The sequence below is a fragment of the Cherax quadricarinatus genome, chromosome 22 (genome assembly GCF_038502225.1).
Source record: "Cherax quadricarinatus isolate ZL_2023a chromosome 22, ASM3850222v1, whole genome shotgun sequence".
Taxonomy (NCBI): domain Eukaryota; kingdom Metazoa; phylum Arthropoda; class Malacostraca; order Decapoda; family Parastacidae; genus Cherax; species Cherax quadricarinatus.
In genome coordinates this window covers 19,439,988-19,558,490 of record NC_091313.1, presented here as the reverse complement: position 1 = coordinate 19,558,490, position 118,503 = coordinate 19,439,988, and the positions used below count along the sequence as shown (strand labels likewise).

The 118,503-nt window shown below is 40.0% G+C and overlaps 1 protein-coding gene across 1 annotated transcript; it reads right to left on the bottom strand.

Moving 5' to 3' along the window:
• Positions 1 to 29,283: 29,283 nt before the first annotated feature.
• On the bottom strand, positions 29,284 to 101,575 carry LOC128689752 (scm-like with four MBT domains protein 2). Its single transcript, XM_053778189.2, has 12 exons — positions 100,291 to 101,575; positions 77,800 to 77,941; positions 76,420 to 76,493; positions 67,214 to 67,341; positions 66,417 to 66,690; positions 61,472 to 61,650; positions 60,329 to 61,046; positions 53,647 to 53,791; positions 52,676 to 52,850; positions 49,954 to 50,113; positions 45,212 to 45,392; positions 29,284 to 31,117 (listed from the first exon to the last, which is right to left on the bottom strand). Exons 2-12 carry the CDS (start codon positions 77,921 to 77,923, stop codon positions 30,480 to 30,482), a joined length of 2,796 nt encoding a protein of 931 aa, XP_053634164.1. The 5' UTR covers positions 77,924 to 77,941; positions 100,291 to 101,575; the 3' UTR covers positions 29,284 to 30,479.
• Positions 101,576 to 118,503: the final 16,928 nt, after the last annotated feature.

The window sequence follows — 118,503 nt, the reverse complement described above, 5'->3', positions numbered from 1 at the left end:
ATTGATCAACAGCTTACATTAACAGATTAATATAAAATTATTTAAAATAATTATACAAACCCTTGTAATCTATATCTTGCTATTAAATGAAAATAAATCTACTTGGTAAAACAAAAGAAAGCCAAATTTTTAAAATGAGTGTACAGGTCTCCCTCAACATTCGCGAGGGTTAGGGGATCAAGAGCCTCGCGAATGTTGAAAAACCGTGAATGTTTGGTGCCCCAATATATTGTAGGGAAATATAATACAATACTGCTTCCTTAACTTGTTGAACCATGAACAATCATAAAATACATGAAAACGTCGTAAATTGTACTAAATATGTACATGTTATGCTTTAATAACATGTATGTTATTAAATACCACAGACTCCACCAATGCCTCCACCACTTCCCCAACCACTGCGAGTCCCTACTACCCTCCCTCCGACCCCCGCAACTGGCAGCCAGCCCTCCCACCACTCAGTGTGGTGAGTGTTTTGTTTGTTCATTATTTGCTATTAAACTACAGTATAAATAATGTAAACCCATTCATGACTGCATATTGGAATGGCTATTCGGACAGGTATTGGACGGTGACATCATGTGTTTAGTCTTGAACACAGCAAAGAATCAAACATTTCTGCTACTGCTAATAATAACAATAGTAATAATAATAATAATAATATGTAATAATAATAATAATATAATAATAATACGATATAATTGAAGAAGGAAATTGTACAAAAATACGAGGGAGTGGTTGACACATCGTCAGTGTGGCTTTGTTTATGCTGGAGTGAGCATTAGTCTCCCTGCTCTTCCAAACATTTCACAATAATTCAGTGGTTGAGGCAGTGGTATTTAATAACATATATGTTATAAATAATAATAGTACATATTAATAACATGTATTATTATTATTAATAACATGTATGTTATTAAATACCACTGCCTCAATCGCTTCCTCACCAGCTGCCTCACCCACTGCCTCAGTCGCTGCTTCAACAGTTGCCTCAATCGCTGCCTCAACAGCTGCCTCAGCAGCTGCCTCAATCGCTTCCTCAACAGCTGCCTCAGTGACCACTGCCTCAATCGCTGCCTCAACAGCTGCCTCAATCGCTGCCTCAATCGCTGCCTCAACAGCTGCCTCAATCGCTGCCTCAACAGCTGCCTCAATCACTGCCTCAACAGCTGCCTCAATCGCTGCCTCAACAGCTGCCTCAATCGCTGCCTCAACAGCTGCCTCAATCGCTGCCTCAACAGCTGCCTCAATAGCTGCCTCAACCACTGCCTCAATCGCTGCCTCAACAGCTGCCTCACCCACTGCCTCAATTGCTGCCACAATCGCTGCCTCAACAGCTGCCTCAACCACTGCCTCTACCACTCCAGTCGCACTCAATCTACAAGTACCAAACACAATGAATTATTGTGAAATGTTTGGAAGAGCAGGGAGACTAATGCTCACTCCAGCATAAACAAAGCCACACTGACGATGTGTCAACCACTCCCTCGTATTTTTGTACAACTTCCTTCTTCAATTATATCGTATTTATTATTATTATTATTACTATTGTTATTATTGCTGTATAGTCCTTGTGGCTTAGCGCTTCTTTCTGATTATAATAATAATAATTGTTATTATTAGCAGTAGCAGAAATGTTTGATTCTCTGCTGTGTTCAAGAGTAAACACATGTCACCGTCTAATACCTGTCCGAATAACCATTCCAATATGCAGTCATGAATGGGTTTACATTATTTATACTGCAGTTTAATAGCAAATAATGAACAAACAAAACACTCACCACACTGAGTGGTGGGAGGGCTGGCTGCCAGTTGCGGGGGTAGGAGGGAGGGTAGTAGGGACTCGCAGGTGGCGGGAAACTTGAATATGATTTGGCGGCTGGGAATTTGGCGGTTGGGAATTCGCGAATGTGTGAAGCCCGCGAAAGCTGAAAACGTGAATGTTGAGGGAGACCTGTATATCCAATTTTAGCTTATGTTCCCCTTGCATGGATTCTCATCATCAGGTAAAATGTTTATGTACTCTACTGTATATATCTGAAAATGCTGGATGCTGCTGTAAGTCATGTGGTTGTTCTGAGACATGACATTATCTACAGTTGTATATTTACTATACACATTTTGAATTTGCAGTAGACTTGTACTAGGATCTTCCTCATTTTTAACCCTTTGAGGGTCGACAGGCCCTCTCCGAAACTCGTTCTCAGGGTCGGCCAAATTTAAAAAAAAAAAAATTATTTTCTCTTATGAAAAGATAGAGAATCTTTTCCCGATCATAAAGACACCAAAAGTTTGAAATTTGATTGAAAACTTACGGAATTATGCTCTCGCAAAGTTAGCGGTCTCGGCGATGTTTACGCATCAGCGATTTTGCCCACTTTGAGCCCCATTTTCGGCCAATTTCACTGTACTAGTCGACAAAAAACATGAATATTTCGCTAGAACTCCATTTTTTCTATCGAATGGGTGCAAGAAACCACCCATTTATGAAATTCAACTATCCAGTACATTGGTCAGAATTTAGCAATTTTGCCAATTTCACACAAATTTCAAAAGATGCCAATTTCCGAATAGGGTCCAGAATAAACAAGAAAGACATTCCTGGCACTAAAATGACATTTCCTCTAGTCATTAGTTACGTCTCAAGGCCCCTCTTATATTCTTTTGCTTTCCATTTTGAATTTTTATTTTCACAAAAAATATAAGATTTACTGTTATGCAGACTACTGCATTAGTGTAAAAAATGGTATAAATATTATTGGTGCACTTGTGAAAGAATATTAGACTCACCAGTTGACGTGTATTGCACGCTTGGCACAATTTGTTTACTTTTGAAGTTTGGTAAAAATCGAACATTTCTGCTACTTTGAGCTCAATTTCAAGGCACTTTTCATTGTAAAACCAGTCAAAATCATCTCAATTTCTGTAATATGTCTTCCATTCTATAAAATGAGACCAAGAAAACTAGAATACAACAATAAATACCATACGAAAATACACTGCAAAGTCGCTGATTTATTAAAAAAAAATTGTCAAAGTTTTTTTTTTTCTCATTATGCACTGTGTGCTGCAGGATTTTTTTTAGACTGTGCACATAGACCCATTCTTTCATATGAAGGCCTACCAGCTTTCTCCCACTAGATTTGAGGCCGCTAGAATTTATGAGTACTAGTACGTCAAAAACCCCTACGCGTAAGACGTACTAGTACGACCAAAACCCTCAAAGGGTTAATTCAACTTATTTCCAGCAATTTTGCCAAACAGCCTTCACTACCTATTCCAACTTCCTCTTACCTCTTTCAATCTAGTATTTATTGTTTCAATAATAAAATTTTACTTGTAAAAGTACACACAAACTTTATAATTTTATTTTAATTTTCTATATTGTATTAATCAAAGACTGCTTAGTTGTATTGTTACTGCCATGTTATCCTAGTCATGTAGAAATTTATGCTGGTACTGTATTTGTTTTTATGATTAAACCAGGGCATTTTGTAAAGTAGGCCTTTTAATTTTTGATTAATTGGGTGATCTTGTGTGGATAATACAAAAGATACAGTAATTTTTGCATGTTTAATTGTGGTAATGACTTTTTTTCCAATTGTTCTCATACTTTTTTGGATTTCCTTTTATAGCTTGTCTTACTCTTTTCCAGTTCTCTGTACTACATATGTAGACTTGACTATTATTATAATCATTACCAAGTGGTGAGAAATGGCAGTGTTAAAAAAAAAAAAAAAAAAAAAAACCAAGTGGTAAACCCATAAGGGTCACACACAGTCAGAAGTCATAAATCTTGGCATTAGAAAGCTACCACACTGACATGAAAAAGTATAAGAGTTTTGGATCTCTCATTTATTCCTTAAACACTGTTTTGTTCCTTTATATTCCATTAAAATTATACAAAGTTTTGAGTTTTTTTTTTTCCCACTTATCAGGATAACCCATAGAGTCATCTGAAAAATACAAAGTGTCTCCATGGTGTATGGTAGGAAATGGGGCATAAGCATACTTTAGTTATGAGATATATAAATAGGTTTTTTATAAATTTATATCTTTAATCTGAATATACCTGAAGTCAGGCCAAGGAGCAGTTTTTTCATGCTTGTACTGAATAATCACCTAACTTCCTTAGTCAAAAGAGCTTCATGGGCTCAGGCCATGAACAAGTTGTATGAATTATCTGATTACAACGATAATATTATTATTATAATCAAAAAGAAGCGCTAAGCCACAAGGGCTATACAGCGCTGCAGGGTAGGGAAGGAAGCAAGGGAATTGGATGGCAGAAGGGAGGGGGGATGATCAGCAGGTTACAGAAAACAGCGGGGCAGGGGATAGTACGGGGGTAGAGGGTAGCAAGAGATACAAGTAGAAAGGGCTGAAAGTATCAGAATTTGTGAAGTAAGTCAGTCGTTGTCAAAAAGTCAATGAGAGAGTCCGGATGAAAGGTGGGTCCATCAGCGAGAAGGGAAGGTAAAGAGAGAGCAGCGGGGCGAAGACGACGACAGAGGTAAATTCTGCGTGCTCGTTGATAAAGTGGGCAGTCCAACAGAATGTGGCTGAGTAAGACGAGTATGGCCAATGCGAAGACGGGAGAGAGTAGTCTCCCAACCTCGACACTGGTGATAAGAAGACGGCCAGTAACCTATACTCGGTTTAATAGACTGAAGTTTGTTGCCGAGCATAGTAGACCAACGTTGTTGCCAACGGGTGTGAAGGTGGGAAGATATTACAGCAAAATAGTCCGTACATGGAATACCTCTATAAGAAACTGGTAGGTCATGTACTGCTGACCGCGCAGCAGTGTCTGCCTGTTCATTGCCCTGTACGTCAACATGACCAGGGACCCAACAAAAAACAATATCTTTATGCTTAGTAAAGATGCGGCGTAGCCAAAGTTGGATACGGAGGACTAAGGGGTGAGGTGTATCAAATTTTTGTATAGCCTGTAAAGCACTAAGGGAGTCTGAGACAACCACAAATGATGACACAGGCATAGATGCAATACGGATAAGTGCTGTAAGGATGGCATATAATTCAGCAGTAAAAATACTAGCTGAAGATAGTAAATGCCCTTGTACGACGCTGTCCGGAAACACTGCTGCGAATCCTACGCCGTCAGAAGACTTAGAGCCATCTGTGTACACAGCAATGGCATGAGAATGAGAGTGAAAGTGGTCAAGAAAAAGAGAACGGGAAGCGACCGTAGACAGTTGGGCTTTCGAGCAAGGGAGGGAGAAAGAACAGACTCGAACAGCTGGAACTTCCCAGGGGGGTAGGGAAAAGTGAGATGCTACATGTACATAGAAAGGTGGTAGTTGAAGAGAAGACAAGAGCGAATGAAGGCGAAGAGAGAAGGGACGGAGTAAGCAGGGGCGGCGAACAAATAAAGAATGTCTACTAATATCAGTGACCATTCTATAAATGGAAGGATTGCGGAGATCATGAGAGCGTACATAGTAGCGCAGGCAATGGGCATCACGGCGATCGGATAAGGATGGAACGTTCGCTTCTGCATAGAGGCTTTCGACAGGGGAAGAGCGAAAAGCACCAAGGCATAAACGTAATCCTTGGTGATGAATGGGGTTAAGGCTAGAGAGAGTAGCAGGAGATGCCGCTGAATAGATCTGGTCACCATAATCAAGTTTCGATAAAATAAGGGTGGAATGTAGGTGAAGGAGGGTTCGACGATCAGCTCCCCACGAAAGATGAGCAAGGGTTTTAAGAAGGTTCAGCCGGCTGTGACAAGTTGCCTTCAGAGAGGTAATGTGAGGTTTCCAGGATAACCTACGATCAAAGAGGAGGCCCAGAAACTTGACTGTATCACGTTCAGGGATACGTGAGCCATAGAGGTACAAAGGATGATCAGAGATGACAGAGCGTCTAGTGAAAGTGATTTGGTGGGTTTTAGTGCTGGAAAATTTAAACCCATGTGTGGTGGCCCAATTGGAAACACGGTCGACTGCATGCTGGAGAGAAACTGTAAGGAGGTGACAGTCAGCGCCTGCACAGGCAATAGCGAAGTCATCAACATAGAGTGATGACCAAATATTTGATGGAAGATTATTATTATTATTATCACACCGGCCGATTCCCACCAAGGCAGGGTGGCCCGAAAAAGAAAAACTTTCACCATCATTCACTCCATCACTGTCTTGCCAGAAGGGTGCTTTACACTACAGTTTTTAAACTGCAACATTAACACCCCTCCTTCAGAGTGCAGGCACTGTACTTCCCATCTCCAGGACTCAAGTCCGGCCTGCCGGTTTCCCTGAATCCCTTCATAAATGTTACTTTGCTCACACTCCAACAGCACGTCAAGTATTAAAAACCATTTGTCTCCATTCACTCCTATCAAACACGCTCACGCATGCCTGCTGGAAGTCCAAGCCCCTCGCACACAAAACCTCCTTTACCCCCTCCCTCCAACCCTTCCTAGGCCGACCCCTACCCCGCCTTCCTTCCACTACAGACTGATACACTCTTGAAGTCATTCTATTTCGCTCCATTCTCTCTACATGTCCGAACCACCTCAACAACCCTTCCTCAGCCCTCTGGACAACAGTTTTGGTAATCCCGCACCTCCTCCTAACTTCCAAACTACGAATTCTCTGCATTATATTCACACCACACATTGCCCTCAGACATGACATCTCCACTGCCTCCAGCCTTCTCCTCGCTGCAACATTCATCACCCACGCTTCACACCCATATAAGAGCGTTGGTAAAACTATACTCTCATACATTCCCCTCTTTGCCTCCAAGGACAAAGTTCTTTGTCTCCACAGACTCCTAAGTGCACCACTCACTCTTTTTCCCTCATCAATTCTATGATTCACCTCATCTTTCATAGACCCATCCGCTGACACGTCCACTCCCAAATATCTGAATACGTTCACCTCCTCCATACTCTCTCCCTCCAATCTGATATTCAATCTTTCATCACCTAATCTTTTTGTTATCCTCATAACCTTACTCTTTCCTGTATTCACCTTTAATTTTCTTCTTTTGCACACCCTACCAAATTCATCCACCAATCTCTGCAACTTCTCTTCAGAATCTCCCAAGAGCACAGTGTCATCAGCAAAGAGCAGCTGTGACAACTCCCACTTTGTGTGTGATTCTTTATCTTTTAACTCCACGCCTCTTGCCAAGACCCTCGCATTTACTTCTCTTACAACCCCATCTATAAATATATTAAACAACCACGGTGACATCACACATCCTTGTCTAAGGCCTACTTTTACTGGGAAAAAATTTCCCTCTTTCCTACATACTCTAACTTGAGCCTCACTATCCTCGTAAAAACTCTTCACTGCTTTCAGTAACCTACCTCCTACACCATACACTTGCAACATCTGCCACATTGCCCCCCTATCCACCCTGTCATACGCCTTTTCCAAATCCATAAATGCCACAAAGACCTCTTTAGCCTTATCTAAATACTGTTCACTTATATGTTTCACTGTAAACACCTGGTCCACACCCCCCCTACCTTTCCTAAAGCCTCCTTGTTCATCTGCTATCCTATTCTCCGTCTTACTCTTAATTCTTTCAATTATAACTCTACCATACACTTTACCAGGTACACTCAACAGACTTATCCCCCTATAATTTTTGCACTCTCTTTTATCCCCTTTGCCTTTATACAAAGGAACTATGCATGCTCTCTGCCAATCCCTAGGTACCTTACCCTCTTCCATACATTTATTAAATAATTGCACCAACCACTCCAAAACTATATCCCCACCTGCTTTTAACATTTCTATCTTTATCCCATCAATCCCGGCTGCCTTACCCCCTTTCATTTTACCTACTGCCTCACGAACTTCCCCCACACTCACAACTGGCTCTTCCTCACTCCTACAAGATGTTATTCCTCCTTGCCCTATACACGAAATCACAGCTTCCCTATCTTCATCAACATTTAACAATTCCTCAAAATATTCCTTCCATCTTCCCAATACCTCTAACTCTCCATTTAATAACTCTCCTCTCCTATTTTTAACTGACAAATCCATTTGTTCTCTAGGCTTTCTTAACTTGTTAATCTCACTCCAAAACTTTTTCTTATTTTCAACAAAATTTGTTGATAACATCTCACCCACTCTCTCATTTGCTCTCTTTTTACATTGCTTCACCACTCTCTTAACTTCTCTCTTTTTCTCCATATACTCTTCCCTCCTTGCATCACTTCTACTTTGTAAAAACTTCTCATATGCTAACTTTTTCTCCCTTACTACTCTCTTTACATCATCATTCCACCAATCGCTCCTCTTCCCTCCTGCACCCACTTTCCTGTAACCACAAACTTCTGCTGAACACTCTAACACTACATTTTTAAACCTACCCCATACCTCTTCGACCCCATTGCCTATGCTCTCATTAGCCCATCTATCCTCCAATAGCTGTTTATATCTTACCCTAACTGCCTCCTCTTTTAGTTTATAAACCTTTACCTCTCTCTTCCCTGATGCTTCTATTCTCCTTGTATCCCATCTACCTTTTACTCTCAGTGTAGCTACAACTAGAAAGTGATCTGATATATCTGTGGCCCCTCTATAAACATGTACATCCTGAAGTCTACTCAACAGTCTTTTATCTACCAATACATAATCCAACAAACTACTGTCATTTCGCCCTACATCATATCGTGTATACTTATTTATCCTCTTTTTCTTAAAATATGTATTACCTATAACTAAACCCCTTTCTATACAAAGTTCAATCAAAGGGCTCCCATTATCATTTACACCTGGCACCCCAAACTTACCTACCACACCCTCTCTAAAAGTTTCTCCTACTTTAGCATTCAAGTCCCCTACCACAATTACTCTCTCACTTGGTTCAAAGGCTCCTATACATTCACTTAACATCTCCCAAAATCTCTCTCTCTCCTCTGCATTCCTCTCTTCTCCAGGTGCATACACGCTTATTATGACCCACTTCTCGCATCCAACCTTTACTTTAATCCACATAATTCTTGAATTTACACATTCATATTCTCTTTTCTCCTTCCATAACTGATCATTTAACATTACTGCTACCCCTTCCTTTGCTCTAACTCTCTCAGATACTCCAGATTTAATCCCATTTATTTCCCCCCACTGAAACTCTCCTACCCCCTTCAGCTTTGTTTCGCTTAGGGCCAGGACATCCAACTTCTTTTCATTCATAACATCAGCAATCATCTGTTTCTTGTCATCCGCACTACATCCACGCACATTTAAGCAACCCAGTTTTATAAAGTTTTTCTTCTTCTCTTTTTTAGTAATTGTATACAGGAGAAGGGGTTACTAGCCCATTGCTCCCGGCATTTTAGTCGCCTCATACGACACGCATGGCTTACGGAGGAAAGATTCTTTTCCACTTCCCCATGGACAATAGAAGAAATAAAAAAGAACAAGAGCTATTTAGAAAAAGGAGAAAAACCTAGATGTATGTATATATATATATATGCATGTGCGTGTCTATGAAGTGTGACCAAAGTGTAAGTAGGAGTAGCAAGATATCCCTGTTATCTTAGCGTGTTTATGAGACAGAAAAAGAAACCAGCAATCCTACCATCATGCAAAACAGTTACAGGTTTTTGTTTCACAGTCATCTGGCAGGACGGTAGTACTTCCCTGGGTGGTTGCTGTCATTAATAGCAAGGAGAAAAAGTGTTGTGCTCAGAACACATCCCTGGGGGACACCTTCAGCTTGGACAAAGTCCGGGGAGAGCACATTATTAACCCGAACACGGAAATGCCTGTCAGTTAAAAAGTTCTTAAGGAAGGATGGTAGATTGCCTCGAAGGCCTAAGGAGTGGGCTTGGGCTAAAATATTATACCTCCAAGTTGTGTCATATGCCTTCTCAAGGTCAAAAAATATGGCAATAACTGAGTGGTTATTCGCAAAGGCATTACGAACATACGTATCCAAGCGCAGTAAGGGGTCTATGGTAGAACGTCCCTTACGAAAGCCATATTGACGAGTGGAGAGACTGTTGTGTGTCTCTAAATACCACACTAAACGTCTATTTACTAGACGTTCCATTACTTTGCAAACTGCACTGGTAAGAGCAATGGGACGATAGTGGGAGGTTTCATGTCCCGTAGTGCCTGGTTTGCGGAAAGGGAGAACAATGGCGGATTTCCACAGCTGTGGAAGAACTCCTTGTGACCAAATAAGATTGTAAAGGCGTAATAGGACTGCAAGGGCTGACTGATGTAAATGTTGTAGCATACGAATATGAATGTCGTCGGGCCCAGCTGCCGATGATCGACAAGCTGAGAGTGTTGCCTCCAGTTCTTGAAGTGTAAAAGGCACATTATACTGTTCTTCTCTGAGAGAAGAAAAGTCCAAGGGTGCTAACTCTCTGGCAGACTTTGAGGAAAGAAATGAGGGGCATAGATGGAGTCCCTGAGAAATACGGACCAGATGATTGCCAATTTCATTGGCAACATCTAGTGGGTTTGCTATATCAACACCGGCAACCCGCAGAACAGGAGCCGGGTCAGGAGAATATTTACCACTCAGTTTTCGTACTTTTTTCCAGACTGCACTCATAGAGGAAGCAGAGGTGATGGTGGAGACATAATCTCGCCAGCAAGTGCGTTTAGCGTCACGGATGACACGGCGAGCGATCGCACGCTTCTGTTTAAAATCAAGGAGTCGCTCTGTGGTTCTATTGTACCGGTACCTGCCCCATGCAGCGCGCTTCAAACGTACTGCACGAGCACAAGCAGGAGACCACCAAGGCACGCATTTCTGAGAATGCCTGCCCGAAGTTTGGGGTATAGAATGAGAAGCTGCGGTGAAAACGGAGGACGAGAAGAGGTGTAAAAGCTCATCGATGGAGGACGAAGAAAGAACCTCTTTAAAAACAGTCAGGTGTGAGTAAAGGTTCCAATTTGCCCGATTAAATTGCCAGCGTGGGGTGCGAAGAGGTGGCGAATATGAAGGGGAAGTAAGAATGATTGGGAAATGATCACTGTCATGTAAGTCTGGGAGAACAGACCAAGTAAAGTCCAATGCGGCGGAGGAAGAGCAAACTGAGAGATCGATGCAAGAGAGAGTATGAGTCCGAGGATCAAAATGGGTGTGAGTACCTGTATTTAAAACATGGAGGGGGTGGGTGGCAAGAAAAGCCTCTAACTGAATTCCACGGGAATCACAGTGAGACCCTCCCCAGAGGAAATGGTGGGCATTAAAATCACCAAGTAACAGAATCGGTGGCGGTAATGACGAAACAAGGAAGGCAAAATCCGGAATAGATAATGCCCGAGAAGGAGAGAGATATAAAGAACAGAGCGTATACCACCTATGTAAGTGGATACGGGCTGCTGTGTAATGCAGCGAAGTATGAATAAATAGCTGATGGTACGGAATATCAGTGCGGAGAAGAAGGGCACTTTCATTAAAGGTCCCATCAGGAAAAGGATCTGAAGAATACAATAAATTATAGCCTGAGATGTGAGAAATAACAGCAGAGTGTAATTTTGGTTCCTGTAAGCAAACACCAACAGGGGCAAACTGGGAGAGTAACATCTGAAGCTCACCCCGATTACCCCTGAGGCCGCGTATATTCCACTGTAAAAAGGCCATGATTGGCAATGATAAAGATACTTGAAATCCGCAGGTAAGGGTTCCTACGGACTAGAAGGGTTAGAAAAGTCCACATGCGGAGGCAGTGGAAAATGTTCAAGCAGCGAAGGAACGGTGCGCTGTGAAGAAAGGAGTTGCGCAGATGGAGCAGAGGAGAGAGAAAGAGCGGAAGGTGGATCAGTGTCCATTGATGGTTTGGTCTCTGCAATATATTCAGAGATTGCTTCAAGTGTTTCGGAATTCAGAGATGTCGTATGGGAGACAATATTGGGAATGGTAGGGGGAGGATGAGTAAAGATTGGAACTGTATTGGACTGTACCAAGGTAGGGGGGGGCGAAAGGGTGGAGGGAACTGGAGAAGCGTGGCAGGGGACAGAAGAGACAGGAACCTGGGAGGTGGCAGAAGAGGAAGAAACTTGGGAGGGAACAGGGGAGGAAGGTACATTACGAGGAGGAGGGTGAACCTCTGCACTTGTAACTGAGCCAGTGAGAGGGGAAGAACTAGGGACAGAGACAGGGAGGGTAAAATGAGGAGGTGGAAGATGGGTAGGAGGTGTTACCGGACCTTTTTTTGACTTTTGAGAAGTAGAGGGACGATTGGGAAGAGGTGTCGTACGAGGTCTCGTCGATACTGAGGCTTGTAAGAGAGAACTCGAAGAAGCGAGATTAGACTGAGGCGTTGAAGTAGGGACGTCTGAGCCGAGGACAGCAAAAGGATTAGATACAGGAGTGATTATGGGAGAGGTAACCACAGAGGTGGGTGTAGAAGATGGGATACCAGAAGTGGGGGGACGTTTTGAAACACGGGAATAAGAAACACGTGGGAGTCTCCCTTGGAGGCGGAGATGAGAAACTGCCATGGCATAAGGGAGACCTTCTGTCTCTTTGAGGTAACGGATTTCCCGCTCGTTTAAATAGACCTGACAACGGCGAGAGTACGAAGGGTGAGCCTCATGACAGTTAAGGCAAGAGGGAGATCGATTGCAAGACGTATTAGAATGGTCATCGGCACCACAGACTGGGCATTCGGCGATAGATCTGCAATATTTCGCTGGATGGCCAAATCGCCAGCAATTTCTACACTGTTGTGGTGTAGGGATCACCTTTCGAACTTGTAACCGATGTCCTGCTATATAAACGGAGGATGGGAGTTCTCGGCTGTCAAAAGTTAAACGAGCCACATTGCTAGGGTATCATCTCCGCCCACGGGCAGGAAGAACGTAAGTGTCTACCTTGAGGATTGGGAGATCTTGGAGTTCCAGCTGTTCTAGAATGTCGGTGCCACATGTCTGGAAATTTTGTTGAACTATGGTATGGGGCAGAATAACGGTACCACTACAAGAATTGAGGGAATGATGTTTTTCAAGGGTGACAGGAACAGTATCTATATGGGAAAGACGAGAGAGCTCACGAGCCTGGGTAGCATTCTGTACGGTAATGATGCGCGTACCGCTCTTAAGAGCATGAAAAGAAATATCTTTACCAACATGGCGTAGGAGTGCCTTGCCAATACTATGGTCAGAAAGATAGGCAGTAGAGGAAGTTGGTCGTAAAGTGAAGAATTTAGTCCACTGTTCAGTCTGAAACTGAGCGTGGAAAGGTAGTGAAGGACGTGTCGATCGTTTCTGAGAAGAACGAGAAGGTGAAGGTGGAGAAGTATCATCAGCAGGTAATTGTCGTTGACGTTTAGGCGTGGGACCAGAGTTGGTCCGACGTGGAACGGGTCGGCGATTTGAAAATTGCCGCACCGTAGAGGGAGAGGCCGGAAGCATAGTCAGAGGAGAGCGAAGGTCTGATAAATCGAAGGAGTCAGTCGAGGCCTCAGTACCTGAAGCGGGTGAGGAAACAGCACCGGCAATAGGTACAGAGGCATGAGGAATGTCTGAAGAGTGGTCCAAAGACGAGGCGGGGTCAGAACGGGGTGCGGTATCAAGAAGGGGCCCGGGGGTACCAGGTTCATGGACTAGGGCTGCCATGGTTAGGTTACTTCTTTCTTTTTGTTTTTAAGAAAAAAAAAGAAAGAAGAAAAGAAAATAAAAATAAAAAAAAGAAAAAAAAAGGGGGGACCGGGGAGGGATAGTTCCTAGGAGGAATGAAAGGGCCAGAAATCTCCCTCCACGCCCAAGAGGACTCGACACCGCTAGTAGCGCAGATGCAGCATGGAACCCGTGCCATACCCTACCCTTCATGCCAGTAAACCAGCAATCTGGGATAGCAACCTCACATCTGCCGAGCTACCTCGGTGGACAAAAGAGAGGGCGGCCGGATATCCGCCACAAAGCATACCTCCTTCAGCCACCACCCCCGGAATCCGAAAGGTGGCTTCCAGAGATACACCCGTCGCCCAAAAGACACCCAAAGCTACTCCGGGATACCGGAGAGGGATCGGGACATCCCTAGGCAATCCAGATTCCACGGCAAACAACGTCACCGCCAAGAAACCTCAACGGAATGGGATGGACCCCGGTGTCCTTTCCCCTACCTAGGAACTAGCGCGCCTGTGGGAGAAATCACGAAGGCTAAAAAGAGGAAGGGCAAAAGGGAGGGGTGAGGAGGAGGAGGAATGGAAAAAGGGGAGGATGGGGAGGATGGGATAGGGGAGGGGAGAATGGGGGGTAATTAGGTTCGGTCTGAGGAAGAAGACCGACAGGGCTAATTCCTCAGACCAAGAGCCTCTTCACCACGCCAAGGAGCCCCCCTTGAAGAGGACAACGATAATAAATACTAATATCAACTTAAGCACTGAACCCGAAAGGGATCTTTTGAGTAGGGTTTGCACGATAGCTATGAGACTTGTAAAATTATATCAATCTCTGAATTCATGTTGGCTTAGCGCTTCTTTTTTAATTATAATAATAATCTGAATTCATGTAAATTTAGATTCAGAAGTGATTTTGCAAGAAAATTTTTATATGGTATTCTGTATAGCCCTTGTGGCTTAGCGCTTCTTTTTGATTATAATAATAATAATTTATATGGTATCGCACAATAATAACTAAAATTCACAATAGTGTACAATATTAGTAGCACCTACAACATACAAATTTTATAATACTACATATTTTTAGAATACTGACCCTAAACCAACACCCTCCTGTACAGTATATACAAAATATAATTAGTTCTTTTAGCTGTTACTAGATCTACTAAGCTTTATTTTTAAACATCTTACAATAAGGCATAAAACAGCGAGTAATTTTAATAAAAGAATTTTAGAATTAATATAGTGATCAAAAATACAAAGGCTAACATATGAGTAGTATACTTGAAATTTACCATGGTAATAGGGAATAAACTTTTGCTAATTGGCCAGAAAGCTTAACACTCATACACAAGTACAGTTCTGTAGCAGGCTGATAGGTAGTAATTATCTAGGGAGGTACTACCACCTTGTTAACATGAAATGTAAAACAGAAGTCTGTTTAATATTTTTCACTGGTAGGATTGATGGTCTGTCTGTCTCATACATGAAGACAGGTAAACCTTACAAACATCTACTTAAATTCAGTATACAATGCATGTCTGTAGATTTCTTATTCATGTCTAATTTAGTCATATTCTGAGACCAGGATGAAGAGTCAATGATTCCAATAACCATTAACAGATACAGTACAGTGTAACAAAATGACATTCTACTTCCAAGATACTGACAAAAAAAAAAAAAAAAAATCACTAAAAATTCAATGCCAGTAATTTAAGTAACAGCAATCACAAAGTGAAGAGGCCAGAAAGCTCAAACTGAATAAACAATAACCTTTCTGCTTCTACACTCTGCTAAAATAATCCAAAATAACAGGATTATGGAATGTGTAGAAAGTTTGGTGTAGTTTTGCTTCATTTGGTTGCTTCAACACATGCATAGATGAAACTACCTTATCTTCTCTAAAAGATAAGCAGAAAATTAGTGCCCAACTCAACCACTGTAAGAATAGAGCTATATACCCAGTTTCAAAAGTAAATATGCTTACTTGGCACAGGAGATACAGTATTTCAAAAATAAATTTTTATTATATAACATAACTGCTGTACAAATTAAGTTTAATTCAAAGGTGCATTCTCTCAACACTATGGAAATGACGTGGTGGACAAATACACAGTATATGACGTAAATAAACAGGGCAAAAACCATAAGCTAATGACTAGAAAGTTATTTCAAAAAGTTTATAGTAGAATATACATTAATGCATACCTATACATCAACTTTCCTGAGGCTTAAATAACACTCATTTTGTACCATTGTGTTATGGATGCACAGTTACCTAGGATTAGGAATTACTGCACTTAATCAATAAGCACAAGTAAAAAAATATGACATACAAAAGTAATACTAACTGTGCATTTCATAATTAAACGGAATAATTCGATTTTTAAACAAAAACCTAGAGATTTGAAGAAATACAGAAATATATGAAGATAAAATATTAATAGTACTAACTAAATATAAATAATATATATATATATATATATATATATATATATATATATATATATATATATATATATATATATATATATATATATATATATATATATATATATTTTTTTTTTTTTTTTTTTTTCAACAAGTCGGCCGTCTCCCACCGAGGTGGGAGGTCACAGACCCTGAGCTGCTTTGGGGATTAGCGTGGACGGTTACAAAGCATGGCTTGCTTCTGCAGTGTTTTAAAAACTGAGGTTGGAGAGTTGAAGGAGGAGGTCTTGCTTCTCCAGGAGGAGATTAGGAGGCTGAAGGTCCACCTCAATGGGCCTGGGAGAGAGTGTGAGGTGGTTGGAGATGTGGGGAATGAGGCTTCTAGCAGTGAGGTGCAGTCTGTCTCTCACTGTGAGGAGGCTGTAGGTGGGGAGGTAGCAACGGCTACCAGCAGTGAGGTGCAGCCCAGCACCTGCTACAAGTGGCGAGTTGTTCACAGTAATGGGAGGCGCATCAGAGTAAGGAAAGTTAAGAGTGAAGATCTGAAGGTAGGAAATCGCTTCTCTGTTCTCCAGGATGAATGTACTTCAGTGGCCAGTGAAGGTAAGGGTACTACTACCCCTGCTAATGAAGGTAAGCGCATTCTTGTGGTTGGTGACTCTCAGGTAAGATATGTTGACCGTGCTTTTTGTAATAGGAATAAGAAGATGAGAGATAGAGTGTGCTTCCCTGGAGCTGGTGTTGGGGACATTGTCAACAGACTGGATAATATCATGTCAGGTAATGGGAACAAGCCCATTATCTGTCTCAGTGCTGGTGGAAATGATATTGGGAAGGGTAGGAGAGAAGAGCTGCTAGATAAGTACAGGTCAGCTATAGATTTCATTAAGTCTAAGGGAGGGATCCCAATCATATGTAGCATCTTGCCTAGAAGGGGAGTAGGAAATGAATGGTTGTCTAGGGCAATTGGTGTAAATTGCTGGCTAGACAGATACTGCAAGGAACTTGCAATCCCATTCATTGACAACTGGAACAACTTTTATGGCAAACATGATATGTATGCAAGGGATGGGGTTCATCTCTCTGGGGCAGGGGGGGTAGCACTTGCAGACTCGATTGAGAAGGCCATTGGTGAAATGCCTATGATTTTAAACTGATGGAAGATAGAGGTATGGGTGTGTGTGGGAAACAAGCAGGTTGCAACACTAGGGTTGGAAACAGTAAATGTATAAAAGGCATTCAGCATGAAGTTATAAATAAAGACAATAGAACAGGTCAGCAAACAAAGGGGGACAGCAGAGGGCAGCAAGGGACTAGCTCCCTTAAGGTTTACTATACTAATAGCAGGAGTGTTAGAAATAAGATAGATGAGCTAAGATTAATTGCAAGTGCAGGAAACATAGATATTATTGCTATAACAGAGACCTGGCTCAATCTGAAAGATAGAGAGATGCCCTCTGAATGTCACATACAAGGCTATAAATTATTCCACACTGACAGGGTCAACAGGAAAGGTGGTGGAGTAGCGATGTATGTCAGAGACAATTTAAATTGTTGTGTTAGACAAGATATTAAATTAGAAGCGTCAGCCACTGAATCTGTTTGGTTACAGCTTCTCGAGGGCCGAGAAAAACTAATTTTGGGTGTGATTTACAGGGCCCCAAATCTTGATAGGGAGTGCAGTAAACTTCTATGGGACGAAATTCGTATGGCATCTACATACGAAAATGTTGTGCTAATGGGAGATTTCAACTATAGACAGATTGACTGGAGCAATTTGACAGGAAATTTAGAGTCGGGTGACTTTCTTGATACGATCCAGGATTGTTTTTTAAAACAGTTTGTGACAGAGCCAACTAGGGGAAATAACCTCCTTGACTTGGTTCTTGCCAGTAGGGAAACACTAATTAATAATCTTGAGGTTAATGATGAGCTTGGGGAGAGTGATCACAAATCACTCAGTTTTAACATATCATGGAATTCCCCTAATAATGGCAATCAAGTCTCCGTCCCTGACTTTCGCTTGGCTGATTTCATAGGACTGAAAAATTACTTAGGTGGGCTGAACTGGAATGACCTGACTAGGGGTCAGGTAGGTGGTGATGGTTGCCGATATGATGCTTTCCAGGGCATAGTTCTAGCTGCTCAGTCAAATTATGTTCCAAATAGGGAAATCAGATCAAACAAAAATGATCCTAAATGGATGAACAATAGATTAAAATATCTGATTGGTCAAAAGAGAGGCATATATAGGCAAATCAAAAGAGGAGAGGGGCAATTAAGAAATCGATATATTCAGTTAAAGAGAGAAATAAAAAAGGGAATTAGAAAAGCAAAAAGAGATTATGAGGTTAAAGTTGCAAGAGAATCGAAGACTAACCCAAAAGGATTCTTTCAGGTATACAGAAGTAAGATCAGGGACACGATAGGCCCACTCAAAAGTTCCTCGGGTCAGCTCACTGACAGTGATAAGGAAATGTGTAGAATTTTTAACACATACTTCCTCTCAGTTTTTACACAGGAGGATACCAGCGATATTCCAGTAATGATAAATTATGTAGAACAGGACGATAATAAACTGTGCACTATTAGGGTCACAAGTGACATGGTCCTTAGGCAAATAGATAAATTAAAACCTAACAAATCCCCAGGCCCTGATGAACTGTATGCAAGGGTTCTAAAGGAATGTAAAGAGGAGCTTAGCACACCTTTGGCTAATCTTTTCAACATATCACTACAAACTGGCATGGTGCCAGATAAGTGGAAAATGGCAAATGTGATACCTATTTTCAAAACAGGTGACAGGTCCTTAGCTTCGAACTATAGACCAATAAGCCTAACCTCCATAGTGGGAAAATTTATGGAATCAATAATTGCCGAGGCAGTTCGTAGCCACCTTGAAAAGCATAAATTAATCAACGAATCTCAGCATGGTTTTACAAAGGGGCGTTCCTGCCTTACGAATTTATTAACTTTTTTCACTAAGGTATTTGAGGAGGTAGATCATGGTAATGAATATGATATTGTGTATATGGACTTCAGTAAGGCTTTTGACAGGGTCCCACATCAGAGACTATTGAGGAAAATTAAAGCACATGGAATAGGAGGAGAAATTTTTTCCTGGATAGAGGCATGGTTGACAAATAGGCAGCAGAGAGTTTGCATAAATGGGGAGAAATCAGAGTGGGGAAGCGTCACGAGCGGTGTTCCACAGGGGTCAGTGTTGGGCCCCCTGCTGTTCACAATCTACATAAACGACATAGATGAGGGCATAAAGAGCGACATCGGCAAGTTTGCCGATGACACCAAAATAGGCCGTCGAATTCATTCTGACGAGGACATTCGAGCACTCCAGGAAGATTTGAATAGACTGATGCAGTGGTCGGAGAAGTGGCAGATGCAGTTTAATATAGACAAATGCAAAGTTCTAAATGTTGGACAGGACAATAACCATGCCACATATAAACTAAATAATGTAGATCTTAATATTACGGATTGCGAAAAAGATTTAGGAGTTCTGGTTAGCAGTAATCTGAAACCAAGACAACAGTGCATAAGTGTTCGCAATAAAGCTAATAGAATCCTTGGCTTCATATCAAGAAGCATAAATAATAGGAGTCCTCAGGTTGTTCTTCAACTCTATACATCCTTGGTTAGGCCTCATTTAGATTATGCTGCACAGTTTTGGTCACCGTATTACAGAATGGATATAAATTCTCTGGAAAATGTACAAAGGAGGATGACAAAGATGATCCCATGTATCAGAAACCTTCCCTATGAGGATAGACTAAGGGCCCTGAAACTGCACTCTCTAGAAAGACGTAGAATTAGGGGGGATATGATTGAGGTTTATAAGTGGAAGACAGGAATAAATAAAGGGGATGTAAATAGTGTGCTGAAAATATCTAGCCTAGACAGGACTCGCAGCAATGGTTTTAAGTTGGAAAAATTCAGATTCAGGAGGGATATAGGAAAGTACTGGTTTGGTAATAGAGTTGTGGATGAGTGGAACAAACTCCCAAGTACCGTTATAGAGGCCAGAACGTTGTGTAGCTTTAAAAATAGGTTGGATAAATACATGAGTAGATGTGGGTGGGTGTGAGTTAGACCTGATAGCTTGTGCTAACAGGTCGGTTGCCGTGTTCCTCCCTTAAGTCAATGTGACCTGACCTGACTAGGTTGGGTGCATTGGCTTAGGCCGGTAGGGACTTGGACCTGCCTCGCATGGGCCAGTAGGCCTTCTGCAGTGTTCCTTCGTTCTTATGTTCTTATGTTCTTAACAAACTTTTTTCATTCCAGTAGTATGTTCAGGTGCCAGTACTGACTGAATTTTTTCCCATAAGGAATATTGTGAAGTAGATTAGTCCATTTCAGACCCCCAAACATACACGTACAAACGCACTTACATAAATACACTTACATAATTGGTCGCATTTGGAGGTGATCGTTAAGCGGGGGTCCACTGTATATATATATATATATACATGTTTTATTTTATTTTTATTATCACACCGGCCGATTCCCACCAAGGCAGGGTGGCCCGAAAAAGAAAAACTTTCACCATCATTCACTCCATCACTGTCTTGCCAGAAGGGTGCTTTACACTACAGTTTTTAAACTGCAACATTAACACCCCTCCTTCAGAGTGCAGGCACTGTACTTCCCATCTCCAGGACTCAAGTCCGGCCTGCCGGTTTCCCTGAATCCCTTCATAAATGTTACTTTGCTCACACTCCAACAGCACGTCAAGTATTAAAAACCATTTGTCTCCATTCACTCCTATCAAACACGCTCACGCATGCCTGCTGGAAGTCCAAGCCCCTCGCACACAAAACCTCCTTTACCCCCTCCCTCCAACCCTTCCTAGGCCGACCCCTACCCCGCCTTCCTTCCACTACAGACTGATACACTCTTGAAGTCATTCTGTTTCGCTCCATTCTCTCTACATGTCCGAACCACCTCAACAACCCTTCCTCAGCCCTCTGGACAACAGTTTTGGTAATCCCGCACCTCCTCCTAACTTCCAAACTACGAATTCTCTGCATTATATTCACACCACACATTGCCCTCAGACATGACATCTCCACTGCCTCCAGCCTTCTCCTCGCTGCAACATTCATCACCCACGCTTCACACCCATATAAGAGCGTTGGTAAAACTATACTCTCATACATTCCCCTCTTTGCCTCCAAGGACAAAGTTCTTTGTCTCCACAGACTCCTAAGTGCACCACTCACTCTTTTTCCCTCATCAATTCTATGATTCACCTCATCTTTCATAGACCCATCCGCTGACACGTCCACTCCCAAATATCTGAATACGTTCACCTCCTCCATACTCTCTCCCTCCAATCTGATATTCAATCTTTCATCACCTAATCTTTTTGTTATCCTCATAACCTTACTCTTTCCTGTATTCACCTTTAATTTTCTTCTTTTGCACACCCTACCAAATTCATCCACCAATCTCTGCAACTTCTCTTCAGAATCTCCCAAGAGCACAGTGTCATCAGCAAAGAGCAGCTGTGACAACTCCCACTTTGTGTGTGATTCTTTATCTTTTAACTCCACGCCTCTTGCCAAGACCCTCGCATTTACTTCTCTTACAACCCCATCTATAAATATATTAAACAACCACGGTGACATCACACATCCTTGTCTAAGGCCTACTTTTACTGGGAAAAAATTTCCCTCTTTCCTACATACTCTAACTTGAGCCTCACTATCCTCGTAAAAACTCTTCACTGCTTTCAGTAACCTACCTCCTACACCATACACTTGCAACATCTGCCACATTGCCCCCCTATCCACCCTGTCATACGCCTTTTCCAAATCCATAAATGCCACAAAGACCTCTTTAGCCTTATCTAAATACTGTTCACTTATGTGTTTCACTGTAAACACCTGGTCCACACACCCCCTACCTTTCCTAAAGCCTCCTTGTTCATCTGCTATCCTATTCTCCGTCTTACTCTTAATTCTTTCAATTATAACTCTACCATACACTTTACCAGGTACACTCAACAGACTTATCCCCCTATAATTTTTGCACTCTCTTTTATCCCCTTTGCCTTTATACAAAGGAACTATGCATGCTCTCTGCCAATCCCTAGGTACCTTACCCTCTTCCATACATTTATTAAATAATTGCACCAACCACTCCAAAACTATATCCCCACCTGCTTTTAACATTTCTATCTTTATCCCATCAATCCCGGCTGCCTTACCCCCTTTCATTTTACCTACTGCCTCACGAACTTCCCCCACACTCACAACTGGCTCTTCCTCACTCCTACAAGATGTTATTCCTCCTTGCCCTATACACGAAATCACAGCTTCCCTATCTTCATCAACATTTAACAATTCCTCAAAATATTCCTTCCATCTTCCCAATACCTCTAACTCTCCATTTAATAACTCTCCTCTCCTATTTCTAACTGACAAATCCATTTGTTCTCTAGGCTTTCTTAACTTGTTAATCTCACTCCAAAACTTTTTCTTATTTTCAACAAAATTTGTTGATAACATCTCACCCACTCTCTCATTTGCTCTCTTTTTACATTGCTTCACCACTCTCTTAACTTCTCTCTTTTTCTCCATATACTCTTCCCTCCTTGCATCACTTCTACTTTGTAAAAACTTCTCATATGCTAACTTTTTCTCCCTTACTACTCTCTTTACATCATCATTCCACCAATCGCTCCTCTTCCCTCCTGCACCCACTTTCCTGTAACCACAAACTTCTGCTGAACACTCTAACACTACATTTTTAAACCTACCCCATACCTCTTCGACCCCATTGCCTATGCTCTCATTAGCCCATCTATCCTCCAATAGCTGTTTATATCTTACCCTAACTGCCTCCTCTTTTAGTTTATAAACCTTCACCTCTCTCTTCCCTGATGCTTCTATTCTCCTTGTATCCCATCTACCTTTTACTCTCAGTGTAGCTACAACTAGAAAGTGATCTGATATATCTGTGGCCCCTCTATAAACATGTACATCCTGAAGTCTACTCAACAGTCTTTTATCTACCAATACATAATCCAACAAACTACTGTCATTTCGCCCTACATCATATCGTGTATACTTATTTATCCTCTTTTTCTTAAAATATGTATTACCTATAACTAAACCCCTTTCTATACAAAGTTCAATCAAAGGGCTCCCATTATCATTTACACCTGGCACCCCAAACTTACCTACCACACCCTCTCTAAAAGTTTCTCCTACTTTAGCATTCATATATATATATATATATATTTCTTTCATTCAACACACCGGCCGTATCCCACCGAGGCGGGGTGGCCCAAAAGGAAAAACGAAAGTTTCTCCTTTTACATTTAGTAATATATACAGGAGAAGAGGTTACTAGCCCCTTGCTCCCGGCATTTTAGTTGCCTCTTACAACACGCATGGCTTACGGAGGAAGAATTCTGTTCCACTTCCCCATGGAGATAAGAGGAAATAAACAAGAATAAGAACTAGAAAGAAAATAGAAGAAAACCCAGAGGGGTGTGTATATATGTGCTTGTACATGTATGTGTAGTGTGACCTAAGTGTAAGTAGAAGTAGCAAGACGTACCTGAAATCTTGCATGTTCATGAGACAGAAAAAAGGACACCAGCAATCCTACCATCATGTAAAACAATTACAGGCTTTCGTTTTACACTCACTTGGCAGGACGGTAGTACCTCCCTGGGCGGTTGCTGTCTACCAACCTACTACCTATAATATATATATACATACATACATATATACATACATACATATATATATATATATATATATATATATATATATATATATACACACACACACACACACACACACACACACACACACACACACACAAAATATGATCACAGTAAACAGGTGATTTCAAAATATGCAAAACAACCACTCTGAAAGAATAGAGAAATTCCAAGTGCTTTCGTGACTACTCACATTATCAAGTTCCTTCATAATGTGAGTAGTCACGAAAGCGCTTGGAATTTCTCTATTCTTTCAGAGTGGTTGTTTTGCATATATATATATATATATATATTGCATATATATATATATATATATATATTGCATATATATATATATATATATTGCATATATATATATATATATTGCATATATATATATATATATTGCATATATATATATATATATATATAGCATATATATATATGCAATAAGATCACAGTAAACAGGTGATTTCAGAATATGCAAAACAACCACTCTGAAAGAATGGAGAAATTCCAAGTGCTTTTGTGACTACTCACATTATCAAGGAACTATGAAAGTAAAGCATCCAAGGAAGCTATATAAGGGGTCTGGCCAACACCTCACTATCAGATCCCACAACGGTTAAACACCTGACGCTCGCCGACCCAACTGGATAGGTCCTTTGCACAACTCACCCACAAACTATTCTACCCAAGAAAATTTAAAAATTATTATTTGTCCAGTGTATTATTAAATTCTTCCCAAATTCTATTAATTATAAATGGATCTAATTTATATAAACCAAAGGAAATATTCATATTATTGTCAAAACTGCTTTTTATGAAACAAGATTCAATTGTATTTCTGTCAACCATGGACTTGCTTGATACTACTTTCTCAACTTTTTGAAAATCAATTGGATGGTTAAAATCTCTTACATGAATAAATAGAGCATTGGAATCTTGTCCAGTTCTAATGCTATATTTATGTTGTTTTAATCTTAGTTCGAGATTTTTACCAGTTTGACCGTAATAAACTTTATCGCAAATTTTACAAGGAATCTTATAGACACATCCATCAGCATTTTGGGGGGAATTCTTTATCAAAAGTTTTTTTACTGTATCAAGATTTTTGAATACAACTTTAACCCTTTCAGGGTCCAAGGCCCAAATCTGGAGTCACGCACCAGTGTCCAAGAATTTAAAAAAAAAAAATTTGTTATTTTTTCTTATGAAATCGTAGAGAATCTTTTTGTGAAGGTAATAAAACAAAAAGTACGAAATTTGGTGGAAAATTGACGAAATTATGCTCTCGCGAATTTTGATGTGTCAGCGATATTTACGAATCGGCGATTTTGCCGACTTTGACTCCCATTTTAGGCTAATTACATTATTCCAATCAACCAAATTCTTAGCTATTTCACTAGTATTACTTCTATTCTATCGATTGAGCACAAGAAATCGCCAAGTCAACTGTTTCAACTACAAAATAAAGTGATCAGAAATTGTTAATTTGGCCAATTTAACACAAAGTTCAAAATATTCCAATTTCAAAATAGGGTCCAGAATGAACAATGTAGGCATTCCTGGCACTAAACTAACATTTCCTCTGTTCATTAGTTATGTTTTGAGGCTTTACAAATAGATTCCATTTTGATTTTTTATTCACATAATGAATTTTTATTCACACCAAAAAATAGAAGATTTACTGTTATGCAATACTGTAATAATTGTATAAATATCATCACCATATTTGTGAATGTATATTAGACCCACCAGCTGACGTGTATTAGACGTGTGAGGTCGTTTGTTTACTCTTGAATATCGGCAAAAATTTAACATTTCTGCTACTTTGAGCTCAGTTTCAAGCCATTTCCAGTGCTAAAACCAATCAAAATCATCTCTATTTCTGTAATATGTCTTCCATTCTATCAAATGAGACCAAGAAATCGCAAATACAACTATAAAAAACATACGAATAAACACTGCAAAGTTGCTGTTTTAATCGAAAAATCATGATTTAATTTTTTTTCTCTCATTATACACAGTGTGCTGCAGGATCTGTTTTATGTGGTGCACACATACCACATAGATGTATTCTCTCATATCTAGGCCCAAATGTACCACTCACAGTTTATCAGAGTGACCTGAGCTCATGGCGTAGATCTACGGTTTGGACCCTGAACGTAAAGCCGTAGATCTACGGGACGGACCCTGAAAGGGTTAATATTAAAAGTCTTAAGAAAAGAAGGCATATCAACCAAGTTTTCATGGTAAGGGAGAACCAACATATTTTTAGTTGAGTAAGGCTGGTTGTCCCTTTTTGGATTGTAAAAAGTATTTCTAGCAACTTTAAAAGATTTATCAATTACATTTCTTGGGTATTTTAAATCATTACCTATTTCATAAATTTTGGATATTTCCTCATCTATGAACTCAGGACTACAAATTCGTAAAGCTCTCAAAAACATTGATGAGAAAACAGATAGTTTGACTCTATCTTGATGCGAGGAATAATAGTGGACATAGGAACAGTTATTTGTAGGTTTTCTGTAAATTTTAAATTTGAATTCATTATTACCCTTAATAATTAAAACATCTAGAAAAGGCAATGAGTTATTTTCTTCAAACTCAACAGTAAAGTTTATAGAATGGGCTAAGCTATTTAATTTTCCAAGGAAATGTAGATATACACCATTTCCTTGGAAAATTAAATAGCTTAGCCCATTCTATAAACTTTACTGTTGAGTTTGAAGAAAATAACTCATTGCCTTTTCTAGATGTTTTAATTATTAAGGGTAATAATGAATTCAAATTTAAAATTTACAGAAAACCTACAAATAACTGTTCCTATGTCCACTATTATTCCTCGCATCAAGATAGAGTCAAACTGTCTGTTTTCTCATCAATGTTTTTGAGAGCTTTACGAATTTGTAGTCCTGAGTTCATAGATGAGGAAATATCCAAAATTTATGAAATAGGTAATGATTTAAAATACCCAAGAAATGTAATTGATAAATCTTTTAAAGTTGCTAGAAATACTTTTTACAATCCAAAAAGGGACAACCAGCCTTATTCAACTAAAAATATGTTGGTTCTCGCTTACCATGAAAACTTGGTTGATATGCCTTCCCTTCTTAAAACTTTTAATATTAAAGTTGTATTCAAAAATCTTGATACGGTAAAAAAACTTTTGATAAAGAATTCCCCCCAAAATGCTGATGGATGTGTCTATAAGATTCCTTGTAAAATTTGCGATAAAGTTTATTACGGTCAAACTGGTAAAAATCTCGAACTAAGATTAAAACAACATAAATATAGCATTAAAACTGGACAAGATTCCAATGCTCTATTTATTCATGTAAGAGATTTTAACCATCCAATTGATTTTCAAAAAGTTGAGAAAGTAGTATCAAGCAAGTCCATGGTTGACAGAAATATAATTGAATCTTGTTTCATAAAAAGCAGTTTTGACAATAATATGAATATTTCCTTTGGTTTATATAAATTAGATCCATTTATAATTAATAGAATTTGGGAAGAATTTAATAATACACTGGACAAATAATAATTTTTAAATTTTCTTGGGTAGAATAGTTTGTGGGTGAGTTGTGCAAAGGACCTATCCAGTTGGGTCGGCGCTCGTCAAGTGTTTAACCATTGTGAGATCTGATAGTGAGGTGTTGGCCAGACCCCTTATATAGCTTCCTTGGATGCTTTACTTTCATAGTTCCTTGATAATGTGAGTAGTCACGAAAGCGCTTGGAATTTCTCTATTCTTTCAGAGTGGTTGTTTTGCATATATATATATATATATGTGTATATATACATACACACACGTATTTTTTAACAAGCTGGTTGTCTCTCACCAAGGCAGTGACCCAAACAAGAAAGAAACACTTTCACCATCATTCACACATAGATAAGGGTAAGGTGATGAGGGTATCAAACAATTTAGTTAAGAAAAACTCTCTATCAGACTGAAGGGAGAAGTGAATGTGTTTGGATACTTGGGAGTAGACTTGTCGGCGGATGGGTTTATGAAGGACGAGGTAAGCCACAGAACTGAAGGAAAAAAGGTGGGTGGTGCATTGAGGTGTCTGTGGAGACAAAAAAGGGAATGTAGCAGAGTATAGTGGTACCAACACTTATATATGAGCATGAAGCATGGGTTGTGAATGTTGCAGCAAGGAGGAGGCTGGAGACAGTGGAGATGTCTTGCCTAAGGGCAATGTGTAGCGAAAATATTATGCAGAGAATGTGTAGTATGGAAATTAGGAGGTGTGGAGTTACTAAAAGTATTATTCAGAGGTCTGAGGAGGAGGTTGTTGAGGTGGTTTGTCTTTTAGAAAGGGTGAAGCAAAAAGGATGGCTTGGAGGGTGTATAAATCTGTAGTGGAGGGGTCATCCTAGGAAAGGATAGAGGGAGGGGATAAAAGAGGTTTGGACATACAGCAGGTATGTGTGAGTGTGTTAGAGAGGAGTGGAGATGAATGGTCTTTGGGACTTGATGAGCTGTTGGAGTGTGAGCAGGGTAATATTTTGTGAAGGGATTCAGGGAAACCAGTTTGCTAGACTTGAGTCCTGGAGGTGGGAAGTACAATGCTTACACTTTAAAGGAAGGGTTTGGGATATCTGCTGACTGGAGTAACATCTACGCTGTCATATCTGCATGCCTCTGCAAAGACAGTAATTGTGTGTGAATGATGGTGAAAGTGTTTCTTTTTTGGGTTGCCCTGCATTGGTGGAAGATGGCTAGTGTTTAAGGGCAATGTGTGGTGTAAATATTATGCAGAAAATTCGGAGTGTGGAAATTAGGAAAAGGTGTGGAGTTAATAAAAGTATTAGTCAGAGGGCAGAAGAGGGGTTGTTGAGGTGGTTTGGTCATTTAGAGAGAATGGATCAAAGTAGAATGACATGGAAAGCATATAAATCTATAGGGGAAGGAAGGAGGGGTAGGGGTCGTCCTCGAAAGGGTTGGAGAGAGGGGGTAAAGGAGGTTTTGTGGGCAAGGGGCTTGGACTTCCAGCAAGCGTGCGTGAGCGTGTTAAATAGGAGTGAATGGAGACGAATGGTACTTGGGACCTGACAATCTGTTGGAGTGTGAGCAGGGTAATATTTAGTGAAGGGAATTAGGGAAACCGGTTATTTTCATACAGTCGGACTTGAGCCCTGGAAATGGGAAGTACAATGCCTGCACTTTAAAGGAGGGGTTTGGGATATTGGCAGTTTGGAGGGATATGTTGTGTATCTTTATATGTGTATGCTTCTAAACTGTTGTATTCTGAGCACCTCTGCAAAAACAGTGATAATGTGTGAGTGTGGTGAGAGTGTTGAATGATGATGAAAGTATTTCTTTTTGGGGATTTTCTTTCTTTTTTGGGTCACCCTGCCTCGGTGGGAGACGGCGGACTTGTTGAAAAAAAAAAAAATTATATATGTGTATATATATATATATATATATATATATATATATATATATATATATATATATATATAATATATATATATATATATATATATATATATATATATATATATATATGTATGTATGTATGTATGTATATATGTATGTATGTATGTATGTATGTATGTATGTATGTATGTATGTATGTATGTATGTATGTATGTAATATGTATGTATGTATTTTGGTAAACAGCAACCACCCAGGGAGGTACTACCATCCTGCCAAGTGAGTGTAAAATGGAAACCTGTAATTGTTTTACATGATGGTAGGATTGCTGCTGTCCATTTTTCTGTCTCATAAACATGCAAGGTTTCAGGTACGTCTTGCTACTTCTACTTACACTTAGGTCACACTACACATACATGTACAAGCATATATGTATATACACACCCCTCTGGGTTTTCTTCCATTTTTCTTACTAGTTCTTGTTCTTGTTTATTTCCTCTTACCTCCATGGGGAAGTGGAACAGAATTCTTCCTCCGTAAGCCATGCGTGTTGTAAGAGGCGACTAAAATGCCGGGAGCAAGGGGCTAATAACCACTTCTCCTGTATATATTACTAAATGTAAAAGGAGAAACTTTCGTTTTTCCTTTTGGGCCACCCCGCCTCGGTGGGATACGGCCGGTGTGTTGAAAGAAGAAGAATATATATACACATACACATATACACACAAGTGTACGTGAGCGTGTTAGATAGGAGTGAATGGAGACGAATGGTTTTTGGGACCTGACAAGCTGTTGGAGTGTGAGCAGGGTAATATTTAGTGAAGGGATTCAGGGAAACTGGTTATTTTTATATAGCTGGACTTGAGTAATGGAAATGGGAAGTACAATGCCTGCACTTTAAAGGAGGGGTTTGGGATATTGGCAGTTTGGAGGATATGGTATATATCTTTATATATGCTTCTAAACTGTTATATCTGGGTGCCTCTGCAAAGACAGTGATTATGTATGAGTGAGGTGAAAGTGTTGAATGATGATGAAAGTATTTTCTTTTTGGGGATTTTCTTTCTTTCTGGGTCACCCTGCCTCGGTGGGAGACAGCCGACTTATTGAAAACAAAAATAAAAATATATCTACACACACACACACAATTTCATGAGGTTACACTGATACACCTAAGATCAATAAATAAACGCTTTTACACAAAAAGAAAACATATTTATATACAGTAGTTTACTGTAGATCATCTTATGAATGTAAGCAAAATTATATAATGTGCATTATAAGTCTTCATAAAACACATTTTAATCTACTCAATAATAGCCACTCCTCTGTATGAAAATGATGGTCATGCTTCAGCTCTGTAATAGAAAAGAAAATGTGCTAGTTTAACTCTGCATATGTGTTGAGCAAGTGCAACTGCTGAACTATGTGGAAGACCAAGATGCTGTACTAAAGTAGGAAGGTTAAGTAACAAAAAAGCACGTCCATCAATTTCTTGTTCCCGCAGTCTGACTGCATGATGACATATTGCTGACTGGCTTGCAACATACTGTTCAACATCATGAACTGTCCATTCTAAAGGATCAGATGTAACACTTGCAGGTTCTAGACCAGAATTTGTATCAGGATATTCATTTTTTCTATCTCTTCTTATTCGCTCTTTACGATCTAATGGTTCTTCACGGAAACTTGAAGCACTAGATGAAGCTTCTCCAGTTTCATATTTTTTTTTTACATGTCTCATTTTCATTTGGGTTGCATAATCAGGCAACTTGATACCTCGAGTCTGCATTTCAAGCCGTGGGAAAACTCTTCGTCGCCGTCTACTGCCAAGACCATGTTCTAGGAAAGGGCTTGTAGGACGAGAACTACGGGAGCTTGTATCACCTTCATCTGAACCACTTCCAACATCATCATCATCACCCTCCTCAATTTCAGCATCTTCCTCTTCTTCAACATCCTCTGATATATCATCTGATGGATCTGCAACATATATACATCACTACAGTATTTCTGTTTTAACACAGGCCATTTTCCACCAAGGAAGGGTAACCCTAATGAGAAGTATATTATTATCATAATTCAAACTGAATGTATTTCAGCTGCTATTTGATCTGAGAATGGCATCCCTGTATTGCCTAAACCCCAACTCCATGTGCTTCAATGTAAGAGATAGGAACTGTGCATAGTGTGGCATACGTTTCTAAGGCATCATTAGGGGCCCGCATCTGGAAAAGTTCCAGAGATTAATCTGGATATGTGAAATTATTATAATTGCCTCTAACCAATTACAGAACTCATTATCATCCTCATGTAACAAATCAGATAGTTCTGATTCCTTCCAAAGAGGAGTGATGAGACAAGATATGAAGCTGTGTAGTTTCAGACCTGGGAGTGGGCAGTTTCCAGTCTTTGTAAGTTGGAATGATTGTTTGGACTCGCTTTCAAAAATTCATTAAAAAAAATGAGAGAGAGGGCAAAAATCATAGAAGTAAAAAAAAGTCTTAGAATGGGTCAATATATAACATACTAGCAGCATATACAAATCCCTCCAGTATTTCTATGTTGGAACATCAAAGGGTTCAAATTTGATGCTAATCAGAAGAGATATTCATGTCACCACATGTTTTTTTTTTTTTAAGTATAATGGCTGTCTCCCACAGAGGCAGGGTGACCCAAAAAAATAAACTTTCACCATCATTCACTCCATCACTTGCCAGAGGTGTGCTGATACCACAGTTCAGATGCCCCCTCCAAACTGCAAATATCCCAACTCCTCCTCCAGTGTGTAGGCACTGTATTTCCAACATCCAGGACTCAAGTCTGGCTAACTGGTTTCCCTGAATCCCTTAACAATATATCACCTTGCTCATACTCCAACAGCTAGTCAAGTCTCAAAACCTATTTGCCTCCACTCACTCCTATCTAACATACACACACACACACTGGCTGCATGTCCAAGACCCCTTACACACAAAACCTCCTTTACCCACTCCCAACCTCTTCTAGGATGACTCTACCCTGCCTTCCCTTCACTAGAGATTTATACACCCTTCAAGTCACCACATCTAAACTAAAAATGGTAAATTAAGACAGATAAAATTCAAATTTTCCACTAAGAAACTCAAACTCTGAAAGTAAATGGAAGAGGCATTCTCTTGTCAACAGAGAGAGGCCAATTTCCTAAATTACAATAGCACATTAAGTTTGAAGCTGCTTGGCAGCTTCAAATGGGCTTTAAAATTTCAACACTCTTGTATTCTACTTAGAAGGTTGGTATTGTTAATGTAGTGTGTGTGTGCTATTTTGTCATTTTTGCTCTCGAAATGGCATAGTAATATTTTGCATTACATAACTGGATTATGCTTCCTGAAGGGGGATGCCGTAGTGCTGATGAGGGGCTTTTGATCCAAGGAACCGAACTTATCCTCCTCTAGCTTGGATCGAATCTGATTTTCTCCATGCTATATAACCCCAATGGCTTTACTGCTTTCCCTAATTAAAGTAAAAAAAATATTTTCTGCATCAATCTTTAATGGATGATGCATCATATGAAAAGGTTCAAAACACCATCCTCAACCCCTCCTTCAGAGAGGTGGGGATGGTGGTTTATGGTGTGTTAAAGTTAGCCAAAATTGATGCGCTGTAAGCAACATCAGTGCTAAAGTGCCAATTAGTATTTTTGGTTTCCAGTTTGTTTAACCCTTTCAGGGTCCAGAGGCCAAATTTCAAAGTGTGCACCAGGGTCCTTGAATTTCAAAAAAATAATTTTGTTATTTTTTCTAATGAAATGGTATAGAATCTTTATCTGAAGGTAATAAAACAAAAAGTATGAAATTTGATAGAAAATTGATGAAATTATGCTCTCATGAATTTTGATGTGTCAGCGATATTTATGCATCAGCAATTTTGCCGACTTTGACTCCCATTTTAGGCCAATTACATTGTTCCAGTAGACCAAATTCTTAGCTATTTCACTAGTATTACTTCAATTCTATCAATTGAGCACAAGAAATCACCAAGTCAACTGTTTCAACTACAAAATAAAGTGATCGGAAATTGGTAATTTGGCCAATTTAATGCAAAGTTCAAAATATTCCAATTTCAAAATAGGGTCCAGAATAAACAATGCAGGCATTCCTGGCACTAAACTAACATTTCCTCTGCTAATTAGCTACGTTTTCAGGCTTTACAAATGAATTCCATTTTGATTTTTAATTCACATAATGAATTTTTATTCAAACCAAAAAATAGAAGATTTACTGTCATGCAATATTGTAATAATTGTATAAATAATATCAGCACATTTGTGAACATATATCAGACCCACCAGCTGGCATGTATTAGACCAGTGAGGTCATTTGTTTACTCTTGAACATCGGCAAAAATTTAACATTTCCGCTACTTTGAGCTTGGTTTCAAGCCATTTTCAGTACTAAAACCAATCAAAATCATCTCTATTTCTGTAATATATCTTCCATTCTATCAAACGAGACCAAGAAATCGCAAATACAACTATAAAAAACATACAAAAAAAAAAACACTGCAAAGTCGCTGTTTTAATCGAAAATTATGGTCTCAGTTTTTTCTCATTATGCACTGTGTGCTGCAGGATTTATTTTATGTGGTGCACACATACCACATAGATGTATTCTCTCATATCTAGGCCCAAATTTACCGCTCATAGCTTATCAGAGTGAGCTGAGCTCATGGTGTAGATCTACGGTTTGGACCCTCAACGTAAAGCCATAGATCTATGGCACGGACCCTGAAAGGGTTAAACCATATAAAGTATGTTTTTTTTTTATTCACTGACAATATCTTGCTTTTAAGCAAAAATATTACTGGAAATAAGGCAGGAAGCACACTGCACCATAAGAACACTATCAATATTCACTATAAATCACGGTTTATCTAATGATTGTTTCTGTCATGCAACAGGATGAACAGGTTTTCCATGCCATATTAGAACTATTTCAAGGTATGATATTCCTCAAACATGGCTTGAGGTACATGAGAATAGAACTTACAAATACAGTGGTCCCTCATTTATCGTTGTTAATCCGTTCCTGGAAGTGCGATGATTATCGAAAAAGACGATTTTCGAATCAATTTTCCCCATAAGAAATAATGTAAATACAATTAATCCGTTCCTGACACCCAGAAGTACAGTGGACCCCCGGTTTGCGATGGCATCAGTATCCGATAAATCCGGTATTCGGTACATTTTAACGCAAAAATTTTGCCTCGGTTCCCGTTAAAAAACCCGCCATATGCGATTCGTCCAAGATGTGTCCACGTGTGGCCTGAACTACCCTGTGTGTGCCAGTGTTTACAAGCCAGCCAGTGTGCTCGCATCTAAGGATACATTCGGTACGTTCCATATTATCACAGTGTTTTTGGTGCTTGTTTCTGCAAAATAAGTCACCATGGGCCCCAAGAAAGCTTCTAGTGCCAACCCTTCGAGAAAAAGGGTGCTAATGACTATTGAAATGAAGAAAGAGGTAATTGCACAGTATGAAAGTGGAGTGCATGTGTCGGAGCTGGCCAGGTTGTATACAAAACCCCAATCAACCATCGCTACTATAGTGACCAGGAAAATGGCAATCAAGGAAGCTGTTGTTGCAAAAGGTGCAACTGTGATTACGAAACAGCGACCACAAGTGTTAGATGATGTTGACAGACTGTTATTGGTGTGGATAAATGAAAAACAGATAGCAGGAGATAGCATCTCTCAAGCGATCATTTGTGAAAAGGCTAGGCAGTTGCATGACGATTTGGTAAAGAAACTGCCTGCAACTAGTGGTGATGTGAGTGAATTTAAGGCCAGCAAAGGTTGGTTTGAAAGATTTAAGAATCGTAGTGGCATACATAGTGTGATTAGGCATGGTGAGGCTGCCAGTTCAGACCAAAAAGCAGCTGAAAAATTTGTGAAGGAATTCAAGGATTACACAGACAGTGAAGACTTGAAACCTGAACAAATGTTTAATTGCGGCAAAACAGGCCTGTTTTGGAAGAAAATGCCAAGCAGGACCTACATTACTCAGGAGGAAAAGGCACTCCCAGGACATAAGCCTATGAAAGACAGGCTTACTCTTCTGATGTATGCCAATGCTAGTGGTGATTGCAAAGTGAAGCCTTTATTGGTGTATCACTCAGAAACTCCCAGAGCGTTCAGGCAAAACAATGTCCTCAAGGCTAATTTGTGTGTGCTGTGGAGGGCAAACAGTAAGGCATGGGTCACTAGGGACTTTTTCTATGACTGGTTACACAATGCATTTGCCCCAATGTTAAAAATTACCTTGAAAAGAAATTAGACCTTAAGTGTCTCCTGGTATCAGACAATGCCCCTGGTCATCCTACAGACTTGGCAGAGTGACTTTCTGGGGACAAGAGCTTCATTAAGGTCAAGTTTTTGCCTCCTAATACCACTCCTCTCCTGCAGCCCATGGACCAGCAGGTCATTTCCAACTTCAAGAAACTGTACACAAAAGCTATGTTTCAAAAGTGCTTTGAAGTGACCACAGGATCACTTCAATATCCTCAATTGTGTAAACCTTATAGGTAAGGCTTGGGAGGGAGTGACTAAGAGGACCTTGAACTCTGCTTGGAAAAAACTGTGGCCAGAATGTGTAGACAAAAGGGATTTTGAAGGGTTTGAGGCTAACCCTGGGAATCCTATGCCAGTTGAGGAATCCATTGTGGCATTGGGGAAGTCCTTGGGGTTGGAGGTTAGTGGGGAGGATGTGGAAGAGTTGGTGGAGGAGGACAATGACGAACTAACCACTGATGAGCTGCTAGATCATCTTCAACAGCAAGAGGCCAGACCTGAGGAAACTGCTTCGGAGGAGGGGATAGAGAAATTGAAGAAGTTGCCTACTTCAAAGATTAAGGAAATGTGTGCAATGTGGCTTGAAGTGCAAACCTTTTTTGATGAAAATCACCCTGACACAGCTACTGCAAGCCGTGTTGGCAATCTGTACACTTTAGGAAAGTCATAAAGGAATGAGAGGTACAGGCCTCTATGGACAGATATGTTGTGCGACAGAAGTCCAGTGACTCAAGCTGGTCCTAGTGGCATTAAAAGAAGAAGGGAAGTAACCCCGGAAAAGGACTTGCTACCTCAAGTCCTAATGGAAGGGGATTCCCCTTCTAAACAATAAGTTCGACACTCTCCCCTCCTCCCATCCCATCAATCATCACCAGATCTTCATTAAAGGTAAGTGTCATGTATTCTATTGTTAGTAGAGTACTACAAACTGTGCATGTCTTCTTCAGTTTGTGTGCATTAAACTTAATATTTCATGTGGTAAAATTTTGTTTTTCATATTTTTGGGTGTCTTGCACGGATTAATTTGATTTCCATTATTTCTTATGGGGAAAATTGATTCGCTTTTCGATAATTTTGGTTTATGATGAGCTCTCAGGAACGGATTAATATTGCAAACCGGGGGTCCACTGTATTAAAACAAAAAATGTTTTTTACAATAGATGTAGTACATAAACAATATAATGGGACATGATGAATGAAACATTAACAGCATAACACTTACCTTTATTGGCGATTCTTCTTAGTATATGGAAGACTGGAGGAGGAGAGAGATTGGGTTAGTTACTGTTTGGAAGGGGAATCCCCTTCCATCAACACCTTAGGTACCAAGTCCTTTTCTGGGGTTACTTCTCTTCTCTATTTCTTAATGCCACTAGGACCAGCTTGAGAGTCACTGGAGTCCTGTCTCGCAAAAAAAGTGTCCAGAGAGCTCTGTTTCTGGCTTCTCTTTAAAACTTCCCTAAAATGGGCCAAGACTCTGTCACTGTACAAGTTGCCTATATGGCTTGCAACATCCTTCTCAGGATGATGTTTCTCCATAAATCTTTCCATCCTACCCCACATTTCAAAAATCTCCTTAATTTCTGAAGAAGGCACCTTCTTCCATCTCTCTTCCTCCTCCTCTGCAGCAAGATTCTGAGCTGCGATCTGTTGCTGTTCTTGCTGAAGCTCTTGCAGCTCCTCAGTGGTTAGCTCTTCGTTGTGGTCCTCCACCAACTCTTCCACATCCTCCAAACTCACATCCAACCCCATGGAACTCCCCAATGCCACAATAGAGTTCACAAATGACATAGGCTCATCAGGGTCAGCCACAAACCTTTCAAAATCCCTCTTGTGGACACAATCTGGCCACAATTTTCTCCAAGCAGAGTTCAAAGTCCTGGTAGTCACTCCTTCCCAAGCCTTACCTATAAGGCTTATGCAATGGAGGATACTGAAGTGTTCTTTCCAAAACTCTCTTAGGGTCAAGTGAGTGTCTGAGGTCACATTAAAGCACCTTTGAAACACTGCTTTGGTGTAGAGTTTTTTAAAGTTTGAAATGACCTGCTGGTCCATGGGCTGGAGGAGAGGAGTGGTATTCAGGGGCAAGAACTTTACTGTGATGAACCCAAACTCCTGCAGAATTAGGTCATCCAAGTTTGGAGGATGAGCAGGTGCATTGTCCATTACTAGGAGGCACTTGAGATCCAATTTCTTTTCCAAGAGGTAATTCTTCACACTAGGGCCAAACACTTCATTGAACCACTCGACGAAAATTTCCCTAGTGACCCATGCCTTATTGTTAGATCTCCAAAACACACACAATTTACTCTTCATAAGATTGTTTTTTTTTAACTCTGGGATTTTCAGAATGGTGCACTAGTAACGGCTTCACTTTGAAATCCCCACTAGCATTAGCACAGAACATGAGCGTCAGCCTGTCTTTCATAGGCTTGTGTCCTGGTAGTCCCTTTTCCTCCTGAGTAATGTAGGTCCTCTTTGGCATTTTCTTCCAAAAGAGGCTTGTTTCGTCACAATTGAACACTTGTTCAGGTTTCAGTCCTTCAGCCTCTATGTACTCCTTGAATTCACTTATGAATTTTGTAGCTGCAATTTTGTCCGAACTGGCAGCCTCACCATGCCTTATCACAATCACACTGTGTATGCCACTAAGGTTCTTAAATCTCTCAAACCAACCTTTGCTGGCCTTAAATTCAAATGTCAGTACTCGTTGCAGGCAATTTCTTTACCAGATCATCATGCAACTGCCTAGCCTTTTCACAAATAATCGACGTCATAAGACTATCTACTGCTAATTGTTTCTCGTTTATCCACACCAATAATACCTTCTCAACATCTTCGAGCACTCATTTTTGTCAACATATTTACCCCCTTTGCAACAACAGCTTCCTTGATTTCCTTTTTCTTGGCCACGATGGAAGATATGGTTGTACGGGATTTGTTATACATCCTGGCCAGTTCAGCCACACGTACGCCACTTTCATATTGCTCAATGATGTTTTTCTTAAATTCAATCGTATTTCTCACAGTCTTTACCAAAGGCTTGGCACTAGGAGCTTTCTTTGGAGCCATGGTAGCTTATTTAGCACTTGCAAGCACTAAAATGAATGGAATATTATGAAATATTTCATATGAACAAGTGAGGGGACTGTCGCTCACTGGTAAACAATGGCACACTGGCTGGGAAGGGAGGCCAACGTGGCTCAAAGCCGTAAGTACGCGTCCAGGACGAACGACGATTAGCGAGTCAACCGACCATTTGCGAGCCAATGATTGGACTAAAATAACGCGACGATTTCCGAAAAGGACGACTATCGAGCCCGACTATTATCGAGGGACCACTGTATTTCGTATGAACACGTGAAGGGACTGTTGCTCACTGGTAAACAATGGCACACTGGCTGGAAAGGGAGGCCGAGGCGGCTCAGAGCCGTAAGTACGCGTCCAGGACGAACGACGATTAGCGAGTCAACCGACAATTTGCGAGCCAATGTTTGGACTAAAATAACGCGACGATTTCCGAAAAGGACGATTATCGAGCCCGACTATTATCGAGGGACCACTGTACAGTGGTACCTCAGGATACAAACTTATTACGTTCCAGAAGGCTTGTTCCCATAAGGAATAATGTAAATTTGATTAATCCATTTCAGACCCCCAAAAATACACTTATAAAAACACTTACATAAATACACTTACATAACTGTTTGCATTTTGAGCTGTTGGTATCCCGAGGTACCACTGTATAACGTGTATCTAAATTTCTTAAAAAAAAAAAAAAAAAAAAAAAAAAAAAAAAAAAAAAAAAAAAAAAAAAAAAAAAAAAAAAAAAAAAAAAAAAGGCACACTGGCACCTACACAACCCACAACCAATTCAAACCTTCCACTAAGATACACTAGCTTAGAAAATTTAATGCCAACCAGACCAATACAGCCTCTCCTCACTTAGTGACGTACTCATTTACTGATGCTACGGACTTACGATGGGCTCTCTGATCAGCACTTATACCTAAATAATGTATATCAGAGCTGATTTCCTCCATTCTGTTTATTTCAATATCAGTACACTACTGTATAAACATTTAAAAACATACCAAAAATGTTATAAATGGTGCAAAGGTGACATTAAAACAATATCAAAGATGGCTGACACACACTCACTACCATTATAGTATGCTCCTCGGTTAGCGATGAATTCATTTAATGACATGGTCTCAGGAACAGAAATCCATCATTAAGTGAGAAGAGAGTGTATTTCAAAACACACAAACACTTTCCAGTTTGAAGCCACTCAGAAAATGCATGCTCAAATTTTTGGCATGGAAGACCCGAAGTTAATCAGGTGAAGCATTCATAAATTGTCACATGAAAACCAGAATTTCAATGTTCCACATTATTTCAATAAAACTGATAAAAAATAAAATTGGTAAACTAGGCCCAAAATCAAACCAAATCGTTCTCTATGATACAGTACATTAGCTTGTGCTACTAGGTCAGATGCCATGCTCTTCCCTTAAGTGACCTGACTAGGTCAACGCACTGGCTTAAGCCGGTGGGAGAACTGGACTTGCCTCACATAGGCCAGTAGGCCTGTTGCAGTGTTCCTTCTTTCTTATGTTCTTATTTCATGTTTGCAGTCAATCCAAGAGGCACTCTCCCTTTCACTGTCCAGACCTCCAATCTGAAATTTGTCCAACATGTCCAAGAATTTTCAAAATTGTTTTTTGTTATTTTTCTTATGAAATGGTAGAGAATCTTTTTCTGAAGGTAATAAAATATTATATTATATTATATTATCACACCGGCCGATTCCCACCAAGGCAGGGTGGCCCGAAAAAGAAAAACTTTCACCATCATTCACTCCATCACTGTCTTGCCAGAAGGGTGCTTTACACTACAGTTTTTAAACTGCAACATTAACACCCCTCCTTCAGAGTGCAGGCACTGTACTTCCCATCTCCAGGACTCAAGTCCGGCCTGCCGGTTTCCCTGAATCCCTTCATAAATGTTACTTTGCTCACACTCCAACAGCACGTCAAGTATTAAAAACCATTTGTCTCCATTCACTCCTATCAAACACGCTCACGCATGCCTGCTGGAAGTCCAAGCCCCTCGCACACAAAACCTCCTTTACCCCCTCCCTCCAACCCTTCCTAGGCCGACCCCTACCCCGCCTTCCTTCCACTACAGACTGATACACTCTTGAAGTCATTCTGTTTCGCTCCATTCTCTCTACATGTCCGAACCACCTCAACAACCCTTCCTCAGCCCTCTGGACAACAGTTTTGGTAATCCCGCACCTCCTCCTAACTTCCAAACTACGAATTCTCTGCATTATATTCACACCACACATTGCCCTCAGACATGACATCTCCACTGCCTCCAGCCTTCTCCTCGCTGCAACATTCATCACCCACGCTTCACACCCATATAAGAGCGTTGGTAAAACTATACTCTCATACATTCCCCTCTTTGCCTCCAAGGACAAAGTTCTTTGTCTCCACAGACTCCTAAGTGCACCACTCACTCTTTTTCCCTCATCAATTCTATGATTCACCTCATCTTTCATAGACCCATCCGCTGACACGTCCACTCCCAAATATCTGAATACGTTCACCTCCTCCATACTCTCTCCCTCCAATCTGATATTCAATCTTTCATCACCTAATCTTTTTGTTATCCTCATAACCTTACTCTTTCCTGTATTCACCTTTAATTTTCTTCTTTTGCACACCCTACCAAATTCATCCACCAATCTCTGCAACTTCTCTTCAGAATCTCCCAAGAGCACAGTGTCATCAGCAAAGAGCAGCTGTGACAACTCCCACTTTGTGTGTGATTCTTTATCTTTTAACTCCACGCCTCTTGCCAAGACCCTCGCATTTACTTCTCTTACAACCCCATCTATAAATATATTAAACAACCACGGTGACATCACACATCCTTGTCTAAGGCCTACTTTTACTGGGAAAAAATTTCCCTCTTTCCTACATACTCTAACTTGAGCCTCACTATCGTCGTAAAAACTCTTCACTGCTTTCAGTAACCTACCTCCTACACCATACAAAATTTGATGGAAAACTGACGAAATTATGCTTCTGCAAAGTTTGCAGTGTCAGTGATAATAACGCATTAGCAATTTTGCTCACTTTTGGGTCCTATTTTAGGCCAATTACATTGTTCCAGTCAACCAAATTCTTTTCTACTTTGTTACTATGTCTTCCTTTTTATCAAGTGAGCACAAAAAATTGCCATATCACCTATTTCAACTTTCCAATAAAGTGATTGAAAATTGATAACTTGGCCAATTTCACACAAATTTCAAAATATCCCAAATTTAAAATAAAGGCAAAAATAAACAATGCAGGCATTCCTGGCATTAAAATAACATTTCCTCTGTTCATTAGTTACATTCTCAGGCTGAACTCATGAATTTCATTTTGATTTTTTTATTCACACAAAGGATTTTTATTCACACAAAAAAATATAAGATTACTGTTATGCAACATTGTAATAATTATATAAATAATATCAGTGCATTCATGAATGCATATTAGACCCACCAGATGGACACATATTGGATGAATGACGTGATTTGTTTACTCTTGAATATCGGCAAAATTTGAACATTTCCACCATTTTCAGCTCAATTTCAAGCTATTTTTAGTCCTGAAACCAATCAAAATTATCTCTATTTCTGTAATATATCTTTCATTCTATCAAATGAGACCAAGAAACCGAGAATACCACCATAAAAACCATACAAAAATACTCTGCAAATTTGCCGTTTTAAACCAAAACCATGGTCACAATTTTTTCTCATTATGCAGTGTGCTGCAGGATTTTGTTTTTTTACATGGTGACACTTACCACACAGACCCATTCTCCCATATCTAGAATCAAATTTACTGCTCACAGCTTATCTGAGTGAGCCGAGTAGTACGGAATGACCAGTGACCTCAAAGCTGTAGTATTACAGCACAGCCGGTGAACTGGTTAATAAAATTGGCAAATCATTGTGAAGCTTTTTTTTCAAGAAATCACACCAGTGGTAAAACATGAAGCTGACCAAAAGAAGCATTCTCCAATTATTGCTTGGATTCCAACAACTAAAAGTTTATTAAATATCTATACATTGGTAAAATTCTTCCTCTGTAAGCCATGCATGTTGTAAGAAGTGACTAAAATGCTGGGAGCAAGGGGCTAGTAGCCCCTTCTTCTATATAAATTACTAAATTTAAAAAGAAAAACTTTCATTTTTTCTTCTTAGGTCACCCTGCCTTGGTAGGATACAGCTGGTTTGTTGAAAAAAAAAAAATGTTGGTAAAATTAAAAATTTGTATGCGCACAGCCTAAACTCAGATGTTATCACTTTTACAAGATTGAAATAATTCAGAAGAGGCATTCTCAAGTTATCCAACACCAAAACTTGAACAATTACACAAAAACAAACAAACAAATATTTTATTTCCTTGTGCAGTATAAAAAATGTACTTTACAGTAATAAAATATTGTTAAGCACAAAAGAAAGCCACTACCATGCATGCGCATTTCAAGCAGACTAATCCTAATGCTTACAGACTACTTAAGGCTAGACATAGGTAATGAGTGGTACAATTATAAGTACACATTATTACAAAAAGAGAGGAAGTAAAAATAGCACAACTTTAAGTATGTATTAATACTTTAAACTGATTAAGTAGTTTCTAACAGGCTCTATGATTTCAGGAAGTAGTTAGATGAACTAGTATTGTTAGGTACAGATGAACTGGTTTTGTTTGGTATAGCACAGTGTCGGCATTTAAGTTAGGGAGATGAGGTGATTTCTAATTATAGCTCTAAATTGATTGGCAAATGCAAGACCTTTCACTGGTTCTGGCAATGAATTCCAGATCTTGGGGCACTTTATGTGCACTGCATTTTTGCATAGGGTGAGGCAGACACAGAGGATGACTCACGAAATCGTAATGACACGATTGCAAACAAGCCATACCACGGGTGGGGTTTGTACCCATGGTCAGAGAGTCTCAAAACTCCAGACCGTCACATTCGCCACTGGGCCAGCTAACGCAAGACACAGGGGATGTTGAAGTGTTTTGTGCCTTGTGTTGTGCCTGTGTGTTCTGCTGTAGCTATCAAGGAGAAGTTTGAGGGGAAGGGTTTTTGTTAAAGTTTAATGTTCTATATATATATATATAACAGGGACAGTTGTAGGTAGTAGGTTGGTAGACAGCAACCGCCCAGGGAGGTACTACCGTCCTGCCAAGTGAGTGTAAAACGAAAGCCTGTAATTGTTTTACATGATGGTAGGATTGCTGGTGTCTTTTGTCTGTCTCATAAATATGCAAGATTACAGGTAAGTCTTGCTACTTCTACTTACACTTAGGTCACACTACACATATGTGTACAAGCATATATATATATATACACACCCCTCTGGGTTTTCTTCTATTTTCTTTCTAATTCTTGTTCTTGTTTATTTCCTCTTATCTCCATGGGGAAGTGGAACAGAATTCTTCCTCTGTAAGCCATGCGTGTCGTAAGAGGCGACTAAAATGCCGGGAGCAAGGGGCTAGTAACCCCTTCTCCTGTATATATTGCTAAATTTAAAAGGAGAAACTTCAGTTTTTTCTTTTGGGCCACCCCACCTCAGTGGGATACGGCTGGTACGTTGAAAGAAGAAGAACAGGGACAGTAATGTGAGTGCATATTTTGTGTATTTAGTAAGTTCAAATTCTTGAAGAGTGGGGGGGATGTGTTGTCTGGCACAGAAATGGGTGATAATCCACAGAGCAGCTTTTTGTTGGGTTACTAATGGTTTAAGGTGACTAGTCATAGTAGATCCCCAAGCACAAATACCATAGGTGAGATAAGGGTAGATTAGGGAGTGGTACAGTGTAAGTAGTGCTGTTTGGAGTACATAGTACCAAATCTTGGAGAGGATGCCTACTGTTTTGGAGACCTTGGCTATGTGTTGGACATGGGTAAAATCAATACTGTAATATTGGCACCCATATACTCCAATAAAAATCCCAGCCTTCTTCTAAGTAGGATACATCAGAGCTAAAACCTTGAAGCTGACTAGAAGAGACTAAATTATCATATGGATTCCAGAATCCAGGAATGGTCTATATAAAATTAATGAGAGGGCACTTGCACATGCCAGTAGATGCACAAACATTTCCCTAGTTATAGTAAACCTCTTCCTCTTCTTTCAACAAACCAGCCATATCAAACCAAGGCAGGGTGGCCCAAAAAGGAAAAACAAAAGATTCTCCTTATAAATTTAGGAATATATAGGGAGAAGGGGTTACTACATAAATGCTCGTATATGCATGTGTAGTGTGACCTAAGCATAAGTAGAAGTAGCAAGACATACCTGAAATCTTGCACATTTAAGAGACAGAAAAAAGACACCAGCAGCTTCTGTTTCACACTCACTTGGCAGAATGGTAGTACAGTACCTTTCTGGGCAGTTGCTGCCTACCAACCTATTATCTAGGTTACAGTAAACTAACAATGAAAATTTTAAACTGATCGGATTAGGCATTCTTAAGTAACAAGTGAAAACTTTGGAGGAAGAAAAGAAAAATCTGTCAACCACTTAAAGGTTTCTCTTTAAGGATACCTAAAAAGTCAACTATACCAGTTCCAGGTCATGTGAAGCAATGAAACTGTAAAATCTTTTATTCTACTTTAATTACCTAAAGGTGCATGATGGTCACAAGCTTCAAGAACAGACTTACTTGTTAAACCTTTAGTTTGCAGGAGACGGTTTGCTCTGACAGGTACAAAGAGACGTTTACGGCCACCCCTCTTACGTCGATGAAACATTCTTGATGCTCCTGGTCCACCTCTAACACCCTTGTTAATGGAAATTCTACCTCTGCCTCGAAGACATGATGACGGATTGCCTTGAATTGTCATCTGTTGACAGAATACATTATGTAAGAAAAAAGAAAAAAATAACTTTCAAGAATGTATATCCACAAACTATTAGGTACTTGTACAGTATAATTCTTTACTTAATTTACATACAAGTTGCTGGACACCCTGATACAATCATTCATATATTACATTAATTTTATATAAAAACTAATGCCTATGGAATGACAAGGGGTAAATGCATAATAATTCTACCTTCCTGTGGCAAGGAATGGTAGTTTATTATTCTCCTGTACTAATACTGTAGATGATTTAATTTGGGTTATCAACCTAGAGAATTAGTAACCCAGGATAACCCAAGAAAGGCACTATGTTTCACTTATTTCTACTGGGATCCTATGAGCCTCTTCCCCAGAATGGAGCCCACAATAGTCAGTTATCACTCAGATACCTACTTACTAAATGAACAGGGCATCAGGTGTAATGAAACAGGCCCAATATTTTAACTTATTCTGGGATTAAACCAAAGTCTATCAGATGTGAGGCTTTGGCTCACATCTGATAGACTAACTTGTGGTTAATTTAGAAATGACTATTTCCAGGCAGATAAAAGAATAGATAGTAGGTTGGTAGACAGCAACCACCCAGGGAAGTACTACCGTCCTGCCAGATGACTGTGAAACAGAAACCTGTAACTGTTTTGCATGATGGTAGGATTGCTGGTTTCTTTTTCTGTCTCATAAACACGCTAGATAACAGGGTTATCTTGCTACTCCTACTTACACTTTGGTCACACTTCACAGACACGCACATGCATATATATATATACATACATCTAGGTTTTTCTCCTTTTTCTAAATAGCTCTTGTTCTTCTTTATTTCTTCTATTGTCCATGGGGAAGTGGAAAAGAATCTTTCCTCCGTAAGCCATGCGTGTCGTATGAGGCGACTAAAATGCCGGGAGCAATGGGCTAGTAACCCCTTCTCCTGTAGACAGTTACTAAAAAAGAGAAGAAGAAAAACTTTATAAAACTGGGATGCTTAAATGTGCGTGGATGTAGTGTGGATGACAAGAAACAGATGATTGCTGATGTTATAAATGAAAAGAAGTTGGATGTCCTGGCCCTAAGCGAAACAAAGCTGAAGGGGGTAGGGGAGTTTCAGTGGGGGGAAATAAATGGGATTAAATCTGGAGTATCTGAGAGAGTTAGAGCAAAGGAAGGGGTAGCAGTAATGTTGAATGATCAGTTATGGAAGGAGAAAAGAGAATATGAATGTGTAAATTCAAGAATTATGTGGATTAAAGTAAAGGTTGGATGCGAAAAGTGGGTCATAATAAGCATGTATGCACCTGGAGAAGAGAGGAATGTAGAGGAGAGAGAGAGATTTTGGGAGATGTTAAGTGAATGTATAGGAGCCTTTGAACCAAGTGAGAGAGTAATTGTGGTAGGGGACCTGAATGCTAAAGTAGGAGAAACTTTTAGAGAGGGTGTGGTAGGTAAGTTTGGGGTGCCAGGTGTAAATGATAATGGGAGCCCTTTGATTGAACTTTGTATACAAAGGGGTTTAGTTATAGGTAATACATATTTTAAGAAAAAGAGGATAAATAAGTATACAAGATATGATGTAGGGCGAAATGACAGTAGTTTGTTGGATTATGTATTGGTAGATAAAAGACTGTTGAGTAGACTTCAGGATGTACATGTTTATAGAGGGGCCACAGATATATCAGATCACTTTCTAGTTGTAGCTACACTGAGAGTAAAAGGTAGATGGGATACAAGGAGAATAGAAGCATCAGGGAAGAGAGAGGTGAAGGTTTATAAACTAAAAGAGGAGGCAGTTAGGGTAAGATATAAACAGCTATTGGAGGATAGATGGGATAATGAGAGCATAGGCAATGGGCTCGAAGAGGTATGGGGTAGGTTTAAAAATGTAGTGTTAGAGTGTTCAGCAGAAGTTTGTGGTTACAGGAAAGTGGGTGCGGGAGGGAAGAGGAGCGATTGGTGGAATGATGATGTAAGGAGAGTAGTAAGGGAGAAAAAGTTAGCATATGAGAAGTTTTTACAAAGTAGAAGTGATGCAAGGAGGGAAGAGTATATGGAGAAAAAGAGAGGTTAAGAGAGTGGTGAAGCAATGTAAAAAGAGAGCAAATGAGAGAGTGGGTGAGATGTTATCAACAAATTTTGTTGAAAATAAGAAAAAGTTTTGGAGTGAGATTAACAAGTTAAGAAAGCCTAGAGAACAAATGGATTTGTCAGTTAAAAATAGGAGAGGAGAGTTATTAAATGGAGAGTTAGAGGTATTGGGAAGATGGAGGGAATATTTTGAGGAATTGTTAAATGCTGATGAAGATAGGGAAGCTGTGATTTCGTGTATAGGACAAGGAGGAATAACATCTTGTAGGAGTGAGGAAGAGCCAGTTGTGAGTGTGGGGGAAGTTCGTGAGGCAGTAGGTAAAATGAAAGGGGGTAAGGCAGCCGGGATTGATGGGATAAAGATAGAAATGTTAAAAGCAGGTGGGGATATAGTTTTGGAGTGGTTGGTGCAATTATTTAATAAATGTATGGAAGAGGGTAAGGTACCTAGGGATTGGCAGAGGGCATGCATAGTTCCTTTGTATAAAGGCAAAGGGGATAAAAGAGAGTGCAAAAATTATAGGGGGATAAGTCTGCTGAGTATACCTGGTAAAGTGTATGGTAGAGTTATTATTGAAAGAATTAAGAGTAAGACGGAGAATAGGATAGCAGATGAACAAGGAGGCTTTAGGAAAGGTAGGGGGTGTGTGGACCAGGTGTTTACAGTGAAACATATAAGTGAACAGTATTTAGATAAGGCTAAAGAGGTCTTTGTGACATTTATGGATTTGGAAAAGGCGTATGACAGGGTGGATAGGGGGGCAATGTGGCAGATGTTGCAAGTGTATGGTGTAGGAGGTAGGTTACTGAAAGTGAAGAGTTTTTACGAGGATAGTGAGGCTCAAGTTAGAGTATGTAGGAAAGAGGGAAATTATTTCCCAGTAAAAGTAGGCCTTAGACAAGGATGTGTGATGTCACCGTGGTTGTTTAATATATTTATAGATGGGGTTGTAAGAGAAGTAAATGCGAGGGTCTTGGCAAGAGGCGTGGAGTTAAAAGATAAAGAATCACACACGAAGTGGGAGTTGTCACAGCTGATCTTTGCTGATGACACTGTGCTCTTGGGAGATTCTGAAGAGAAGTTGCAGAGATTGGTGGATGAATTTGGTAGGGTGTGCAAAAGAAGAAAATTAAAGGTGAATACAGGAAAGAGTAAGGTTATGTGGATAACAAAAAGATTAGGTGATGAAAGATTGAATATCAGATTGGAGGGAGAGAGTATGGAGGAGGTGAATGTATTCAGATATTTGTGAGCGAACGTATCAGAGGATGGGTCTATGAAAGATGAGGTGAATCATAGAATTGATGAGGGGAAAAGAGTGAGTGGTGCACTTAGGAGTCTGTGGAGACAAAGAACTTTGTCCTTGGAGGCAAAGAGGGGAATGTATGAGAGTATAGTTTTACCAACGCTCTTATATGGGTGTGAAGCATGGGTGATGAATGTTGCAGCAAGGAGAAGGCTGGAGGCAGTGGAGATGTCATGTCTGAGGGCAATGTGTGGTGTGAATATAATGCAGAGAATTCGTAGTTTGGAAGTTAGGAGGAGGTGCGGGATTACCAAAACTGTTGTCCAGAGGGCTGAGGAAGGGTTGTTGAGGTGGTTCGGACATGTAGAGAGAATGGAGCGAAACAGAATGACTTCAAGAGTGTATCAGTCTGTAGTGGAAGGAAGGCGGGGTAGGGGTTGGCCTAGGAAAGGTTGGAGGGAGGGGGTAAAGGAGGTTTTGTGTGCGAGGGGCTTGGACTTCCAGCAGGCATGCGTGAGCGTGTTTGATAGGAGTGAATGGAGACAAATGGTTTTTAATACTTGACGTGCTGTTGGAGTGTGAGCAAAGTAACATTTATGAAGGGGTTCAGGGAAACCGGCAGGCCGGACTTGAGTCCTGGAGATGGGAAGTACAGTGCCTGCACTCTGAAAGAGGGGTGTTAATGTTGCAGTTTAAAAACTGTAGTGTAAAGCACCCTTCTGGCAAGACAGTGATGGAGTGAATGATGGTGAAAGTTTTTCTTTTTCGGGCCACCCTGCCTTGGTGGGAATCGGCCAGTGTGATGATAAAAAAAAAAAAGGATAAAAGAATAACAAAGTTATGTCTATCAGCCTGCCAAAAAATTTACCCCTACCTCCAACCTAGGAAACGGGTAGGGGTAAAGGAGGTATGAGTACTAGGGGGCGGATGGGGCTTGGGCATCCAACAGGCTCATGTGAGTATGTTAGTAGAGATTGAAGGTAAGTGGTTTTTCTGACTTATGAAGGGATTCAAAGAAACCAGTTAGCTGGACTTAATTCCTGGAGGTGGGAAGTACAGTGCTTGCACTCTGACGGAGGGGTGAGGATGTAGTGGTTTGGAGGGTCATCTGAAGTGTAATGTCAGCATGCTAATGAATGAATGACAAGGAAAGTGATTTCTATGTTGGGTCACCCTACCTCGGTGGGAGACGCAGGAATGTTTAAAAAAAAAACTTACTTGAGATGTGCAGAGCCAAGGGCAATTTTCCCCCGTCAACATAGGTGACCAGAGATTAGGACAACATTGTAATGTCTGGCAGATGGAGTAAAGGAAGTCACTTACATCACTTGCTAAAGTGGCCACTGGAATATTGGCAGTATATGCATATCTTTTGAATCTGTCAACAAAGGAATAAGAAAAGGCATCGGTTCAGCTGTAGAGGACAAGTAAAAGTGGATACGGTGGAACCCCAGTTTTTGTCCGGTCCGGTTATCATACAATTCAGTTTTTGACCACCTTTTTCAGTGAAATTTTCCCCGTTTTTTACATCCTTTTGGAAATCGACTGTACCAGACACGTCCACCTGCCCAAAGGACATGGCCGCTCATACATTCGTGACTGATGGTGGTAGTGGTTGTGATGGTAATAGAGGGTGGTAGTGATGGTGGTAGAGGGTGGTAGTGATGGTGGTAGAGGGTGGTAGTGATGGTGGTAGAGGGTGGTAGTGATGGTGGTAGAGGGTAGTAGTGATGGTGGTAGAGGGTGGTAGTGATGGTGGTAGAGGTTGGCAGTGATGGTGGTAGAGGGTGGTAGTGATGGTGGTAGAGGTTGGCAGTGATGGTGGTAGAGGGTGGCAGTGGTTGTGGTGGTAGAGGGTGGCAGTGGTTGTGGTGGTAGAGGGTGGTAGTGGTTGTGATGGTGGTTGAAGGTGGTAGTGATGGTGGTAGAGGGTGGTAGTGATGGTGGTAGAGGGTGGTAGAAGAGGCGTCACTAGAGCTGGTGTCACCTGGGGCAGAATCTCTGGTGTCACCCGGGGCAGCATCTTTGGTGTCACCCCCATGAAATTCAAGGGTTGGGGGATGAGGAAGGTAAACTCCAGTTATGTCACTACTGCATGACAAGTGACAAATATTTAGCAATGAGAACGTTTAAGGGCCATAAACTGAACAGGAGAATACTTCTCAACTTTATTAATGATAAAATAAATAATCGTAGTAATATTGAGGAAACATAAACTCAAATATGAAAATATTATTTTCATATAGTCGGACTTGAGTCCTGGAAATGGGAAGTACAATGCCTGCACTTTAAAGGAGGGGTTTGGGATATTGGCAGTTTGGAGGGATATGTTGTGTATCTTTATGTGTGTATGCTTCTAGACTGTTGTATTCTGAGCACCTCTGCAAAAACAGTGATAATGTGCGAGTGTGGTGAAAGTGTTGAATGATGATGAAAGTATTTTCTTTTTGGGGATTTTCTTTCTTTTTTGGGTCACCCTGCCTCGGTGGGAGACGGCCGACTTGTTGAAAAAAAAAAAAAAAAAAAAATAAATAAATAAACTCAAATACCACTTTGAGTACAGGCAACAGATCCTACATTTATTCATCTTTAACAATGCCAAAACAAACAAAAAAAAAAAAAAAAAAAACTTGAAAAATAAAGAAACACATTGCAGTATCAGAGAAACAATAGTTCCGGTATGACCTTGAGTACAGGTAACATCTCAGTGAATCTGATCTTACATTTCCTTGCCTTCAGTTATGCAAAATCATCTATTACATCATCAAAATCAATGATTTTCCTTATATAGGCTTATTTGTACTTTGTTAATATATATATAGAAATGAAGGATTCTTCTCTTATTTTAGTGAAGCACTGTTTTGTGCATTAGTGTCACCTTCTTTAGAGGCTCTATGGTGTCACCCGGGGTGGCCTGCACCCCCCCTTACGATGCCCTTAGTTGGTAGTGATGGTGGTAGAGGGTGGTAGTGATGGTGGTAGAGGTTGGTAGTGATGGTGGTAGAGGGTGGTAGTGATGGTGGTAGAGGGTGGTAGTGATGGTGGTAGAGGGTGGTAGTGATGGTGGTAGAGTGGTAGTGATGCTGGCAGAGGGAGGTAGTGATGGTGGTAGAGGGTAGTAGTGATGGTGGTAGAGGGTGGTAGTGGATGTGATGGTGGCAGAGGGTGGTAGTGATTGTGGTAGAGGGTGGCAGTGATGGTGGAAAAGAACCTCTCCTCTCTCTCTCCCCTCCTCACCATCTTCTATATGCCAACAAGAGTCTTCAATAAAGGTAAAAGTGATTTAAATGTTCATTTATCCATTTCATTAGTGCTTTATATTTATATAAAACCATAGTTATTCTCTATAAAATGTAATTTTTGTTAATATTTTTGGGTGTCTGGAACGGATTATTGGATTTACACTATTTCTTAGGGAAATACATGTATTACTTCAGTTTTCATACAAACTGGTTTTCGGCCGACCTTCTGGAACGGATTAGAGACGAAAACTGGGGTTCCACTGTACTGAATTACAGAAATGAATCCACTGTAAGGTTCTTTTTACTTGTAGATATTTTGTGTTTTATATAAATATCTGCAATTTAATTTTATGTTTTATTAGTATTACTCCTAGGTTAAGTCTGCTTAAAATGCTTTGTATAACTAAGGGTTCTTCCATGTCAGAAATATTTGTAACACAAATGTATTTTCTTGAAAAATAAATGATTATGATTATGGCAGACCTATGAATAATTAAATCTAACATATTACAAACCAAGTGAAACAAAGTAGATAGCATGCACATATGCCATTTCCAAGAAAGCTTATTGAGAAACCCTCTGCATTCAAAAGAAAACAAGTTGTGGAAGGAAAGGATTTTAGCAATTAATAGCACAGAGTAAATGGAAAGCCACTTATTGCTGTCACAAGTAGGAGTAAGTTTGTGAAGGTACTTTACTTTGCTTTAAATGGTGTGAGATGCCATGTTGAAGACACAAGTTGTGGATCAGGGCCATTGCGCTCCAGCTCTCTCAGAACGCGTGTTGGAATATACGCCGCATTGATTGTCATCGAGAGTACTTCCCGTAACACCAGTTCTACTGATCCTGGACCTACACTCTGAGACTGCTTTGCTGCAAACATACAGTACAATTATTTTTTTGTTAACTTTACACAGAGGCAAACAAACTGCCTATGCTTGAACCAATTTGCAATCATTGTATTTAAAAAAATAACCTATGATAATTTTACCATGTTAATTTTCCTACAAGGTGGCAATGTTAATACCTTAGCATCATCTATAAAGTTACTAATACTGTTTTCTTTATTTTAAGTTAGATTAGGTTAGGCTAGATTAGGTTAACCTGGCTTAGGTTGATAAGATTACACACTTGTAAAATTTAACACTTTATTTAAGCACAAAGGTGGCCTATTATAGGAAATGTTCATTCTGAATGTGTATCGCTCATGGTGTGAGAATTGCTTAAAATATATGATGAAATACAGCAGTTTTAACATTTGCTGAGGCATCTGAGGCTCAAACTGTAAAATCAAAACCAGCCTAATAAATTTTTAAAGTGTTCAAATGATTTCTTAGATCCTATACTGTTTTCTCTGTTCCACCATTTTCAATAATTTTAATAGCCATTTAAATGCTTCCAAAAACTGAGAAGCCTCTATGACAGTTATAAACAAACATGAGGAAATGGGAGTTTTGGTTGACGTCAAAGTACCAAGACTGAGCCACTTTACGTTGACAACTGATTCAGTACGAGTTTAAAAATGGGACATTTATCCAGCTACAGTATCACATCTCCCTCACCCACTTTAGTAATCATAAACACTAGCAAAATACAAATGAAAGAGGATGCACTAAGAATTTGTGGAAAGAAATACTGCTTGTCATTTTAAAAATAAATGCATACTCACCCACTTTAGATTTGCTGAGATAAGGTCCTGTATAGCACCAGTGGTTCACATACAATCTAGGACACCAAAGAGATCGCTGACTTCCTCCACTTAACAGTGATTCAACTGTCTGTGAATTCTCATTACTTCTTTCTTGACTCATTTCCTAAAAGGAGAGTAGTGATTAACATTTTTTAAAGAAACAAGGTTCCTTCAGAGTAAATGTATAAGGAAAATCTCTCACCAAAGAGAAAATCATTATACAGTACAGTAAAGTCTTGTTATAACCAGCCCCCTATATAATGGATGGTGGATATAACAGATCCTAGGTAGTAGGTTGGTAGACAGCAACCGCCCAGGGAGGTACTACCGTCCTGCCAAGTGAGTGTAAAACAGAAGCCTGTAATTGTTTTACATGATGGTAGGATTGCTGGTGTCTTTTTTCTGTCTCATAAACATGCAAGATTTCAGGTACATCTTGCTACTTCTACTTACACTTAGGGCACACTACACATACATGTACAAGCATATATATACATACCCCTCTGAGTTTTCTTCTATTTTCTTTCTAGTTCTTGCTCTTGTTTATTTCTTCTTATCTCCATGGGGAAGTGGAACAAAATTCTTCATCCATAAGCCATGTGTGTTGTAAGAGGCGACTAAAATGCCGGGAGCAAGGGGCTAGTAACCCCTTCTCCCGTATAAATTACTAAATTTAAAAAGAGAAACTTTTGTTTTTCTTTTTGGGCCACCCTGCCTTGGTGGGATATGGCCGGTTTGTTGAAAGAAGAGGAATATAACATAAAATATCTGGCTGGACAAATGTTCACTGCAACAGACTAGATCTGCTGCATCGAGTTTGTCCGTTAGCAGTACTGCATGTCTGGTAGGATCTTCCTACAGCGGACCATGTCAGAAGCATCAAGTATTTTGATACAAAGGATTTTTGATGAAATAGACATCCCCTCCCCCCATTATTTTATTATACCAAGGTCACCTGTACTGCATATCCTGAAAGCTTCTGGAGTGTTGTAAATAGTAATTTAAGTAGCCCAAGTTTCAAGTACATTATATATAAGAACATTATTCTAAAAGTTAATATGTAATGAAAATCTGAATACATTATACAGTGGAACCTCGGTTTTCGTCAGTAATTCGTTCCAGAAAGTCTGACAAAAACCGAAGTCAAACAAAACTGAAGCAACATTTCCCATAAGAAATAATGTAAATCCAATTAATCCGTTCCAGACACCCAAAATTATTAACAAAAACTACATTTTATAGAGAATAAATATAGTTTTACATACAGAAAGCAATGAGAAATAAATATATAGACTAATGAAATGAATAAATGAACATTTAATATCGCTTTGCAGCTCTTCAGTGGTTAGCTCTTCCCTGTGGTTATCCACCAACTCTTCCACATCCTGGCCACTCACATCCAACCCCATGGACTTCCCCAAAGCCACAACAGATTCCACAACAGGCATAGGTTTGTCAGGGTCAGCCTCAAACCCTTCAAAATCCTTCTCTTGGACACATTCTGGCCACAATTTCTCGCCTTCTTTATCAAAGGGCTGGCACTAGGAACTTTCTTTGGTCCCATGGTGGCTTATTTAGCAGTCGCACTCAATAAACAAGCACAAAAATCAATGGATTATTATGAAATGTTTTGGATGAACGAGCAGGGTAATGCTCACTCGACGAGAAACAAAGCCAGACTGACTCAGAACACGTAAGATGCTTTGTGTGGGCGAGGGCAGGTGGACACGTTCGGTATGGCAGACCAACGAAAACCGAGGTGATGAACAAAAACTGGGACAAAATTTTGACGAAAAAAGTTGTCGAAAACCGAAGTCGATGAAAACCAGGGCAAACGAAAACCGAGGTTCTACTGTAGTATGAAGGTTTTGCATCTCTAAATCATGATACAGGTAAAATAATAATATAATTATTTACAAATAACAATAGAATATATCATTCTCAAATATCAGAAAGGATGAGAATGTTGCAGATGAGATGGTCATCCGAGCTGTAATGTCAGCACAGCAATTGCATGAATGATGGGGAATGAGTTTTTTGGGGGGATTCATGGCTAGTGTATTACAAAAAATTAATAAATATCTTAATTAATCCTGGCTATAGATTGACTCTTACAATTTGGGGGGCAGGGGCACTACGTGACAGAATTGGACGAGTGTTTGAAAACAATAAAAAATCTGTAAAACAGGAGATTAAAACTTCTCCTATTACAAAGCAACATATCAGCATTTACATTTCATTTTGTCATCTCTAATGTTTTATTTAACTGCAAATTGCCAATGATGATGTCAATATTTCCATGAGGCTGGCTAAATATACCTTACATTATTTGCGAAATTTACATTGACAACACTGTTTGACGCTGTTGGGACCACCCACTAGAGCTCTGAAGTCTCAGTGTTGCACCAACCTTGGCAATGGAAGGAGCTCTCTTGGCTCTTGTGGTTTTCAACACTCAGCTTAGAATTTTAATCTTATTTATTAAACTATGACATGAGTTTTGGATATAATGTAGATAACATATACAGTGGACCCTCGGGGAAAGGCTTCATTGGTTAGCGCCAAAATCGAATAACGGCTAGCTTTGGCATCAAAATATTGGCTTGGCTAATGCCAAATAACTCAAATAAGGTGCATTCGTCCCAAACGTGTCCATGCGGCCTGAGCGGGCCCGGCCACTCCACCACTCCATGTACACCCAGTGTGCCATTGTTTACAAAGCTAGCGAGGACGATTCCATACGTACATGCCATATAATTTGTATTATTCCATTGTTTTAGCGCTTGCAACTGCTAAATAAGCCACCATGGGCCCAAAGAAAGTTTCTAGTGGCAGCCCTGTGATAAAGAAGGAAAGAAACACAATAAAATTCAAGAAAAAACTCGTAGCCACATTCCCTGCATGCCTGCTACACTCCCTGCATGCCTGTTACACTCCCTTCATGTCAGCTACACTCCCTGCATGCCTGTTACACTCCCTTCATGTCAGCTACACTCCCTGCATGCCTGGTACACTCCCTTCATGTCAGTTACACTCCCTGCATGTCTGCTACACTCCCTGCATGCCTGCTACACTCCCTGCATGCCTGCTACACTCCCTGCATGCCTGCTACACTCCCTGCATGCCTGTTACACTCCCTGCATGCCTGTTACACTCTCTTCATGTCAGCTACACTCCCTGCATGCCTGTTACACTCCCTTCATGTCAGCTACACTCCCTGCATGCCTGTTACACTCCCTTCATGTCAACTACACTCCCTGCATGCCTGGTACACTCCCTTCATGTCAGTTGCACTCCCTGCATGTCTGCTACACTCCCTGCATGCCTGCTACACTCCCTGCATGCCTGCTACACTCCCTGCATGCCTGCTACACTCCCTGCATGCCTGCTACACTCCATGCATGTCTGCTACACTCCCTGCATGCCTGCTACACTCCCTGCATGCCTGCTACACTCCCTGCATGCCTGTTACACTCCCTTCATGTCAGCTACACTCCCTGCATGTCTGCTACACTCCCTGCATGCCTGCTACACTCCCTGCATGCCTGTTACACTCCCTTCATGTCAGCTACACTCCCTGCATGCCTGGTACACTCCATTCATGTCAGCTACACTCCCTGCATGTCTGCTACACTCCCTGCATGCCTGCTACACTCCCTGCATGCCTGGTACACTCCCTGCATGCCTGGTACACTCCCTGCATGTCTGCTACACTCCATACATGTCTGCTACACTCCCTGCATGTCTGCTACACTCCATGCATGTCTGCTACACTCCATGCATGTCTGCTACACTCCATGCATGTCTGCTACACTCCATGCATGTCTGCTACACTCCATGCATGTCTGCTACACTCCCTGCATGCCTGTTACACTCCCTTCATGTCAGCTACACTCCCTGCATGCCTGGTACACTCCCTTCATGTCAGCTACACTCCCTGCATGTCTGCTACACTCCATACATGTCTGCTACACTCCCTGCATGTCTGCTACACTCCATACATGTCTGCTACACTCCCTGCATGTCTGCTACACTCCCTGCATGCCTGCTACACTCCATGCATGTCTGCTACACTCCATGCATGTCTGCTACACTCTCTGCATGCCTGCTACACTCCCTGCATGCCTGCTACACTCCCTGCATGCCTGCTACACTCCCTGCATGTCAGCTACACTCCCTGCATGCCTGCTACACTCCCTTCATGTCAGCTTCACTCCCTGCAAGCCTGCTACACCCCCTGCATGCCTACTACACTCCCTGCATGTCAGCTACACTCCCTGCATGCCTACTACACTCTGTGCATGCCAGCTACACTCCCTGCATGCCTGATACACTTCCTGCATGCCTGCTACACTCCCTACATGTCAGCTACACTCCCTGCATGCCTGCTACACTCCCTGCATGCCTGCTACACTCCCTACATGTCAGCTACACTCCCTACATGTCAGCTACACTCCCTGCATGCCTGCTACACTCCCTACATGTCAGCTACACTCCCTACATGTCAGCTACACTCCCTGCATGCCTGCTACACTCCCTACATGTCAGCTACACTTCCTGCATGCCTGCTACACTCCCTGCATGCCTGCTACACTCCCTACATGTCAGCTACACTCCCTGCATGTCAGCTACACTTCCTACATGTCAGCTACACTTCCTGCATGCCTGCTACACTCCCTGCATGCCTGCTACACTCCCTACATGTCAGCTACACTCCCTGCAAATCCCAGTGTTCAAGAAAAACAATGTCCCATCTCATCACTCATCAACATGTCCACAATAAAGGTAAGTGTCATTTCAATATTGTTTATTGTGCATGTATCATTGTTTTTTGTGTAGGGAAATGTATATTTCATGTAAAAAAAATGATTTTGTTTAATACTTTTGGGTGTCTGGAACGGATTAACTGGATTTCCATTATTTCTTATGGGGAAAATTAAATCGGCTAAAGGCTAAATCGGTTAAAGGCTAGCTGTCTGGAATGGATTAAAGGCATTACCCAAGGGTCCACTGTAGTTCTAAACTTTTGTTTTTCCTTTTGGGCCACTCTGCCTCAGTGGGATATGGCTAGTTTATTGAAAGAACATATAGTTCAACAATGCTGATTACAACACATCAAAACTGCATGTAGTTTTTGTTTTGATTCTTTTAATACATACAGTGGAACCTTGGTTTTCATTTGCCTTGGTTTTTGTTGAATTCGGTTTTCGACGACTTTTTTCATCAGAATTTTGTCCTAGTTTTTGTTCATCACCTCGGTTTTTGTCGGTCTGCCATACCGAATGTGTCCGCCTGCCCATGCCCACATAAAGCATCCCACACGTTCTGAGTCAGTCTGGCTTTGTTTCTCGTCGAGTGAGCATTACCCTGCTCGTTCATCTGAAACATTTCTCAATAATCCATTGTTTTTTTTTGTGCTTGTTTATTGAATGTGACTGCTAAATAAGCCACCATGGGGCTTTGGGAAAGTCCATGGGGTTGGATGTGAGTGGCCAGGATGTGAAAGAGTTGGTGGATGACCACAGAGAAGAGTTAACCACCGAAGAGTTGCAACACCTTCAACTGGAACAGCAACAGATCGCAGCTGAGGAAATTGTTTCAGAGGAGGAGGAAGAGAAAGGGAAGAATGTGCCTTCTTCAGTGATTAAGGACATGTGTGCAAAGTGGAGTGAGTTGCAAAGTTTTGTGGAGAAATATCACCCTAACAAAGCTGTTGCAAGCCATGTCTGCAACACGTTCAATGACAATGTCTTGTCCCATTTTAGGCAAATCTTAAAGAGATACCAGAAACAGAACCTCTCTGGACAGATTTTTCATACGACAGGGGGTCCAGTGCCAGTAAAAGACAAAGAAGGGAAGTAACCCTGGATAGGGACTTGATACCTGAAATCCTTATGGAGGGGGATTCCCCTTCCAACCAATAACCTCTCCTCTCCCCTCCTCACATCTTCCATACACTAACAAGAGTCTTCAATCAAGGTAAAAGTGATATTAAATGTTCATTTATCCATTTCATTAGTCCTTTATTTCTCAATGCTTTCTTTATGTAAAACTATAGTTATTCTTTATAAAATGTATATTTGTTAATGTACTTTTGGGTGTCTGGAACAGATTAATTGGATTTACATTATTTCTTATGGGAAATATTGCTTCAGTTTTCGTTGAATTCGGTTTTTGTCAGGCTTTCTGGAACGAATTAACGACGAAAACCAAGGTTCCACTGTACTTTAGTTGTTATTTTTTTCCATTTTTAAGACTTTTAACAAAAATTACCATAAATACATAATATAGCATTTTAACATTAAAACATTAATTAGGATATGTTTTAGCAAATATTTTCAGCCAGGACATTCTAAATGTGATGTAAATAAGGTAGACTAGCCCCCAAAATACCACATTTTGAAATAAAATTTTTTTTTACTTAAGTCAATTTGAATGAAATTTGCAGCATACCCCATAGGGGTTATTATAAACATGCATACATATTTTCATAAAGCTGCAGCCATTAGAAGCAGGATTTTTAAATATCTGTTCTTGCTCCTCATGCCTGATCTAGCTAAGTCACATGCACATCATCCAAACAGTAACACCAATTTTCTTTTCTCTAGTACCAAATTTCTTACTCTTTGGATTCCTTCAGTCCTAAGTACTGTATACTAACCACTGTAGAGTTTTCAAGACTTCTGCCACGAGGTAAATATTCTGCTGGTAACTGAAGAGGGTAATTGTTTGTCTGACACCATCCCGTTGGAAACAGATCTTGACTTGTTGATGCTTGAAGTATTGGCCTCAAGTCTAGTGCTGAGTCAAGCTGGACCACCAACAAATGTTCACACGTCTGTTTAACAGTGGCTGCACAAATCTCATTGGGGGCAGAAGGATTTACTGCTTCTAATTTCAACCCAGGTAAGAAGCCAATTTCCTCAGATGATTTAAATTTTGGAAACATGTCACAGTCAGCACATACTGATAAGGATGAATTTAAGTAAATATCCCAGTCAAAATGTTCTTCACTCAACCAATTTTTAGGTGGGTCTAAACTCAAACTATTTTTTTTACAAAATCCAACTGGCAGTATCAATGGATCATTTATTTGTGTAATCCAAGACACTTCCTCTACTTGATTAGAATCAATAGTTATTTTAAAGAAATGAGAATCAATTATTTCAGTTATTCTACCAACATGTATGGAGCATGGTTTGAAAGGATGCACTGTTTCTAATAACATTCCAGGTTTGAACCGATGAACATCTGGAGTAAATGTCGGAGCTAAGAGAGAGACTGGAAGGGACGAGTGCCTTGCATCATCACGACTCAATTCCAAGAGAGCAGCCCATTCTGCATATTCATAAGAAGCCGAAGATCCAGGGTGGCTGTACCTGATTAAAATACAGAGTGAAATTAATTTGTAAAAATATTCTTCCAGTTTCCTTGATTAATCTACGTTTCATTCTATAATTTTTTTTTATTAACACATCGGCCATTTCCCACCAAGGCAGGGTGGCCTGAAAAAGAAAAACTTTCATCATCATTCACTCCATCACTGTCTTGCCAGAGGTGCGCTCACACTACAGTTATTTCATTCTTACTCTTCCTTCTCCCTACACTTTTCTTCTTCCTTCTCTCTATACCTTTTCCAATTCTTTTTCCCTGTGCTTTTCCTTCTTCCTTCTCCCTGCCCTTTTAACTCTTCCTTCTCACCACACTTATTTCTCTTCCTTCTTCCCATACTTTCCATCTTCTCCCAACATTAATTCAGCTGAGACATTCAAGTACAGTATAAATAATTATATTCATTGTTTACTTCCAAGGTAACCCCTGATGATAAATCCAGTCTGGTGGGCGGAGGCGTAGATCCTGATAGAAGAGCCAGAATGTATCACCAGAGCAATCAGGGGTGTCATAGCGTAGGAGAAGGCGTCCACCAACATTATCCATCACAGTTGCTACCCACCCACACAATGGGTTGCCATTAAATAACACCTAAGGATTATAAATGATTTAATTACATGTCTGTTTACTTTAAACGGAGTTCTTAAATGATTATGTATGGTTTTAATGGCATTTTGGCCCTGTAGTGGGATATACCAAGTTAAGGCTCAGTAGCTTTCTTGACATAAATATACCATACATGTTGTCATTAAGGCTTAGTATGTAACAATGGAGGGATAATTTATATACCTGAACAGGTACACAAGGATAACTCAGTGTTTAAAATCAGCTTTACATATATTAACTTTAGAATGTTACTGCTATAAATTATAATTTTTTTTTTTCAACAAGCTGGCTGTATCCCACTGAGGCAGGGTGACCTTAATCCCATGACTGTCACAACCCCAAATCCTGAGGCGTCTCCTGGTGTCACAAAATTTCAGAAAAAAAAAAAAAACATTTCTTATGAAATGATAGAGAATCTTTTTCCCAATTGTAACGACACCAAAAGAACAAAATTTGATGGAAAACTGACGGAATTATGCTCTCGTGAAGTTAGCGACCTCGGCAATATTTATGAATCGGCAATTTTGCCCACTTTGAGCCCTCTTTTTGGCTAATTCCATTGTTCCAGTCGACCAAACTCATAGCTATTTCTTTAGGACTCCATTTTTTCTATCGATTGAGTACAAGAAACTGCCTAATTGCCGATTTCAGCTACCCAATAACGTGGTCAGAAATTTGCAATTTGGCCAATTTCACAAAAATTAAAGCATATGACAATTTCAAAACAGGGTCCAGAATGAACAATGCAGACATTCCTGGCTCTAAAATAACATTTTCTTTATTCATCAGTCACATCTCCAGGCCCCTCTGATACTACTCTTGCTTTCTATTTTGAATTTTTATTCAAACAAAAAATAGTAGATTTACTGTTTACCTGGAGAGAGTTTCGGGGGTCAACGCCCCCGCGGCCCGGTCTGTGACCAGGCCTCCTGGTGGATCAGCGCCTGATCAACCAGGCTGTTGCTGCTGGCTGCACGCAAACCAACGTACGAGCCACAGCCCGGCTGATCAGGAACTGACTTTAGGTGCTTGTCCAGTGCCAGCTTGAAGACTGCCAGGGGTCTGTTGGTAATCCCCCTTATGTGTGCTGGGAGGCAGTTGAACAGTCTCGGGCCCCTGACACTTATTGTATGGTCTCTTAACGTGCTAGTGACACCCCTTCTTTTCATTGGGGGGATGGTGCATCGTCTGCCAAGTCTTTTGCTTTCGTAGTGAGTGATTTTCGTGTGCAAGTTCGGTACTAGTCCCTCTAGGATTTTCCAGGTGTATATAATCATGTATCTCTCCCTCCTGCGTTCCAGGGAATACAGGTTTAGAAACCTCAAGCGCTCCCAGTAATTGAGGTGTTTTATCTCCGTTATGCGCGCCGTGAAAGTTCTCTGTACATTTTCTAGGTCGGCAATTTCACCTGCCTTGAAAGGTGCTGTTAGAGTGCAGCAATATTCCAGCCTAGATAGAACAAGTGACCTGAAGAGTGTCATCATGGGCTTGGCCTCCCTAGTTTTGAAGGTTCTCATTATCCATCCTGTCATTTTTCTAGCAGATGCGATTGATACAATGTTATGGTCCTTGAAGGTGAGATCCTCCGACATAATCACTCCCAGGTCTTTGACGTTGGTGTTTCGCTCTATTTTGTGGCCAGAATTTGTTTTGTACTCTGATGAAGATTTAATTTCCTCATGTTTACCATATCTGAGTAATTGAAATTTCTCATCGTTGAACTTCATATTGTTTTCTGCAGCCCACTGAAAGATTTGGTTGATGTCCGCCTGGAGCCTTGCAGTGTCTGCAATGGAAGACACTGTCATGCAGATTCGGGTGTCATCTGCAAAGGAAGACACGGTGCTGTGGCTGACATCCTTGTCTATGTCGGATATGAGGATGAGGAACAAGATGGGAGCTAGTACTGTGCCTTGTGGAACAGAGCTTTTCACCGTAGCTGCCTCGGACTTTACTCTGTTGACGACTACTCTCTGTGTTCTGTTAGTGAGGAAATTATAGATCCATCGACCGACTTTTCCTGTTATTCCTTTAGCGCGCATTTTGTGCGCTATTACGCCATGGTCACACTTGTCGAAGGCTTTTGCAAAGTCTGTATATATTACATCTGCATTCTTTTTGTCTTCTAGTGCATTTAGGACCTTGTCGTAGTGATCCAGTAGTTGAGACAGACAGGAGCGACCTGTTCTAAACCCATGTTGCCCTGGGTTGTGTAACTGATGGGTTTCTAGATGGGTGGTGATCTTGCTTCTTAGGACCCTTTCAAAGATTTTTATGATATGGGATGTTAGTGCTATTGGTCTGTAGTTCTTTGCTGTTGCTTTACTGCCCCCTTTGTGGAGTGGGGCTATGTCTGTTGTTTTTAGTAACTGAGGGACGACCCCCGTGTCCATGCTCCCTCTCCATAGGATGGAAAAGGCTCGCGATAGGGGCCTCTTGCAGTTCTTGATGAACACAGAGTTCCATGAGTCTGGCCCTGGGGCAGAGTGCATGGGCATGTCATTTATCGCCTGTTATGTAGACTACTGCAATATTGTAATAATTGTATAAATAATGTCAACCCATTCATGACTGCATATTAGAATGGCTACTTGGACATTTATTGAAAAATTACATCATTTGTTTACTTTTGAACATCGGCAAAAATCAAACATTTCCCCTACTTTGAGCTCCATTTCAAGTTTTTTTCATAGTAAAACCAATCAAAATCACCTCTATTTTTAAAATGTGTTTTCCATTCTATCAAATGAGACCAAGAAAACAAGAATACAACCATAAATACTATACGAAAATAGACCACAAAGTCGGCATTTTAATTAAAAAACAAAAAACGGTCGGAGTCTTTTTTTCTCATTATGCACTGTGTGCTGCAGGATTTTTTTTTATATGGTGCACACTGACCACACAGACCCATTCTCTCACATGTGGGCCTACCAGCTTTCTTCTGCTTGATATGACGCTGCTAGAATTTATGAGTATATATATGTCAAAAACAGTGGTTCGTAAGACGTATATGTACGACCGAAACAGTCAAAGGGTTAAAAAGATAAACCAAAGTTTTTCTTTTTAAATTTAGTAATTCACACAGGAGAAGGGGTTATTAGCACCTTGCTCTCTGCATTTTAGTCACCTCTTACGACATACATGGTTTACAGGGGAAGAATTCTATTCCACTTTCCCATGGTGATCAGGAGAAATAAAGAACAAGAACTATTAAGAAAACAGAAAAAAAACATGTGTTGAAAAATATATTTATACAGCCTCTCCTCACTTAATGATAGAGTTTCGTTCCTAAGACCACTTCAATAAATGAATTCATCGTTAAGTGAGGAGCATACTATAATGGTAGTGGGTTTGTGTCAACCATCTTTGACAATGTTTTAATATCAGCTTTCCACCAGTTATAACATTTCTGATATATTTTTAAATGTTTAAACAGTAGTATACTGTATATTGTAATAAACAGAATAGAGGAAATCGGCTCTAATGTACATTATTTAGGTATGTATGTACAGTATACTGGTCAGAGAGCCCGTCATAAGTTCGAGTCATCGGTAAATGAGTACATCGCTAAGTGAGGAGAGGCTATGTATGCATGTACATGCATATGTAGTGTAACCAAAGTGTATGTAGAAGTAGCAAGATATACCTGCTATCTTGTGTCTAAGAGACAGGAAAAAGACACCAGCAATCCTACCATCATGTAAAACAATTACAGGTTTCTGTTCAACAATCATTAAATTGTATTACTGTATTATATTCATTTAGGTAGTAGGTTGGTAGACAGCAACCACTCAGAGAGGTACATGTACTACCATTCTGCCAAGTGAGTGTGAAATGGAAACCTGTAATTGTTTACATGATGGTAAGATTGCTGGTGTCTTTCTTCTGTCTCATTAACACACTGGATAACAGGTACATCTTGCTACTTCTACTTACACTTAGGTCATACTACACATATATGCACATGTATGTATATCCTTACCCACCTGGGTTTTCTTCTATTTTTTAATAGTTCTTTCTTTCTTTCAACACACCAGCCATATCCCACCGAGGCGGGGTGGCCCAAAAGGAAAAACGAAAGTTTCTCCTTTTACATTTAGTAATATATACAGGAGAAGGGGTTACTAGCCCCTTGCTCCCGGCATTTTAGTCGCCTCTTACGACACGCATGGCTTACAGAGGAAGAATTCTGTTCCACTTCCCCATGGAGATAAGAGGAAATAAACAAGAACAAGAACTAGAAAGAAAATAGAAGAAAACCCAGAGGGGTATGTATGTATATATATGCTTGTACATGTATGTGTAGTGTGACCTAAGTGTAAGTAGAAGTAGCAAGACATAACTGAAACCTTGCATGTTCATGAGACAGAAAAATAGACACCAGCAATCCTACCATCATGTAAAACACTTACAGGCTTTCGTTTTACACTCACTTGGCAGGATGGTAGTACCTCCCTGGGTGGTTGCTGTCTACCAGCCTACTACCTAGTTTAATAGTTCTTGTTCTTGTTTATTTCCTCTTACCTCCATGGGGAAGTGGAAAAGAATTCTTATTCCATAAGGGATGCATGTCATAAGAGGCAACTAAAATGTCAGGAGCAAGGGGCTAGTAACCCCTTCTCCCGTATACATTACTAAATTTAAAAAGAGAAACTTTACTTTTATGTTTTTAGGTCACCCTGCTTCAGTGGGATACGTCTGTTTCATTAAAACAAAATATATGAGAAAAACCAAGAGATGATTCATACTTCCACTTTCATTCCTTGCTTGATGCGGTCCACTGCAGTATAGCCCTCAACATCAAGTGCCTCTTCTGGTACTGATGTACCTTCCTTTTGAGCTTGCTCTACTGCCTCTTTGGCCTCTTTTATGCTTTCATCATTTAACAAAACTGAAGCAAGGTCAGTTGGTAAAGACAAATTCATGTTATGATGACTGCACCAGCCTACAGGGTGGAGATTCCTATTTGCAATCTCATGCCAGCATTCTACAGTGACTGAACTCTGAGTTATATATCGCAATCTGCAAGAAATAAAAAATAATGAACATATTTTACATACGTATAGACTACTATATAAGCTCAGCCTAAACTTATTCATCTGTTAGTTCATGAGTTTTCTAGTCATCTGAAAAATATACTATTTGAACAAAGACCTATACATGCATATGTGAAACTGGAAGCAGATATACACACAAATGTAGAATTGTTACAAATGATATATAATACTAACAAAATGAAGAGAAAGACACATGTCTTGCACTTCAAATGTATACTGGGTCTAGATGAAGAGCAAGAATAATAAATCAATGAATGGAAATTATGAGGAATTTTTGCTTCTGAATATCAGGTTTTGTTTTAACATGTCGGCCGTCTTCCAACAAGGCAGGGTGATCCAAAAAAGAAACACTTTCACCATCATTCACACATAATTACTGTTTCTGCAGAGGTGCCCAGATATGACAGTATATATTAAACACAGTATGACTTAATTTTTTAATGGGCCAAGAGTACCATATGTTGTCCAATACTTTGTGTCTATATTACCTTAACAGTGGCCCACATGTGGTAACAACTTTTGCCAACCAATATTCATTTCCCTGTTGTTCAGGTGCAGAGTGAACCACTTCTACCAGATGATCCTCTAATACTCCAGATTCTAAACTCTTCTCCACCTGAAATTTTATCAACATTTTATCATATATATAATGCAGATAGAAATGTTATCTTAATAATACAGTGGTCCCTCAATAATCGTCCGGCCTGAAAGTCGTCCATTTCGGAAATAGTTCCGTTATTTCATCTAAACATTGGCTTGCAAATGGTCCGTTAACTCGCTAATCGTCCTTTGTCCGGGACGTGTACTCATGCTCTGAGCCGCCTGGGCCTGCCTTCCCAGCCAGTGTGCCATTGTTTACCGGTGAGCGACGGTCCCCTTACATGCTCCTACAAAATATTTCGTAATCCATTGATTTTAGTGCTTGCAAGTGCTAAATAAGCTACCATGGTTCCAAAGAAAGCTTCTAGTGCCAGCCCTTTGGTAAAGAATATGAGAAACATATAATTTATGAAAAAGTTTGTAGAAAAATACAAAGGTGGTGGTGGTAGAGTGGAAGCAGTTGTGATAGTGGTTGATGGTGGTAGAAGGTAGTAGTGATGGTGGTAACAGTTGTAAGTGGTAGGTCATAGTGATGGTGGTAGAGGGTTCCTTCTTTAGTGATTCAGCAATTCTACCAACTCCTCCAATGTTGTTGGAGTTATATAGTTATATAGAGTTACTCCTATCTTCAAGAAAAATAATAGGTCTGATGTAAGCAACTATAGACCTGTTAGTATACTCAGTATAATATCTAAAATTCTGGAGAGGGCGGTGTATTCTCAAGTAGTTAAGTACCTTAATGACAACAGCATTCTCCATAGCTATCAATCGGGCTTTAGAAGATCCTACTCAACCGATACCTCCCTTATTAATCTGATGGATTACCTGAGAACTGAAATGTCAAAAGGGAACCTCATAGGTATGGTAACCTTAGACCTGCAAAAGGCCTTCGATACTGTCAACCACAATATATTATGTAAGAAACTTCAAGCTATCGGTATAGGTTCTGTAGACTGGTTTAAGTCCTACCTTAGCAACAGGAGACAAATAGTCAAAATCAACAAAACGGAATCAGAACCCCTGCCGATAACATGTGGAGTTCCCCAAGGTAGTATTCTGGGTCCCTTACTATTCTTATGTTATGTCAATGATATGCCTATCAGTGTCAAGTGCAAACTCCTACTGTATGCAGATGACAGTGCTCTGTTAGTGACAGGTAAAGACCCACAAGATATTGCTAATGTTTTAACACTGGAACTGGAGTCCTGCAGCAAATGGTTAGTAGACAACAAACTATCATTACACCTAGGGAAAACTGAAGCCATTCTCTTTGGAACGAAACATAAACTGAGAAGGGTAAATAATTTTAATGTTCAGTGTAATGGGGAGTCCATCACTTTGGTTTCATCTTGTTCCTCATCCTCATATCCGACATAGACAAGGATGTCAGCCACAGCACCGTGTTTTCCTTTGCAGATGACACCCGAATCTGCATGACAGTGTCTTCCATTGCAGACACTGCAAGGCTCCAGGCGGACATCAACCAAATCTTTCAGTGGGCTGCGGAAAACAATATGAAGTTCAACGATGAGAAATTTCAATTACTCAGATATGGTAAACATGAGGAAATTAAATCTTCATCAGAGTACAAAACAAATTCTGGCACAAAATAGAGCGAAACACCAACGTCAAAGACCTGGGAGTGATCATGTCGGAGGATCTCACCTTCAAGGACCATAACATTGTATCAATCGCATCTGCTAGAAAAATGACAGGATGGATAATGAGAACCTTCAAAACTAGGGAGGCCAAGCCCATGATGACACTCTTCAGGTCACTTGTTCTATCTAGGCTGGAATATTGCTGCACTCTAACAACACCTTTCAAGGCAGGTGAAATTGCCGACCTAGAAAATGTACAGAGAACTTTCACGGCGCGCATAACGGAGATAAAACACCTCAATTACTGGGAGCGCTTGAGGTTTCTAAACCTGTATTCCCTGGAACGCAGGAGGGAGAGATACATGATTATATACACCTGGAAAATCCTAGATGGACTAGTACCGAACTTGCACACGAAAATCACTCACTACGAAAGCAAAAGACTTGGCAGACGATGCACCATCCCCCCAATGAAAAGCAGGGGTGTCACTAGCACGTTAAGAGACCATACAATAAGTGTCAGGGGCCCGAGACTGTTCAACTGCCTCCCAGCACACATAAGGGGGATTACCAACAGACCCCTGGCAGTCTTCAAGCTGGCACTGGACAAGCACCTAAAGTCAGTTCCTGATCAGCCGGGCTGTGGCTCGTACATTGGTTTGCGTGCAGCCAGCAGCAACAGCCTGGTTGATCAGGGGCTGATCCACCAGGAGGCCTGGTCACAGACCGGGCCGCGGGGGCGTTGACCCCCGAAACTCTCTCCAGGTAAACTCCAGTTAAATATCTGGGAATCCCCTTTGACCCATGCATGTCAGGAGAATTGATAGGGAACAGTGTAGTAAAGAAAGCGAATGCCAGGCTGAAGTTCCTGTATAGACAAGCACAGTGTCTACCTACTGAGGCTCGCAGGACCCTATGTCTAGCCCTTATATAATGCCATATGGATTACGCTTGCTCTTCTTGGTACTCTGCCTTGACAAAAAAACTGAAAGATAGACTGCAAATCACCCAGAACAAAATCGTAAGATTCATCCTGGGGCTGGGACCAAGAGAACATGTAGGCCAGGATGAATTACAGCAGTTGGATATGCTGAATGTTGAAGACAGAGTAAAACAACTAAAGCTAAATCATGTTTATAAAATTGCTCACGAACAGTGTCCAGAATATCTTGCTGTCAATTTTGTCAAGGTTGGGAACCAAAGCAATCATAGTACTAGGGGGAGAGAGCACAACTTTGTAGTACCCACAGTCAGTGGCCAGGCTTCAAACACCTTTTATTGTACAGCAATAAAGGAATGGAACAGACTACCCACAAATGTCAAGGCCAGTCATAGCTTGAACCAGTTCAAGAAGACTGCCAAAAAGTGTCTGATGAATGAAGCAACAGAAAGGGAGGGGAATGATTTTCTATTTTTTAGCTAAAATACGTGTAAATTTTACCTTATCCCTAGTAATGACCCTCGTATTGTAGATAGTCGTAATGACCCTCGGGTAGTAGATAGTCTTAATGACCCTCGTATTGTAGATAGTCTTAATGACCCTCGTGTAGTAGATAGTCTTTTTAGTATGATAATAAGATGTTATCTTCATTATAGAATAATAAGAAAATATTATAACCTTTATATTATAATAATAAGGTAAAAGGACCCCAATGGAAATAAGTCACTCTGTCTGACTTTTTTGGGTTATCCTAGGTTCTCTACACATATGCTGCTATGTATGATAATTCTATGTAACTGTATTGTGTATACCTGAATAAATTTACTTACTTACTTACTTACTTACTTACAGAAAACACCACCGCCTCAGCTGCTGCTTCACCATCATTATGGACGGCTTACTCTCAGTGGCCCTTATATACCCAACAACAACACAACACAACACCTCTCGTGACATATGTAATGACTTATTGTATTCATTCTAGAGTATATTCCATGTTTCTATGTTATTAATATTGTTTATTATGTCATATTAGTTGAATGAGAGAGTGGGTGAGATGTTATCAACAAATTTTGTTGAAAATAAGAAAAAGTTTTGGAGTGAGATTAACAAGTTAAGAAAGCCTAGAGAACAAATGGATTTGTCAGTTAAAAATAGGAGAGGAGAGTTATTAAATGGAGAGTTAGAGGTATTGGGAAGATGGAGGGAATATTTTGAGGAATTGTTAAATGTTGATGAAGATAGGGAAGCTGTGATTTCGTGTATAGGGCAAGGAGGAATAACATCTTGTAGGAGTGAGGAAGAGCCAGCTGTGGGTGTGGGGGAAGTTCGTGAGGCAGTAGGTAAAATGAAAGGCGGTAAGGCAGCTGGGATTGATGGGATAAAGATAGAAATGTTAAAAGCAGGTGGGGATATAGTTTTGGAGTGGTTGGTGCAATTATTTAATAAATGTATGGAAGAGGGTAAGGTACCTAGGGATTGGCAGAGAGCATGCATAGTTCCTTTGTATAAAGGCAAAGGGGATAAAAGAGAGTGCAAAAATTATAGGGGGATAAGTCTGTTGAGTATACCTGGTAAAGTGTATGGTAGAGTTATTATTGAAAGAATTAAGAGTAAGACGGAAAATAGGATAGCAGATGAACAAGGAGGCTTTAGGAAAGGTAGGGGGTGTGTGGACCAGGTGTTTACAGTGAAACATATAAGTGAACAGTATTTAGATAAGGCTAAAGAGGTCTTTGTGGCATTTATGGATTTGGAAAAGGCGTATGACAGGGTGGATAGGGGGGCAATGTGGCAGATGTTGCAAGTGTATGGTGTAGGAGGTAGGTTACTGAAAGCAGTGAAGAGTTTTTACGAGGATAGTGAGGCTCAAGTTTGAGTATGTAGGAAAGAGGGAAATTTTTTCCCAGTAAAAGTAGGCCTTAGACAAGGATGTGTGATGTCACCGTGGTTGTTTAATATATTTATAGATGGGGTTGTAAGAGAAGTAAATGCGAGGGTCTTGGCAAGAGGCGTGGAGTTAAAAGATAAAGAATCACACACAAAGTGGGAGTTGTCACAGCTGCTCTTTGCTGATGACACTGTGCTCTTGGGAGATTCTGAAGAGAAGTTGCAGAGATTGGTGGATGAATTTGGTAGGGTGTGCAAAAGAAGAAAATTAAAGGTGAATACAGGAAAGAGTAAGGTTATGAGGATAACAAAAAGATTAGGTGATGAAAGATTGAATATCAGATTGGAGGGAGAGAGTATGGAGGAGGTGAACGTATTCAGATATTTGGGAGTGGACGTGTCAGCAGATGGGTCTATGAAAGATGAGGTGAATCATAGAATTGATGAGGGAAAAAGAGTGAGTGGTGCACTTAGGAGTCTGTGGAGACAAAGAACTTTGTCCTTGGAGGCAAAGAGGGGAATGTATGAGAGTATAGTTTTACCAACGCTCTTATATGGGTGTGAAGCATGGGTGATGAATGTTGCAGCGAGGAGAAGGCTGGAGGCAGTGGAGATGTCATGTCTGAGGGCAATGTGTGGTGTGAATATAATGCAGAGAATTCGTAGTTTGGAAGTTAGGAGGAGGTGCGGGATTACCAAAACTGTTGTCCAGAGGGCTGAGGAAGGGTTGTTGAGGTGGTTCAGACATGTAGAGAGAATGGAGCGAAACAGAATGACTTCAAGAGTGTATCAGTCTGTAGTGGAAGGAAGGCGGGGTAGGGGTCGGCCTAGGAAAGGTTGGAGGGAGGGGATAAAGGAGGTTTTGTGTGCGAGGGGCTTGGACTTCCAGCAGGCATGCGTGAGCGTGTTTGATAGGAGTGAATGGAGACAAATGGTTTTTAATACTTGACGTGCTGTTGGAGTGTGAGCAAAGTAACATTTATGAAGGGATTCAGGGAAACCGGCAGGCCGGACTTGAGTCCTGGAGATGGGAAGTACAGTGCCTGCACTCTGAAGGAGGGGTGTTAATGTTGCAGTTTAAAAACTGTAGTGTAAAGCACCCTTCTGGCAAGACAGTGATGGAGTGAATGATGGTGAAAGTTTTTCTTTTTCGGGCCACCCTGCCTTGGTGGGAATCGGCCAGTGTGATAATAAAAAATAAAATGATAGATAAATAAGCCGCAGAGTTGATATTAGTGTCATATTCTCCAACAATAAACTTGCCATCCCTTCCTCACACAAACAAGTCTTCAATAAGAACATAAGAAAGGAGGAACACTGCAGTAGGCCTGTTGGCCTACTGCAGTGAACATCACAATGGAAGAACACTGTAGGTCTACTGGCCCATACAGGGCAGGTCCTTTACAATCCTTCCCACTAAGAACATCACAATGGAAGAACACTGCAGGTCTACTGGCCCATACAAGGCAGGTCCTTATCAAAATGACCTCTACCCAAAGCTATCCAAGAATTTACTCCCGTACCCAATGACACAAATCAAACTCAGCTCCTCCCACTCATATATTTGTCCAATCTCTTCTTAAAGCTACCCAAGGTCCTAGTCTCGATCACCCTACTGGTAAGTGTGATGCTAAATAAGAACATAAGAACTTAAGAAAGTAGGAACACTGCAACAGGCCTGCTGGCTCATACTAGTCCGGTCCTTCACAAATCCAACCCACTAACAGAACAAATGCTACCCAAGCAATAACCTCAGGTACAAGTCCGACTCAAATCCAACCCCTTTCACTCGTATATTTATCCAACCTAAATTTGAAACTACCCAAGCCATAGCTTTTAGAACATAAGAAAGGAGGAACACTGCAATAAGCCTGTTGGCCCATACTAGGCAGGTCCTTCACAAATCCAACCCACTAACAGAACAAATGCTACCCAAGCAATAAGCTCAGGTGCAAATCCAACTCAAATCCAACCCCTCTCACTCATGTATTTATCCAACCTAAATTTGAAACTTCCCAATGTTTTAGCTTCGATCACCCTACTAGGAAGACCGTTCCACTCATCAACTACCCCTATTACCAATGTTCATTTATACATTTTATTAGTACCCTAGAGTCCTTATGGAGGGGGATTCCCCTTCCAAATAATCTATCTTCCCTCTCTCCTCCTCCCTGTCTTCCATTCATCAACAACAGCCTTCAATAAAGGTAACTGTCAAATTGAATGTCCATTCTTTTGTGCATGTAAATCTATCTTTTAGGTAAATAAAAAATTTTTTTCTTGATACTTCTGGGTGTCTGGAACGAATTAATTGGATTTAATTATTTCTTATGGGGAAAATTGACTCGAAAATCATCCATTTCGATAATAATCCCACTTCCAGGAACAGATTAAGGACGATAATTGAGGGACCACTGTACAAACATTCCATTTTAAAAGTATGGTAAAAAAAAAAAGATTAAGCAAATATAATATAATACCATATGTTTTTCATATATACATATTTTTTTTTTCAACAAGTTGGCCGTCTCCCACCGAGGCAGGGTGACCCAAAAAGAAAGAAAATCCCCAAAAAGAAAATACTTTCATCATCATTCAACACTTTCACCTCACTCACACATAACCACTGTTTGTGCAGAGGTGCTCAGAACACAACAGTTTAGAAGCATATACGTATAAAGATACATAAGAACATAAGAAAGGAGGAACACTGCAGGAGGCCTGTTGGCCCATACTAGGCATACACAACATATCCCTCCAAACTGCTAATATCCCAAAACCCCTCCTTTAGAGTGCAGGCATTGTACTTCCCATTTCCAGGACTCAAGTCCGGCTATATAAAAATAACCGGTTTCCCTGAATCCCTTCACTAAATATTACCCTGCTCACACTCCAACAGATCGTCAGGTCCCAAATACCATTCGTCTCCATTCACTCCTATCAAACATGCTCATGCACGCCTGCTGGAAGTCCAAGCCCCTCACCCACAAAACCTCCCTTACCCCTTCCTTCCAACCTTTTCAAGGATGACCCCTACCCTGCATTCCTTCTCCTACAGATTTAAATGCTCTCCATGTCATTCTACTTTGATCCATTCTCTCTAAATGACCAAACCACCTCAACAACCCCTCTTCAGCCCTCTGACTAATACTTTTATTAACTCCACACCTTCTCCTAATTTCCACACTCTGAATTTTCTGCATAATATTTACACCACACATTGCCCTTAGACAGGACATCACTGCCTCCAATCGCCTCCTCGCTGCTGCATTCACAACCCAAGCTTCACACCCATATAAGAGTGTTGGTACTACTATACTTTCATACATTCCCTTCTTTGCCTCCAAAGATAATGTTTTTTTGACTCCACATATACTTCAACGCACCACTCACCTTTTTTCCTTCATCAATTCTATGATTAACCTCATCCTTCATAAATCCACCCGCCGACACGTCAACTCCCAAGTATCTGAAAACATTCACTTCTTCCATACTCCTCCTCCCCAATTTGATATCCAATTTTCCTTTATCTAAATCATTTGATACCCTCATCACCTTACTCTTTTCTGTGTTCACTTTCAACTTTCTACCTTTACACACATTCCCAAACTCATCCACTAACCTTTACAATTTTTCTTTAGAATCTCCCGTAAGCACGGTATCATCTGCAAAAAGTAACTGTCAATTCCCATCAAATACAAAATGGGAATTGACACAGTTACTTTTTGCTGATGATACTGTGCTTATGGGAGATTCTAAAGAAAAATTGCAAAGGTTAGTGGATGAGTTTGGGAGTGTGTGTAAAGGTAGAAAGTTGAAAGTGAACACAGAAAAGAGTAAGGTGATGAGGGTATCAAATGATTTAGATAAAGAAAAATTGGATATCAAATTGGGGAGGAGGAGTATGGAGGAAGTGAATGTTTTCAGATACTTGTGAGTTGACGTGTCGGTGGATGGATTTATGAAGGATGAGGTTAATCATAGAACTGATGAAGAAAAAAAGGTGAGTGGTGCGTTGATGTATATGTGGAGTCAAAAAACGTTATCTATGGAGGCAAAGAAGGGAATGTATGAAAGTATAGTAGTACCAACACTTTTATATGTATTATAAAATATGTATTATAAAATATGTATATTATATGTATTATATTAAGTCATATGTGGTTGAGATATTATCCTTATGTAGTAATATTGTACAAATTAAACAAAAATGTGTTGCCAAAACTGATAAAAAATGATCTACCCTCAAAAGTACAAATAATTAGGATCTATCACAAAAGTCCAAAAATAATGGTCCATCATAAAAATAAAAAAAGAAAAATAGAATCTGTCACAAAAGTATTACCAAGAAGTTATAAAACAAGAAAAGCTAAAAACAGTATCATATTCTCTAAAACTGTATCTAATCAAAATACTGTATGTCATTTGGTGTGGCAGTGTTGACATAATAAAATTTAGATGATGTACTGTCAAGATCCTGACCACAAATTTTGTTTTTATCAATTTGAAGTTTAAGTAGAGAAAATATACATAGTTCAGAAAGAGAATAAATAATTAAGCAGTAACAGATTTAATTTTAAATTTTATCAACATGTATGAAGTACTGTATATGTGATCTGAAGCATTACTGTATTAAAAACTATAGAATTTCAATGATACTTACATGCTGAAATGCTGTGGGAGGAACTGCCTCAGTTTGTGTCTCCTCTAAGTATTCTTCCCATACAAATTCATCTTCTGAAAAATTCATACTTAAAATAACATCTAATTAATTTATTAGGTTGTATTCCAAGTAAAAAAAAATCTCACCACATCCTGACCACAGCTGCCTCTCTTGTATCAGTGATGATATTTTGTCAAATTACCACTGTGTGATAAATGGTTTTGAAAACCGACAAGTTGAAGAATTGAGACACTTATGCAACACATGGGAATCTTTATTGAAGAAACGTTTCGCCACACAGTGGCTTCATCAGTCCAATACAAAGTAGAAATGGGTAAGGAGAGTAGAAGTATGATTACCTCATACTTCTACTCTCCTTACCCATTTCTACTTTGTATTGGACTGATGAAGCCACTGTGTGGCGAAACGTTTCTTCAATAAAGATTCCCATGTGTTGCATAAGTGTCTCAATTCCCCAAATTACCACTGTTAATAAGGTTCATTATGGATGATAAGCCAACTAAGATGATTTGGCAACAACACTTAGTTCAGTTTTTTACATCCACTAGTAACTGGCATGAATTCTTAATACAGTCATGTGCATGCAGTAGTGACTGGGAACATGAGTGTTAAATAATTAGTGGATTGTGTTCAGGACAGAATGTTGCACTAATAGCTCCAAGTGTTGTTATCAAGTGGTCTATATAATTATGAGGTTTTATATATGGTATAAACCAAGCTGTTAACCCATCTTTGTAACATATATATGGCATAAACCAAGCTGTTAACCCATCTTTGTAACATATATATGGTATAAACCAAGCTGTTAACCCATCTTTGTAACATTCTTGTTTTTTCTTGGAATATAATATCTTCATTTAACTGAGATTCCTGTATTATTTGTTGAACTCAATCTTATGTAATAAATACAAACATTGTTTGTATATTTCTTAGAAGCTGGTTATCTGTTCATCCCATATACTTCAGATAGTAAGAGGTTCCTGAAACCAGGCTCCAGTACCCAGGTCAGGTTCAGAACAAGTGACTACAATACTGTAATACATACAAGATTTCAAGAGATCATACAAGTAGGTGTCACTAATTACTATAAAGTATATGCATACAGCTAACAAAGAGTCTCAGCTACTGTTGTATACTGAACAAGGATACTGCACAGGCTATTCACCCATTAATTCTTGCCAAAAAAAACAAAATGAAATATTACACTATATTAATGAGTGTGTGCATGGGGAGTTTTCAACCAAGTAAGAGTATTTGTGGTTGGGAATCTTAAGGCTACTAGAGATGGTGGCTTACAAGTACATTTAGGTAGTCAATGATCTTTGTTGTAACTCCAGATAAGTTAATAAATCCTCTAACCTGGAGCAGAATGAACAACTAAATCTTGTGTTATGAAGTTTTCTGTAGATTCAACTTCCTGGACAGTCGATACTTCAGTTTCAAGTTCCACTGGTGGGGATGAGTACACCTCTTCATCTTCCATATCTGATGTTATCTTTGCCTGTATAAAGCAGATGCAAAATAACTGTTTCAAGACTCTGAAACTGACTTTAAAAACATTACTGTGGCTTGTAATAATGCATTTCAGTTATATTAGTACTATACATAAAATTACTACTGCTTAAGAACAATTATACCCTTTAAGGTAAAGGGCTTTTGATCCATGGAATTGGAGATACCCTCCATAGCCTTGAATCAAACCTGACTGCCTCCCTTTTCCAAGGTGCTTTATGACCACTACTGGTTTAGTTTTTCTCATAAATATTATAACACTGTATTTAGAACCATCACAATTTAAGCTATCGGTACATCAATTCAAATGTGTAAACATGGCTTTTCATAAAATATTTTTAACATCTGGCTTATTTTTTCTGTGAACACAGTCAAAAAATTAGATGCTAGTGAGAAAAGGCTGAAACCCATTTTTCTCAAATATAGGGCTTATATTTGTGGGAATAAACTCAGCAGCTGAGACTCAACCCAATTCATGGAAAATTGTGTATTCCATTATAACTCCACCCCGTCACAGACTACTATTACATGTTTCATATTCTTTTTATTAACACATCAGTTGTTTCCCACCAAGGAAGGGTGACCCCAAAAAAAAAAAACAACTTTCATTATCATCATTCAATCCATCATTGTCTTGCCAGAGGCACACCTACACTACAGTTAAAAAAAACTTTAACATATCAACACCCCTCCTTCAGAGTGAAGGCAACATATTTCCCACCTCCAGGATTTGAGTCCTGCTAACCGGTTTCCCTGAATCTCTTCATAAATGTTACTTTGCTTATACTCCAACAGCACATCAAGTCATAAAAAACATTTGTATTCACTCACTCCTATCTAACATGCTCAAGCACACTTGCTGGAAGTCCAAGCCCCTTGCACACAAAACCTCCTTTACCCTCTCCTCCAACCTTTCCTAAGACAAACCCTACCCCACCTTCCTTCCATTACAGTTTTATATGCCCTCTAAGTCATTCAGTTTTGTTATATCCTCTCTAAATGTCCAAACCATCTCCTCAGCCCTCTGGATAATACCTTTAAAAACCCCGAACCACCTTCTAATCTCCAAGCTACAGTCTCTGGATTATATTCACATCACACATTGCCCTCAGACATGGCAGCTCAACTGCCTCCAGCCTCCTCCTCACTGCAGCATTCACCACCCATGCTTTGCACCCATATAAGAAGGTTAGTACAGATTGGTCATCACTAATCTGGCAATCAGTTATTCAGTTCCATCAGTAATCCGGCACTAATTTCGGCTAGCATAATTTCAAATTTCATCATTATACTGACTCAGAAATTGTGGATGGTTGTAAATCCACAGCAGCAAGCCAGTGGAGGAGAAAGCAGTAATGAAAATGAGGAAGATGTAGCAGAAAGTCTCTATTGATAGGTTAATTAAGTGTATTCTAACCCCCTCAGTGCACCACTTGCCTTTTTTTTCCCCCTTTTATTTTCACCTCCTCTTTCATAGATCCATTTGCTGGCAAATCCACTCCCAATATATCTGAAAACATTCACTTCTTCCATACTCCCTCACTCCAATCTGATATTCAATTTTTCATTGCACAAATTTGCTGTTATCCTCATCAACTTGCTCTTTCCTTTGTTCACTTTTAATTTACTTTTGCATACCCTACCAAACTCATTTACCAACCTCTGCAACTTCTCTTCAGAATCTCCCAAAAGCACAGTGTCACCAGCAAAAAGCAACTGTGACAACTCCTATTCTGAGTTAGATTTTTTTCTTAATCCCACGAGCATTCACTCCTCTTACAACCCAATGTATAAATATACTGAGCAACCATGGTGACATCACACATCCCTGTCTAAGCCCTACTTTTACTAGGAAATAATCTCCCTCTGTCCTACATACTCTAACCTGAGCTTCACTATCCTTGTAAAAACTCTTAACTGCTTTTAATAACCTACCACCTACTCCATACATTTACAACATATTGCAAATGTAAACTATTATCTATTGTTAGGTTTTAAAATCTAGGTTGCAGAAGCAGAAATTACTTTTATAATTTGATTATTATTATTATAATCAAAAAGATATAATTTGATTAGATTATTATTAAAAAAAAAAAAAAAAAAAAAAAAAAAAAAGCGCTAAGCCACAAGGGCTATACAGCCCTGTCCTAAGCTGTCTGGGAATTAGCGTGGGGTGTTATCGAGCACCATGGCTTGCTGTAGTGCTTTAGAATCTCAGGGTAAAGTGTTGAAGAAGGAGGTTCTACTTCTTCAGGAGGAAAATAGGAGGCTGAAGCTTCACCTAGATGGGTTCGGGAGTGAGTGTGAGATGGTTGGAGCTGGTAAGGAGGAAAAGGTTACTAACAGTGAGTTGGAGAGTGGCAGCTCCTTTAACCCTTTGAGGGTCGACAGGCCCTCTCCGAGACTCGTTCTCAGGGTCGGCCAAATTTAAAAAAAAAAAAAATAATTTTTTCTTATGAAAAGATAGAGAATCTTTTCCCGATCATAATGACACCAAAATTATGAAATTTGATGGAAAACTTACGGAATTATGCTCTCGGGAAGTTAGCGGTCTCGGCGATTTTTACGCATCGGTGATTTTGCCCACTTTGAGCCCCATTTTCGGCCAATTCCACTGCACTAGTCGACAAAAAACATGAATATTTCGCTAGAACTCCATTTTTTCTATCGAATGAGTGCAAGAAACCACCCATTTACCAATTTCAACTATCCAGTACAGTGGTCAGAATTTAGCAATTTTGCCAATTTCACACAAATTTCAAAAGATGCCAATTTCCGAATAGGGTCCAGAATAAACAAGAAAGACATTCCTGGCACTAAAATGATATTTCCTTTGTTCATTAGTCACGTCTCAAGGCCCCTTGCACACTTGCAAAAGAATATTAGACTCACCAGTTGATGTGTATTGGACGCTTGGCATGATTTGTTTACTTTTGAACTTTGGTAAAAATCAAACATTTCTGCTACTTTGAGCTCAATTTCAAGGTACTTTTCATTGTAAAACCAGTCAAGATCATCTCAATTTCTGTAATATGTCTTCCATTCTATAAAATGTGACCAAGAAAACTAGAATACAACAATAAATACCATACGAAAATACAGTGCCAAGTCGCTGTTTATTCCAAAAAAATGGTCAAAGTTTTTTTTTCTCATTATGCACTGTGTGCTGCAGGAATTTTTTTATACTGTGCACACTGACGACATAGACCCATTCTTTCATATGTAGGCCTACCAGCTTTCTCCCACTAGATTTGAGGGCGCTAGAATTTAGGTGTACTAGTACGTCAAAAACCCTGGGTCGTAAGCCGTACTAGTATGGCCGAAACCCTCAAAGGGTTAAGTGGCAAGTGGTTCACAATTCAGGAAGAAGGAGGATAAGGAAGGTTAACAGAGAAGATGTGAAGGTAGGAAATTGATTCTCTGTTCTCCAGGATGAGTGTACTTCAGTGGTTAGAAAGGTTAAAGGTACCACTTATTCCCTTGCTAATCAAGGTAAGAATATTCTGATTGTGGGAGACTCTCAGGTAAGATAAATGGACCATGCTTTTTGTAACAGAGATAGGAAGATCAGACAGTGTGTGCGCCTCCCAGGAGCTGGTGTTAGTGACATAGTCAGCAGGTTGGATAATATTATGTCCGGTAATGGGAATAAGCCCATTATCTTAGTGCTAATGGAAATGACATCGGGAAGGGCAGGAGACAGGAGCTGCTGGATAAGTACAGGTCAGCCATAGAAGTAGTCAGGTCTAAGGGATGGATCCCAATCATATGTAGCATCTTGCCTAGAAGGGTAGTGGGCAATGAATAGATGTCTAGGGCAATTGGTATAAATTGCTGGCTAGACAGGTACTGCAAGGAACTTGCAATCCCATTCACTGATAACTGGGACAAATTCTATGGCAAATGTGATATGTATGCAAGGGATGGGGTTTATCTCTCTCGGGTTTGAGTGGCTGCATTGGCCAATTCAATTGAGGGGGTCACTGATGACTTGTCTACGACTTTAAACTGATAGATAATAGAGGTATGGGTGTTTGTGGGAAATAATCAGGCTGCAGTACTAGGGTTGGAAACAGCACATATTACCAGGACACCCCAGGGATATGTTTAAAAGACAATATTCAAAATAAAGTTGCTAGCAAAGGCAAAGCAACTGTTCAACAAAGAGATAGTAGAGGGCAATGAGTGACTAGCTCCCATAAAGCTTACTATACAAATAGTAGGTTAAAAAAATGATAGATGAGCTAAGATTACTTCCTTATGAAGAAAGATTGAAGACTCTTAAGTTACATTCACTTGTTAGACGAAGAATGAGGGGAGATCTGATCGAAGTGTATAAGTGGAAGATAGGTATTAATAAAGGGGATATTAATAAGGTCTTGAGGATGTCTCTCCAAGAGAGAACCCGCAGTAATGGATTTAAATTAGATAAGTTTAGATTTAGAAAGGACATAGGAAAGTATTGGTTTGGAAATAGGGTAGTTGATGAGTGGAACAGTCTACCTAGTTGGGTTATTGAGGCTAGGACTTTGGGTAGTTTCAAATCTAGGTTGGATAAGTACATGAGTGGGAAGGGTTGGATTTGAGTGGGACTTTCACATCAGAGCTTATTTCTTGGGTAGCATTGAAAATTGGGTTGGGTAAATGTTTTGTTAGTGGGATGAATTGTAAAGGACCTGCCTAGTATGGGCCAGCAGGCCTCCTGCAGTGTTCCTCCTTTCTTATGTTCTTATGTTCTTAAGTGCAGATAATACAGATATCATTGCTATAACAGAGACCTGGTTCAACTTGAAAGATAGAGAAATGCCTTCTGAATGCAACATACGGGGTTATAAACTATTCCACACTGATAGGGTCAACAGGAAGGGAGGTGGAGTGGTGATGTATGTCAGGGATAATTTAAATTGTTGTGTTAGACAAGATATAAGATTAGAAACATTGGACACAGAATCTGTTTGGCTACAGTTTCTCGAGGGTTGCGAAAAATTAATTTTGGGTGTTATTTATAGGCCCCTGAACCTTGATATGGAGTGTAGTAAGCTGCCATGGGATGAAATTCATAAGGCGTCTAGATATGAAAATGTTGTGTTAATGGGAGATTTTAACTTTATACAAATTAATTGCTGGTTTCTTTTTCTGTCTCATAAACACGCTAAGATAACAGGGATATCTTGCTACTCCTACTTACACTTTGGTCACACTTCACAGACACGCACATGCATATATATATATACATACATCTAGGTTTTTCTCCTTTTTCTAAATAGCTCTTGTTCTTTTTTATTTCTTCTATTGTCCATGGGGAAGTGGAAAAGAATCTTTCCTCCGTAAGCCATGCGTGTCGTATGAGGCGACTAAAATGCCGGGAGCAATGGGCTAGTAACCCCTTCTCCTGTATACAATTACTAAAAAAGAGAAGAAGAAAAACTTTATAAAACTGGGTTGCTTAAATGTGCGTGGATGTAGTGCGGATGACAAGAAACAGATGATTGCTGATGTTATGAATGAAAAGAAGTTGGATGTCCTGGCCCTAAGCGAAACAAAGCTGAAGGGGGTAGGAGAGTTTCAGTGGGGGGAAATAAATGGGATTAAATCTGGAGTATCTGAGAGAGTTAGAGCAAAGGAAGGGGTAGCAGTAATGTTAAATGATCAGTTATGGAAGGAGAAAAGAGAATATGAATGTGTAAATTCAAGAATTATGTGGATTAAAGTAAAGGTTGGATGCGAGAAGTGGGTCATAATAAGCGTGTATGCACCTGGAGAAGAGAGGAATGCAGAGGAGAGAGAGAGATTTTGGGAGATGTTAAGTGAATGTATAGGAGCCTTTGAACCAAGTGAGAGAGTAATTGTGGTAGGGGACTTGAATGCTAAAGTAGGAGAAACTTTTAGAGAGGGTGTGGTAGGTAAGTTTGGGGTGCCAGGTGTAAATGATAATGGGAGCCCTTTGATTGAACTTTGTATAGAAAGGGGTTTAGTTATAGGTAATACATATTTTAAGAAAAAGAGGATAAATAAGTATACACGATATGATGTAGGGCGAAATGACAGTAGTTTGTTGGATTATGTATTGGTAGATAAAAGACTGTTGAGTAGACTTCAGGATGTACATGTTTATAGAGGGGCCACAGATATATCAGATCACTTTCTAGTTGTAGCTACACTGAGAGTAAAAGGTAGATGGGATACAAGGAGAATAGAAGCATCAGGGAAGAGAGAGGTGAAGGTTTATAAACTAAAAGAGGAGGCAGTTAGGGTAAGATATAAACAGCTATTGGAGGATAGATGGGCTAATGAGAGCATAGGCAATGGGGTCGAAGAGGTATGGGGTAGGTTTAAAAATGTAGTGTTAGAGTGTTCAGCAGAAGTTTGTGGTTACAGGAAAGTGGGTGCAGGAGGGAAGAGGAGCGATTGGTGGAATGATGATGTAAAGAGAGTAGTAAGGGAGAAAAAGTTAGCATATGAGAAGTTTTTACAAAGTAGAAGTGATGCAAGGAGGGAAGAGTATATGGAGAAAAAGAGAGAAGTTAAGAGAGTGGTGAAGCAATGTAAAAAGAGAGCAAATGAGAGAGTGGGTGAGATGTTATCAACAAATTTTGTTGAAAATAAGAAAAAGTTTTGGAGTGAGATTAACAAGTTAAGAAAGCCTAGAGAACAAATGGATTTGTCAGTTAAAAATAGGAGAGGAGAGTTATTAAATGGAGAGTTAGAGGTATTGGGAAGATGGAAGGAATATTTTGAGGAATTGTTAAATGTTGATGAAGATAGGGAAGCTGTGATTTCGTGTATAGGGCAAGGAGGAATAACATCTTGTAGGAGTGAGGAAGAGCCAGTTGTGAGTGTGGGGGAAGTTCGTGAGGCAGTAGGTAAAATGAAAGGGGGTAAGGCAGCCGGGATTGATGGGATAAAGATAGAAATGTTAAAAGCAGGTGGGGATATAGTTTTGGAGTGGTTGGTGCAATTATTTAATAAATGTATGGAAGAGGGTAAGGTACCTAGGGATTGGCAGAGAGCATGCATAGTTCCTTTGTATAAAGGCAAAGGGGATAAAAGAGATTGCAAAAATTATAGGGGGATAAGTCTGTTGAGTGTACCTGGTAAAGTGTATGGTAGAGTTATAATTGAAAGAATTAAGAGTAAGACGGAGAATAGGATAGCAGATGAACAAGGAGGCTTTAGGAAAGGTAGGGGGTGTGTGGACCAGGTGTTTACAGTGAAACATATAAGTGAACAGTATTTAGATAAGGCTAAAGAGGTCTTTGTGGCATTTATGGATTTGGAAAAGGCGTATGACAGGGTGGATAGGGGGGCAATGTGGCAGATGTTGCAAGTGTATGGTGTAGGAGGTAGGTTACTGAAAGCAGTGAAGAGTTTTTACGAGGATAGTGAGGCTCAAGTTAGAGTATGTAGGAAAGAGGGAAATTTTTTCCCAGTAAAAGTAGGCCTTAGACAAGGATGTGTGATGTCACCGTGGTTGTTTAATATATTTATAGATGGGGTTGTAAGAGAAGTAAATGCGAGGGTCTTGGCAAGAGGCGTGGAGTTAAAAGATAAAGAATCACACACAAAGTGGGAGTTGTCACAGCTGCTCTTTGCTGATGACACTGTGCTCTTGGGAGATTCTGAAGAGAAGTTGCAGAGATTGGTGGATGAATTTGGTAGGGTGTGCAAAAGAAGAAAATTAAAGGTGAATACAGGAAAGAGTAAGGTTATGAGGATAACAAAAAGATTAGGTGATGAAAGATTGAATATCAGATTGGAGGGAGAGAGTATGGAGGAGGTGAACGTATTCAGATATTTGGGAGTGGACGTGTCAGCGGATGGGTCTATGAAAGATGAGGTGAATCATAGAATTGATGAGGGAAAAAGAGTGAGTGGTGCACTTAGGAGTCTGTGGAGACAAAGAACTTTGTCCTTGGAGGCAAAGAGGGGAATGTATGAGAGTATAGTTTTACCAACGCTCTTATATGGGTGTGAAGCGTGGGTGATGAATGTTGCAGCGAGGAGAAGGCTGGAGGCAGTGGAGATGTCATGCCTGAGGGCAATGTGTGGTGTGAATATAATGCAGAGAATTCGTAGTTTGGAAGTTAGGAGGAGGTGCGGGATTACCAAAACTGTTGTCCAGAGGGCTGAGGAAGGGTTGTTGAGGTGGTTCGGACATGTAGAGAGAATGGAGCGAAACAGAATGACTTCAAGAGTGTATCAGTCTGTAGTGGAAGGAAGGCGGGGTAGGGGTCGGCCTAGGAAGGGTTGGAGGGAGGGGGTAAAGGAGGTTTTGTGTGCGAGGGGCTTGGACTTCCAGCAGGCATGTGTGAGCGTGTTTGATAGGAGTGAATGGAGACAAATGGTTTTTAATACTTGACGTGCTGTTGGAGTGTGAGCAAAGTAACATTTATGAAGGGATTCAGGGAAACCGGCAGGCCGGACTTGAGTCCTGGAGATGGGAAGTACAGTGCCTGCACTCTGAAGGAGGGGTGTTAATGTTGCAGTTTAAAAACTGTAGTGTAAAGCACCCTTCTGGCAAGACAGTGATGGAGTGAATGATGGTGAAAGTTTTTCTTTTTCGGGCCACCCTGCCTTGGTGGGAATCGGCCGGTGTGATAATAAAAAAAAAATATATAATAATTGGAACAATGTGACAAGTACTCTTGAGCCTAGTGACTTTCCTGATATGGTTCAGGATTGCTTTTTAAAACAGTTTATGACAGAACCAACTAGAGGAAACAATCTGCTTGACTTGGTTCTTGCCAACAAAGATTCACTAATTAATAATCTTGAGGTTAATGATGAGCTTGGGGAGAGCGATCACAAATCACTAAGTTTCAATATATCATGGAATTACCCAGATAACTGCAATCAAGTCTCTGTCCCAGACTTCCACTTGGCCGACTTCATGGGACTGAGAAATTACCTGGGTGGGCTAAATTGGGATGACCTGACTATGGGTCAGGTAGGTGGTGTTGGTTGCCAATATGACGTATTTAAGAGCATAGTTCTAGCTGCCCAGACAACTTTTGTTCAGAGTAGGGAAATTAGATCTAACAAAAATGATCCCAAATGGATAAACTATAGATTAAAACATCTCACTGGTCAAAAGAAAGGCATATATAGGCACATCAAAAGAGGGGATGGGGAGTTAAGAAATCAATATATTCAATTAAAGAGAGATATAAAAAAGGAATACGAAAAGCAAAAAGGGATTATGAGGCTAAAGTCACAAGGGATTCGAAGACTAACCCAAAAGGGTTCTTTCAGGTATACAGAAGTAAGATTAGGGACAAGATAAGTCCACTTAAGAGTAGCTCAGGTCAGATCGCTGACAGTGATAAGGAAATGTGTGAATTTTTCAACACTTACTGTCTCTCACTTTTTACTCAGGAAGATACTAGTGAAATTCCAGAAATAATAAATTATGTAGAACAGGACAATAATAAGCTATGCACGATTGGGGTAACTAGTGACATGGTCCTCAGGCAAATAGAGAAATTAAAACCTAACAAATCCCCAGGCACTGATGAACTGTTTGCAAGGGTTTTAAAAGAATGTAAAGAGGAACTTAGCACAACTTTGGCTCATCTTTTCAATATATCACTACAAAATGGCATAGTACCAGACAAGTGGAAACTTGGCAAATGCAATACCTATTTATAAGGCAGGTGACAGCTTTGAACTAAAGACCAATAAGCCTTGCCTGCATAGTGGGAAAATTTATGAAATCAATAATTGCCAAGGCAATTCATAGTGATCTTCAAAGGTATAAATTGATTAATGAATCTCAGCATGGTTTTACAAAGGGGCTTTCGATAGAGTTCCACATCAGAGGCTATTGAGGAAACTTAAGGCACACGGAATAGGAGGAGAAATTTTTTCCTGGGTAGAGGCATGGCTGACAAATAGACAGTAGAGAGTTTGCCTAACTAATTTATTAACTTTATTAACTTTCTTCAGTAAGGCTTTTGAGGCGGTTGATCAAGATAAAGAATTTGATATTGTTTATTTGGATTTTAGTAAAGCTTTTAATAGAGTACCACATCTGAGACTGTTAAAGACAGTGGCTGCTCATGGCATTGGGGGAAAAGTGCTGTTATGGATCGAGTCATGGCTCACCAATAGGAAGCAGTGTGCATAAATGGGGTTAAATCTGAGTGGGGATTTGTAACAAGTGGCATTCCACAGGGATCAGTCTTGGGCACGTTGTTGTTTATAATATAGTATATCAATGGCCTTGATGAGAGAATTACTAGCGATATGAGCAAATTCGCCGATGACACGAAGATAGGTAAGATAATCAATTCAAACGTAGAGTAGAGGTCACAGAACTTCAGGAGGATTCAGACAAACTTAATTCTTGGTCAAAAAAGTGGCAGATGCAGTTTAATGTAAATAAATGCAAGGCTCTGAAGCTCGGGAGTGTCCATAACCCTAGCACTTATAAGTTAAATAACGTAGAACTTAGCCATACAGATTGTGAAAAGGACTTGGGGGTCATGGTAAGCAGCAACCTTAACCCTTTGACTGTTGAGGTCATATATATACGTCTTACGAGGTACCGTGTTTGACGTATTTATACTCATAAATTCTAGCGGCTTCAAATCAAGCAGGAGAAAGCTGGTAGGCCCACATGTGAGAGAATGGGTCTGTGTGGTCAGTGTGCACCATATAAAAAAAATCCTGGAGCACACAGTGCATAATGAGAAAAAAAAACTCCGACCGTTTTTTTTAATTAAAATGCCGACTTTGTGGTCTATTTTCGTAATAGTATTTATGATTGTATTCTCGTTTTCTTGGTCTCATTTGATAGAATGGAAAACATATTATAGAAATAGAGGTGATTTTGATTGATTTTACTATAAAAAGAACCTGGAAATGGAGCTCAAAGTAGGGGAAATGTTTGATTTTTGCCGATGTTCAAAAGTAAACAAATGATGTCATTGTCCAATAAATGTCCAACTAGCCATTCTAATATGCAGTCATGAATGGGTTGACATTATTTATACAATTATTACAGTATTGCAGTAGTCTGCATAACAGTAAATCTTCTATTTTTTGTTTGAATAAAAATTCAAAATAGAAAGCAAGAGTAATATCAGAGGGGCTTGGAGACGTGACTGATGAACAAAGAAAATGTTATTTTGGAGCCAGGAATGTCTGCATTGTTCATTCTGGACCTAATTTTGAAATTGTCATAGTTTTTAATTTTAGTGAAATTGACCAAATTGCAAATTTCTGACCAGGTTATTGAGTAGTTAAAATTGGTAAATGGCCAGTTTCTTGTATTCATCGATAGAAAAAATGGATTTCTAAAAAAATAGTTATGAGTTTGGTCGACTGGAACAATGGAATTAGCCGAAAATAGGGCTCAAATTGGGCAAAATCGCTGATTTGTAAATATCGCCGAGGTCGCTAACTTCGCGAGAGCATAATTCCGTCAGTTTTCCATCAAATTTCATGTTTTTGGTGTCATTACAATCGGGAAAAGATTCTCTATCGTTTCATGAGATTTTTTTTTTTTTTTTTTTAATTTTGCGACACCAGGAGACACTTTAGGATTGGGGGTTGCGACAGTCAAGGGGTTAAACTAAGACAGCAATGCCTCATTGTATGTAATAAAATGAACAGATTACTGGGATTTATGTCAAGAAGTATAAGCAACAGAAGTCCAGAGGTTATACGTATATCATTAGTAAGGCCTCACCTTGATTACGCAGCTCAGTTCTGTTCTCCATATTACAGAATGGATATAAATTTGTTAGAAAACATTCAACGAAGAGTGACAAAATTAATTCAAAGCATTAGAAATCTTCCATATGAAGAAAGATTGAAGTCCCTTAAATTACATTCACTTGTAAGACGGAGAATGAGGGGAGACACGATCGAAGTGTACAAGTGGAAGATGGGTATTAATAAAGGGGACATAAATAAGATCTTGAGGATATCTCTCCAAGAGAGAACCCGCAATAATAGATTCAAATTAGATAAGTTTAGATTTAGAAAGGATATAGGAAAGTATTGGTTTGGAAATAGGATAGCTGATGAGTGGAACAGTCTGCTTAGTAGGGTTATTGAAGCTAGGACCTTGAGTAATTTCAAATTTAGGTTGGATAAATACATGAGTGAGAAGGGTTGGATTTGAGTGGGACTTGCATGTGAGTAAATAGAATTGTCAAAGATTATTGCTTGGGTAGCTTTTATCTGTTAGTGGGTTAAATTTGTTAAGGGCCTGCCTAGTATGGGCCAACAAGTCTACTGCAGTGTTCCTCCTTTCTTATGTTCTCCCCATTTAGGGAAGAAATAGTGACATAAGCAAATTTGCTGATAATACCAAAATAGGCCATCCAATTCATTCTAATGAAGACATTAGAGCACTCCAGGATGATTTGAATAGATTGATGCAGTGGTCGAAGAAGTGGGCGATGCAGTTTGATATAGACAAATGCAAAGTTCTAAATGTTGGACAGTTAAATAACCATGCCACATATAACCTAAATAATGTAGATCTTAATATTACTGATTGCAAAAAGGATTTAGGAGTTCTGGTTAGCAGTAATCTGAAACCAAGACAACAGTGCATAAGTGTTTGCAATAAAGCTAACAGATCCTTGGCTTCATATCAAGAAGTATAAATAAGAGAAGTTCTCAGGTTGTTCTTCAGCCTCATTTAGATTATGCTGCACAGTTCTGGTCACCATATTACAGAATGGATATAAATGCACTGGAAAATGTACAAAGGAGAATGACCAAGTTGATCCCATGTATCAAAAATCTTCCCTATGAGGATAGAATGAGGGCCATGAATCTGCACTCTCTAGTAAAGCGGAGAATTGGGGGGGGGGGATACGATTGAGGTGTATAAACGGAAAACAGGAATAAATAAAGGGGATGTAAATAGCGTGCTAAAAATATCTAGCCTAGACAGGACTCGCAGGAATGGATTTAAGCTGGAAAAATTCAGATTCAGGAAGGATATAGGAAAGCACTGGTTTGGTAGTAGAGTTGTGGATGAGTGGAACAAATTCCTGAGTACTGTCATAGAAGCTATGATGTTGTGTAGTTTTAAAAATAGGTTAGATAAATACATGAGTGGGTGTGGGTAGGTGAGAGTTAGACCTGACTAGCTTGTGCTACTATGTCAGATGCCATGCTCCTTCCTTAAGTGAATGTGACCTGACCTAACTAGGTTAGGGCATTGACTTAAGCTGGTAGGAGAACTGGACCTGCCTCTCATGGGTCAGCAAGCCTGCTGCAGTGTTCCTTCTTTCTTATGTTCTTATATACAATATGCAGTAGTGGCAAATGGTACAGTGGAACCTCGGTTTTCGTTTGCCCCCGTTCTCGTCGATTTTGGTTATCGATGACTTTTTTTGTCAAAATATTGTCTCCATTTTCGTTCCTCACCTTGGATTTCATCCGCCACACCAAACATGTCCACCTGCCGCGTGCACACAAAGCCTCCCACACACGCATTCTGAGTTAGTGTGGTGTTGTTTCTCAGCAAGTGAACATTACCCTGCTCGTTCATACGAAACATTTTATAATAATCTAATGTTTTTTGTGCTTGTTTATTGTGTGCGACTGCTATACAAGCCACCATGGGGCTTGGAGAAAATTGTGGCCAGAATGTGTCCAAGAGAAGAATTTTGAAGGGTTTGAGGCTGACCCTGACAACCCTACGCCTGTTATGGAATCTATTGTGGCATTGGGGAAGTCCATGGGGTTGGATGTGAGTGGCCAGGATGTGGAAGAGTTGGTGGAGGACCACAGGGAAGAGCTAACCACTGAAGAGCTGCAACACCTTCAACTGGAACAGCAACAGATCGCAGCTGAGGAAATTGCTTAAGAGGAGGAGGAAGAGAGAGGGGAGAATGTGCCCTCTTCAGCTATTAAAGCAAAGTTTTGTGGAGAAATATCACCCTAACAAAGCTGTTGCAGGCCATGTCTGCAACATGTTCAATGACAATGCCTTGTCCCATTTTAGGCAAATCTTAAAGAGACGCCAGAAACAGAGCTCTCTGGACAGATTTTTTGTGCGACAGGGGTACAGTGATTCGGAAGCTGGTCCTAGTGCCAGTAAAAGACAAAGAAGGGAAGTAACCCCAGATAAGGCCTTCATACCTGAAGTCCTTATGGAAGGGGATTCCCCTTCCAAACAATAACCTCTCTTCCCTCTCCCCTCTTCGCCGTATTCCATACGCCAACAAGAGTCTTCAATAAAGGTAAGTGTGATCTTAAATGTTTATTTATCATTAAAATTAGTCATTTATATATATTTCTTTGTTTTCTGTATGTAAAATTATATTTATTCTCTATAAAATGCATTTTTTGTTAATACTTTTGGGTGTCTGGAACGGATTAATTGGATTTACATTATTTCTTATGGGAAATATTGCTTCAGTTTTCGTCAAATTCTGTTTTCATATGACTCTCTGGAACGAATTAAAACGAAAACCAAGGTTCCACTGTATACAAATGAAGGTATCAGACTGATTCAGCATGTATAGATGTTTATTTAGTTTCAGTTCAATAAAATAAATATTGTACACATTAATGATTACATTGCTGCACATTATGCAGCCATTTGAAATATTTAATATATAGATGCAATAAATGTCGATGATTTAACCATGGATAATTCCCTCACAAAAGCAAGAGTTGGTTGGGTTTTAAAGTTGCTGTACACAAATGAAGGAAGATAGGTGGCTGTTGCTCAATCTTTTTCCTGATGACTCATTACTGATGGAAGAAAGTGAGAGCAAGCTAGAGAAACTGATGAGTTCTAAACAATGTATAAAGAACATAAGAATGTAGGAACACTGCAGAAGGCCTACTGGCCCATACGAGGCAGGTCCTTATCAAAACGACATCTACCTAAAGCTACTCAAGAAAAAACTCCCGTACCCCTTGACACCAATCAAACCCAGCCCCTCCCACTCATATATTTGTCCAGTCTCTTCTTAAAGCTACCCAAGGTCCTAACCTCTATCACCCCACTGGGAAGACTGTTCCACGCATCTACAACTCTGTTAGAAAACCAGTACTTACCTATGTCCTTTCTAAATCTAAATTTATCCAACTTAAATCCATTATTCCTGGTTCTTACCTGGTTCGACACCCTCAGTACTTTATTAATGTCTCCCTTGTTTATGCCCGTCATCCACTTATACACTTCAGTGATATCTCCCCTCATTCTACGCCTCTCCAGAGAGTGGAGATTTAAGGCTTTAAGTCTATCTTCATACGGGAGGTTCCTTACACAGTAAATCATTTTAGTCATTCTTCTCTGTATGTTCTCTAATGAGTCTATGTCCATCCTGTAGTAAGGGGACCAAAACTGAGCAGCATAATCTAAATGAGGCCTCACTAGTGATGTATAGAGCTGTAAAATAACTTTTGGACTTCTGTTACTTATACTTCTTGAGATAAATCCAAGTAATCTGTTGGCCTTGTTGCGCACACTGAGGCACTGCTGTCTTGGCTTTAGATTTCTGCTTACCATGACTCCCAAGTCTTTTTCACATTCTGTATGACCAAGCTCTACTTCACCTAGATTATAGCTTCGAGGGTTATTTTCATTACCAAGGGCAAGTACCTTACACTTATCCACATTAAACTTCATCTGCCATTTCTCAGACCAAGACATTAATTTGTTCAAATCGTCCTGGAGTTCATTGATATCCTCCTGAGAGTGAATTATACGGCCTATCTTTGTATCATCAGCAAACTTACTCATGTCACTAGTAATCCCTTCATCAAGGTCATTAATGTAAATTATGAACAAGAGAGGGCCTAAAACTGATCCTTGTGGAACGCCACTAGTGACTAATCCCCATTCAGATTTCACTCCATTAATGGTAACTCTCTGCTTTCTATTGGTAAGCCATGCCTCAATCCATGCTAGAACTTTACCTCCTATACCATGAGCTGCCACTTTTCTTAAGAGTCTCTTGTGACGTACTCTGTCGAAGGCTTTACTAAAATCCAAATAAACAATATCATATTCCTTATCACTGTCAACTGCCTCAAATGTTCTATTGAAGAACGTCAGTAAGTTTGTCAGGCAGGAACGACCTCTCGTGAATCCATGCTGAGATTCATTTATCAAGTTATGCTCTTTAAGGTGACTTCTGATAATGTCAGCTATAATTGATTCTAATAACTTGCCCACTATAGATGTCAGGCTTATTGGACGGTAATTTGAAGGAGTGGACTTATCCCCTGATTTGAATATAGGAACCACATTAGCCATCTTCCACAACTCTGGCACAACACTGGTAAGGATGGGCGCATTGAATACACTCGTTAATGGCTGACTAAGCTCCATCTTGCATTCCTTAAGTACCCTTGAAAACAACTCATCGGGTCCCGGGGACTTATTTTGTTTCAGTTTGTCTATCTGTTTAATAACCATGTCCATCGTGACAGTAATATTAGTTAACTTAAATTCATCAGGAACTAAATAATTGTTAATTACTGGAATCTCATTTACATCTTCCTGTGTAAAAACTGACAAAAAATAGTCATTAAATAAGGAACACATTTCCAGTTCATTATCCGTCAGCTGTCCATTCCCAGATTTCAGAGGTCCTACTTTTTCCTTCACCTTCGTCCTATACACTTGAAAGAACCCCTTTGGATTAGTCTTTGATTCATTAGCAACTCTAATTTCATAGTCACGTTTAGCCTTTCTAATCGCCTTTTTTACTTCTCTTTTAAGCTGAACATATTGGTCAGTAAGGTTAACCTCTCCTCTTCTGATGCGCCTATAAATTCCCCTTTTCTCCCCTAATAGATGCTTTAGCCTCCTGTTAACCCATTTGGGATCGTTATTATTAGACCTAATTTCTCTCTGGGGAATGTATATACTCTGGGCACTGTGTACATTATTAAGAAAACAATCATAAAAGCAGATCCCTTCATATTCATAAGTATGATTATCGTCAATAAAATCATTAGCTAGATAACCCCAATCAAGATTAGACAGATGTTCCCTAAGTCCATTATAATCGGCAGAACGAAAATCGGGGATTTTTACTGTATTATCATTATTCTTGCATTCCCAATTAATGCTAAAGGTGATGGATTTGTGATCACTTGCGCCAAGCTCTTCAGTGATCTCCAGATTATTCACAAGTGTTTCCTTATTTGACAAGACTAGGTCTAGCAAATTATTACCCCTGGTAGGTTCAGTTACACTCTGTTTCAGAAAACAGTCCTGAACTGTTTCCATGAAGTCACTGGACTCTAGATTACCTGTCAAAGAATTCCAGTCAATTTGGCTAAAGTTAAAGTCCCCTACTATGACTACGTTACTGTGTCCAGAAGCCCTAACAATTTCGTCCCAAAGAAGTCTCCCTCTATCGTGATCCAAGCCTGGAGGTCGGTATATTACACCTAGAATTAGTTTTTCTTGACCCTCCACGAACTCTACCCAAACAGACTCTGTTACTGCTCCATCTATTTTTATACCTGTTTTTATGCAACAATTAATATTTTCTCGAACATACAATGCAACTCCTCCCCCCTTCCCATTACATCTATCCACATTGAATAACTTAAATCCCTGAATATTACACTCAGCAGTCATATCCCGACTCTTTAAATCATACCACATTTCAGTTAATGCAATGATATCAAAGTTCCCAGCACATGCTACCAAACGTAGTTCATTAATTTTATTTCTTGCACTTCGACTGTTAGCATAAAATACCATCATATGTTTTTTCTTCTGCACATTTTTCCTATTCATCTTTGTTTTTACACAATTTCTGAAATTATCATTACCCAGAGTTACTCCATGATAGTTACTATTAAGATTCTTAATATCAGAGCATAAGTCAATATATCCATACTCATTATTAATCATTTCTAAACCCATACCTCTAACTAATCCTAGTTTAAAGTCCTAACAACCCCCTCAACTGAGTTAGCAAGAAAACCCACACCTGCCCTGGATAAGTGAACCCCATCCCTGGCATACATGTCATTTCGGCCATAGAAGTTGTCCCAGTTGTCAATGAATGGTACTGCATTATCCTTACAGTGTTTATCCAGCCAACAATTAATACCAATTGCTCTGGACAACCATTCATTACCAACACCTCTTCTTGGCAAAATGCCACATATAACAGGGCGACCCCCTTCTTCCTAATCATGTCTATAGCTGTCCTGAACTTTCTAACTAAATCCTCACTTCTACGCTTGCCTACATCATTGCCTCCAGCACTGAGGCAAATAATAGGATTGATCCCATTACCGTTCATGATGTTGTCAAGCCGGCTAACAATGTCCTCCATCCCAGCCCCAGGAAAGCATACCCTTTGTCTCCTACTCCTGTCCTTCAAGCAGAATGCCCTATCCATGTATCTAACCTGGCTATCCCCAACAACAACAATATTCTTACCTTCCTTGTTGTCGTTCGTCGTGACGATCCCAGTAGTAGACTCACATTCGTCGGGTAGCACCGAGAATGCGTTGGAGGTTTCCACGGGAGTTTCCACAGCAGTCTCTTTCTTCTTCATCGTTTCTGGCTTTCCATTCGTCTTCTTGATTGTCAACTTCGTCGTCCCCTGCTGTCCAGCCACTGACCACGATCCCTTCTTGACCTGAGGACTCGAAACAGGAGGACTACTACGAATCCTCTTGTTTTCCTCGGTCAATCGCCGTATCTCCATCTTCGCTGCCCTCAATTCTTCCTTAAGTTGCTGGTAAAGTTGCTCGATGGAGGGCATCTTGGTTCAGTCCACGGGAGCAAACAAGACACTTCTTCACAGAGTTAAGTACAGGTCACCACTGAGTTAAGTACAGGTCACCACTGAGTTAAGTACAGACTGATAAATGATGCAAGATAATTATTATTATATTCAGAGATGGGCACTAAACCCATAAGGGTCATACAATGCCTATGTTAGCAAGAGTAAGGTGATGGCTTTCAAAAATCAGAATGAAATGAGTAGTGAAGTACTATACAGTACAGAGATATATCAGAAGAAATTTTTGTATTGAGATCGGTACCATGCAAGCATGGAAAAATAGATGGATAAATAAAATAAGAAGCACAAGGAACACATTGTTCTTGGTGTCACCAACAAATTATCAAAAATAAATTACAAAAAACAACAAAAGGCTGCCATAAGAATGTTCTCATTATATATATATATTTAAACATCCCCATTCCTTAGTCAAACAATTACACCTACTCAGCATGCAATTATAGTCAGATCATTCAAATATACAAATGCTCCTCTGTGGAGAGGTGGTCTGATGTCAGTAAGCAGCTCTTAATCCAAGGAATTAGAACCGTCCTCCCCTTACTTAGCATGAATCTAATTGCTTCCCAGGCGCTGTATGACCTTTACAAGTTTAGAATGATAATAATAATAATAAGCTAATGTACACTCCTCATGTAGAGGACTTTAAATACATACTAATGCAAACCAAAACTCTTCTTTGAGAGCTGTAATAAAACTAATCAAAAGAGACTTGCAAGACAATATATGACCTTTATGTAATATCACAGTACGTAAGTAAGTTTATTTAGGTACAAGTACATGTAAATACAATTATCATGCACAGTAACATAGTGTAAATTACTTATGATAACCCAAAAGAGTACTTATTACAGTACTCTGGTATAATGAAATATCTAAGAAACAAAATTGCAAGTTATACCATAAAGCCAAAAGAACATGAAGGCCAGTTTTGAACTACAATAACTAGAGAATTTATAGTGCATTTAAGCTTTATTGGGTTATCCTAGGATAACCTAGGATAATCCAATAAAGTCAATGGATCTCATATCCATTGCTGTTAAAAAACTCAAATTTTACAATAATAACAATGCATAAAAAAATAGTAGAAGCATTAAAAATAAAGATTTTATTTCTTTGTAAAGGTTATAATGTGTAATTACAATTTTGGTTTGCTAAGTACAAAGAAAGCAACTATCATGCTGGGCATTTCAGGCAGACTCGTCCTAGTACATAATAAGTTTGCCCAAAATGCCTAGCCTTGCTAGGTGTTCTAGTGGCCCCCTCTGTAATTAGTATTTTATTACATGTAAACCACACAATAACCAAAATCTGTAAACCCTGCATTGTAATCCTTATAGAGAATAAACTTTGATTTGATTTGATTTGATTTGATTACTTAAATATAGACAAGAGTGGTTAACTTGTATTAAAATCTTTATATACTCTTAATACTAAATACTAATGCGAGGTAGTCAAGGTGGAGGTTTATAAGAATAATAATCTTGAAATTGCACATAATAAAAACAATATTACACATAATGGTTCAAATAGTAATATTTCATGGACTGTCAGATGTTTAATAGAATAGAGGTCATATAATATAATACATGTGTATTTGGGAGGGTTGCTTCAAACTGATTAGTTGTTTTGGTTGGTTAGGTTAGTATTGAGAGATGAGATGATTTTTAAGCGAAGTCCTAAATTTATAAGTAGTCAGGGGATCCTTTACCGGTTCATATAGTGAATTCCAAATCTTCAGGCCCTTTATGTGCATTGCATTTTTGCATAGTGTGAGACTGATATGAGGGATGTCAAAGAGTACCTTATGCATATTCTGTAGCAGCTATCAAGGAAAAGTTTAATTGGAGGGTTTATAATGGAGTTTAATGTTTTGTATATGTAGTAGTCACAATAATACGAGTGTGTGTCTTGTATATTCAGTAAGTTCAGGCTTTTGAAAAATGGTGGGGTGTGCTGTCTAGTGTGGTAATCATCTGCACAGCAGCTATTTGTTGGGCTATTAAAGGTTTAACATGATTGGCTGTGGTTGATCCCCAGGCATAAATACCATAGGTGAGGTAAGGATATATTAAAGAGTGGTATAGGGTACGGAGTGTCATTTGTGGTACATAGTATTGTATCTTGGAAAGGATGCCTACTGATTTGGAAATTTTCTTGGATATATGCTGTATGTGGGAATGAAATTATTATTAGAACCAATTTAGGCATTAAACCCGAAGGTCAGTAGTAGAAATAGCAGTGATTATTGCATGACACTAAAATACTGTATATAAGCAGTGATGCAGGAAAAAAAAATTACTTGACCATTTAATCATTAGAAGGAAGTTATGTATCATTTGCCAGAAATGTTGTGCATCTCATGAGCTTTCTGATTAATGCATAACTTGTAAATGCAGTGACTGGAAATACAGAACCTAGATGTATATGTGGAGCTTCAGGGTTTATATATCAACTTATTTAACTTATTTCGTCTCAGTTAGGCTGGAATCATTGAGTAGGTTCTGCTCACTAAATATTTCATATCTCTTACCAGTGGCTGTGAAAATACAAATACTTTATGTCTATTCTGCAGTATACAGATAATGCAGTTCACACGTTGCTATAATATTCATGGGGAAGAACTAAACCCATGGGGTCATACATTATTATTATATTCATGGGAAGCACTAAACTTGAGGGGAGAAAGGGAGGTAATCAGGTTTGATGAAGAAAGGATGTAACTTCAATTCCTTGGATCAAAAGCCAATCACCAACATCAAAGTACCTCCCTTGAAGGATCACAGTACATAAAATATATTTTATATTACTCTAAATATAATTAATACTTATCACAAGGACTCCAGTGGAAATAAGTCAGTCTGGCTTTCTTGGGTTATCCTGGGTAATCTACACGTGCTGCTATGTATGATAATCTATGTAACTGTATTTATGTGTACTTGTACCTGAATAAAAAACTCACTTACTTATTCTAGAACAGTGAACAAACTTGTCCATTTGTCCTTGTACCAGTCAAATTACGAAATGTAAACACATTGTAACCTTAGCAAAAATTTTTATTTTATTTTATTTTATTTTAGTCATTTCCTGCAATTTTCCATTTTTTTTTCTATATTAAACATATGTGACATAGTTATTACCCTTTTCTAATGGAAATAACAGTAATTAACGTCCCTTTTCGGCAATTATTTACTCTAGGAATTATATTAATATATTCACAAAAAGAGCTAAACCTGTATGTGACAACTTGTGCTGAGTCTTAACAAATTATTAAGTGACTCCCATGGATGGCAAGCCTCAGCAGGACTTATACATCCTACATTAAATAACTTTTGCATATGTTTGACTATATGCAATTCTTTGTTATTCAAGTTATATAAATTCGTTATACATAATATAATTGCCTTTTTATGTTGGATTACTACACTAATTAAACAACTTACACTTAAAGCAAGTGAAACTATATCCAAACCAGGTGTCATGTCTTGAAGAACTAATTACATCTATTCGTTGACTTCATTTATAATTAGTAAAGACATTATATTTATAAAATTATATTAACGGCATCCATAATTACCTGTTAAAAAGCCAGATTCTTCCAGCAGTGAAGGAACCTTAAGACTCCAATGCAGCCTAAGTGAAGAAGACCCAACACCTGCCTCTAACACCCGTGTTATGACACTGCACACACATGAACCTCACTTTACATACCCTAAACCCTCACATCAACCTAGTTTAACATATGTGATAACGTTACTTCTCTTATTTAGGTTGAAGTGTTTCTGGTAGGCTTATATGGGTTTGATGCTGACTTGGATCCCTGGTCTTAGAGGTGTGAGGATAACCCTCAATTATTTAAGATTTAGAATTATATTTAATTCTTTATTTCCAGTTACTGCATTCACAAAATATACAATAATCAGAAAGCCCATAGAATGCATAGTATTTCGGACAAAACTTAGAGAATAAAATTAAAACAAAATTTGGTCGCTGTGAAGCTTAGCTTTTAGTCTGAAATGATCGATCAATAATATATTTCTTAAAATCTTCAACATTAGGTGAGTTATGTAGGCTTATTTTGTGAAAGGGTAACTTAACGTAAAGAAACCCAACGTAACCCAACCTAAAGTAACCTTACGTCACTTAACCTTTCTCCGCCAGCGGTAGTAGTAGGAATGACACGTCTACGTTAACGTGATGCTCCAGTTATTAATGTACCTAAACAAACAAGCTTACTTACGTACATACATACTAACTTACAGGGGTACAATAGGCACAATAAGATAAGATAAGATAAGATTTCGTTCGGATTTTTAACCCCGGAGGGTTAGCCACCCAGGATAACCCAAGAAAGTCAGTGCGTCATCGAGGACTGTCTAACTTATTTCCATTGGGGTCCTTAATCTTGTCCCCCAGGATGCGACCCACACCAGTCGACTAACACCCAGGTACCTATTTGCTGCTAGGTGAACAGGACAATAGGTGTAAGGAAACGTGTCGAATGTTTCCACCCGCCGGGAATCGAACCCGGGCCCTCCGTGTGTGAAGCGGGAGCTTTAGCCACCAGGCCACCGGGACACCGGAGCACTGTATCAAAATCCGTAGCCCCAGACTATTCATTATTATTATTATTATTATAATCAAGGGGAAGCGCTAAACCCGTAGGATTATACAGCGCCTGGGGGGATATGGAAGGCATTCAGGCTTAATTCAGGGAACTGGAACACAGATCCAATTCCCTAAATCAAGAGCCCCTCATCAACATCAAGGAACCTTCCCTAAGGTGGCCCGGTGGCCCTGGTGGCTAAAGCTCCCACTTCACACACGGAGGGCCCGGGTTCGATTCCCGGCGGGTGGAAACATTCGACACGTTTCCTTACACCTGTTGTCCTGTTCACCTAGCAGCAAATAGGTACCTGGGTGTTAGTCGACTGGTGTGGGTTGCATCCTGGGGGACAAGATTAAGGACCCCAATGGAAATAAGTTAGTCCTCGATGACGCACTGACTTTCTTGGGTTATCCTGGGTGGCTAACCCTCCGGGGTTAAAAATCCGAACGAAATCTTATCTTATCTTATCTTAACATACCAGAAGACATCAGAAACACTGCTGGGTCAAGTGTAGAAGTCTGCAAGAGAAAACTGGACAAGTATCGTCACCAGGTGCCAGATCAACAGGCTGTGACGGATATGTGGGTAAGCGGGCTACCAGCAGCAACAGCCTGGTTGACCATGTGAGCACCAGATGAGCCTGGCCCAAGGCCGGGCTCAGGGGGTATATAAAAAAAAAACTCTGAACTCATCAAAGGAGTGAGGAGATAATGTTATCAACGCAGCAACGAGACTATATGTTCACAGCACATGATTATTGTAACGGACGATTACCGATTATTATATTGACCAACACTACTACTGTTATTACTACTACTAGTACCATGTCTTCTACTATTACTGCTAAATAAGATAAGATTTTGTTCGGATTTTTAACCCCGATGGGTTAACCACCCCGGATAGCAGTGCTTCATCAAGGACTGTCTTATTTCCATAGGGGTTTCTTCAATCTTGTCTCCCAGGATGCGACCCCACACCAGTCGACTAACACCCAGGTACCTATTTGCTTGTTAGGTTAAAGGGAACAGCAAGCGAAAGGAAATACGTCCAACAAAACATAGACTCCACAAAAGTCATTATATTAGACCTTAGTGCAATTACAAGTGAGAGTCTTGTTCTATTTTTAATTTGTATTTTTATATTACTAGTTTATACCTAGTTGTTCTTTAGTTCATTCCAGCACAACACATAGACAACATCAACTTCATTATGTGTAGTAGTGACTATACTCTATATGACCAAAATACTCTAGCTATATACTTGTCCAAACTTCCCACCACTACAGATATCAGTACTAGAACTCAACACACAACTCAGGATATAAATAACCATAATATAAACCTAGATGATTGATCACGTTGACCCTGATCTAAACCTCCATAATCTGACACCCAATCAAAACCTATTGGAAAGTAACTGCCTTTATTACACAGCATCACAAGCCAGCACTATCCTAAACAATGCTAAAAGTCTATCAGTACTTAACTACAACATCAGGTCCTTAAGCAAACACTATGATGACCTCCTGGCACTCCTTGAAACACTAAAGACACCCTTCTGCATTATTCTTACCGAGACCTGGCTTAAGCAGGACGTAATAGATATCTACCCTCTACCAGGATACACAGCAATTCACAACTGCAGACCAAACCAAGTTGGGGGTGGTATTGCAATCTATTACTCTAAACAATTATCTTGTATTAGCACCACTTGCTTTAGTGATGAATATGGGGAATACATTTTTGCTAATTTTACTGTAAAAAAACTTAAGACACCTATAACAATCGGTGCCATTTACCGGATACCTCACACAAACATCCCAAATTTCAGTGAGAAATTAAAGTCACTAATAACAAACAGACAAATGAATAAGCACCACCTTCTCTTAGCTGGAGACTTCAACATCAACCTTGGCATACTAGATGATCAGCCTGTAACTGATTTCATCAACAATATGAACAACACACTTCTCATACCAACAATAACTAAACCAACCAGGCTCACTGAGACAAGTGCAACCATAATAGACCACATATGGACCAATATACTAGCCCCCCTTAAATCAGGGATAATCACAGATAGCACTACAGACCACTACCCTACCTTCCTCCTGACAAACATTAGTAAACCACCACATGAATACAACAAATCTCATTTAGACTCCATGACGAGGCCTCAATAAGGAAGTTCACAGCTGACCTTGAGACTGTTGACTGGCCTACATAATTCTCCAAGGCCAATGGTATTGATGACTGGACAGACATTTTTCTTAACAAATTACTTAGACTATACAACAAACATTGTCCTATAAAAACGAAACAGATCACAAACAAACGGCTTGGTTGCCCATGGCTAACCAGCACCATTCTGAAATCCATTGACAAGAAACACCAATATGAAAAGCAATATAGACAGGGCTTAATACACAAAGATATTCTTAAACACTATTCATCAGTTCTCACCAAAGTAATAAAGAAAGCCAAACAACTATATTACTCCAGTAGATTCACAGACACTAGAGGAGATATAAAAAAGACCTGGAAAACACTCTCTCAGATTCTAGGGACCCACAAACTGAAAAAAAACAAGAATATTGTCCTAACTAAACCTAATGAAACACCACTACATCCCACTGACACAGCTAACAAGATAAACGACTTCTTCTCAACCATAGGATCTAATCTCGCCAATAAAATCCCACATACTAATGCCCATGCCGGGGAGTACCTAGATGGGAATTTCCCAAATTCCTTCTATCTTGCACCAACTGAGCCCACGGAAGTCACCGAGATAATAAAGTCACTTAAAAATAACTCAGGGAATCTGCCTCATGTCCCACCATTACTGTACAAGCGAGCGGCCCATGTCCTTTCGCATGCTATTTCATTACTTTTTAACAAGTCCCTAGAAACTAGCACCTTCCCGAAACTACTCAAGATGGCAAGGGTTACACCAATACATAAAGGTGGTGACCCTACAGACTTAAACAACTATAGGCCAATATCAAACTTACCATTGCTATCCAAAATCTTTGAGAAACTCGTGCACAGGAGACTATATTCATTTATAACGGCACAAAACATACTCAACCCCTGCCAATTTGGATTAAGGAAAAATAAAAGCACTAATGATGCAATCATAAAAATGCTAGATCTGCTTTACACAGCATTGGAAAATAAGGAATATCCACTAGGAATTTTTATTGACCTAAGAAAAGCTTTTGACACAGTAGACCACGACATCCTACTCCACAAACTTGACCATTACGGTATAAGAGGCCATGTGCTTGTTTATTTCAAATCTTACCTTACTAATAGGTATCAGTATGTCACCATTAAAGACACAGCATCAACAACACGGCCACTTGATACTGGAGTTCCGCAGGGAAGTGTCCTTGGTCCCCTGCTCTTCCTCATATACATCAATGATCTTCCAAACGTATCCCAACACCTGAAACCCATTCTCTTTGCTGACGACACGACTTACGTCATCTCTCACCCTAATCTTGCCACCCTCAACACCATTGTTAATGAGGATTATTATTATAATCAAGGGGGAAGCGCTAAACCCGGAGGATTATACAGCGCCTGGGGGGGGGATGTGGAAGGCATTCAGGCTTAATTTGGGGAACTGGAGCACAGATCCAATTCCCTAAATCAAGAGCCCCTCACCAACATCAAGGAACCTTCCTTGAGGGGAGCTGATCAAAATATCGACTTGGATGACAGCCAATAAACTTACGCTTAACACTGACAAAACCTACTATATTATGTTTGGTAGCAGAGCAGGAGATGCACAAATTAACATTAAGATCGACAACACTCTAATTACCAGACATAATGAGGGCAAATTCCTAGGCCTATACCTTGACAACAACCTGAATTTCAGCACCCATATCCAACACATAACCAAAAAAGTATCCAAAACGGTTGGGATCCTCTCCACAAAATGCCCTTCTCACACTATACCACTCACTTATTTATCCATACCTCACCTATGCTATTTGTGCTTGGGGATCAAATGCAGCAACACACCTAAAGCCAATAATAGCCCAACAAAAAGCCGCAGTAAGAATAATCACTAAATCCCATCTCTGGCAACCCCCCCCCACTCTTCATAGATCTAAACTTACTCCCTGTTCAGTACATCCACACTTACTACTGTGCACTCTACATCTACAGGACCTTAAACTCCAATATCAACCTTGACCTAAAATGCTTTCTTGATAGTTGTGACAGAACCCACAGGCATAACACCAGACACAAACATCTCTACGACATTCCCCGTGTCCGACATTGCAGGGGTCGAGTCCAAGCTCCTGTGTGTGTGTGTGTGTACTCACCTAATTGTGGTTGCAGGGGTCGATACTCAGCTCCTGGCCCCGCCTCTTCACTGATCGCTACTGGATCCTCTCTCTCACTGCTTCCTGAGCTTTGTCATACCTCTTCTTAAAACTATGTATGGTTCCTGCCTCCACTACTTCACTTGCTAGGCTATTCCACTTGCTGACAACTCTATGACTGAAGAAATACTTCCTAACGTCCCTATGACTCGTCTGAGTCTTCAGCTTCCAGTTGTGACCTCTTGTCCCTGTGTCCCCTCTCTGGAACATCCTATCTCTGTCCACCTTGTCTATTCCCCGCAGTATCTTGTATGTCGTTATCATGTCTCCCCTGACCCTTCTGTCCTCCAGTGTCGTCAGTCCGATTTCCCTTAACCTTTCCTCGTACGACATTCCCTTGAGCTCTGGGACTAGCCTTGTTGCAAACCTTTGTACTTTCTCTAACTTCTTGACGTGCTTGACCAGGTGTGGGTTCCAGACTGGTGCTGCATACTCCAGTATGGGCCTAACATACACAGTGTACAGTGTCTTGAACGATTCCTTATTAAGGTATCGGAACGCTATTCTCAGGTTTGCCAGGCGCTCATATGCTGCAGCGGTTATTTGGTTGATGTGTGCCTCCGGTGATGTGCTCGGTGTTATGGTCACCCCAAGGTCTTTCTCCCTGAGTGAGGTCTGTAGTCTTTGTCCACCTAGCCTATACTCTGTCTGCGGTCTTCTTTGCCCCTCCCCAATCTTCATGACTTTGCATTTGGCTGGATTGAATTCGAGAAGCCAGTTGCTGGACCACATGTCCAGCCAGTCCAGGTCTCTTTGCAGTCCTGCCTCATCCTCGTCCGATTTAATTCTTCTCATCAATTTCACATCATCTGCGAACAGGGACACTTCAGAGTCTATTCCTTCCATCATGTCGTTCACATATATCAAAAATAGCACTGGTCCTAGAACTGACCCCTGTGGGACCCCGCTCGTAACAGGCATCCACTGTGATACCTCTTCACGTACCATGACTCGTTGCTGCCTCCCTGTCAGGTATTCCCTTATCCATTGCAGTGCCCTCCCTTTTACGTGCGCCTGATCCTCCAGCTTCTGCACTAATCTCTTGTGGGGAACTGTGTCAAAGGCCTTCCTGCAGTCTAGGAAAACGCAATCTACCCACCCCTCTCTCTCGTGTCTTACTTCTGTTACCTTGTCATAAAACTCCAGGAGGTTTGTGATACAAGATTTGCCTTCCATGAACCCATGCTGGTTTTCATTTATAATCTTGTTCCTTTCCAGGTGTTCGACCACTCTCCTCCTGATAATCTTCTCCATGACTTTGCACACAATACATGTCAGAGACACAGGTCTGTAGTTTAGTGCCTCGTTTCTGCTTCCTTTCTTAAATATGGGGACTACATTAGCTGTCTTCCATTTCTCAGGTAGTTGCCCATTTTCAAGGGATGTGTTGAAGATTGTGGTTAGAGGCATGCACAGCATCTCTGCTCCTTCTCTAAGGACCCATGGGGAGATGTTGTCCGGTCCCATCGCCTTTGAGGTGTCAAGGTCACTTAAGAGCTTCTTCACCTCCTCCTCAGTTGTTCGTATGTCATCCAACACTTGTTGGTATATTCCCTCTTGATGTTCCCTTCTGTGCTGTCTTCCCACAGCCCTTCCTGTCTCTACTGTAAAAGCTTCCTTAAATCTCCTGTTCAGCTCCTCACATACCTCCTGATCATTTCTTGTGAGTTCTCCACCTTCTGTCCTTAATCTGATCACCTGGTCTTTGACTGTTGTCTTCCTCCTGATGTGGCTATACAACAGTTTCGGGTCAGTCTTGATTCTCGATGCTATGTCATTTTCATACTGTCGCTGGGCCTCCCTCCTTACCTGTGCGTACTCATTCCTGGCTCTGCGACTGATCTCCCTATTTTCGTGTGTTCTCTGCCTTCTGTACTTTTTCCATTCTCTATTGCACTTTGTTTTTGCCTCCTTACACCGTCGGGTAAACCAGGGGCTCGTTCTGGTCTTCCCGTTGTTACTGTTGCCCTTGGGAATAAACCTTTCCACTGCCTCCTTGCATTTTGTTGTTACATATTCCATCATTTCATTTACTGGCTTTCCTGCCAGTTCTCTGTCCCACTGGACCTCCCGCAGGAAGTTCTTCAACCCTATGTAGTCCCCTCTTTTATAGTCAGGCTTTTCCCATTCAACTCCTGTTATTCTCTCCACTTGCAGCTCTACTATGTATTCAAAGCACAGAACCACGTGGTCGCTAGCTCCTAGGGGACTCTCATACTTGATGTCCTCAATATCTGAGCTGCCCAGGGTGAACACAAGGTCCAATCTTGCTGGTTCATCCTCCCCTCTCACTCTGGTAGTGTCCTTAACATGTTGGTGCATGAGGTTTTCCAGCACCACGTCCAACATCCTGGCTCTCCATGTTTCGGGACCCCCATGTGGCTCCAGGTTTTCCCAGTCAATCTCCCTGTGGTTGAAATCCCCCATAACCAGCAACTTTGCTCTGCTGGAGTGAGCTCTTCTTGCCACCTCAGCAAGTGTGTCCACCATTGCTCTGTTGCTCTCTTCATATTCCTCTCTTGGCCTCCTGCAGTTCTGTGGTGGATTATACATCACTGCAATGACCACTTTGTGTTCCCCAGACTGAAGTGTACCTGCTATACCTGGAGTTTACCTGGAGAGAGTTCCGGGGGTCAACGCCCCCGCGGCCCGGTCTGTGACCAGGCCTCCTGGTGGATCAGAGCCTGATCAACCAGGCTGTTGCTGCTGGCTGCACGCAAACCAACGTACGAGCCACAGCCCGGCTGATCAGGAACTGACTTTAGGTGCTTGTCCAGTGCCAGCTTGAAGACTGCCAGGGGTCTGTTGGTAATCCCCCTTATGTGTGCTGGGAGGCAGTTGAACAGTCTCGGGCCCCTGACACTTATTGTATGGTCTCTTAACGTGCTAGTGACACCCCTGCTTTTCATTGGGGGGATGGTGCATCGTCTGTCAAGTCTTTTGCTTTCGTAGTGAGTGATTTTCGTGTGCAAGTTCGGTACTAGTCCCTCTAGGATTTTCCAGGTGTATATAATCATGTATCTCTCCCTCCTGCGTTCCAGGGAATACAGGTTTAGAAACCTCAAGCGCTCCCAGTAATTGAGGTGTTTTATCTCCGTTATGCGCGCCGTGAAAGTTCTCTGTACATTTTCTAGGTCGGCAATTTCACCTGCCTTGAAAGGTGCTGTTAGTGTGCAGCAATACTCCAGCCTAGATAGAACAAGTGACCTGAAGAGTGTCATCATGGGCTTGGCCTCCCTAGTTTTGAAGGTTCTCATTATCCATCCTGTCATTTTTCTAGCAGATGCGATTGATACAATGTTATGGTCCTTGAAGGTGAGATCCTCCGACATGATCACTCCCAGGTCTTTGACGTTGGTGTTTCGCTCTATTTTGTGGCCAGAATTTGTTTTGTACTCTGATGAAGATTTAATTTCCTCATGTTTACCATATCTGAGTAATTGAAATTTCTCATCGTTGAACTTCATATTGTTTTCTGCAGCCCACTGAAAGATTTGGTTGATGTCCGCCTGGAGCCTTGCAGTGTCTGCAATGGAAGACACTGTCATGCAGATTCGGGTGTCATCTGCAAAGGAAGACACGGTGCTGTGGCTGACATCCTTGTCTATGTCAGATATGAGGATGAGGAACAAGATGGGAGCGAGTACTGTGCCTTGTGGAACAGAGCTTTTCATCGTAGCTGCCTCGGACTTTACTCTGTTGACGACTACTCTCTGTGTTCTGTTAGTGAGGAAATTATAGATCCATCGACCGACTTTTCCTGTTATTCCTTTAGCACGCATTTTGTGCGCTATTACGCCATGGTCACACTTGTCGAAGGCTTTTGCAAAGTCTGTATATATTACATCTGCATTCTTTTTGTCTTCTAGTGCATTTAGGACCTTGTCGTAGTGATCCAATAGTTGAGACAGACAGGAGCGACCTGTTCTAAACCCATGTTGCCCTGGGTTGTGTAACTGATGGGTTTCTAGATGGGTGGTGATCTTGCTTCTTAGGACCCTTTCAAAGATTTTTATGATATGGGATGTTAGTGCTATTGGTCTGTAGTTCTTTGCTGTTGCTTTACTGCCCCCTTTGTGGAGTGGGGCTATGTCTGTTGTTTTTAGTAACTGTGGGACGACCCCCGTGTCCATGCTCCCTCTCTATAGGATGGAAAAGGCTCGTGATAGGGGCTTCTTGCAGTTCTTGATGAACACAGAGTTCCATGAGTCTGGCCCTGGGGCAGAGTGCATGGGCATGTCATTTATCGCCTGTTCGAAGTCATTTGGCGTCAGGATAACATCGGATAGGCTTGTGTTAATCAAATTTTGTGGCTCTCTCATAAAAAATTCATTTTGATCTTCGACTCTCAGTCTGGTTAGCGGCTTGCTTAAAGCTGAGTCATATTGGGACTTGAGTAGCTCACTCATTTCCTTGCTGTCATCTGTGTAGGACCCATCTTGTTTAAGTAGGGGCCCAATACTGGACGTTGTTCTCGATTTTGATTTGGCATAGGAGAAGAAATACTTTGGGTTTCTTTCGATTTCATTTATGGCTTTTAGTTCTTCCCGCGATTCCTGACTCCTAAAGGATTCTTTTAGCTTAAGTGCGATGCTTGCTATTTCTCTGGCCAGTGTCTCCCTACGCATTTCAGATATATTGACCTCTTTTAGCCGCTCTGTTATTCTTTTCCGTCGCCTGTAAAGGGAGCGCCTGTCTCTTTCTATTTTACATCTACTCCTCCTTTTTCTTAGAGGAATAAGCCTTGTGCATACATCGAGTGCCACCGAGTTAATCTGTTCTAGGCATAAGTTGGGGTCTGTGTTGCTTAGTATATCTTCCCAGCTTATATCGGTTAGGACTTGGTTTACTTGGTCCCACTTTATGTTTTTGTTATTGAAGTTGAATTTGGTGAATGCTCCCTCGTGACTAGTCTCATTATGTCGGTCAGGTGCTCCACGCATACATGTCTGAACCTCAATTATGTTGTGATCTGAGTATATTGTTTTTGATATGGTGACATTTCTTATCAGATCATCATTGTTAGTGAAGATGAGGTCTAGTGTATTCTCCAGTCTAGTAGGCTCTATTATTTGCTGGTTTAAATCGAATTTTGTGCAGAGATTTTAAAGCTCGTGTGAGTGTGAGTTTTCATCAGAGCTGCCTCCTGGTGTTATTACTGCAACAATATTATTTGCTATATTCCTCCATTTTAGGTGCCTTAAGTTGAAATCCCCCAGGAGCAAGATGTTGGGTGCAGGAGCTGGAAGATTTTCCAGACAGTGGTCAATTTTTAACAGCTGTTCCTGGAATTGCTGGGATGTTGCATCCGGAGGCTTGTAGACTACCACAATGACTAGGTTTTGGTTCTCGACCTTTACTGCTGAAACTTCCACTACATCATTTGAGGCATTAAGCAGTTCTGTGCAAACAAGTGACTCTGCAATGTACAGGCCAACCCCCCCCCTTTTGCCTGTTCACTCTGTCACATCTGTATAGGTTGTAACCTGGGATCCATATTTCGTTGTCCAAGTGATCCTTTATGTGGGTCTCAGTGAAAGCCGCGAACATTGCCTTTGCCTCTGCAAGCAGTCCACGGATGAAAGGTATTTTGTTGTTTGTTGCTGGCTTTAGACCCTGTATATTTGCAAAGAAGAATGTTATCGGACTGGTGGTATTGTTGGTACTGGGGGAGGATTTTTTTTCCGGCATTAGTATCTGTATCTGTTGGTTTGGAGTGGAGGCCATCGACTGTGGTTCCACTCCAGGAATGACTGGATTTGGTGTACGATTTCTGCCATTTCCTGCCAGTTTTTTTTCCTTCCTGGCACTAAAAAACCTCTCCCTCTTGAGTGGCTGTGGCTACCCAGGTTTTCCCATGGCCTGGATGTTTTGTATCTTTTTGTCCCCTCTAGATGGTATGCCTGGCAATTTAAGTTATAGCACAGTCTTTCCTGTACTGAAGAGGTACACAGTTCAGGGTGAAAAAGCTTACAGGAAGGGAGTTTGCCTTTTCCTGTTGTCATATGGGCATGGCATTTTCTAGGGTGGTCATAGTTGCACGTCCCATCTGTTTTTCCAGATTTCCCATGCCAGCAGATACCAAGTGCATAGTATGTGCACAGGCTTGGTTTCCGTTTGCCTTGGGTTTCTGTGACTGTGTCTCATCTATTCCTTCCATTTTCTCGAATTTCCATCTGTTTTTTACGAGCAGAGCAACCCCACCTTCCCCCCTGCCCCTTCTATCTTTCCTCATGATCTGGTATCCTGGTGGGAAGATTGCATCTGTTATTGTCTCCATGAGTTTTGTTTCTGTAACTGCTATGATGTCTGGGGACTTCTCATTGATTCTTTCTTGCCATTCCTCATGTTTATTCGTTAATCCATCTGCATTTGTGTACCAAACCTTCAACTTCTGTTCTAATACTGTAACTCTGGTGTGGGGGGTGGAAACAGAGGGATCGGTGTGTTTGTGTGTGTGTTTGTGTGTGCGTGTGTATGTGTATGAGTGTGTGTGTGTGTGTGTGTGTGTGTGTGTGTGTGTGTATGAGTGTGTGTGTGTGTGTGTGTGTGTGTGTGTGTGTGTGTGTGTGTGTGTGTGTGTGTGTGTGTGTGTGTGTGTGTGTATGAGTGCGTGTGTGTATGAGTTTGTGTATGTGTGTGTGTGTGTTTATGTGTGTGTGTATGTGTGTATGAATTTGTATGTGTGTGTGTGTGTGTGTGTGTGTGTGTGTGTGTGTGTGACTCAACAATCAATATTTGCACCAATAACTCACTACAGTTGTGACCGGGTGTGGGAGTGTGAATTGCTCATTACTCTAAAATTTGTTCATGATTGTAGCCATGTATAAACGTAAGTAACCATTCTTACAGTATTCATTACCTTTGTAACTTGTGAGCTCATTACCTTGTACCTAGTTCAGCCATCAAAACTTTGGGGCCCAGTCCCTGGACCCATTACGTACCTCTGTAATCTGTAAATACCTTTGTAACTTGTCATAATTGTGACTAGACCTACCTGGAGTTCATTACCTTTGTAAATTGTGAGTTCATTACCTTTGTAAATTGTGAATTCATTACCTCTGTAAATTGCTCAGCTATCAAAACTTTGAGGCCCAGTCCCTGGACCCATTATGTACCTCTGTAATCTTTTGACTACCGCCCACAGGATGGGTATGGGGTGCATAATGAACATATTAAACTAAACTAACGACTAAACCTTTACAAAAATTCAATGTATGTCAAAGGCCCTAAAATCTGGAACACCCTACCTGAGAACTCTAGAACTGCAGACACATTCATCACCTTCAAAACTACCATTAGAAAACATCTTATCTCCCTGATACACCCCGTCAACTAACTGCACGAATACCACCTGGTGGTTCACACTTACACTCACTCACCCATTTGACCATAAACAGAAATATTAATCTTAATCTTAAAATAATGAATCCTGTGATACTCCAATACTGAAACTATGTACTGTGCCAAAACAAAAGCATTCACATTGCTAAACTCACAAACTAGTATTTAGTCACTTAGCCATAATACCAACTTACCTCATAATTTGTAATATTTTAAAATTAAGAATTAAACTAAGTCTGCCCGAAATGCCTAGCCATGCTAGGTGTTCTAGCGGTACACTCTGTAATCATTATTTTACTACATGTAAACCACACAATAACTAAATTCTGTAAACTCAGCATTGTAATCCTTATAGAAAATAAACTTTGAATTTGAATTTGAATTTGAATGTTTCCACCCGGACGGGGACTGAACCACGGACACAGTTTGAGGCGAGAGCGTTGCCTATCAGGCCACGGACCACCACCACCACCAACACCACTACTACTACTACTGCTGCTGCTGCTATGACTACTACTACTACTACTACGACTACTACTACTACTACTGCTTCTACGACTACTACTGCTGCTACGACTACTTCTACTACTACTGCTACTACTACTACTACTACTACTACTACTGCTACTACTACTACTACTACTGATGCTACGACTACTACTACTACTACTACTGCTGCTGCTACGACTACTACTACTACTATACACAAATAACCCGCACATAAAAGACAGAAGCTTACGACGACGTTTCGGTCCGACTTGGACCATTGACAAAGTCAATGACTTTGTCAATGGTCCAAGTCGGACCGAAACGTCGTCGTAAGCTTCTGTCTTTTATGTGCGGGTTATTTGTGTATCGTTCCAGTCACGGTATTGTGCCTTTTTGTTATTTACTACTACTACTACTGCTGCTACGACTACTACTACGACTACTACTGCTACTACTACTGCTGCTACGACTACTACTACTGCTACTACTACTACTACTGCTACTACTACTGCTGCTACGACTACTACTACTACTACTACTACTACTACTACTACTACTGCTGCTGCTGCTGCTACTACTACTACTACTACTACTACTACGGCTCAGTCCCTGGACCCATTATGTACCTCTGTAATCTTTTGACTACCGCCCACAGGATGGGTATGGGGTGCATAATAAACATATTAAACTAACTACTACTACTAAGTGCCAAATAGATAAAACTTGCGATTTTGGCTTAAATAACAACGCTCTTCTTGCCGAATAAGACATGCGAAAATTTATGTATGCAATAATTTCGCAAAAATCATTCTGAACCTAACGAAAAAATATATATTTCGTTGTGTTTGTTTATTATTAAATTATTGTAAACTTATCTAAAATATATTTAGTCTGATTACGCTAAATTAAGTTGAGCTTGTTATAATAAGGTTAGGTAAGTTTTCTAAGGTTCCTTTGGTATAAAATTATTAATTTTTACACTAATATAAATGGAAAAAATATATCTTTAAACGTATAAGAGAAAATTTTAGATGAGTTCTTGCTAATTGACTAGTTTTACCTATTCGGCATGACACACACACACACACATACACACCCATATATATATATATATATATATATATATATATATATATATATATATATATATATATATATATATATATATATACATATATATATATATATATATATATATATATATATATATATATATATATATATATATATATATATATATATATATATATATATATATATATAGTGTTTTTTATATCTGTATAACTTGATAAAGATCTTAATAGATTGCAACATTTTAACAACAAAAGTTTGTTCTTATATTTACACGTCAGATGTTAACTTTAGATACATGTACACACTTAAGTGCAAGGAGTATAACAAACAATTCAGTTGGAAGGGTGTAAGCCCATTTATTAATACGTGCTTCAATTTTTACATAGAAGCTACCGAGTGATACAGAAATTACATGACCAAACACATATATATACATAAACGCATAAATAAATATTTTGTGTTCTGGCATAAACATATTTACACCGGAGCAATATTTTTAAGTAATATTATGAATCGACAGCAGCTCCTCAGAAGCCGGACGGAAATCTGGAATGTAACACTCATTTTTCCTCTAAACTGCAGCACCGAGACGCGGAACAAAGTAGGAACGACGAGCCTGAAACACCCGTTCACTAGGGAAGCCTCTGTTGTACGTTACCTCCAAGCTTCATGGGTCTCCGATTCGGTAGGACATTATAATATATATATATATATATGTGTATATATGTATATATATATATATATATATGTATATATTTATATATATATATATATGTATATATATGTATATATGTATATATATATATATATATATATATGTATATATGTATATATATATATATATGTATATATATGTATATATATATATATATATATATATATATAAATAAATATATCAAGAAGAGGTCTTGAAGGGTTGGGTGGTCCTGTGGTTTAAAGCGTCAAGTGGTTCTCGCTTACCATGAGGCAGGCCAGTATAACATGGGCTCGAATCCTTGGCTAGCGTAGTGTTGTTATTGATCAATACCACTCGTTCGTGGTTACAATAATATATATATATATATATATATATATATATATATATATATATATATATATATATATATATATATATATGTCATGCCGAATAGGCAGAACTTGCGATCTTGGCTTAAATAGCAACGCTCATCTTGCCATATAGGACAAGTGAAAATTTGTGTAAGCAATAATTTCGCCAAAATCATTCTGAACCTAACGAAAAAAACATATTTCACTGTGTTTGTTTAGTATTAAATTACTGTAAACAAATCTAAAATATATTTAGTTGGGTTAGGCTAAAATAAATTGTTCTTGTTATAATAAGGTTAGGTAAGTTTTCTAAGATTCTTTTGGTGCAAAATTAAAAGTTTTTACATTGACATTAATGAAAAAAATATATCTTTAAACGTATAAGAGAAAATTTTAGAACGGACTTAATTTTAAATGAGTTCTTGCTAATTGACCAGTTTTACATATTCGGCACCACACACACACACATACACACACACACACACATATATATATATATATATATATATATATATATATATATATATATATATATATATATATATATATATATATAAACCTATGCGCTGGAGGCTGGTTGTGTAGCAGCTATAGGTTATATATCTAAAATGAAAATAGGTTGTGTTATTGAAAATGTGTGTGTGAAACTTTGTGTAGTAACTGCGTCAGAGATTGTGTTACTGAAAGAAATATCCTAAATGGGGTTAATATGTTCAGGCAAGCCCATTTAAATCCCTGCACAGAAGCCCTCCAAACTTTCCTCAGCACTGGTGAACACCCCTCTAGATGGATTGAAAAACTGGAACCGACCCCCGCATGAATCTGATACATGATCTTGTCAAGTAAGGCAACAGCGGCACTTCTCTGTTCCATGGAATATTACCTCATTCCAAACTACCATTCTTCCATTTCCCCTCAAACTACTTCTTAAATCACAACCAAAGCTTCGCCTTGAAGCCAAACATGATGCCTTAAGCTGTATTGATAACTTAGTCACACAGCACACTCTCTCACAAAATATTTACGTTGATGGTTCTGTTCACCAATCCACTGGTGCAGCTGGTAGTGCTGCTGTTGTCATACACTGGTGCAGCTGGTAGTGCTGCTGTTGTCATACACTGGTGCAGCTGGTAGTGCTGCTGTTGTCATACACTGGTGCAGCTGGTAGTTCTGCTGTTGTCATACAGAGTGATGGCTCTCTTAAAGAAATTAGAGCATGCATCAATAACTGGGCCTCTACCCTTCAAACAGAACTTTTTGCCACACTTCTTGCCCTCAAATGCGTCCATGTATCTAAGGTTGACACTTTAACTGTAACTGATTCTCTGTCATCCACAAATGCTCTCAACTCATTAAGTATAAATTCTGGTATGCTTGTGTCAGAAGCCAGACACAGGTATGGTAGGATTGTGGACAGTAGAGTCAGAGTGCATATACTGTGGATTCCATCTCACATTGGTATTCAGATGCATGATAGAACTGATGAATTGGCTGAGCTGTATGCTTTCCAAGAGGGGGTAGATTACCATCTTGGCTTGTCAGTTTGCAGTTTGAGAGCAATAATTAGAAAAAAAATTCATCTGAATTTTATTGACTTAAGACTCAGGGAGACTGACACAAGTCAGTCCATCTATCATCATTCCATCATGCAGGAGGAGCCACATGTCTATGTTGCATCCAACAAGATAAGCAGACTCTTGGATGTCACTAATGCCCGGCTCCGGCTGGGTTACAAGTATCTTTGGCAGGTTAAATCACCATCACCAGATGAAGACCAAACGAAATGTAAACTTTGCCAGATGGACTATTGCCACACCCTGCGTCACAACTCACTCAGAAATGTTCAAGATATATCAGAGTATTTTATCCACAGTGGCATATTACAGAGCATTCTGGAAAAATACCCTGGCTTTGCTCCCTGTAAATAAAGCATTACCACGTGTGTGTGTCTACTCACCTATTTGTGGTTGCAGGGGTCGAAACTCAGCTCCTGGCCCTGCCTCTTCACTGATCGCTACTAGGTCCTCTCTCTCCCTGCTTCATGAGCTTTATCATACCTCGTCTTAAAGGTATGTATGGTTCCTGCCTCCACTATATCACTTGCCAGACTATTCCACTTCCTGACAACTCTATGACTGAAGAAATACTTCCTAACATCCCTTTGACTCATCTGAGTCTTCAAGTTCCAATTGTGACCCCTTGTTTCTGTGTCCCATCTCTGGAACATCCTGTCTCTGTCCACCTTATCTATTCCTCCCAGTATTTTGTATGTCGTTATCATGTCTCTCTTAACCCTCCTGTCTTCCAGTGTCGTCAGGCCGATTTCCATTAACCTTTCTTTGTAGGATATTCCCCTTAGCTCTGGAACTAGTTTCGTTGCAAACCTTTGCATTTACATAATTTTTTGACGCGCTTGACCGGGTGTGGGTTCCAACTGGTGCTGCTTACTCCAGTATGAGCCTAACGTACACGGTGTACAGTGTCTTGAACGATTCCTTACTGAGGTATCGGAACGCTATTCTCAGGTTTGCCAGGCGCCTATATGCTGCAGCAGTTATCTGGTTGATGTGTGCTTCCGGAGACGTGCTCGGTATTATACTCACCCCAAGATCTTTTTCCTTGAGTGGTTTGCAGTCTTTGGCCACATAGCCTGTGTGTGTGTACTCACTCACCTAACTGTACTCACCTAATTGTGGTTGCAGGGGTCGAGGCTCAGCTCCTGGCCCCGCCTCTTCACTGAGTGCTAGTAGGTCCTCTCTCTCCCTGCTCAATGAGCTTTATCATACCTCATCTTAAAGCTATGTATGGTTCCTACCTCCACTACC

Coding starts and splice junctions, on each gene's coding strand:
- LOC128689752 (XM_053778189.2), bottom strand. CDS start 77,923: ATGGAAGATGAAGAGGTGTACTCATCCCCACCAGTGGAACTTGAAACT. Junction 50,114..52,675: donor CTCACACCATTTAAAGCAAA/GTAAAGTACCTT, acceptor CTTTGTTGACAG/ATTCAAAAGATATGCATATA. Junction 45,393..49,953: donor CTTGGCTCTGCACATCTCAA/GTAAGTTTTTTT, acceptor TTCTGTCAACAG/ATGACAATTCAAGGCAATCC.